The sequence below is a fragment of the Eptesicus fuscus genome, chromosome 8, assembly GCF_027574615.1.
Source record: "Eptesicus fuscus isolate TK198812 chromosome 8, DD_ASM_mEF_20220401, whole genome shotgun sequence".
NCBI classification, from domain to species: Eukaryota; Metazoa; Chordata; class Mammalia; order Chiroptera; family Vespertilionidae; genus Eptesicus; species Eptesicus fuscus.
The window spans coordinates 86,663,626-86,789,729 of NC_072480.1; the positions used below are offsets into that span (position 1 = coordinate 86,663,626).

Genomic DNA, 126,104 nt, shown 5'->3' on the forward strand with positions numbered 1-126,104 from the left:
TGGCTCTGCCACCACAGCAGCTTCAGTCCCTCTGGGCTCCTATGCAGGTGTCAGACCCAGTCCCTGTGTCTCCCACTGTGGGGAACACACTTCAAAGCCATCCAGATGGCCTCATGGAAGCCCTTGCAGGAAGTCGGAATTAGATAGAACACCCCGTCACCCCTTTCCCAAAGGAGAGCTTTGTCTGCGCACATGTGTGAAGAGGCAGAGGTAATAGTATTCATCAGGAATCCTCTGGAGGGAAGCACTGACTTTCTCCTTGAGTCAATGTCATGATAAGTCTGGAGGCAGAAGGTGAGTTCCCGCCAAGGGCCTGGCTTGTGCCTACAATCAAAACCGAAAAGAGAGTGAGGGCCCATGCCGCTCAGGGGGAAGAACCTGAAGTTCTCGGGAGAAATTAGGGTGGGGAGGAAGGAAAGGAGCCTTAAAGCTGGACACAGCATGAGGGTACCCCCAGTGATGTAACGGCCTAAAGGAGACTTTGGGAAGAACAAGAATATCCAGGTAGGTTTACTGGCCGTGGAGTGTACCGTGTAACCCCCTACACATGAATACACACCGCCTGCTGAAATCCTTAGGAAAGCCCAGGCGGCTCTTCAAGTCCTCCTGTGTGAATAAATTCCACTCCAACTGGTGTACAAGGGAAGATGGTTTACCCAGTTCTACAGGATAAGTTTAAACAATGAAAGACTCAAGGTGTCTTTGTTTGCTGGGGCTGTCACACAGTACCAGACTGGGTGGTTTACACAAAAGACATTTGGAATCCAAGATCGAGGTGTCAGAAGGTTCGGATTCTTCTGGGGTCTCTCCTCTTGACTTGTGGACGGCCGTCTTCTCCCTGTGCCTTCACCTGGTCTTTCTTTGCAAGTGTCTGTGTCCTACTCTGCTCTTCTAATAAGAACACCCTAATATCCGCATTTTAATTTAATTTCCCCTTTAAAAATCCTATATTCAAAAACAGTTTCTGAGGCGCTGGGGGTTAGGACTTCAACATATGTACTTGGGGAAGGCAGGAGACCCAATTCAGCTCATAACACGCGGTTATCCTGGGACTACGGTTATCACAGATGGGGATGGTGGCCTGAAGGTGGGTCCCATGTAGGGTGGTAAGCAGTATGGTACTTAGCAGAGGCTTCAGAGATGCTCTCTACAGGAATTCAATTCCATCTCCAAGACACTTAGAATCGAGGTTTGGAGACCAGATGTAATGAGTTCTCTGTTGGGGTGTAGGATGGGTGAAAAGAAAAAAAAAAAAATGTTTAAGAAGCTCCTTTTTAAACTGTAGGGAGCCACGGAATTTTCTCAGTATAGGTCCAAGGAAGATCTCAGTATAGGTCCAAGGAAGACAAGAGAAATAAATCCTGTTATGCCCAGCATATAGGAACTGGCTGACAGACTTAGACTTAAATCCCTGCTGCTCTATAAATGAATGCACAGAGCCCAGCTTCTATGTGGCTCACAGAAACTGGCCCAGAGTAAACACCTCTCTCTCCTTTAACACCTTGACACATTAGCCACAGACCTGAACCCACAACCAGAAACCAATGATCTGGTTTCCTGTGCACCATATAACCTGAATTACCAGCATCAACCAGTAGATGGTGCTCTTGAGCCAGTGAAGTAAATGTTCCTTTAGTTACTCCCAGCATGAAAATGAGCCAAAGGAACAAAAGAAACTGTCTTTTTTGTTCATGTGTTGCTTTCTTAATGCAATGTACAGATGACATATCATGGAATTGTATACTTGAAACCTATGTAGTTTTACTGACCAGTGTCGCCGCAATAAATTTATTAAAACATTTTTTAAAATAAAGAAACTGGCAGGTTCTTGCTGGATGCTTTAAAACTGTATAAAATTCAAGTGAATCAATAAAAATAATAAAGTGCCCCCATTAGGGCCTAAGACAAAGAGGGCCTGGGGGCTTGATAAGCCCCACATCTTCTCTAAGGCTTACGGAGTTCCAGCAGGCGCCTTTTTCTCCTGCCTCCTTCTTCACTGCCTTGCACGTTCAGCACTCCCCCGCGTAAATATCCCTGCCCTTAATCAGCTACAATGAAATGAAATGAAGAAAAGTAATTTATATTTGAAGAAATGAAAAGTAATTTATATTCAGAAATTGTAAGACTGTCTTAACAGATACCGATTCATGAAACAGAATATTACATCAACTTCCAAATATTTTATTATTCCAACTAAGCTGTCTTAAAAAGTTCCCTTAAAAGCTTCTGGGATGCCCATCCCTTTGCACCCTTCATTAAGTGAAAAATAAGTTACTTTGGTACTCTGAGAAATTTAGCCCTGTGCCCTTAAATGTCAGAATTACTTAACTCCCCTTTCATTAGCCAAACCACTAACAGCCTTCTGATTACAATGGGGCTGCCCCTGTCACATTCCTATAGGCGAAGTGTGAGGATAGCTAACCTTTATTATTCCTACAGTATATTTAGCTCTAAAATGACTTCAAGGTCATTCCACGGGATCTTTCATGCTCTTGGTTAATTCTATCACAGCCTCTTTGAACAGGAAAAATCTTCTAGTCTGTTATTTTAACCATCTGGTGGGACCACAGTGTTTTTGTATTCTAAACAACGGTCAGAGATTCGCCTGACAACACGAAGATAAAGTAATTAATACTTTCTGGAGGAGACAGCATGAGATATTCAGAAATTCCTTGTTTACAGGAATGAACCTGAGACAGAGACTTGCGGCCTGTGACTACTGAAGAATGGTGCCATCTCTGGGAAACTCAAATTCAGTCCATCTGTCCTTACAGCAAATACTCTATAATGTGCTGTGATCATTTTGAACCAGTTACCTGCACCTGGTGATCAGGCAGGTCCATATGGCAGAGCTTCCAAAACACACTCTGCTGTTGGAGAGGGGGCACAGCCTGGAGAGGGGAGGATACAAAAATCACAGGGGAACTCATGAAAAATGAGAACTTGGGAGATCTTGGAACCTCTGCCTCTGCCCAGGGGCATGTGCTTTGTCATCCACTTTGCAGAACTCTCTCTGAGATTCCATATCCTTCGCCAATAAAGAAACTTTGTCTTCTGGGTCTGTTGGAGAGCCTTTCTATCAACCACATGATGTACTGTTGTGACAACTGCACACAACTGGAAGTAAAACAAAAAACCCTCATGGAAACAGATTTAACAAGGTGAAGAGAAGTTGATGCCCCATGTATCTGAAATATCCTAAGTTATGCCTGATTTTAGGAAAGGCTTGAACTAGGAGCCCAGACATCACACCAGCAGCCTGAGTTTGTGCCATGTTTCCACCCTGCCTACCTCAGAGTCAGCTTCACTAAAGGATGATTCCGCACGATCCTAAAACTCCTCCCATGCTCCCAAGGTTCGCACTTCTTTCCTCATTAGTAACAGCAGGGGAAAGCGCACATTTGTTTTAGCATTTCCATAAAAATCCCGAGGTTCACTCTGATTGGAGCAGCTGAGGACACGTGCCCACCCCAGATCCAAAGGCTGTTGCCAAAGACTAGCTCAGATGAGGTTGTAGGTGCCATCGCATATCGAGGCCAGAATTATTCTCCTGCAACAACCCAAACAGAAACCAAGGACCATGTATGCCGGGAAGGCATCAAGTCCACAACAAAATGCATTCTCTCTCTCCTTCTGGTATTTGGTGCGAAACTAGTCCATATTTCATTTCAAAGTTGTACTTAAAATAGCAGAAAAACTGGAAGCAACTTTAATGTCCAACATGAAATTAGTTAAATAATTCATAGATGTCTTCTGTATAATTAAATACCATATACACAGTTTTCAACCTCCTAAATCTCAGGACCCTATTATATCCTCAAAAATTATTAAGAACCCCGAAGAGCTTTTGTTAATGTAGGTAAAAGCTATCAGTATTTACATTTTTAGAAATTAAGACTGAGAAAAAATTTAAAAACATTAATTTGTTTAAAAATAGCAGTATTACATGTTAACATCAATACAGTTTTTGGAAATCCCACTCCCAATAGTGAGAAAAGTGACATCGTCGTCAGGTTTAACAGAAGTGTCTGGATTCTCAGATCTGCTTCTTCATTCAATCTGTTTCGATATGCTGTGTTGGCCAAAGTTTATGAAGAAAGTTTGATCTCAAACAGGTATGTGGTTGGTAAAAAAAGAAGTATTTTCATAACCTTTCCAGATAATTGAAGACATTATTCTTTGAAACTATATCCAAACTGGACAAGTGTTAGTTTCTTACTGTGCTATGTTAAAATCCTTTGGTCCACTGTGCACTCTGAATGGATATTTTGCCCATGCATGAATTATAAGACATTAGAGGCCCGGTAAAAAGAGATTCGTGCATGGGTGGGGTCCCTAGGCCTGGCCGGTGATCAGGACCAATCAGGTTCCCTGCCTCCCCCACTCCTCTTTCCCGCGCCGCCTGTGTCTGCCGCCACCCACCCCCAGTTCCCTGTCCCAGCCTGGGGCCTGGCCCTGATCGAGCGATCAGGACCTGCCAGCTGGGGGGAGGGACCAGGTCGGTGGCCAGCGGCCCCATTGGCAATCAGGGCCTGTGGACTAGGGGCAGCTCCTGTGTTGAGCGTCTGCCCCCTGGTGGTCAGTGCACATCATAGCAACCGGTCGTTCCATCCTAATGGTCACTTAAACTTTTATATATGTCGATGTATTAATCATTCAGAAAATATTGGTTCTCTGAGTTATGCAGATCCTCTAAATGTTGCCAAAAATCAATAATGTTTTAAAAAATTAACCCTTTCCATCTCATTAAAAGAGTCTGTGTTATGGTATGGGAAGCTGTCAAACTCCTGGTAACAGACACAAGTTTTTCAAAATTATAAATTTCACTAGAACTCTCCAATTTTATCATTGGAGACAAATAATCAGCAGTTTTCCTTGAAGTGAGAGGATGACTTTGCTCAGTTTTCAGGAAATGTCCACCGAACACCCACGTCTGACTAATCAGTTTTCCGTCAGTCATTCTTTTCAATAAAAGAGGTGTTCCATGGGGACAACTCAAACAATCGAAGGAGTGCTTTTTCTGGAGATGACCATCATGCTTTGTCAGCTGGAGAGCTTTATGTATACTGGCATTTCATCACACAGAACACTGAAAAGGACTAAGAATCAATACAATCAATAATTCGGTACCATTGCCTTGCTTTGCACTAAAACAGCGGTTGCCAACCTTTTGGACCTCACAGACGACCAGTGGTCCGCGGACCACCAGTTGGTGATCGCTGCACTAAAATACCAGTGGTTTTACTCCCTATTACTTTGTACCCTCACTGCAAATATCAACATAATACAAAAGGCAGATAACATCTTGGTATTATGAAAATAGTTTAGCTTTGAAGACCCCCTCCCTGAGAGGGTCTTAGGGACTCCAAACAGTCTGCAGACCACATTCAGAGAATTCCTGTACCACATAAAGCCACAAAACAGATTCTGTGGAAGATTATTCAATGGCAAAACTGTTCAAATAGAAATGACCAATAGAAAAGTGATTATATAAATTATAGGATAGAAGAGAATATTATGTTACTGTAAAAAAACAATGAGATCAATATGTACTGACATGGAAAGATCTTCATGATATATTAAGTACAAAAGTTTGTTGCAGAAAATTACTTATAGCATGATCTCATTAGTTTAAAAAAAAAGACTATGTACAGATACAAATGCAAAAGCATGTAAATGCAGAAGAAATGACTAGAGAACCCCATGTCACATATATGATAGAAGTTACCTTCTGGTAAAGGCTGGAAATGCATGTGAGGAAGCAGGACTGTGGGGACGTTTATGTTTTAAGTGTAGCTTGAATGCTTTACAAAGAAAATTCTTTCTTATATTATTCATGTAACAAACTTACAAAAGAAGTGACTATAAAAAGTTACGGCAAATGTCATAAAAGGGGTTAACTGGTGGGACTATTGGTGATTTTTCTTTTTTTCGTTTTTCTGAAACAATCATGCTTATATTTCTTCTTTATTAACAACAGTTATTTGTATTTACCAAAGTCAATTAAGGCCATATGATAAACTGCTTAAAACTATATTAATTATGGTTTACCCATATCAGAGTCAAGAGTATGGGTTTCAGATATTTAAGTTATATGTATGACATTAACAGATTTTTAGATGACACCCTCAAAAAATAATGTTATTAAGTAAACGAAGGCTTAAAATAGATTTACATATACTCTTCATAACATTCAGTATGAATAACATTTTTAAAGTTTATTAATTAAAAAATAATAGAAATTTTGTAGAAAATGAAGTTTTCTAGTACAAATGGTCTCTTTTGTTATATTCTTTTTCCCTATTTACATGGAACCCAAAATGTTTCATTTTCACAGCTCTGGTCCATTTAACAATGTGTAGAGGAGTACTGGCTAAAGAGAGTAAAGGCAATTTGTAAAATCACTGTTTTCCTCATGTACAAGACAGAATCTGGGTAATACAGGAATGTTTTACATCACACACATTATCACCAGACAACTACTAATCTGTTATCTGTATCATATCACACAAATTACATTTTCCAAATATACTGCTGATATAAAATAATTGGAAAACTGGGCAATAACAATTTCTTAAAGCAATCTTAAAGGAAACTCAGCATTCTATGACGTACTCAGAAGACTCGATTTTATGGAAATTACACAAGGCTGTTTTAAGATGACAGCTGATTAGTGAATAGATGAATTTTACTTTGAGATTAAATAATTTTTAAGCTTAAATATTATTTCCCACTCTTTTCAGAAATAAAATACAGTACCTCTCTTGTAATACAGCAAGACAAACATAATTCTTCTGGCAGCTGCCATTTTAACTAAAAAGACCCTTCTTTTTTGTTTTGGCCATTGATTTCTTGCTGGTAACAGCTAAAGTCTCATTTCCTTTGGCAAACCACTCAGGTAATTTTCTCTGTGAGGTTTCAGATGAAGTCTATAAGAAAGAAACAGAAAAGGAAATTTTTACTGTTGAAAATGTATCAGAAACAAAACTAACACAGATTACTAAATATACAGCCATTACCCTTCCCTTGCCAAATAAAACAAAATAGTGAAATCTATACAATTTATTTCTGGATCAAAAAGTAAATAAAGAGATACAAGATCACTATATCATTGCTTTAGGCAATTTACTTGCCATCCTGTGGTGTATGCTTAGACACTCAAGTACAGACACTCACTTGGGAAGGAAAAAACTAGGTATCATTTCAGGTCTAGGTCCCACAGTGTATGTGCTTTGGGGTGACCAAAATGGCGAATTTAATGCTCTGAGGAATATATCTGCTTGGGTACATGTGTGCACAAACACGCATGCACACACCCAGTTATATTAGGCATCTGAAAAGCATGTAACTTCTACACGTACAATGGTAGATGGAGTAGAAGAATGGTTCAGTCACCTTCAGTCTCTTGCAGAGTTACTGAGACATAGAAGATACTCAAATAAATTTGCTGAATAAATTTAAATTTTTTTAATTTCATAGACTTTTGAGAATCTACTGAAAACCAGAAATCCACTTCTGAGAAGAAGAAAAAAAAGAAGACAAACGTATCCATGTACAATACTTTGCACAATTTTAGGGGCCCATGCACCAAATGAAGCCTCAGAATCCTAAAATTCCCTGAAGAAAAATTGTTTTAAGAACCAAAGACAGTGATTGTGCACTAAACAATCCACACATGAAAAAAATAAGTTTTAAGTAGGTAAGTGTTCCATAAGCCTAAAATTGTATTAACCTGTGTTATCTTAGTTTGAGGACATGACAGAGAAATCATCCTACCATTGGTACACTGTGGAATCCGGCAGAGTTAGTTTAGTTATCAGAACTATTTGAAGGACTTTATGATATGGTGGCCTCATCTCAGTTATAATGTCTGCTAGCCAAAGGTACAAAAGTATGATTTATTCCATTTAAAACATGAAGACTATACCTACATATTGTACATTAACAGCTTACTATTTTATTATGTTTTCTATGTTTAAAAAATGATTTCTAAATATTTAAGGATGGTGGTGGGGGGAGTAAAAGATACTTGGCAAAAGAACTCTAAAGCCTATATTTAAAAAGGTAAAAACTGCTCTGGCTGGTATGGCTCAATTGGTTGGAGTGTCATCCCGTACACCAAAAGGCTGTGGATTCAATTCCCAGTCAGGGTACATACCCAGGTCTCGGGTTCGATCTCCAATTGGGTAGTGTGAGGGAAGCAACTGATTGATGTTTCTCTCTCACATCAATGATTCTCTCTCCCTCTCCCTTTCTCTCTCTAAAAATCAATAAAGGTCGTATCCTCAGGTGAGGATAAAATAAATATATAAGTAAGTAAAAATGAAAATAGTAAAATCTGTTAGCTGTTCCAACTTAATTAAAGAAATCAAGTGTGGAAGAAAGGACTATTCACATTTTTGCAAAAGCTAAAAGTAAAAAAAAAAAAATCTGTTTAATATAGTACCTTTTCTCCTGAGCACTTATTTCCTCACAGGGAAGAGATGACCAGGAGAAGAGATTATTAGATTTACTATAATGTTTGCCTTACAGATAATAAATATTAGGGATATAAAGTAGCACAGATAAAAAGCTTTGGGTAGACATAAAATTGGCACAGAAATATTTATTATTCCCAAAATACCTTCCTATCAACATCCCTTGTAGACAACTACAGTTGCTTACAATTAGAGTTAGGCCCCTGAGTGCATTTAGAAGAAGGAGAACAGTTAAGATTATAACAAAGCCAAACACTAAAACATAGCATGAAATCTAGGAGGAAAAAACCTGAAGTCTTGTTGTACCCAAATACCATGGGATATGCAGGAACTTTGAACCCAGACAGAACTAGTTTAAGTTCTAATGGAGTCACTTTGCTAAATGAATGACCTTATAAATGTTCTTTAAGCCTCTATTTCTTCACACGGAAATGAGAATAGCAGTACATAACTTTACTAGATTATTTGGAGAATAAAGTGAGAATAAATGCAAAACATCAAAAGACATTCTGATTTATTCATGACACTCATTAATTGGTAGCTAATATTTGAAGTCTTTTATCTTCTGTAACATTTCCGTAGAATATGATCTTCAGCATTTTTTCTATAAGTATAATAATAATTTCATTTCAACGAGAAAAAGAGGAAGCTTGCTTACAGTGTTTGTATCTTTTGAGTCTCAACAATAAGTATCTGGGGAAATTTTAATTATGAAGTCTAGCTCACCTACCAGAAACAATGTCTGTCAGAGATGACGTCCTTCATCAGTAGAAGACTAAACTTCCCAGCAATCATAATTACAATTAAAGGTGACACTTACATCTTCTTGATACTCTAAATTCTATTAACAAACTATTATCATTAAGTTGAGCATACAAAACATTAACTCATCTGCTGATTTTATGTGCACATCCTATCTAACAATAGAGTAACATGCAAATTACCATCACTCCGCTACGCCCACGATTGGGTGGCGGGAGGCTGGGGGGCGGGACTCGGGGTGACCTATCCGGCCATTGAGAGGCACGGATCCGCTGCCACTGAGGGGGGCTACCCTGCTGTTCAGAGGCGCAGGGGGCGGGGCTCCCACCCCCTGTGCCTCTCAACGGCCAGATCCGCGGCCACTGAGGGGGCCTGCCGCGGACACCCAGCTGCGCCCCTCAACGGCAGGGTAGCCAGGTGTCCGCAGCAGCCCCCCTCAGCGGCCTGCACGTGCATGATTCAATCATGCACTGGGCCTCTAGTGTATATATAAGCAAATAGAGAAATATCTATATTGTATTTCAATTCATATAAAACAAAGATATATCTAAACATATTAGTTATCAAGCCTAATGTATTTGTCACAAAAACTATTTCACTAATCAATTTTACCTGTAACTGAGAATCTGTAAATAAATCTTCTATTTCTGGATCACTGGATGGCTGACTCCAAGAAGTTAGTGCATTTCTGTGACTCTTCTCCTGCAGAGAACAATCACAGGATATTTCCCATCAATCTTTAACATTTTTATGGCATACAAAATAGTTACAGCATGCACTATTTTCTTAAAAAACACTATGCCTAACAAAGTAAAGCTTAAGAAAATTCTTATTGAAATACTGCCATTTGTGACAACATGGATGGATCTTGAGAATATCATGCTAAATGAAATAAGTCAGATGGAAAAAGTCAAGAACTATATAATTTCGCTCATATATGGGATGTAAAATTGAAAGCAACAAACAGACAAACAAAAACTCATGGACACAGGCAACAGTATGGTGGTTCCAGAGGGACACGGGGGAGGATGTAATAGTGGGTAAAAGGGGTCAATATATGGTGATGGAAGGAGATCTGACTTTGGGTTGTGAAAACACAATAAATATATAGACGATGTATTATAGAATTGTACTCTTAAAACCTATATAATTTTATTAGCCAATGTCACCCCCAATAAATTTAATTTAAAAAGAAAATTATTATTCTGAGGTATTGAATTTTAACAATGATTGTAGTAATATTACTTATGAGGAATTTTTATGAGTATCTTAAAATAGTTTGCAAATAATACTGTATATTTTAATTTATAATGAAACTCAGTGGCAGGGCAGGAAATTCTCTCTCTCTCTCTCTCTCTCTGTCTCTCTGTCTCTCTCTTCTGGAAGTCAGGAAAAAGAAGAAGGAAAAAAGAGATGCAGGAGGAGAGGGTGCTAGGAAGATGCTAGAAACAGTAGCATAGTATTTTAAATTTCTCTGAATCCCAGCACTAAATCAGATAGAACTAGATATGAAAAACAAAAATTCATCATCTACTTTTACAATAAAGAAAGCTGAAAGGTATCCTCAGGAAACCGAAGCTGTACCATGTAAAGACAAGCCATAGACCTGCCTCGTACAGCATCTGATTGGGAGAAAGCAGAGGGAAGCAGCGAGGTGCCTGAGAACAGGAGAACCCCAGTCTACTGGAAAACAAGACAGATTAACAGAGAGCAGCATCTGAAAGTGGGAGGGCTTTTGCGGGTGGCCGAAAGGGGTCCACAGTAGCCCTTGGAGTGGCTCCAGCAGCTGGCTCCTGAGAACGCTCCTGACCAGGCAAGGCGGCCTTCCCGGAGAAGGCCCCGCACGCGCGGGAACTGCTGGGGTGAACTAAAAACCAAGCAGGACAGGCCTCGCAGAGACACAGGGAAGACAAAGCCCAGGTGAAAGTGGCAGAGGAGGGTGCCCCCTAAGCCAAGTTTCCATATTTTGAACATTACACAAGAACAACAGAAGGGACTGCTCTGTGAACCTGGAAAACTATCCTGAGCCATGCCTTCTTTTGAACGTGCAGGAACATTCATTTCACATGACAAGGAGCAACAGAAAAGTATTATGGTCATATCCCAGACACCAGAAAGACTTTCTAAGACACAGAATAAAACTTCTCAAAATGAGCTGAAAAACATTAAGAAAATAATTCAAAACATGAAAGAACTTCATAAATCAGAAAAACTCAAAACTGAGTGAAGAAGAGCTCAAGAGAGAATTAGAAATGAGAAGTAAAATTTTAAAAAAGTTTCCTGAAATAAACAAAATCTTAAAAACTATCAGAAAACTTCCTGAAATAAAATATTTACATATTTAAAGAACCCACTGTGTACCTCTGTATATTAATTCACAGCTACCACATATCAAGACATAATCTTCCTCCTTTAAACATAGGCACGACTGGGCCTCTATCTTAACAATAATCACAACAGTTGTAAATTTAACAATGCACCAACTAAAAAAAAAACCTAAATCTTCTAACATTATTCTCTATCAGAAGCCTCAGAATTATAAGAAGAAATACACGAAGGGATACAACCAAGTCAGCAGAGACAATGAATATTAATATTTGAAAGACCCTGAAACTAGAACTCTGATAGACAGTACTGGAGTAGTTTTCCATAGCAGGAGGTAGATGAAAGAAAAAATACTTTGGCTGGCTCACTCACCTCTTAATCTACTTCCCAGCCCCCAAACGGGAAAAAAAAGGCTAAATCTACCCCCCGCCCCCCGCAAAGTCTCCCCACTCTGTTCTTAGTACCTGATGTTATTTCAATAGAGGAAAACCAAAATGCTGATGTGTGGTTAAAATAATACTTTATATAAATGTATCTCAATATTCAAGAAAATTACACTTTTTTTCTGTATTGATAAGTAGAAGTTGGAGAAAAATAAGGTCTTAGGCACCTGGTATAGATTTCAGAAATAAAAGACTGGCATAGAAGCCAAATTTCACTAATATCACCCAACCTATACTTTCACCTATAAATATCACCTTAGAACTGAAATGGAGCTCCTAATTCTCCAATATAAATATTAGTAACCATCTACAACCATGCTGAATTTATCATCTAGGAACTAAAATAATTTTTAGTTAATTATTAGTTTTCACAAACACACATGGAGTCCTGTAATTTTCGGCCTGGAAGATACTGAAGGCCAAACTTTCAAATGTATACCATCATCTAATAGAGTCAAATTGCCAAAGAATTTTTCTCACACCAGACACAGAGAAATAATTTTCAAAACATTTTTTAATAAAATGTGCCACCTAAAATAATACTAAATTCATGGTCTTTCTCTGATTATGCAAAAAGTGCCCTGGCATACGCTCAGGACTAGGAACCGTGATTATCCTGTACCTGAGCGGATGAATGAGAGAATGAAACACACACCAGTCTGGGAGGCATTTATACTAGAATTTGTTTTCATTTTCATTAATCACATAAACTGTCATATGCTTAAAGCCAGTATTAATTACCTATAAAAGATAGATAATTTCTAGGCTATATAATATGAGGTAGAGAAAAAAATTTAATTTAATACTCTACACAATAAGCTAAAAAAAAAAAGGACTATATTCACCTTTTGTCATGTAAGAAATTACTTTTCTCAGCTCAGAGTGATGAAAAGCAACGGAAATAGAGCACACAGATTTAAAAAGTAACCTTATATCAGAATTTATGACAGTTTAAAAAACATAGCATTCAAGTGTTAGAATATGCAAGTTGAACAAACTTGTATTTTATGAAAGTTCGTCATATGATTCACACCTTGGTATCAGGGCCTACTTCTTCCTTGCTTCTCTTAGGACCTGAACAGCTCGCTTCAGAGTTGGGAAAACATCTCTTCTTGTTGGAATCACATGAAGGTTGGCATAACAGTCTGTTGTCACAATCTTTTCCCAGGATTTCAATTGCCATATGGATAAGGTACGTGTCAATGTTTTCAGGAACAAACATTCTAATGAGTTTAATTTTATGCAACTCTGTAAAAGATGAAAAAAATAAGATTTAAAAATAAAATACACAGAACATTTTCGAAAACCCATGAGCTGGAAAGAGTGAAATATTTTGGAGGAAAAAAAGGAGGAGGGTGGCCAAAGAAAATGTTCCTCTTTCAAATGCCACCAGTCCTACAGAGCAGAAATGGGGTGAAATGTGTCCCTCACTCCTGCAGCACCTACACCCTCTACCTCCAAGATCCAAAATCCGGGCAGTGTCATGGACGCTGCATAAATTATGTTTCACACTGTCTGGGAAGAAAGGCCACCATTCCCAGAACTGTTTCTAAAGGAATTATGTATGCTTCGAATTCCAAATATCAGTTACAAGTTAATGTGCTGAAAATAATTTGTTCTTAAAATAGAAGCTAACCATACCTGTAAATAAGATGCCAATAAAATGATCCTTTCAATCGATTTGGTAGCATAACAAAACACCTGAATTATTTAAAATGCACTTTAGTAACTAAATTAGTTTCCTGGAAAAGGTGTATCTTATTTTCAGAATCAAGGAATTTTTAATTTTTGTAATTCAACAGAACTGATTCAGACTGTGTCAGTCTCTTCACACCTTTACAAATTATGTAGCGATGCCTTACAGACCACTATTGATGTTTCAAGGACTTCCTTCCAACATCACATTCCTCTGCAATTCTCCAGCTTAGAGCCTATTCCCTCCTCTTCCTGTGATTTATAAAACTGGTATCACACATTTCTGACACCCAATTCAAATTAACAGCCAGACACCAAGTATTTTTAAATGACACTCTGAAAAGGTGGTCTTTAAATTACTACAGTTTGCAGGTTTATATTTTCCTTCCTTCCAAAGTTCGTATCTTGCTACCCCAGGACAGGACTTCCCAAATAAAACTGCAGATTAAAAAAAAAAAGTCAGGAAGAGAAGATAACACAGCTAATACATATTAGGATAGTCGTCTATCTAATTATTTGGCTTATACTGTTTCTAACTTTAAAGCTTTAAAATGTAAAACTGATGCTAATCACAACCTTGGAAATATAAGATTACCTCTAAATCAGCAATGTGACTATAATATCTATCAACCAAACTAAAATTTTATTTGTCTCTTCATCATATCATGCTAATACCACTGAAATTCTGCCAATCTTACTACTTCATCATTTTTTAAATCATCTTCTTTTGTATTTATCTATCATAATTTACTTAGAGTTCTCTTCCATTTGTCTTCAATTTTTCTTTGGAAAAAAAATAGTTCTGATGAACATTATATTACAAATATCTTTCCAACTTTCCAGAATCTCAGAAGTGGGGTTGCTAGTTCAAAAGTTGTAACCTTTGATACATATTGCCAAACTACCTCTGTTAACTCTGTTGTCAATACCAAACTACTAGCCACAGTTACTGAGCACTTGGGAATATGGCTAATATGGCTGATGAACTCAAATTTTTAATTTTAAGTAATTCTAATGCAAGTATGCAGCCCTCAAGTGTCATAAGAAAGCAATTCATCAATAACTGATTTCTCTATTCAGAAGCATGGAATCTTATTTTACAGCGATGAGAAACTGTTATTTTATAACTTTTTCATTAAAAGCTTGATTGAAAGCCAAAAATTAAATTAAATTTAAAACTGATATTTTTAAATATGTTTGGAACAAACTGGGTATCTTCATTTACTTTATTCAAATGTGAATTTTATCAAAGCTTTATACAGACTAAATATTTAAAATTAAAATTTAGCATCAGAATTGAGATATATTATGAATATAAAATACCTATCTGGTTTCAGAGGCTTAGTACAAAAAAACCTCATTAACAATTTTTATATTCATTATATGTTGAAATGACAGCATTTTTAATATATTGGGTTAATTAAATCATATTATTAAAATTAATTACATCTATTTATTTTTACTTTTTAAATGTAGCCACAGAAAATTTAAAATTATATATTTGGCTCATGTTATATTTCCTTTTGGATAGTGCTGCTCTAGAAAAACCATTCCAATTTTCCCATACCCTAGCCAACTAATACACTACATTGTACTAAATTTTCTTCTGTGGATATTTAAATATTCAATAAACATGCCTCCGTTTGGAACTCGTACCATATGCAACAGCACGGATGGACCTGGAGAGCATTATGCTAAGTGAAATAAGTCAGTCAGAGAAAGATAAATATTACATGGTCTCACTCATTTGTGGAATATAATGAACAACATAAACTGATGAACAAAAACAGATCCAGAGACAGAGAAGCATCGATCAGACTGTCAAACCTCAGAGGAAAGGCAGGGGAGGGTGGGGGGAAGGGAGAGAGATCAACCAAAGGACTTGTATGCTTGCATATAAGCATAACCAATGGACACAGACACTAGGGGGGTGAGGGCACGACGGGGATTGGGGGGGCAATGGGGGGATAAGGACACATATGTAAAATAAATAAATATTGAATAAACAAACTATACTAGTATATCCTTAGTCTCATCATACTATAAATGTAAAACGTAGAAACCATTTTGGGGGATACAACGACACAATCTTGTACGATCATATCATTATTGGCTAAATGAATTATTTTAAAAAGAAAAAATAAGATATTTTATTCCATTTGAAACTATTTCTAAAATAAGAATGTATCTTTTTTCATAAATTATATATAAACATTTGCCTATGGTATAAAACTATTAGTGATTTAATAAACGTACAGGTGTTATACTGTACTTAGAATATAATTTCAAGATATAATTAGAAAATTTATATATTTACCTACTCATTTCTTATAAGTACTCTTTAAATTTTTTATCTTAAAGTCATCCTACAATATACATATGCAAATAAGTGGCATCTAGCTGTAAAGATGCATATTATTCTGCCCTAATTTTCCCAGCAGCTAAGTGTTAAGAATATCTACTGGAGAGTGAAATAATAAGCACTGGCTGCACTCCTTCGTTGCTTTAAAAGAGATCATATTACCCCTGCTTTTGTTGCAGGTCCCTGGGAAGCCAGCCCTAATTTCCAAGCACATGCACATAAAGAATGGGAGAATGAAATTATTCAAAATATTATCCAGGCACCTCATTAAATGTCTTGCTTAATTTATTATTAAGCATAGTTAGAATCTCAACTCCATAAAAGCAGCAGCTTAAAATTATATAAACATGATAAAACTAAAAGAATAACAAGGTATGGAATTCATTTAAAATATTTAGAAAGACAAAAATCTACATAGCAAATTAGATGTAATTTATCAATTCAATACTCTATTTTTAGGTATAAGATTATGCCATAATAAAATATAGAAAATTCTCAATTCAGGATTGTATAAAATTTAAATGCCAATCAAACTTGTTCATTAAAATACCCAATTATAAAATATAGCTACAGTTAAATAAAAGGTCAAAATAACATCTCTGAATAATTAACATACTATGTACATCCTCATTTCTTATAATTTATAACACATTTTCGAATAAAAGAACAAATAGTTTTTATCAAGGAAAAACAAGATTTCAAAAGTAAAATCTCACACTGATAAATGATATCTTACAGACTATAAAAGTACAATCAAAGGTAATAAAATTTAGAGTCCATGTTTCTTGCAATCTCAACTTTGGCTTTGGCAGTAAACTATAATAATATACTTTTTCATATTATATGTACAACCTACATATGGTATATTGACAGAAAAATGAAACGTGTTCAAAAGTATTCTGCACTGTTCTTTGAATTTCACTTTAATATTTTCTGAATGAAAATTTATTTGCAATAAGTATACAATGGTAAAGACAAATGTTTTAACTACTGTCATAGTCACTAATGATTACAAATGTTTTTCTCATGTCCCTAATATTTGTTGAATCAGGCTGTGCAATTATAGAGAATTTTCCATGTTTATACATCTGCTGGATTTTAATATTTCTTAATTTTAAAAGTTATAAGAAAATTGAAAATTTTAAACTCAGAATGTAGAAGGTCCTAGATAGAGGATATTTAAAGATACAAGACATACAAATATAATAAACCAAATATAATTTATTTATTTTACTCATCAATTAGAGGTTTATAAACCCAAATCCTCTACCAGGATTAGAAACTGCTTATTTCTTTCTTTCAAAGAGATGGCAGCACAACTTTGACATGGTCTAGTAAAAAGGAAAGCTTGCTCTGTCATTAACCTTGACGAGAATGTAAAACAATTTGCAATCCTCTAGGCCTCAAATTCCTATCTCTGCAACAGGATGCCAGTAAGAAAATGAAAATATAATGATTTCCAATTTCCTTTCCAAATAAAAAATTCAACAACTTTACAACTATATGATTTAGAAAGCAAATTAGCAGCCCTTCTATTCTTCTCCACAGCCGAATAAAATAGATGTTGCCAAAACTTCACTGAATAATAGAATCTTAAATCTCCCATTTTCCCCTGTCCATAGTTTTGAAACTTCCCTTCTGGTATACCTATTAACTTCATATTTTTTAAATTAGCTTCTAAAATAATAGAGTAATTACAAAGTAATAATTAAAGTAATCACAAAGGGTATATTTAAGAAGCCACCAAATCTTGCCATCTATTTCTTCATCATGATATTCCCCATTACTGCTTATAATACCTAATACAATGTAAATGCTATGCAAATAGTTAGTATACTGTATTGTTTACAAATCAACTTTCTGGAATTTTTTTTTTTCCAAATATTTTCGATCCAGTTAGTTGAATCCATGGGTATAAACCAGAGGATCCAGAGGGCAAACTACTTACCAAGTGCCAGAGCATTCTGGGCAGTATCTAACTATTTCTCACCACTCTGTAACAAAGGCATATTCTCCCTCCCTGTTTGAGAGGAGGAAACTGAGGCTTGGGGAGATTGGGTAATTTGCCCAAAGTACCATAGCTCTGAAATGGTGGAGCCAAGACCTGAATCAGATCAGCTATTACAGGAGCCTTTGCTCTTCCCAGTGGTCGGCAAACCGTGGCTTGTGAGCCACATGCGGCTCTTTGGCCCCTTGAGTGTGGCTCTTCCACAAAGTACCGTGAGATTGAAACTTCGTGGCCCATGCGCAGAAGTCAGTTTTCGGCCTGGGCGAGTATATTTTGAAGAAGTGGCGTTAGAACACTCAAGGGGCCAAAGAGCCGCATGTGGCTCACGAGCTGCTGTTTGCCGACCACTGTCCTAGGATTTAAGGAAGGCAGCTAAATGATTGCAAACATGATTGTCAACAGGAAAAATCTGCCTATTCCAATAGCTCATCAAAGACACTCATTTCTCTGAGTCCTGAGAGAGAGGCCCTTAATACACTTGAAGTCTCATTGCCAGGATTAGAAATTGCATATTTTTTTCTTTTAAATAGTTGGCAGCACAAGTTTAGTGTAATAGTAAAAAAGAAAAACTTTAGTTCCCTGGATTTTACTTGGATGACACTGCCCAAACCTGCCTGTGTCTCTCCTTTCCCTATGCTTCCACAGTTGGCCAAGGTGTTCTTTCTTAGACCTTCAGTCAAGTCTTGCTCAGCCTAGAATTAATACTGCCTTTTAAGGGGACTTGAATGTCTTTGTTCTGATCAATTTAATATTGATTGTGCTATTTTTTTTAATATATTTTATTGATTTTTTACAGAGAGGAAGAGAGAGGGATAGAGAGTTAGAAACATCGATCAACTGCCTCTTGCACACCCCCCACTGGGGATGTGCCCGAAACCAAGGTACATGCCCTTGACCGGAATCGAACCCGGGACCCTTGAGTCCGTAGTCCGACACTCTATCCACTAAGCCAAACCGGTTTCGGCTGATTGTGCTTTTAAAGGATGATCTTACCCCTCTCTTTTCCAAATGTTGGGGGGGGGGGGGGGATTGTATAGTTATTCCCAAGTGGGAAAGAATTTGAGATAATAAAAAATTATTTGCACGGCAGCCATATGCCCACTGCTCTGTCCTAACAGTCTGAATAAATTTATCAGATTTATTGAGTTATTAACACACCAGTTTATATTTGTACATTTAGGAGGGAAAAATCCTCTAATGTACCTCATCCTATTTAAAAACGTCTGCAGGGCAAGCAGAGTGAGCACAGTTGAGGTTCTGCAGCAAAGTGAGAAGAGGAAACCCCCCTACAAAGGCCTAGCGAACTTGGTCCATCCTTCAAGATCCCACCGACTGTAATGATTAGAACGGCTACTTAAGTGAAACCAATGACAAGGAAACAGAAAGATTTAGGGAAAAACTGGGAGTAAGATTTGGGGAATGAATATAGAAAAAACTGGGTATTTTTCCCCCCAAGTGATGAGGTAGAAATCAGGAAAGAATGAAAGTGCACCATTTCAGGATTGGTGTGTATGTTGTCATCTGAAGCTGAAAAGGAAAACATGAATTTCTCTGACTCAGGCTTTCCTCTGAGCAATAATGAGAAGACTGTTTTTCTAACACAATAAAAAACCTTACAAAAGTAAAACTTTCATAGTAGCATGAAGGGTTGATGCTAAACTGAAAAATATTAGTGGATTGCTTGTTTACTTCATCTGGGTTCGATGACTCAAGTCATTAAGGCTGCAGACCAGGGTGGTGGTTATCACCTGAGTTGATGGGAGGGTTTCGGATAACATCAGTAATAATCTTCTGAACCTCTGGAGTCAGGCCTGCTCGCTCCATATCGACTGGGTAGCCAGCTTTCACCGCTTGGGATAAGTGTATGCCAACTGCTGCGAGAGGCAGAATCCTGTTCTCAGCTACACTCTTCTAGAGAAACAGCAGCAAAACAACCAGTCAGTTTTTTCAAGTTTCACTGTACTGTATGAAAACAAAATGTCCAAAACCTTTGGGTAATAAATGTTCACTGAGAAATAAACAATGTACTCAACCTTCACTTTATAATAATCAATTTCTTTAAAACTACCTACATTAGAGAACTCCACAGATTCTACTTTCTACAATTATTATACTGAAGACAACATAATCATCCAGCATTAGCTAAGAAATCAATCCTCATCTCTCCGTAATTATTCACTTTAAAACCTATTAGTGGCAGAGAGCACTATGTTAAGTCTAAAAGCTGCCACAACCATTGAAAATATAGTAAACTGTAATCTAATGTTCTAATACTTGAAATAATATATCATGTGCCTAGAACTGAATTAAACAATTGTGTTAAAATTGAGGATACTGTTATATATTTCTGTAGCTTTTACACAACTGTATCTCCAAATTCATTTAAGATTATGTATTAGATAGAATATTCTTTTAAACACTCCAAGAGTTTAGTCACTTGGGTCTAAATTAATTCATAATACTCTCTTTTAATACAACCTGAAAGTCTGAATTTGGATTGGATTTTGTGTAAATGTTGACACTTTCATAGAAAAAGAGCCTTTAAAGCAATAATTTCATCCTTCAAAGGTAGGTTTTAAATTACTTTCATTAAATGTCTACCCTTTTCTACTAGACAGTGTAACCATGTGTGCATATCACGGTTACTTGATACCAGGCATCAAATTACCTAAAACTAATTGCAATATTGCTCCTGATTAATTAGTCCTTAGGCATGTTTAATTTTGTAGTTAACTGGCAAGACCGTCTTAGACTCCTGGGAGGTAGAGATAATTACACCATGATATTACACAATAATATACAATCAAATAACAGCAAAAGACATAAATGAAGATATGCTACTCTTCACATTTTTAATCATGAATATATAATATGAAACATAAAACCTCATATCATGGATGAGTATTAGCATGCACTTTATTCAGAAAATTTGAAGGCTATACCAAATTTTCTTAGAAACTATATTCAGTTATATCACGCATATATGGTCAAATTATGTAATATAAATATATTTAACATGTACATTTAAGTTACTATTTAAGAGGCAGAACTTTAATTTCTATTTATCATGTAATGTGTTTCAAAAATAGTACACTGGAATTATTTGGCTTCTTGTGTAATGGATCCTGTACTTTTAATTAAGGAACCTGACTATCAAATTCGAACATCTATTAAGTAATTAAGACAAGCTATGAATTATTTATTCTTATTTATATTAGACCTTAACCGGAATAAAAAGTGTGTAATGTGGCCTAGTGGATGAAGACACAGAAGAGGAAAACCAGGCATTGGACCAATCAATTTATGGTCAGAGAGAATAGGAATTCAAATTAGTAAAACTTAGCTGGAAGCCTCATTCTATCTTTATTCCACTAAGATAAACTCTCTATTTTGTACAGAATGAGGCAAAAGTAGGTTTATAGACACTCATATGGAAAATAATACAATAATTAATATATAATAATACAAGAATAAACTCTGTTTCATGTACTCACAACCATAAGCCTACTTTTGCCCACACCATTTATTAAAAAAATACTCAATAGTCTTAAGGATTTATGCCAGAACAGTGAGGACACATTAAGTGTGTCTATTTTTCACAGTAGCTTTTTTTCAAAGAGCATCAGGCTTGGTTAAAAAATAGAACAGAACTAAAGGATATAGAGTGAACAGCAAGTTTGGTGAATATACAAGTACGTACATATTTATATGTTTGTTTTTCACATTGCTCTGCATATTCCTTTTTTTTAACTTAATGTATCTTGGAGGTTATTTGTTATCAATACATATAGCTGATAGTTTCTAAACTATTAATCCAATTTTTAAAAAACAGTCTTGCAATATGGCTGCTCTAATGAGCTATAAATGTGTTTATCAGTACCTCAGATATAATCGCTATAAGATAATCATGGTCAACCTATACTTGCTGTTTTTAGTCAATTGACAGAGGTAGGCTTAACAGAAAAAGAAAATGACATTCTTTTCTAAAATTAAATACAAAATGAAACAATGTAAAATATTATAGGATTAGAAAAAATTACTCCGTCACAACTTTAATACTGAAAAGCTGATAAAACATGTTTAGATAAATTTATAAACTCCCTCTAACATGAATGTAATACTTACCAGAGACATCTTCTTTTCCTGGAATAAAGAATACGTGATAGCCGTAGAAGGTGGGAGGGAGCATTGTTTGTCTTTTGCCACCAGGCTTTTCCTCTGTTCTTCTTGAGGATTTGTACTTGAAAAGAGATCTGTCTACAAAAGTTTAAAAGTAGCACAAATGGTGAATAATAATATCAAAATGATGACAGAAAGAATATCAATATGATCAGTAGGGTTTAGGGGGTAAAAATAACATAAATAAAACCTACAAAGAACAGCAAAAAATTCCCTTTTTATGAGGAGCTCAAAAAGGTGTTTGGTGTTATTTTTTACTTATTAATTTTAAAAGGAAAAATAAAGCTAGAGGGAATCAAATATTTGTAATAATAAAAATGGCTGTAGAACTAGAAATTCCTAGTCTTTCCTTTAGCCAATAAGAGGAAAGAAAAAATGAACTATAATGAGGACCATTCTGCCTTTAAATATTAAGTTCCCAAGCCCCCTGGAAGTGAATGTTAAATGAATAAATAAAAATAATTAATATTCAAATTTAGAAACTATAACCACAAAATCTGCTAACATATCTTTTAAAAATATATATATATTTTATTGATTTTTTACAGAGAGGAAGGGAGAGGGATAGAGAGTTAGAAACATCGATGGGAGAGAAACATTAATCAGCTGTCTCCTGCACACCTCCTACTGGGGATGTGCCCGCAACCAATGTACATGCGCTTGACCAGACTCGAACCTGGGACCTTTCAGTCCACAGGCCAATGCTCTATCCACCGAGCCAAACCAGTTAGGGCGTGCATGCCATGCTAACATATCTTAAAGAAAATTTCTCATTAACTGCATACAGTACATATAGTTAAAAAAAATACATATAAACTGTGGCTCTTGAAGCATTATGTAAATTCTTAAATATGATTCATTAAGACATTTAAAAGAAAAAAGGGAGAAAGGGTTAAAAAAATAAAATTAATGAAGAAATACTAGGATTTTTTTAAAGCCTGAAGAAAGTAAAAGCCAAGTAATAGTTATGATAGAATTAGTAGATGATATAGGATTAACATCGATATACCAATAGTTTTCCTCCAAAATGCCAACTTTACCTTCCAAAACGTAAGAACCAATACTAAATTAAAATAATTAAATCCAACAGAACTTGGCTTACTGTAACCCACACTAGTCCCTTGTTATCCTAAACAAAAAGGGAGTCTGCAGATTAGTTCACAGATACCTGGGACAACTGCAGCTTGGAGAACAGAGAAGCCAGACAACACCCTAAGACCTAAGGTCCGGGTTGTTTCCAGGCACCACTAGGCTTTCAAAGGACATATTACATATTTCACTAAATGAAATTAAAGTGTTTCCATCTGAGACCTTAACACAGTCAGAATTGGCCATAAGTTTCTAGAAATGACTGAAATCAAACTCCATTAGCCAGATTCTTCAGGATTACAGGGTAGTCTCCACTTGCAGGCAACCATGGGACACCCTATACGAAGGTCTTAGAAATGTGATCACTGGGAGTTATACTGGCAAATACATAAAGATGTTAAGATATATGGAACAAAATCATGCTACCATCTGTAAATGTGTGACTAAACGTATTTGGGAACATCAGCAAATTAATACAAGAGTAATAATCTCAAGAAGATAGGGCTAGAATGTGATTCTAATATGCAAAAAATCTAATCAAATCATGCTCAATATAAAAGATTATGTGTTTGCCAAAACCGGTTTGGCTCAGTGGATAGAGCGTCGGCCTGCGGACTCAAGGGTCCCAGGTTCGATTCCGGTCAAGGGCATGTACCTTGGTTGCAGGCACATCCCCAGTAGGGGGTGTGCAGGAGGCAGCTGATCAATGTTTCTCTCTCATCGATGTTTCTAACTCTCTATCCCTCTCTCTTCCTCTCTGTAAAAAATCAATAAAATATATTTTAAAAAAATGTATGCTGTGTACATTCAAAGACTCTAGCACATCAGGGAAAATACAGTCTATGAGATGGGAAAGTGAAAAAAAAAAAAGATTATGTGAACAGAGATCAATTATGAAAACGTAAGTAGGAAAGGCAGAAAAACAAAAGTAGGCAATGCCTATCCAAGTGCTGTTCAGATGAGAAGCAGCCTTGGCTAACTAGATTTGAATATTAAAGTTCCTTTGGCAAGAAGTGTGTAAGAATGCCTCGTCCTGCCTTGGCTGCTGAGAGACTATTTAAGACACTCTCAGAGTTTCCCTTGTTAGATTCCAGGCTCGCTAAACAACTTCAAATAAGGCAGCTTCTAAAGAAGGGAGCACACCCGTTGGGTCAAGTGAAATTTTCCAGTTGTATTTCTCACTATAAATCAGTGAATTTGCATTCTAATATATACATTTATCTATATATATAAAAGCCTAAGTGACCGAACAACTGAACAACTGGTTGACCGATCACTATGATGTACACTGACCACTAGGGGGCAGACGCTCAATGCAGGAACTGCCCCCTGGTGATCAGTATGTTCCCACAGCCAACCTTCCACAGCCCCTCCCCCTAGCCAACCTCCCATAGCCCCGATTGGACCCAATCACCAGCCAGGCCAAGGGACCCCACCCATGCACAAATTCGTGCACTGGACCTCTAGTATTTACACATAAAACCAAGTTCACAAAGAAGAATAATGCAAATATACTCCCCAAAACACAACTATTTTGTGACAAGACATTAGACTTTTAAGATTGCATGAATGAGGACTGAAACCCTCGCCTAGATCATGGCAAATGCCACAGTGTGGACAGCCAGCTAGGCTTCCCCAGAAAATATGTAATCTGTCTTGATACATGTTTTCTAAAATCTGCTATACACAGCTATTCTGAAGCTTTAAAATAGAAACAGAAATATGTAACACCTGCCTGTTTTATTTAGGTGTATTATATGTTCAGAACACCAAATGAATACCCCTAGGCTTATTTGATCGGAATTATCCTTTGTGTTAATGTGAGAATACAGCCCTGATATTCTTCTGAAATATGCAAAGTAAAATGCCAAAAAGATTTGGAAAACACATTTTTTTGCCTTAGGTCAGATAATTCAAATTCTAAAATTAGGCACCATATATATGATGATGTCATATAGATGAAAAGATCAAACAAACATTTCTATTTTTCACCATGGAATAAACCAATATTCAACTACTATAATTTTTAATTAAAATTCCTAAATGATAGGATATGGATACAAAAATTACATTTTTCCCAAATAAAAGCTCATAAATATATTTCCTCATGTATCTATAGGTAATATAATGAACCACAAAGATAAATAACCTTATCAAAATGATTCCAACATTATTCAACAAGGGACTAGGATCTTTAACTTTTTTAATTAGTTTGTTACAGGTATCATTATGACTATAGTATGCAGTTTCAATCTACTTTTTATGTATAGTTAAAAAAAAGTAGTTGTCTCTTTTTAGGATTTTTTAAGTAGCTGCCAACTATGAATTCATCTTTGGAGGAGCTAGACATTTTTAAAACATTATAATTCTCATAAAATGTATTTCTACAAAGTGATTTTAACTTCTTTTTCTTAAATGGCCATCTTAATGGGTTTAATACCCATGTCCTCATATTTATAACTTTTGACTTGTATTATGACGTACTTAAGTTTTACTTCAAAATTTTAAGTAAATATGTTAAAGCTTAATGAAAGTAGTGAATAACAAAGCTGGCTTAATAAGCACTAAAGTTTATTAATTTATTTCTTTGGTAAATGGTTAAAATTTTTACAACAGTGCACGCATAATTCCTAACCACCAAAAATTAACAGTCATTTTCTCTATCCAGAAGGTTCAAAATTTTCATACCTATCCTTTGGAGCGTTGATATTTTTACCCTACTTTAATTTACTCTTGAGGAGGTCTGAGGAGGGTAATTCTCTCATTATTAAATCAAACCACTAATTCATGAAGAAGATCCTACTGTCAAGTGTCCAAAAAGAAAAAAATGTATTCAGTTACTACTGGTATAGCTTTTTTTTAAAATCAAATTGTTAAAAAAAATCCAATATGAAATATAAGAAATTTTCACGTGATGTCTTACATAAGCACTAGAGGCCCAGTGCACAAAATTCATGCACTGGTAGGCCCAGTGCACAAAATTCATGCTGCCAGCCGGGTACTTCCTCCCTCCCCCTAGCTACCTGCCACCGCCATCAGCTGGGGCCTCCCTCCCTTCCCCGGGCCAGCCCCACCACCTGGTCGATCTCCCAGATGAACTCCCAGTCGAGGGGACAATTTGCATACTACACTTTTATTATATAGGATATTAAAAGAAAATTTAAAGTTACCAAAGATATACTATATTAAAAGAGGGGTATGTTACATACAAAAAGCAGAAGAGTTTCTGCTTATAGTTAGAGAATTATTTCTAAAGTGGGATCCAGTCACTAGAGTCACATATGGAGTTTAAGAAGAAACCCCAACAAGCCTGTGAAAATGGTCATACGTGGTGGAGCAAGAATAAATAAAAGGATACAAAGAAAGCACTATTACGATGGACAAAATACCATGAAACCTACTTAGTTTCAAAGGACAGCATGACTGGCATGGGAGGGTAATTAGGGAATACAATAAACAATAAGAAAAATAGTCAGAGAAAGACAAGTACCATATGACTTCACCCATATGTGGAAATGAATAAACAAACTGAACTACCAAGCAAAATACAGACAGACTCATAGAAAGAAAGCAGACAGACTGGGCGAGGATGTGTGAAGGGACTGAGCAAAAAAAAAAAAAAAAGAGAGAGAGAGAGAGAGAGAACTCATGGTCATGGACAATGGGGGTGGGGGGTGGGAGGGAGATGAGTGGAAGTGAAAGAGGGCATAGTGATGGAAAATAAAATAAAAATTAAAAAAAAAAAACAAAGTGGCTGAACCCCTTACCAACTGATAATAAGGATAACTTTACAGCTTTAATTTATATCCATACTTGAAGGTAAAATAATTTATCAACCTAAAACACAGTACTTACTCAAATTAAAAAAAAATACTTTCCAACAAAACAGAAAGACATAAATAGCCTGGACAACTACTTCAGTATCATCTTAAAAATCAGGTAACTAACATGTTCTTATTAACTAATTTACTGTAGAAACAATCTGAATTCATTTTCTACGTATCTGGTGTGGAAATGAAAATAAAGCGAGAAAATGTTGCATTTTAAGTGTTTTTGAAATTGTCAAAAATATTTATTCTCTCAGAACTCCTTACACCACAGTATTTTACCTGAACGCTATTTATTTGACAGAACTGTTTGATGACTTCCAATAGAGGGGCCAACATAGTAGCTTTGCCTTCAGAAACTCCATTGATCCTTTTCACATTTTCAACTGTAGTAGGTCTGTCATTTAAAAAAACTTAAGTCAATAAATCACTGAAACATTATATTCTAGCAACATAGCTGATATTTAGCTGTTTTAGTAATTTATGAATAAAAGCTCCAGCACCACCATTACCACAAAAACACAGTACTAATTGGTAAATAGGCTATTATCATTATGTTCTACTCTATTACTGATCTTATCATTATTTTTATAGATATGAAAAGAGAAACTATGAGGTACTAACTGAAGACAACTAAGAGGCTAAGAAATTCAGAAAATCTCATGCAGTACTTATAAAGTGTTTACTTGTAACAATAAACCAAACTACTTTAGTCTTTTATCTCAATATTTCTTATCCAATATCCAAGAGAATGTATAATGTCTTCTTTCTAAAAATATTCCAATCTAATGATATCAAATATTTTCATTGCATATTATAAGGTGGGCTGTGATTATTTATTTTTAATGAAATACTTACTATAAAATACAAGTACTATGTAATATTAGAAAATTCTACACTAATGAAACATCTCATGGATGAAATTTAGGGACATAAACAATTTTCAAAATAAATTTTTATTTTTCAATTACAGTTGACATACATTATTATACTAGTTTCAGGAGTACCACATAGTGATTAGACATTTATGTAACCTAAAAAGTGATCACTCTGATAAATCTAGTACCCATCTGACACCATACATAGTTAACAAATATTATTGACTTTATTCCCTAGGTTATAGTTTACATCCCCATGACTATTATGTAACAACAATTTTTTAAAAGGAGGCATAAGAGGCAAAATTATTAAGTAACTATTCTTTGGAAATAATTTCTTCTAAATACTTATTAACCACATAGTGTTTAGTAAACATAGTGCTAGGTGCTTTGAAAGATACAAAAAGATGAGGAACATATTATTGTTATTCACAGAGGTTAAAATCTAGATGATATAACATATGTATGTCACTAATAACAAAAAAAATAAAGCATTGTGTGATAAGTGCTGTAGAAGCATCTTTAAAATTTATATTTAGAAGTTCTTTATGAATTCCAAAGACAGGCATTACTTTGCTGATACAAACATGGAAAACTTCATAGAGAAAATAATAACAAAGCCAGATTTTGAAGAATTTCCTAACAGGAGTTTTGGGGAATCAAGGAAACTACAAGGGAGAAGCACCGTTGTAAGTATATGGAGGTTGAAAAGGGGTCTTCAACAAATGGTAAAAACCCTAAATAGGATAAACCATTTAAAATTCTGTGACTCAGATGGAAAAGTAGGTTTAAGTTCATACATGGAGGGCCTTGAATTGTAAGCTAAAGAAATTAACATAGTGGGAATCTAGTTAAGCAGAAGTACACATGATAAAGGTTAATTTGGTAGTCATATATCAGATGAAACAGAAAGAGAGAGGCTGAGGGAAGAGTAACTAGTTAAAAGGCTTTTGCAATAGGCCAACGGTTATGGTCCGAACAAACATGGTGATACTAAAACAAGGGAAGAAGGCAGAGGCAGACATATCAGAAACATTTAATAAAAAAGTCTAGAAACTTTAGATAAAAGTAAGGGGACATAGGTTAGAGGAGTGAAAATAATATCATAGGTTTTAAACATGCGTGATTGGGAACATCATGATCTAACAAAAACAAGGAATTCAGAAAGAAGAGTTTTGGTATTTGAATGAAATCCAGGTAAGGAGTGTTTGTGGATTATGACACATTATGTACTGGATCTGATTGCTGGAGACAGTTGGTTTTCATTCATTGCCTAAAGCTCAGAGAAGAGATCATTGGTTGCAGCATGGAGGATTTGGAAGTCACCAACAGATATGACAGATATCAAATCCAACAGATGTGACAGTTGGAGCCATAGTCATTATCATTTAAGATATGTTTTACAAACCTATTATGTTAGAAGAAAATTAAGTTGGAACATAAACAAATAGTTTACCTCATTTTGGCTATATCCAACAGTATCTTATTTGTTGCCAGGATCGCTGGAGGAATATCCAACTTATTGGCAAGTTTCTGCCTAGCTTCTAGCAATTTGACATATAATACAGTCTAAACAAAGAACAAAGAAACAACTCAATATTTTAAAAAGTATAGTTAGAAAAATCTAGTCCTTCATTTTAAGAGCTTCAAATATTACATTTTCCCTTAGGATGAAAAAAAACTGAACTCTATCTCAGACTCTTAACTAAGAACAATTTTTTAAAATAATGGCAACAGAATTTCAAGCATGCATAGAATCCTGACCATTCTCTCAAAAACTACCTGCCTTTTTACAAAAGTCATACCTGAGTCTCCTGCTCTTGAGCCAAAATAACAGGTTCTGAAGACTTGTAAGATTTTACTGGTGATGGCACCGTGATGCTAAAATATTTAAAAGAAAATAAATAATAAAATCTCTTCTTTCTCCAAGTTCATTTTTTATTTCACCCAAAAATAAGAATATATTTCCAAGTCTTATGCTAACTTGTATTCTTCCCAATACCAGTAAGGCATTGTTACCTATATGGCAGCTTAGATTTTAAATGTCTGGGGTCAAATACATTCATTACCATGGTAAAGTTAAAACTGTAATATGAGTTCATCACAAAATTAGTGTACTTAAGCATTTGCTACATCTTCCTTCTCAACCACATGCTTTGAAAGAAAATATAGAAGATAACATTTTTTTTTTTTTAGCCAAAAGGGATACAATCTATGATTCTTTGCTGTGATATTACTAATCTTTAGATAGTGGGGAACATCAGCATGAGATTAATGAAATTATTCACAATGTTCTTCAAAATCAAACAAAACTAAGCCAAAAGAAGTAATTTTGCTTTTGACACCTAAAAAAGGATAAATAACACCCAATCAGCAAACAACATGGCATAAAAGGTACTAGGCAGCAAACTAGATAGAAAATCAATATTTATAAGCACATCTCATTTATTAATTATAAGGAGGAAAAGTTATAAAAATGAAACTGCATAGAATAACTTATATGAAAGACACCAAATTTAAATAAATTCCTGCTTTGGGGGAGAAAGTGAAGAACATGTTTGCTATTTTAGAATTATAAATTTCTCTATAGCAAGAATTCAAAATCTGCATATAAAGGAAGATTTCATTTTCACAATGTTCAAATTCTATCACTAAAATTAAATAGATTTAAACCTGAAGAAAGATAACTGCAGTGCAAAAAATCAGTAATATCAGGTTACTCAAGAAAATTATAAATGTGTTTTAAATAATCTACACTAATAAAAGAGAAAGATGCAAATTGACCGTACCTTCACGACGCCCACCAGCCAATCAGGAGTGTGCATGCAAATTAACCCAACAAATATGGTGGGTTGATTTGCATAAGCAGGCGCTGAGCAGCTGGGGGCGGGGCGGGATGCTTGCGTCATCGCCATGGTGATGATGCAGGCATTCTGCACCGCCCCAGCTGCTCAGGGCCTCTGGGCAGAATGGGAAGGCAGGGCCAGAGTGGAAAGAGGCGGCTCCGGGGCCGGAGCAGAAAGGCGGAGCAGGCAGTCAGGGAAAGGAAGGCCCATTCTTGCACAAATCTTTGTGCATTGGGCTTCTAGTATAATTATATTGACAATCATCTTATCATTTATGGAAATCTTTATAATAATGTACTATTACAAAATGGTATTTTAAATTATTTCACAAATAAATTAATTATCATATATACTAGCAAAATTCTGGATAACATGTCCTGAAGCAGAAATACACATGGAAAATGTTAAATGAAAAACATTTTGCTGCCGAAACCGGTTTGGCTCAGTGGATATAGCGTCGGCCTGCGGACTGAAAGGTCCTAGGTTCGATTCCAGTCAAGGGCATGTACCTTGGTTGCGAGCACATCCCCAATAGCGGGTGTGCAGGAGGCAGCTGATTGATGTTTCTCTCTCATCGATGTTTCTAACTCTCTATCCCTCTCCCTTCCTCTCTGTAAAAAAATCAATAAAATATATTTTTTAAAAAAAGAAAAACATTTTGCCTATGAATGCTATTACAAGTACAAAGGAGAAAGATTCAAAATAACTATAATGAATATCACCAAAGAGGTAAGTGGAAATACTGTATCCATGAAACAAAAAAAGACTGCTATTAAAGAAAGAAGAGAGCAAGAAATAGTTCATAAAAGCTAAACATGTGATAACTATAATACTTATATACATAACTCTTGGACATGGACATAGTGAAATAGTGTGGTGAAGGCATGAGGTGGGGGTAAGGGCTGGGCAGAGAGGGGCAAAGGGGGAAGGAATGGGAAATATCTGTAATACTGTCAATTTATATATATATATATATATATATATATATATATACACACACACACATATATATATATATATATATATATATACATACATACACACACACACACACACACACACACACACACACACACCCTATATAATAAAAGCCTAATATACAAATTGTCTACCAGGTGATTGGGAGTTTGACTGCTTGCTATGACATGCACTGACCACCAGGGAGCGGCGTGGAACATGGCAGGCGTCAGCAACGTGGTGTTGGCAGCAGGTGGCAATGAAGGCACTGCCAGCCCCGATGGGCCCCGAGGAGAGCTGGACTACGGTGGGATGGTGAAGCAGGCCAAGGCGGGTGTGAGCAGGGGCCCAATCGCCCAGCAGACGGCGGGCAGCGGCAGCGGGGGATGGGGCCACCGACCAGCTCCCAGGAGCTGAGGGAGCCAGGTGGGGGCCAATCACCCCACTGATCACTCTGCAGACAGCGACCAGCAGCAGCTCTGACACTTCCATTACAGAGAAAAGGCAAATAGCAATATTAAAATATTTCTTCTAATTATATTCCTTTCAATGTGCACAAATTCATGCACTAGGCCACTAGTATATGTGTGTATGTGTGTATGTGTGTATGTGTGTGTGTGTGTGTATTAATATATTTAAATATATATATATATTTATATACTTAAAAAATAAAACTTCATTAGATGGGAGGGGATATAAAGTCAAGGAACTCTCCAAAGAGAGTAAACAAACAAAAAGAGTTTGAAAAAAGCAAAATTAGTAACAGGAACACTAAAAACCAAGCAAAAAAAACACACAAAGACAATTATTATCATCAAAGAAAACTAAGTTAGTGGTGGCCATAATAACAGTTTGGCTTAATAGTATATAATATTTGAATAGATAACAATGTAAAAACAAGTTGTTAATGTGACCAAACTTGAAATATGTTGGGGGTTGGGGGGACTGAAGGAGCTGAAGGAAGGGAAGGGGGAGATAAGCCCTAATCTACCATTATAGGATGTCAACAGAAAATTTCTAAAACTGTTAAGTCAAAAAACAGTAATCTAAGCATGTCACTTAGATATATGGTGGCAAGTACCAGAAAAACCAGCTGGCATATTTGAGGGGGACTGCTTCTATAGAACAAAACCAAGTGGGTTTGGGAAGGGTGTGAACTGGTATACATTGTTATGTCTTTAGGTATCAATTGACTTTAAAAACCATGTACATGTTTTCTTTTTGTTAATCCTCACCTGAGGATATTTTCTCCACTGATTTTCAGAGAGTGGAAGGGAGAGACAGAGAGAGTAACAATGAAGTTAAGAGAGACACATCGATCAGTGGCCTCCCACACTCTCCCTGACCCAGGCTGGGGACTGAACCTTTAACCAAGGTACGAGTCCTTGACTGGAATTGAACCCAAGACCCTTAAGCCCAAAGGCCAACCCTTTATCCACTGAGCCAAATCGGCTAGGGATGCATGTATTATTTTAAATGAACTTTAAAATAATAGTTATTAATAGGTAGCATCTTTCTCACTTCTGTAAATCAATCTCATATATTAAAATAAATTTCTGGACCACTCAACAGGTACCTCAAACTCAGTGTGTCTATCACTATAATCCTAATTTTAACCTCACTTCCTAAACATTCAGCCCCTCAAGCCTGTGTTCCTCTTATTGCCCAGGGAAGGAAATGACAACACTCGCACCTGCAAAGAGAGGAACTTATGGGTTATGTTCAAATCCTCTGTTTTCCTTAACCCACCTATCTTTTCAATCACTGAGCCCTAACAATTCTGTCCCCTACCTATCTTACAAATCTATTTCTCTCCACGTCCACTGCCTCTTCCCTCGTCTAAGATACCATCATCTCCTGCAAAGGCTTCTGCATAGCCACTTTACCTGTGTGTCTACCACCCTGATCCTGAAATCCATCCCCTCCACTCATCTGTCCAGGATCTGCTCTCTAGGGTGCACAGGCCAAATCCGTCTGTGCTGGTAAAGCTTGAAAGCTAAAAATGGTCTTTTACATTTTTAAATGTTTAAAAAAAAAATCAAAAGAACATTCTGTGACATGTGAAAATGATATGAAATTTAAATTTCAGTGTCCACAAATAAAGTTTTATTGGAACACAGCCACACTCATTCATTTTCCTATCATCTATGGCAGCTGTGAGACCATAACGGTTTAGTTGAGTATATTGAGACAGATACCACATGGCTCTCAAAGGCTAAAATATTTACTATCTGACCCTTTACAGAAAATGTTTGTCAGTCCTATTCTCAACCATACATTTGATTATGTCACTGTTTTACTTAAAACCTTTCCTTAGCCCCAAACGGCCTTTATGATCAACCTGAGTGCTTGAAAGGAACTGCATATCCTGGATCCAATTTAATTCCCCACCTTAAATTTTACCACCTCCTTGTTTCCCTCTACCAGCTCATCGCTAGCGTTCTGTTGAGTTCTTCAATCATGTCATATGCTCTCTGGTTTTCAGTTTTAGTAAGTGAGCCATTCCTCTGCTTAGAAAACTTCCCTCACTACACTAGACTGACTTAAGCCTAAAATGTTAACTTCCAAAATGTGTATCCAAAGTTTTATGACCCTGGATGTTTATGCTCCCTTACCTGCACATCCCACTAGAGTATAAACTAGTCTCTGTTATGTCTCCAGTATTCCCCACTGACTTCCAGTGCCTAGACTAGTAAAAACACAGTAAATATTTAGATGAAGAAATGCTTCAACATTTTGAGTAAATACACTGTTTTGTACACTTCTTAAACCTTTTGTTTACACAAAACATAAAAATCACATACTACATATCCAAAAAAAAGAAACTCTTTGGAACGGGAGACTGGTATTATGGTAAATGTTTATGTCAGATCCAATGTTAGCATCTAAGTGAGCAAATCATTAGAAAATGAATATTAAAGCACATTAATTTTCTTTCATCCAATATGTATGAAAACACTAGAGGCCCGGTGCATGAAATTCATGCACTTGTGGGGGTGAGGGTGTCCCTCAGTCTGGCCTGCACCCTCTCATAGTCTAGTAGCCCTCAGGGGATGTCCAGATGATGGCTTAGGCCCGCTTCCCAGACATCCTTAGAGCTGCCGCAGAGGTGGGAGAGGCTCCCACCACTGTCGCTGAGCTCACCAGCCGTTAGCCCAGCTTCTGGCTGAGTGGCGCTCCCACAGAGGGCAGCTCCTGCATTAAGCGTCTGCACCCTGGTGGTCAGTGCACGTCATAGTGACCGGTCATTCTGCTGTTTGGTCGATTTGCATATTAGCCTTTTAATATATAGGATAGCTCATTTAATTTGCAATTAAGTCCTAACAAGTTTTTCAAATGCTCCATCTTAAGACCTTCTGTAATTATGTACTTTCTCCACACTTTTATTAAGTCAGCAAGTCAAATATTAAACTTCAAAGTACAATACAGGGGTATGCAAAAGTAGGTTTACAGTTGTGAGTATGCAAAGCAGAGTTTATTCTTGCATTGTTTATTAATTATTGTATTATTTTCCATACAAACAACTGTAAACCTACTTTTGCCCACACCTGTAATACATTGCCTTTATCTTCTACCAACTCTAATACCTACCATTTTATGTTGCCATAAAGTATTTTTATAAAAATGTGAGAATATCTATTTCATACAAAAAACAATTAATTAATGTTTAGATGAAAATATATATTTCATACAAATACAAGTAATTAGTGTTTAGATGCTAGAGATTGACAAATATAGGTCCGCAAGTCAGCTTTGCCATTAACTGTATGCTTAACCATTGATATCTTCAACTATAAAATGAAGATACATAATAGAAGCTACATCACAGGTTGTTGTAAGATTTCAATGTTCAATGGGGAAAAAGAGAGACATGTACTACTTTAAACAACAAAGAATTTAAATTTAATAAAGGAATTCGATGCTACTACATATAAAATGCTTAACACTTAGCATAGAGTATGGCAAACAATAACACCCACAAGTATTAGCTATTATATTAAAATTACCAGTATCATTTTATAGGTCTGTTTAAAAATTATAATACTGGAGGCTTATGCTTTAACTTCCTTTTGCCAATGAAATGGCCACATGTCTGCTAGGCCTTTCTCGTTAGGACAGAGAGAAAGTGCTGATAAAGTAAATATAGAAAATAAAAATTTTGAACTGTACCTTTTTGTAGGAATGTTAATCCCAGAAGACATTTTATCAAGTGCTTTGTAGGAATACATCTTCTTCAAGTTAGACTGATTTTAAATATAAAGAATTCCATTTTTTAAAATTAGAAATTTCAAAAAACTTTTAAATATGAAGAAAATAAGAAACAACATCTTACAATGACAATTTTTCCTAACAAATTATCAAATAAATTAAGTTCTTGATTACTAACTTTTAGGGTTCTAAAAGCAGTTAGAAATGCAACATAATGTCCCATTCCTCCCAAATCTATAGAAAACATATGATCAAAAGAATTCTTTGAAACATAGCAAGAGCCCAAGTTACAAAAATAATTCGATTACATACTGCATAACTTTGAAAAGCAGAAAAAGTTCACCAAAAAATTTAATTCAGCAGATTTTTCTATTACCCCTGTGTCCTAATTAGCTGAAGTCTGCCTCTGGGTAAGTATTTAATCTGTAATAGTTACCTAAGATCCAAAAACAAAGAAAGAATGTGTGTGTGTGTGTGTGTGTGTGTGTGTGTGTGTGTGTCTAATTAGATTATTTAGAAATCAGGCTTATTTTTTATCTACTATACTAGTATCATAATATGTAAACACACACACACACACACACACACACACACACAACTTCAAGACAAAGGAGTTATAAAATAGGTTTAAAAGAATCAAAGTGTTATTTTCTCAAATACTTCTATTAACCCCAGAAATCATATACCGCACATTTTTTTCCTGTTCATATTACTTCTCCAAATTTTATGTTCTGTTATGCACGGCATTTTCCTCTTTAATTGGAGGAGAATTAAAATATAAAATTTTAAAATAGAATTAAAAAGGAAATAAATAAAAAATGAAATAAATGAAATAAATGAAAACCACCTCTTTAATAAAAACAAACCTTCTCCGCAGTTAAGCTAGTGGGCACCTGATGAGAGGAATGCTGCTCAGTGCCTGGAGACACAGTTTTAGAACTGAAAAACAATAAAGTTCAATTATCAAGAATGTTAAAATGTAATTATCTAAAATGTAATAATCTAATATCCTGAATGTAATTATCTAATCATCATATCTCCACACTCAGAAAGGCAGATGAGATTAAATTACTTTTAGAACTGATGATTTTTAAAATTGATTTTTTTCCCCAGAAAAAGCTCTAGAGTGTTTTCAGCTCTTTAAAGTTAAAGTTTAAAGCGGAAGCTTTTTAAGTTTAAAAGAAAAACTGATAATCTAATGCACAACACAGTGATTATAGTCAACAAATACTATGTTATAACTTCAGAGTTGCTAAGAGACTAGATCTTAATTTTTCTCAACACAAAAAAGAAAAATTATGTGACTTTATAAAGAAAGATGTCAGCTCAGGCAACTGTGGCAACTACATTGCAATAGATATATGTATCAAACCAACACGCTGTACTCTTCATACTTAAACAATGTTATGTCAATTATATCTCAATTTTTAAAACCTGATAAATGACTGATAACATGTAAAGATACTAAAAGGTCATCAACAAGTGTATCCCCTCCCACCCTCTACACATCAGCAGGAAATATGGTATATGGATTCTTCAACATTGACCTCAATGCTGCTTTTTTAATCAATGAGAAAGTAGCTTTCTAAATACTATCCTCAACTACTTCCTATCAACCAAGAAAAGTGTTCTATGATTTATCTTTCTCCCACTGACCCAGACCCCCAAATGTTAAAAAAAAAAAAATGCTGAAAAATGAACCTTGGTAGATGAAACTTCCTTGGGCACAATTCTTCATTAACTTGAAGGATAAGTTGCTGAGGAGATGATCCTGAATTGGCTTTATGAAGCCAATTTCTACCCTATTGAATGCAAGAAGAATCTTTTAATGCATAGTGAGGAAAATTAATCAAACAGGTAGACTTCCACAGTGTTTACCTTTTCTGTAAGGGCGCAAATCTTTACATATTTGCTACGCCCAGGAACTTCTACCAAGAATCCCTCGGTCATGAGGTTATTGGAAAAAGCTCTCCACCAACTCCTTGTCTGATCCTTTCCACTGCCAAATAATTTGTGACTGCGATATCTATCTGGAAGACGCTGTGAATTCTGAAATCAGAAATAAAAAATCAGTGTCTATGCTTATTTACTGAAACAGGCTAAATAAAACACAAAGCTTGTCTACTGATCCTTTGTATTTAACACTAAATTTCAGCTTTAAAAATCTATAAAATTTTTATCCATTCTGCTTGCTCTGAATTCTTAGGTCACAAATAAAAATATAATCAAAATAGTGTTCCTTTTGTGTCTTAAAAGTAATGGCAGGAAATTTTACTTTCACACATAATCCACGTGCATTTCCTAATGTATAGGTTTGAATATGTTTGGAATATTTAACCTTTGATATTTAGACCCTTTAGGGACATACATTATTGTGTGAAATCAGTGATCATAATCTACAGCTCTAGACTACAAGTATGGGTGTTAACAGCAGTGTGTGTGTGGTGTAACAGCCCAGTTTACTTAATCCACTCAGATATACCACTCAGGAAAAGTAGGTTGCTGCTTTTGAGGTATTTTGTCCTAAGTGAAGAGAGCATTTCAATGGCAGACTCTTCCAGGCCATCAAGTTCTGCAAATGTGGGGAACCTAGTCTGTCATGTCCCTCCAATGGAGGTGCCTCGCCCACCTTCACGCTCTAGAAAGTACTTTTCCAGTTACTTTGCCCTCTTACTACCTCTTTTATTCATCCCACACATTTAAGTATTACCTTCAAATGTATATAGTAGTAAAAGTAATATGGGGCTTTAGGGAAAATTGCTCCTATCTAATGTACGTGTGGTGTACATGGCAGATTGTAATTAAAGGGTCATTCTAACCTGGCCGCTGCAACTTCTACCACAGAATCTGGGAAGTTGCAAATACTATTTCTCAAGCTCCCTTCCAGCTAGGGTTCTGAATATAATTTAAGTTCCACTAATCAGAGGCATTTATGTGACATCTACAAGCAGAAAAGCTAGGCTAGGTGACTCCTCTGCTGTTTTTGCAGGTGCATGACTGTGGAGCTGTTTGCTTTTCACAAGAAAGTGTTAGCAAGAATCTAGCAAACAACTGCTAGCTTCCTAAGTACCAAGAAGCATCCATATTGTTGCCACAGATCACACACAGCAGGTTTGGGGTGGTTCCCAGAGCAAGAGAAGCAGAACCTTCCTGGTTGTTACAGCTCCCTTGTTCCGTGCTGTGTGAGGTCAGGTGCTATGTTGGCAGCTTCTAAAATTGACAAATCGCTTCTCGGTCAGAGAAGAGGCAGCAGCTCGTGGTGGACTATTTTGTAGTAAAATCGTATCAACAATTCTATGAGCTATTTAATTAAAGGTACCCAGTACTAAGTACCTTTCTGTTTAAACTGAGTAAATATGAGCTTTCTAATATAAACACTGTATTTTAGGTTGTATTCATGGTTCAAAACATTCAGCCCTTGAACACGTCAAGAGGTTAGTGTTTTCAAAACATTTCAATATAAAATGCAGTCTGAAATTTTAGAAACAGGTACAGCCTGTCATTCAACATTTTTACATTTTGTCTGTATTCAAATGCAAATACATACAAATATTATCTCTTTAAATAAATTCCTAGAGTTCCCAGTTTAAGAAATTTATCATCTTACAGATCAAAATTATATACAAATGTATTAATTTTGCCTAAATTCGTTAAGGTGGACAATTTACTAAATTCCCAAAGGAATCACAATTATAAATTTTAAAACAATATCAAGATCACTGAAATGGAAGGGGAAAAAAAAACTTGCCTTATTTTCACTGTAGTTAATGTCTACAAATTTTCATTAAGAAGTACTTTTTAAAAAGTTTTACACCTTTACCTAGCAAGGGTAATATAAAATTTCACAAAGAATAAACTTCTTAATTTGAGGACTCCCAGAAGAGACTGTCAGTATAAGCAGAATGACTTGGTTTTCAAATAATAGGTGAAATCTGATCCCTCTTGTGACCAGCACAAGTTTGTTTAGGAGCCCACTTACACTTATTTGTTGATACTGGATACTACTGGGTTAAACCAAATTATAACAAGGATAATTTTTATAAATTATACATTCAACTGGGATACACAGGTTTTGAAAATGACAGAGACAGAAGATATTTTCATATATCTCAATTATATTTAATCTATCCTTTTCAACTTAAATACTTTTTATAAAAAATAAAAAAAAAAGAACTCATACCAGCCAAAACCAAGTTCCTTAGGCACACTATTATTAAATTTCTAATCTAATTTATAATTTAAAGCAAATTTTTAACTCCATTCAGAATCTAAAAACATAAGTACCCAAAAAGTTAGCATTTTTTTAACATATTTCATTAAAAGTATTTATGACTAATTTAACATGTCCCTTTCTAAGCAAAATAAAAACTCAGAAAATATTTACATGAAGCATTCAGGTATTTAACAAATAAATGCTTACCTAAATTATTTTATTAATTCTATTTATAAAGTGAGAATTTTAATATCTAATTTTAAGTACATTTTTAATAAATATACATATTTGCAAAGGATTTGATCTCACTTTTGATTTATTCAACTAATATAAACATATAATACTTAGCTTTGCTCTACCAACTTCTAAATCAGGAATAAAATCATATAAACAAAAGGACTACAAACAAAGCTCTTTTAATTACAAGGGTCGTGACTTACGTTTACCTGAAATTGTCAACATAATGTTGGCACATTAATCAAAAAAAGTAGCTGAATTGACAATTTAAGTATTGGTAAAGTGAAAAAAAGAAAACTTCCTTGGAATTCTAAGTACTTCTGATAAGAAACAGAATAAAAGAAAAGAAAAAATATACTGCCAAATACTGCTTTTCCAAATAATTGCTGAGATTAAAGTTTTACTCAAAGAATTTACTACTTTCCAGGACACCAAAAGATACAATTTTGTTCTACTTGTCCCTTGACACAATGAAAAGTTAACTTTTTTAAATTATTGTAAGAAAAACCAGCCTAGGGATTATCCAACTGCAATGTAATAAACTTGCTTCCAGCCTGAGGTTCAGAGCTGAAAATCAGCTTGAAATATGAAAACAGCAGTAGATATGGTACACACAGCTTTTGTCAAGAGTAATGAATGTGGTCCTTAACAGGAACTTAATATGACTCTGAGTTTCTAATAACTCATCTAAAGCCAAAGCTACAGTCATAATGCAGCAAACCTCTGAAGAAAAGTATAATAGGAGAACTATGAAGGTGATTCACAGATAAACTTACAGATCCTTGGAGAAATAAAATTGGAACCCCAACTCCAAACATTTCTCCTAAGATGTTCACGGCAGATAAAAGCTGGAATGCTTGTAGACCAAAGTCCTGTGGCATATCATCTGAGTCATCAATGGAAAGGCAATTATACAATCTAAATAAAAATAATATGTTAGAGAGCATAGCTAAAGCATGAACCTATAGAAATAAAAACATAGTGTAATAATTAGCCAAGTAAAAAAATATCTCAAATGTGCCAACTGCTTCAGAAGCTATAAAGTTTATTATAGCCAAGAGCATATGAAGTATGTAAAATATGACATGCAAACTATAATATAGCATCACAGATATATTATACTGATGGTTCTCAACCCTAATGCCCTAGAACCCAAGTTTCATAGGAAGCTCCTCAGACCAAAGACAGAAGGAAAGGAAGTTCAAGCAATCAGAGAGCAGAATTACAGCTAGAAGAGCTTGCATTATTGATTATATAAATACTAGTGGCCCAGTGCACGAAATTCGTGCACAGGGCAGGTGTCCCTCAGCCTGGCCTGCACCCTCTCCAATCTGGGACCCCTCGGGATCAGGCCTAAACCGGCAGTCGGACATCCCTCTCACATTCTGGGACCGCTGGCTCCTAACCACTGACCCGCCTGCCTGCCTGGTCGCCCCTAACCACTTTACCTGCCAGCCTACTCTCCCCCAACTGCTCACCCCACCAGCCTTCTTGCCTCCAACTGCCCCCCCTCGCCAGCCTGATTGCCCCCACTGCCCCCCCTTGCCGGCCTGCTCACCCCCAACTGCCCCCACCAGCCTGCTCACCCTCAACTGCCCCCCATGCCGTCCTGCTCGCCCCCAACTGACCCCCCGCCGGCCTGATCACCCCCAACTGCCCTCCCTTCCTGGCCTGATCGCCCCTAACCGCCTCTGCCTCGGCCCTGCCACCATGGCTTTGTCTGGAAGGACATCTGGAAGGTCTCCCGGTCTAATTAGCATATTACCCTCTAGTATAGACTAGTGGCCCGATGGACAAAATTCGTACAAGAGTAGGCCTTCCTTCCCCCGGCTGCCAGCACCAGCTTCCCTCTAGCACCGGGACCTGGGCTTCCCTCTGGCTGCGGGCAGGCACCCAAGACCTGGGCTTCCTTCACGGCTTCATCTGGAAGGACATCTGGAAGGACCTCCAGTCTAATTAGGATATTATGCTTTTATTATTATAGACTGGACTTTTGTGTTAGGTTTTGTTGGAAAAAAAGGTTTGGTATAAAAAAATATTTTTTAACTTAAAAACAAATCTATGCAATAAATTTTTAGTTTAAACTCTGATGACTGTAACCTATGACAAATGAATGATAAACTTATTACTTAAGTCCTTTTTAGAAGTTAAATTCCTAAGCCATCCTTCAGGTAGATTTGAAGTTATCATTATCATTCACAAATGTGAATCCTTTCAAGCAGGTTGAGAACAAAAGGACTCCTTAGAGAAAATCTACTAATAATGTTCAACTACCTAATCCAATTGCTTTCTTTTTATAAATATCTTTGAAATAGCAATAAGAACATATTCAGTATCCCAGATATAATATGCTTAGGGGAAAAAAGACTTGTTTATACTCCTAGCTTCTTTAGTAGGATATTTAATTTTTTTTCCAAGTGTTTAAATTCCCACAAAGTACCCCTGATGCTGCTTCATACAAGTTTTTAAAAATATGTTTGTACTGATTTTAGAGACAAAGGAGGGAGAGGGAAAGAGAGAAACAATGATTGGCTGCCTCCTGCATGCCCCCTCCTGGGGATGGAGCCTGAAATCCAGGCATGTGCCCCAACTGAGAACGGAACCAGCAACCTCTGGTATACAGGATGACGCCTAACCAACTGAGCAATACCGGCCAGGGCCTTACAAGTTTTAATGTATATAACTGTAATTATCACTAAGTTTTAAGAATGTTTTAATTTCCAGTTTTACATTTTCTTTGATCAATGAGTTATTTCAAAGTGTCATTTTCAATTTTCAAAATGAGTGAGAATTTGTTTATCCTCTATCTACTTCTAATTCAATTGCATTGTGGAGAAATTTGGTGTGTCTGATTCCAGCACACTGAAAACTTTCGAGACATGCTATACTCTGGTACAGGTGTCAGAAAACTTTTTTTAAAGGGTCAAAGAGTAAAGAGTTTAGGCTTTGTGGCCCATACGGTCTCTTCTCAGCTCAAACAGTGCAAAACAGCCGTAGATAATACATAAACAAAAGGGTATGGCCCACATCCATAGCTTGCCAACCCCTGCTCTAATACATAGTTGATTTTTTATAAATATTCCATGTATGTGTAAGAAGTGCAGTCTCTAATTCAGTGCTTCCCAACCAGTGTGCTGCAAATGGATATAGGTATACTGAAAGGTCAATCACTCAGACCTTAGGGGTCTGGACAGAACCGAGACTCAACGAGCCTCCGGTGCTATACAGGTATTATCATGAACTATGTAGGCATAAAGAAAAATGTTTGAGATAATTGTTCTAATTGCTTGGTATAAGGTGTCTGATAAATCAAACTTGTTTCTATGCTGACCAAATTTTCAAGACCTTACTAATTTTTTGTTGTTTAACCTACCAATAATTAAAAATTTATATCAGACTCCTACTTTGATAGTGAATTTGTTGATTCCTTCCCGCTGTTCTGTCAATTTATGCTTTATACATATGTAGAGTTGTTGTTTTTTAAGGTACACAGAACAAGACTGTCCCCTTGGTGAAGGAACCATTTATCGCTACAGAGAGAACATTTCCATCCTAAAGAATACTTATTTTGTCTAACAATAATACAGTATAGTTACCACACCTAGGTATACAGTTAATTCAACTAGGTATATCATTTGTTTTTACTATATTTTTCAATTAATATTCAGTGAAATTGATGGTATGTCTGGGTGTGTGTAAAGTTTTACAAATTTAAACACATCCATAGAGTCAAATGCATAGACTCATCTAACCACCCCCCACAACTGTTACCAAAATAATCAGGACATAATTCATTGTTTTAAAATACTCCTTTATGCCATTCCTTTGTTTGTTTTTTTCATCTTTTAAAAAAATATATATTTTATTGATTTTTTACAGAGAGGAAGGGAGAGGAATAGAGAGTTAGAAACATCGATGGGAGAGAAACATTGATCAGCTGCCTCCTGCACACCTCCCACTGGGGACGTACAAAGTACATGCCCTTGACTGGAATCGAACCTGGGACCCCTCAGTCCGCAGGCCAACGCTCTATCCACTGAGCCAAACCGGTCAAGGCTATGCCATTCCTTTGTAATCATACCTTCCCCTTCCTAAAACCTCTGACAACCACTGATCTTTTCTTCATCCCGATAGTATAGTCTTATGTTTAGGAGAATGTCATATAAACAGAACCATACTGCAGAAATGGCATTATTTCTTCTTATAAATGTTGATAATTTGCTGTTCAAACCATTTGGGCTAGGAAATTTATTTTCAGGTCTTTTTAAACAAGAATCCAATTTCTTTAACAGCTGCATGATTATTCAGGTTATCTATTTCACTGTGGGTTTCATTAGCTTGAGGTTATCAGGAATTATTCCATCTCATCTCATGCACTGAGTTACTCATAGTGTTTCCTTATTATTCTTTATGTCTGTTGCGTCTTTAGCGAAATTCCTTTCATTCCTTATACTGGTAATCTGCGTCTCCTGTTTTTTTGTTAGAAGTGTTTACCAATTTTATTGACGTTTTCAAAGAATGAGCTTTGGAGTTCATTGGTTTTCTCAATTGTTTTCCTGTTTTCTATTTCATTGACTTATACTTATCTTTCTATTTCCTTCCTTTTAGCTTCCTTTGCTTCTTAAGATGGAAGCTTAATTACTGATTGAAAACTTTTATTCTATGTATTTAATGATCTAAATTTCCTTCTCAGGATTGCTTTAACTACATGCCATATATTTCATAATCTAAATTTGTTATGGTTTTTTGACCCTGAAAATGGCGTGTGTTTGTGAATGTTCCAATGGCACCTGAAAAAAATGTGTATCTGCTGCTGTCGGGTGGAGGGTTCTATAGAAGTTATTTAGAGTCAGTCTGTTGGCAGTCCTGTTCATTTCTCCTATCTTCTCCTGTTCATTTCTCCTATCTTCTTACTGATTTTGTCTACTAGTTCTATTAATTACCTAGAGAAGAGGTTGAAGTCACTTGTAATTATGGATTTCTTTATTTCTCCTTTCAATTCTGTCAGTTCTTTTGTTAAATATATACACATATGGGGATTTCGTGTTCTTGGATATGATGGTTAACTTTATGTGTCAACTTGGGTAGGCTCTGGTACCTGCTTGTTTGGTCAAACGCTAATGTAGATGTTGCTATAAAATTATTTTTAAATGTGATTAATATTTATAATCAGTTGCTCTGAATAAAGGAGATTCCCCTTGGTAATGTGAGGGGGTCTCATCCAATCAGATGAAGATCTTAGAGGGCAAAATTGAGTTTTGCTGGAAAACAAGGAATTGTGATTCAAGACTGTTAACATAGAAATCCTGTCCAACTTTCCAGCCTGCCAGCTTGCCAACCCCGACAACTGCATACGCCAATTCCTTAAATTCTCTATGTGTGTGTTTCTCTGAAGAACCCTGACTGATACATTGGTAGACTGACCCTTTTATCATCAGGTAATATCCTTATTTACCTCTGATAATGTTTTTAGTTGGGTCACATTTTTAAACCAATTCTAAGAATGTCAGGCTTTAAATGGTGTTTTGGACCATTTACATTTAATGTAACTGTTGCTATGTTTAGATTTAGGTCTTCCACTTTATTGGTTTGTCTATTTATAAAGCAAAATACTCTAATATTGTTTGCTTTATCATCTATTTAAATATCTTTTTTTATTTTGTTTTAATAAACTATAATACATGCCCGGCTGGTGTGGCTTGTGGTTGAACATCAACCCATGCACCAAGAAGTTGCCAGTTCAAATCCTGGTCAGGGCACATGCCCGGGGTTTCAGAATCAATCCCCAGTAGGGGGCGGTGAAGGAGGCAGCCAAATGAAGTTTCTAACTCATTGATGTTTCTATCTCTCTCTCCCTCTCCTTTCCTCCTTCTGAAATAAATAAAAATACATTTAAAAATAAAAATCTAACCTAATAATACCCAAACATGCAAATTGACCGCACCTTCGCTACGCCCACAGCCAATCAGAACGAACAAGATGGCGGTTAATTTGCATATGCGGGTGCTGAGCAGCCTGAGTCCTGTAACCGTCCTCCGGACCCAGGCTGCTCAGAGCCTGTAGGCCTGGGTCCCATAAACATTCTCCGGACCCAGGCGGGATCGCTTAGGTCCTGAGCCGCGGGGACCCCAGAACTCCCCATGGCCACTGGGAGGCTTGGTGGGCGGGAACATTCCCGCGTCGCCACAGCGACGCGGGAATGTTTCCGCCCCCAAACACGTGCAGCAGTCTGGGGTCAGGGACTTAAAGCCGCTCAGAGCCTATAGGCCCGCACTTAGGTCCTGAGTGGCAGGGGCCCCAGAACGCCCCCTGACCACTGGGAGCCTTGGCGGGGCGGGAACATTCCCGTGTCGCCATAGCGACGCGGGAATGTTTCCGCCCCCAAACACGTGCAGCAGTCTGGGGTCAGGGACTTAAAGCCGCTCAGAGCCTATAGGCCCGCACTTAGGTCCTGAGTGGCAGGGGCCCCAGAACGCCCCCTGACCACTGGGAGCCTTGGCGGGGCGGGAACATTCCCGTGTCGCCATAGCGACGCGGGAATGTTTCCGCCCCCAAACACGTGCAGCAGTCTGGGGTCAGGGACTTAAAGCCGCTCAGAGCCTATAGGCCCGCGCTTAGGTCCTGAGTGGCAGGAGCCCCAGAACGCCCCCTGGCCACTGGGAGCCTTGGCGGGGCGGGAACATTCCCGTGTCGCCATAGCGACGCGGGAATGTTTCCGCCCCCAAACACGTGCTGCAGTCTGGGGTCTGGGACTTAAAGCCGCTCAGAGCCTGTAGGCCTGTGCTTAGGTCCTGAGCAGCCTGGGTCCCATAAACATCCTCCGGACCCAGGCGGGATCGCTTAGGTCCTGAGCCGCGGGGACCCCAGAACTCCCCCTGGCCACTGGGAGGCTTGGCGGGGCGGGAACATTCCCGTGTCGCCATAGCGACGCGGGAATGTTTCCGCCCCCAAACACTTGCAGCAGTCTGGGGTCTGGGAAACATCCTTCAGACCCAAGCCTCTCAGATCCTGTAGGCCTGCACTTAGGTCCTGAGCAGCCTGGGTCCCATAAACATCCTCCGGACCCAGGCGAATCAGAGCCTGTAGGCCTGTACTTAGGTCCTGAGCGGCAGGGTCCCAGAATGCCCCCTGGCCACTTGGAGCCTAAGGGTGCAGGCGCCAAGGGGCTGGGTCCCGCAAACATCCTCAGGACCCAGGCCAGTCCAAGCCTGTAGGCCCCTTGCTTAGGTCCTGAGTGGCAGGGTTCCCAGAACACCCCCTGGCCACTTTGAGCCTATAGGTGCAGGAGCCAAGGGGCTGGGGGCGGGGCGGGGTGGAAACATCCCCTGTCACCATTGTGCCCCCAGCCGCTTGGGAATGCTCCAGCACCAAGAGGCAGTTTGGGTCCACGCCCCCAGCCTGGCGCACATGATGGGGGGCTGGCTGCTGGCCTCTGGGGTGTGTGGAGACCCTTGGGGGCCACCACTGCGTGCGGCCCAGGGGTCCCTGCATGCCCCCCAGCCTGGTGCCCATGGTCAGGGCTCATACAGGAGGCAATCAATCAAAGTGTCCCTCTCACATTAATGTTTCTCTCTGTCTCTCCCTCTCTCTTCCACACTCTAAAAATCAATGGGAACATACCCTCAGGTGAGGATTAAAAAAAAAAAAAAAAGCATATCCTATGAAAGACACATCTTGAAAATGCCTAAAGAAAGTTGTCATTTTTTCTTGGTGAAGGGACTGGAGTCCGTGTTGATGAAAACACCTTCGTGGCTGTGGTGACTGGTAGTGGCTGCAGCAGTGGGGTGATGGGGCCGGTGCCTTCCCCTGATCAGCCCAGTTGCCTCCCACAAAGGAGAGTGGGGAACGGGCCTAAGCCATCAGTAGGACATCCCCTGAGGGCACCCAGTATGTGAGAGGGGGCAGGTTGGGCTGAGGGACCCTTAACCCCAGTGCACGAATTTCGTGCACCGGGCCCCTAGTATATAAATAACTATAATACATATAGTTATTAACAAAAATTCAATTAAAAATTATTTGCAAAGAAAGAGAAACAGACTTTTAGAATGTTCATCTAGAAGAAGAAATCTTTACCTGAATTTGCAATTATCACAGCATTTTTCAGTTCCCATAATACCCAATGAGGCCTTTCGTAGTTGTTTGTCTTCAAAATGAGACAAGATGAGTCTACCCAAGAGAAGATTTAAAATTAAATAAAAGAACAAAAACATATATGTTAAATTCATTGCTGAAAATAATGAGGTGAAATCATCATTAAATGATTCACCTGGGACCTCATTATTTGGCTTCAGTTTACTGAGGCAAAAAGAAAGTTGCCTTAAAAATTCAGCACATATTCAACACCAACAAAATATTCTTTCTTAATACTTTTAATCATTTTGCAAAGTTTTTTCTTAAAAGAGGACCACCCATAAGTCTATGTAATTAACTGATATAAAATAAATAATACATACTGTCGCCTACATCTGCTGGAATGGAGATATTTTCCCATCTTTGCCATCATCTTTAATTTGTATAATCGAAACTTTTCATTATGTATCTCATTAAGGCGGTGCCTGTCAATTAAAAATATCACAGGAATATGTAAAATTGCATTAGTGATTTTGTTACTTTTTAGTTATTTATTTTATCACTCCACACCCCTTTCAAGACAAAGACCACTTCTATCATTCCAGAAAGTTATGTGCCCCCTGCCAGTCAATGCCCCTCACAAGAAGCATTTTTCTGATTTTTTTATGAAAATTATTTTTGAAAGAATTCTACCTGTGTCCAAGCATCAATTTTTAGCTAGCTTTAAAAATTTTTTATAAACCCTAAAGTTTTTCATTTTGATTTATATGCTACATGCTTTTGGGTAATCCTTCTACTATACATGAATTTTCACCTTTTCCCAGTTAAAAGTTATTTTTTCACTTATTTACAGGAGAAACTAAAGCAGCTATGTAAGGAATACTAAAAGAGGCTCATGACCCAAACATGAAACTAGATCCCTTTTAGCTCTTCAGAGGATTTCTCTTTGTATTACAGGGCATTATTATGAGACACCAGTAAAATATCGGAATTAAGTTCTTTCCTCAAACAACTAAAACTGATGTGTTTTCTATCATATTAAATTTATTTTAAATGGTTAATAACTCCAAAGACATGTTTGTTTTTAAGGTAATGTGGCTATAACTCATCCTGACTGTTTCTTCCAGTCTTCTGTGAAGACATTCTACAAATAGCAGATATCAGATGATGACAATCTCCTAAATATATTGCACATCTTTCCAAGAAATTTTTCCAAGAATAAATAGAAGTTTGAGTTGAATATGTTTTGGATATTTCAAAAGAAAACAATGATTTACCTATAAGATCTAGGTGATAATACTGATCGTCATCTAAACAGACCTCACTCACTCATATTTCGACTATCCAAACTTCTGACTGATAATAATACCTCTGTACAACTCTCAAGGATGACACCAGCAGGGAATCCATTTAACTGATTTCTGCGAAGTCTGAACACACAAATGATGTCTTATTCAAAAACATTCTTATCATTTGACACCACTAACCACCCTTCCATATACAGGCATACATTGGAGATATCGCAGGGTCAGTTCCAGGCCACCTCAATAGAGCAAGTATCACAATAAAACAAGTCATAATATTTTTGCTGGGGGAGGGTCTTGCTTTCAGTTTTGTAAAAGAAGCAACCTCTGTGAAGAGCAATGAAGCAAAGTGCAATAAAACAAGGTATGCCTGTAATTTCCTAAAAGTCTCTTCCAACTGTTGACTCTCATTCCTAGATTAGCATCTAATCTCATTCTTCCTAGATCATGGGCTAAAAATTAGTCCTTTTTGCTTTAGTTTACTCAGCTTACCTCCTTCTCAGAAAGAGCAAAGAAAAATCTCTACACTCTAAGAACTAGATTCACTCTTATATTTGGTTCAGATGATCTACATTTAATCTTCTCAGTGTCAATAACAAATTTTAGAAAATAAAATTACGAGTCTCTAACATCACATCAAATAAATACTTTTTCTTTTGGGACTATTACAATATGTAAAATACAAAATCCTACAAAATAAAAACAAGTTAAAAAAAAGAAAATTTCTACAAAACAATACCATAAATAGGAATCAGAGCCAGTGGAAGAATTGAGATTAATTTGCAAATTATTTCCTTAAAAGTTACAATACATAGTAACTATTGGGTTTGTTTAAAATAATGGCAAATGCAGACACTGAGATTTTGCCAATGGTATGGCTTCTTCAATAAGAAATATAAAATTACACATTTACTATAATGGCTGGACAAGTTTCTTCTCTCATAGGATTCTAAACATTTTGTGAATTACAGTGACTTTTTCAGTTGAGAACCAGCAACTTCATTTATTCGAAAACTTTTTGCTTTGTCTGATTAACCCTAGTTTTATTTCCCTTAGGGTGGATGCAAAGAACAACCATCTACCCTAAAGACCACTATCTGATTACAAATCTCTGTTACTTCCTGTTAAATCTCAATGAAAATAAAAAACAAAAACCATTTAAAGTATCTTTGGAAACCCAGGAAAATATGAGCTATCTCTATTGGTAAGCCTGCAAAGCTACAAAGCAGAACTCAGGCTAAGTCTCCGGCACCTTCAGCATAATGTCCTAATAAAATAAGAACCGTTAGATACAATCCCAAACTTACTAGTAGCATGCAGAGCTGTGTTCTATCCCAGTTAATTTTAAATCAGTATATAAAAACCTTTACATGGACACTAGTGTCAAATGGAAAATAGTAATTGTCCTGTTTAAGAGGATAGTTTTATTGATTCTATGTTAAGCAACAAAAGCTCCTGACTACTCTTACTAGTAAAAGGAAGAGCTTAACATTTATAGCAAACATTTTTATACCTAATTAATCCTTAATTCTTCTTTCAGATCTCAATTTACCCTATCACTTCCTGAAGGAGGGCTTTCCTGGCCTTTTCAACTTGTAAACACACACCCCATTATATACTCACTATTCAATGCAACTTTCCTTCATAGCACTTAACATAATTGTAATTTTACACATATTTGCATGATCCTTTAAAAAAAACCCTCTGATTATTGAAATTTTCAAACAGAAAAAGAATAGTAAAATGTACCCTATGTATCTATAGTTATATGATTCTGTGATTAGGATCTGCCATTCCTATTACACTGTAAGCTCTATGAAAACAGGTACCATATCTGCTTTTATTTATCACTGTATCCCCATCAGGAAGCTTAATGCTTGGAACATAGTGGGCACTAAAAGGGGGGCACTGTTAAATGCTGAATAAATTAAAACTGTATTGGATAGGCATTCTCATGTTAATAAAATGGGATAATATGTCCATTCAAGAGCTCAATTTATCCAGCTACCTGGAGGTGCATTTTGAAAATTCTTCATCTTGGCAGGCCCATCAATTACCACATAGAAGTTTTTTTCCTAAAATTTTCTCCCCCATGGATGAGAGAATCAGTTGCTAAACCCTGCCCTGAAAAATTTTGCAAGGTGAAGTTTTCCTTTCCAATATAAATTTCACAAAACTTAAGTACCAACAAAATAGCTGTTTAGTATTTACATAGAATGGTTTTCCTGTATTTAAACACTAAACACTTAAATTCTTTTCATGACAGTCAGTAAAGAACAACCTGATTATCACACGCTGTCAAGGGCAGCTGGCATGCTCTCACGGAACTGACAAAGGAAACAAATAGTAAAGATATCCAAATAGGGATGAGCAGAAGTAATTTGGAATGAGCGCCATGGGATGAAAAAAACAATAACGAAATTAATGGTTTCTGAAATAACTGTGGCTAAAGACAAATCAAAACTTGAGAGCGCCCGAGGAAAAATAAACAGCTCATCGGTGCACAATATTAGGAAATTATTACATGGGATCTGTGTTACATTCCATTCCCTGTAGAGTCCTGATTTAGTTCATTCTTCACACTAAGTAAGGTCTGGCTAAAATAGGTCATCTCCTCTGGGTGGCAGCACTTACCACAAATGTTCTTAGATGTCCTCTGTTTCTTTTTAAATGCACTTAAGTACATTACTTGAAATTTTTGATGCTGCCTCAAATGCTTTCAAAGCTTATATGGAAAGAAAGAAAAGAAATCTGCAAGTGTGAAAGCAATACATGTTTTTACCTATTTAAGGAAATGTCTGCTGGAGTCCAGAGTAGGTGACAAGAACTTTGAAGTCCATCCCGGCCAGCTCTACCTATCTCCTGGTAATAAGATTCCATTTCCTTAGGCGCACCATAATGGATAACTTTGCGAACGTCTGCTTTATTAATGCCCATTCCAAAAGCTATGGTAGCTACGACACACTGAGAATAAATAACAACATAGTTTGACAAACATTTAGCAGAACTAAAATCTTACATTTTTACCTTTTAATAAGAATAATTAGTTCATTAGCTAAAGTCCTTGGCGTAAAACTGAACGTAATATGATTTTAACCAATCACTTACAGATTAAAAGATTACCCACCCAATTTACAGATTAAGGATTAGTGAGCATAAAATAGAACTTCTGTTTCCTCTCTATAAAAATTAAAAGTGGTTTTTCTCTTTAGCAATAAGTACAAGTCACAAAAGAGGATCTTAAAATACTTATTATATTAAATGAGACTTTTGTGTTATTATGAAGTTTCAAAAGTCCTTACCTGATTGCATAGTATCATAATATTTTCTAACACTGTTCTAAGATGAAAGGAAGCGACTCATTAAAAATGGTAAAATAAAACATGAATTTATCTCTGCATCTTTAAAAGGATAAAACTGGAAGAACAGCTAATACACTTTAGTATGAAGATTTACATAATTGGAGAAATTTAAGGGAATAATTAATGACAAGAACACAAAAAACTAAATAAAAGATTTTAAAAAGTATTAATACAGGAAGTTATGTAAGAAAAGTAACTATAATATACTACATGGCTTAGCAATAAAAACAATTTACAGAGAAATAATTATGTATATAAGTATATTTGAATATATATTGACTAATCAAAATTTTTATGCTAATATTGGTAGGAAATGAGGTTAGAAATACATAGAAGGAATGAGGGGCTGATGCTTTTCATTGTAGAACTGTAGACCTATTTAGTTCTAATGTACATGCATAACTGATAAAAATTAAAATGCCTTTAAAAATGTGTTAATATGGACCAACATTAGCAAATAAAAAGGAAGAAATAAAAAGAAAATGCTGAACAAAAAAAAGGTGAGAGAAAAATAAATATAGGTATGGAAATATCTTAAGAAAAAGCTTTGAGTGATTAAGACTAGGCAATTTTGGTAAATTTAAGAGTAAATAAGCAACATCATTCTAGTTTTATTTTTTAAATGTTATGTCTTATTCAATTTTTCCAGCTTTATTGAGATATAATTGACATATAACATTGTGTAAGTTTAAGATGTATAATGTGATAGTTGGATATACATACCTATTGTTAAATGATTATAATAAGGTTACTTAACACATTCATCATCTCACATAGTTCATTTGTGTGTGTGTGTGTGTGTGTGTGTGTGTGTGTGTAGAGAACTTTTAAGATTTAATTTTCATCATATGATACTAATCTTAGATGAGACCAACCTATTCTCTCAGGTATAAATAAAGATATTTTATCAAATAATTAATTCACAACCTCATTTCAGATAAGAAATTCAAGCCATCTTGAAAGCACAAATAAAATACAAAAGGACATAAAACTAAAAGTTAGAATTAAAAGTAAAAATGAATGATCATAGACTAAAAATGCAAACTATATCCAAAGGTGGTTAGATCTGGTTATGAATAATCAGAAAGAAAAGAAGTTTTTCTACAATTATAAAATAGAAAATACTAAGATTCTAAGCATCACTCAGCCAATACATTAAGAGCCAGGGAAGTGAGCCAGGAAGATGAACTCTACTTTTAGGCTCATACTAAAGTATAAATCAACTGTAAAAAGACAGGACTGTGAATATTGAGAATTCTGTATACGTACGCATTCAATAGGCACTCAATAAATACTCAATGGCAAATAGTCAATACCAAAAGCATCAAACTATTTTATATAGATGAGGAAATGTATTTTCATCCTCTTTAGAAGGTGTGTGAGAACTCTCACTTCATAGGTGAAACTTTAGAATTCTTTATAATGGCAAAGAAGGAGTACAATGGCCAGTTGTCAGACACAAGAGAAACCCTAATGTCAGCCTCGGGTGACACAATCAATATTAATCTATTAATTTTCATAATGTGGATAAAAACTTGTGACATCCTGCCATAAAAAGGGTAAATATAACAGCACATACATACATATACCCTTCTAGTATTAGGTCTAATTGGTGATTGCTGTGAGGCTTTTAAAGCCATATTTAAGAGCAATGTTTCAATGAAGCTGTATATTGGCAGAAAGCCCAGATGCATCCAACAAGTCTCCCACCACAACAAATTATATGTAGATAAAGTTTGTACTCTCTCATGTCTCTTAGGAGATATTTTTACCTAAATGAACAATGAGTAATACACCATAATAGGTGAAATCACTGGTCAGTTAATGGCTCAAACACTGATTGTAAAGATTCAGTAAGCAGCAGCTAATACATTTTTTAAAATGTATTTATATTTATTTCAATGAGGAAGAGAGAGGGTGAGAGAGAGAGAAACACCAATGATAAGAGAGAATCACTGATCGGCTGCCTCCTGTATGCCCCCCAACTGGAGACCGAGCCTGCAATCGGGGCATGTACCTTTGACTAGAATCGAACCCGGGACCCTTCAGTACACAGGCCGATGCTCTATTCACTGAGCCAAACCAGCCAGAGCCAGTTAATACATTTTACCTGACAATTTTCAAGCTCCTGAGATAATAAAATAAAAGTATAAGCATTTGTGAATGTGGATAAAATCTCTAAATCTCTATTCCTAGGTAGTTGTGATAGCTGTTCATATCTCTGAAAAGAGGAAGAAAGAGAATGATCTCAGGCAGGTGTGCATTACAACAAGACAATTCATAGTGAATTGTATAGGGAGTGCACACACACCAGACATGAGGTAAGTTGTTTGAACAATATTGCTTTGGGGTAATTAACAACTATATATAATAGGGGGAGCTGGATAGAGAGGAGGACTGGCCCACAGGCTTATAGTGACTGTGAATATAATGGTGACAGGATGTTGTTTATTTAAACCTACTAACGTGGCTTAAATTTAAATCTTTCCAAATATTTTGTATGGTACCCATGGAACCAGGATTCCAATCATTACAGTTTGAAATTATTATATAACTGCAACCACTGTAGCACTTCACAGTAACTTCATGGATACCCTTCCTCTCTTCCATTTTTCTCCTTCAAATCAAACCTACTTAGTGCTGCCTGTCTCATCTACACTAATAAAAGAGAAACATGCAAATTGACCATCCCTCCGCTATGCCCACCACCCAATCAGGAGCAAGTATGCAAATTAACCCAACAAAGATGGCAGTGGCCATGGAGCTGGAGGGAGCAGGAGGCTTGGGTTGCCCCCAGCGACAGAGGAAGCCAAGCTTCCCGCCTGCCCTGGCCTCCGCTCAAGGAGTGGCTGGGGGCCTGGGTCACCAGGGGGCGTGGCCAGCCTGAAAACGGCCCTCAGCCCCTCACCCAGGCTGGCCACACCCCCATGGGGTGAGGGTCCCCATTGGGGGGCGTGGCCACCTGCAAACAGCCATCAGCCCCTCACCCAGGCTGGCCAGGCACCCCAGCGGGAACCCCCACCCTGAAGGGGGTGTGGCCAGCTTGAAAACAGCCCTCAGCCCCTCACCCAGGCTAACCACACACCCCCAGCGGTGACCCTCACCCCATGGGAGTGTGGCCGGCCTGCAAACCACCACAGGGCCCTCATCCAGGCCACCCCACACCCCAAGGGAACCCCCAACCTCATCCGGGACACCCTTTAGGGCAAACCAGCTGGCCTGCACCCGTGCACCAGGCCTCTATCTATACTAATAAAAGGGTAATATGGTAATTAGACTGGGAGACCTTCCAGGAGACCTTCTGGAAATTCTTCTGGACAAAGCCATGGTGGCGGGGCCGAGGTAGAGGAGGTTAGAGACCAAGAGGGGAGGGCAGTTGTGGGTGATCAGGCCAGGATGGGACAGCAGTTGTGGGTGATCAGGCTGGTGGGGGGGGGAGGGCTGTTTTGGGTGATCAGGCCAGCGGAGTGGGGCAGTTTGGGGTGAGCAGACCAGCAGGGGGGCCAGTTGGGAGCAAGCAGGCTGTCAGTGGGAGTCAGTTGGGGGGATCAGGACAGTGGGGGGGGGCAGTTTGGAATGAGCAGGCCAGCAGGGGGGCAGTTGGGGGCAAGCAGGCTGGGAGGGGGGCAGTTGGGGGTGATCAGGCTGGCGGGGGGGGGCAGTTGGGGGCAAGCAGGCAGGCAGAGTGGTTAGGGGCAATCAGGCAGGCAGGCAGATGAGTGGTTAAGAGCCAGCAGTCCCGGATTGCGAGAGGGATGTCCGACTGCCAGTTTAGGCCCGATCCCTATAAACCGGCAGTAGGACATCCTTCGAGGGGTTCCATATTGGAGAGGGTGCAGGCCGGGCTGAGGGACAACCCTCCCCCCATGCACGAATTTTGTGCACCGGGCCACTAGTGTTTCTGTAATTATATTATCTTGCACAGAAACACAGAATAGATGGTGTTCAAACTCCATTCTGTGGAGCTCTGGGGATTATAAGACACCCATAGGACTGACTTAGAGATAAGGAGGCTCTTGGACCCCTTTCTCCCTCACAACAACTTTAATAAGAATTATTCTACTTTAACCTGCCTTACCTATTATATAAAATTTCATTTAAATAAAAAATTATAAGGCTAAAGTAGTCCGGACAATGGAGATACACTTCACACCAATCCCAGCCTGCCTCTTTACAAGTTGTAAGGTCCTCTATCACCTGGCCAACCAACCCACCACTCAACTTTCCTCAGTCTCTAACAGCTCTAAGTCTCTAACAGTTCCTCCTTGCCTTTGTACCTTTAAGCCATTCCTACTCCACACTCTCTTTCTCTCCAACCATTCCAAACTATTTACAATTTCCTGCACTCTCATTTCACAGGGCTTTGCACATGCTAGCCCTCCTTCCTGGAATTCTATAACCAATTCCTTTTCCCTCTTCACCTACTGGCCTTGCACACTTGACAAACTTCTATTCATTTGTTCAGACTCTACTCAAATTGCTTCTTCCTGGGTGGACCATCCCCATTACTTAACCTACCTAAACAGCTAGCCTTCCCTCCTCTGTGCACCTAAGCACTATGTACTAGTCTGCAATAGTTTGTTCACATAGCTACCTCCCACATTAAACTCTGATTCCCTTTATTAGAGCTGTTTTATGCTCAATGCAAAGAAGGCATTCAATAAAGATTTGGTAAACAGAGGAATATGTTACCACTATGGAGGATAGAGAGTAATGATGATCGATCTTCACCTGAATTTCATCTCTCATGAACTTATGATGAACCTCTTTCCTTGAACTAGTATTCATGCCTGCATGGTATGTTCCACAGGCTACGTTCAGTTTCTTAAGTTCAACTGTAACTTGTTCTGTCATTTTCCTGGAAGGACAATAGATGATAGTTGGACCTTCAAATTCCCAGGCATAACTAAAGAAAAAGAACATAAGAAAAAAAAAATATATGCATGATTCAGACCAGTTTAAATTTTATTTTATTTAATTTTCCCTTTTTAACTTTTTAATTTCATTTTAATTAAATTTTAAATTTTAATTTAATTTTCCTTTTAGTAAAAGACTTAAAGGAGAAAGCATAAAGAAAACAATGATATATTTAACTACATAAAAATCTAAAACATTATGGTGGGTCAAATGTGGAAATGAATTATGTTAAACCCTAAACACCTTTGACTCAGTTTTTGTCCAAATTAAAACCAGAGACAAGTTTATTTATTTGAGCAGAAGCCTTGATAAAAACTTAGAAACTATTGGAAATGCCATTTCCATACTTTTGGAAATACAAAGTACTAGTTTAACAATTAGTCTTCATTTACATAAGGTAAGTAAATATTTACATAGGAGAGTAAATATAATGTATAATACATTATTCTTATTCTGTTATGACCATAAAATTGAGTTTCTATGTTTACAGAAAAAGCAAAAGCTTTCTTGTAATATTAAGAGATCATTTTTTATAGTTCAAAGAAGTATTTACTAGTAATCTTGAAACTATGACTGTCATAGACAACATTTATTAGAAGGTCTGTTTTAAAAACCTGTGCTTATTTACTGAAAGTGTAAATAATGATTTCCATAGACCTTATTTAATTCCTTAATATATTCCTTTCCATAAATACATTCACTTCCATAAATGCATTCATTTATGATGACTTAATGAATATAAAAAGAATGTTCTATTTTAGATTTAGGAAAGGTTATTTAATTTCTAATACATATATCCTTTGACACAATTTCAAGTTTAGTAACCTATTTTACAAATTTATTTACACCTTGGCTAAAAGATACATATACATAAATATTCACAGCAGAAGTATAATAGTGGAAAATAATCTAAATGTTCATTATTATAATATTCAACTATAAACTACTAAGCAAACATTAAAAAATTAAATGTAGCCCGACCAGTGTGGCTCGGTGGTTGAGCATCAACCTATGAACCAGGAGGTCATGGTTCCATTCCCAGTCAGGTCACATGCCCGGGTTGAACGCTCAATCTCCAGTAGGGGGCATGCAGGAGGCAGCCAGTCAATGGTTCTCTCTCTTCAGTGATGTTTCTATCTCTCTCTCCCTCTCCCTTCCTCTTTAAAATCAATAAAAATATTTTTAAAACATTTAAATGTATATAAAACCTTCAAGAAAGACTATGGCAAATAAAAACATAAATAGAGGAGGGAAAATTAGTGAGTAATTACAAAGTATTACTGAATAACCTACTCAAAGAAATTTTTAATAGTGGCCAAATGGGGCTTCCATATCAAAAACTCATAATAGATAACTTCAAGGAGATAAAATACAAATTATTACTTCTACAAATTATTTTTAATGTGCAAAAATCTCACTTAAACATTTTTAAGAAAAAAAAATTGTTTACCAAAATGTGGATATTGTAATATCCTATACATTAAGACCCTAATTTAAGAAAACACAACATATGAAAAGATAGCAGATACTTAAAGGAACAAAAACAGTAAAAAATGGATCTACTGTGAAACTACTGCATAAATTTAACAACACTGAAAACAAGAAGTGCATATCTGCACAGTACAGACATAGAAAAGTTTATAAAGCTGAATGACAAAATATCAACGGTGATTACAACTAAGAAACGAGATTAAAAGACTGAAGTACTTTTGAATTTATATGTATCTATATTGTTCAAATTAATACTATGTGTCATTTTTTAAATTTTTAGTAAGTAGAATACATAAAAATTTGAACTTTACAGAAGAAAAAATAAAAGAGTAAAAATTTCTAATACAAAAGGATTCATTACTTTGCCAAGTATTTAATAATGGCTGTTATTCCCTTACAATTTCCTAAGGGGGAAAAAATCTATCTTCCATTAAAGTAGAGAGGTGAGAGAGGCTTAGCTATCTAATTTAAATGTATCATGAACAGAAAAAAATGTGAATACTAACTTTTAAAAATGGCAGAATTAAATGAAGGAAAGAAAATGGAAATAAAAAGCAATACTTTGAAGTTTTCATACCCTTCATCTCACTGCTCATTAAGAGGAAAGCTTCTATTTGCCTAAGATCTATAGAAATCATTCTGACTCCCAATGGTTCCCTGCTACAATTACCCTTCTTGGAGGACTAAAAATGAAGTACAAAATCCTACTTAATTTGCTTTCAGAAAAACCACTGTCACATTAAATATCAAAATCTTGGATGGGCTTGAATGTTAGGCTAAGGAGTCTAGTCTTTAGTCCACAGGCAAGAGGGAGCCACCAGAAAAGAACACCAAGATTTGGGGATATACTTTCGGATGACAAATCTGAAAATTGTGTAGCGAATGCAACAAGGAACACTGAGGAGGAGGAAGGTCACTCACATAAAGTGCCTAGGATAGTACTTGGCACATGACATAGTCTTAAAAGTGTTTATTGTAAGATGACTTTAAAAAATTCCCTAAAACTCAAGTTTGTCATATAATTAGTGAAATAGATTAAATTCAGATATGAGACTCATTTGTTTCTGTGTTTACTTGTCAATTATTAAGAGTGTATGTCCAACTGTGGCTCAGTTGGTTGAACATGGTCCCATGCACCAGGAGGTTGAGGGTTCAATTCCTGGTCAGGGCACATGGCTGGGTAGCAGGCTTAATCCCAAAACAGGGGGTGGAGGCAGCCAATCGATGTTTCTCTCTCTCTCTTCCCCCGCCTTCCTTCCTCTCTCTCTAAAATCAATAAAAACATATAAAAAATCATTTAAAAAAGTGTATATCCTGTTCAAGCAAGAGCCTGAAGTATAAAAATATTAGAAGAATTCACTTCTTACTTCAAAAATTGACGTTATCTCAGTCACTATCTTGATCCTATAATGCCACACTTGGACTTGAACCAACAGGAAGTAGAATTTGAAGTAGGTTAAATACACATTAGAAAGAAATAGTAGAAAAATAAAATAATTTTTTCAAAAAACCCCACAAAAAACAGTTACCAAAATTTATCAACCATGAAATCCTCACCTTGTTTTTTGGACAAGAAATTGCTTCAGATCCTGAAGGATGTTTCCAGTTTTTCGTCCAACTTCTAAAAACAAGTTTGGTCTATCAAAACCAGTACAAGTAATCTGAGGATTCTTCAGGTTTAAGCAACGGACAATGTCTTCCCGGATAGATGAACTTGCAGTAGCAGTGAGAGCAACTATTGGAACCTGATGAAGTTCACCAATTTTTCAAAAAGGAGAGAGCTCATTAATTCCTAAAAATTGTACTGCCTTTTTACAAAGACACTGTGAAACAATAACAGAAAAAATAGTGTTTAAAATGTAACTTTCAAATTAACTTTTTTTGAGAAGAAACTTTCTACTTATGTGTTTCTCGGCCTCTAAAATACATTTACTTTTTTAAAAATCATGATTCGTTTAAATAATATACTAAATCCATTAGATTTCAAAATGTAGTCTACCTTGCCTTATTAAATTAAGGCTTCTTACTAGCTATCTACTTCTTCATTTTTTTTTTTTAACTAGAAGCCCGATGCACGGAGATTCGTGCAGGAATGGACCTTCCTTTCCCTGGCTGCCGGCACTGCCTTGGCTCTGGCCGGATCCACCTTTCTGCTCCGGCCCAGAGCCACTTTTCCGCCTTCCCACGCTGCCCAGAGGTCCGGAGCGGCTGGGTGGTGCGTCCTGCCCCGCCCCCGGCCAACAGGCATCTGTGTATGCAAATTAACCTGCCATCTTTGTTGGGTTAACTTGCATACTCACTCCTGATTGGCTGGTGGGTGTCGCAAAGGTACAGTCAATTAGCATACTATTCTTTTATTAGGTAGATATTTATTATATGTATTTGTAACTGTGCTGCTATAAGTGGGGGTTCTGTTATGCCTTTTTATTAATCTGTAATTCACAAATTATAAACTCATTCACTGGAAATCTAACTATGCAAAGCAATGAATCTTGTTTTGTCTCTGATATTAAATATATTGGTTTAGAGCTTCTCAGATCTAGTAGCAAAGCTCTTAATGACCTGAATATCCTCCTTCCAATTTCACTAAGTAAATCATAACATACTATAAATAAGAAAAATGCATAAAATGAAACATCTATTATTAATTGATTCCTTGAGCAACCAAGTCATGTTCTATTTTCAGCTTAGCACCAACTTTTTGAATGGATTAGCAGCCAAAGCTGGAGGCACAGCACATACCAGGAAAAATATGAATACATAATCTTTCAGAAATTCTAAAGAAGTTATAGCAACATACCTCCCACAAAACTAGATTTAACATTTTGGTCCCTATCTCATAGGGAGTTATAATCAACTATGCTATTATTTCATACTCAGAAAAAAATGGACTGGGTCTTAAAATTGTTCCTAAATCATCAGCTGTTCTATATCCAAGAATACAACTTTCATAAAATATCCTCTTTCTTTTTTTTTTTTTAGAGAGAGGGGGAAACATCGATTTGTTGCTCCACTCTATTTATGCATTCATTGGTCTTCAACAGTTGATTCCTGTATGTGCCCTGACCAGGGATGGAACCCACAACCTTGGTGTATCAGGATGACACTCCAACCAACTGGGCTATCTGGTCAGGACTCTTGAAATGCTCTTTTGGCCCACTACAGATACAGTAAACAATATCCTCATAAAATTGCTCTCAGATACACTACAACTACTTCAAAAATCAGTTTAAGCAATTCTCTTTTATGTACTAGTAAGTGAAAATGTATGTGCAATTTATTAAAAAGCACTTATAGAATTAGAAAAACAATTTATTTAAAACTACTTTTACAATCAATATAGCTCTAATAAAAAATTATCTCAAAGCTCATGTAAAAAGTACCAAGTAGGTTTGGGAGTCATTTTTTTTTAATGGAAAAAAATGTATCAAAACCAATTTGACAAGGTGATTGGCATTTTTGCATTCCCTATCCTTAAATTATTTAAAACAGTAACCCCCAAATTAACTTCATTGATTTCTGGTTTGTAATCAGTTCTCTGAATTTAAAGAATACCAGCCTAGCAGTTTATAGATGAATAGGCCAATTTATAAAGAAGTTAGTTTCTCTAATCAAACATATATAAAATAAAAATATTGATATCAAATAGAAAACTAAGAATAAGAGAAGTTTAAATATTAGGCATTCTTGGGACATGCACATCCTCACTAATACAGCAACAAAGCATTTTCATCAATTGAAGTGCTTTACTGAAACAATTTATAAATGCACTAATAAAATACCTGCTGTTTAACTGCATATACAGATAAAGAAAGAAGTTTTCAGGATAAAAACTATAAGAAAAGAGGGTTTAGTTTGGTTCTAAGTAATATATGAGTGGATGGGCAAGGCATGTCTGAAAATAAGGAAAGAAGCATGAAACATGACACCTCTTGAAGAAGTTAACAGAAAAATCAGGCAAAATAGTAGCACATTAGTGAAAAACTCTGGCTTAGAATCAGTTGCCTGAGTTAAGATCCTGCCTTTGCCACTAACTAGATGTGAGATTTTGAGCTGTTTGTTTCACTCTCTAAACTTTGGTTTCCTCATCTATAAAATGACTACAAATAATTGCAACAATCTCATGAAGTTATTGTGAAGCCCAAATGAAATAAAACATATTACGCGCCAGCACGGCCAAGGGTGAACCTGAGTGGGGGCGGTGAAGGATTGAGAAAAGACAGACAAGCGAACGAAAGCTGGGTCTCAGTGGGACGCTGTCCTCTCTGATGGAGAGCCAGCGCTGCGGACTATAAGCCATGTCTTTATTTTATAGTCAGATGCCACGAGACAAAGTAAGGGCATGGTCGAGATGTTTACGACATTCTCGTGAGTTTCAATCCTACTCAATTACATGCACCTGATCAAGCTTTGTTTACTTGCAGCCTCTATCACTTAGGCATGTGGGGCCACATGTTCGGACCATAGGTTCAAGCTCACAACTATAGCTGTTGGCTATAATTGTGCTGGGAGGGCTCTGCCCTCCAGGCTGGGACTTGCATGTAGCCATGAGAGGACTGTGCCCTCTCATCAGTCCAAGGCTTGAACCTGTCCAAACACTGTAGCCGCTCTCTGTAATTATGCCCTGAACATAATGCATGGTACACAGTAAGCACTCAAAGAGTTTCAGCTATTACTGTTATTGCAACAAGTAAAAAGAATTCTGTACAAGAACTTCAGAGCCCTGGGCACTACTCCCAGATTCGCCACTGACTTTGGCAAGGGCTAACTTACCTTGGCCTCAGTTTTTTCATCAAAATAGGAGACAGAGAGCGCTAGCTACATGATGTTAGACTCTCTTCTAACAAAAATTCCCACTTTGTCACTAGAAAATCCCTATTCAAGTGACCTGATAACAATGAAAAAGAAAAATCACAATAAATTCAGTCTTCTGTCTCTAAGATTCTAAAGGGTCACAATTAAGAATGTTGCTTCCACAAAAAGAAAATAGAATAAAGTAATGGAATATATTAAACTTTAAGAAACAACAGTTATTTCTTTCACTTCAGAAATGAATAGAATCTTTCCTCTTAGAAGCTTGTGCTTTATGACATTTAAAATTTATAAACGAGGATGAAGCTTAAAAATAATATATAGGTTGGTTATGAGAAAGGTGACCATACATCCTGGTTTGCTGGGACGCTCCCAGTTTATGCTGTTATCACGACACTAGAGGCCCGGTGCACAAAATTCGTGCATGGAGGGGGGTTGTCCCTCAGCCCAGCCTGTACCCTATCCAATCTGGGACCCCTGGAGGGATGTCCGACTGCCCATTTAAACAGGCAGTCGGATATCCCTCTCACAATCCAGGACTGCTGGCTCCCAACTGCTTGCCTGCCTGCCTTCCTGATTGCCCCTAACCGCTTCTGCCTGCCAGCCTGATCACCCCCTAACCACTCTGCTGCCAGCCTGTTTGCCCCCAACTTCCCTCCTCTGCCGGCCTGGTCACCCCTAACTGCCCTCTCCTGCAGGGTTGATCACCTCCAACTGCCCTCCCTTGCAGGCCTGGTGCCTCCCAACTGCCCTCTCCTGCTGGCCATCTTGTGGTGGCCATCTTGTGTCCACATGGGGGCAGGATCTTTGACCACATGGGGGCAGCTATATTGTGTGTTGCAGTGATGATCAATCTGCATATTACTCTTTTATTAGACAGGATAGAGGCCTGGTACAGGGGAGGGGGCCAGCTGGTTTGCCCTGAAGTGTGTCCCTGATCAGGGTGGGGTTCCCTTGGGGCGTGGGGCGGCCTGAGCGAGGGGCCTGTGGTGGTTTGCAGGCCGGTCACGCCCCCTGGCAACCCAAGCAGAGGCCCTGGTATATGGAATTTATTTTCCTTCTACAATTGAAACTTTGTAGCCTGGAGCGGAGCCAAGCCTGGGGTTTGGGGTTATAATTGAAACTTTGTAGCCTTAAGCGGGTGGGCCTGGCCAAGGTGTGCAGAAAGCTTTGCTTCCCCTGTTGCCAGCGGCAACCCTGGCCTGCTCTCTCAAGCTCCATTCTGCCGCCATTTCTGTTTGAATTTGTTTACCCTCTATAATTGAAACTTTGTAGCTTGAGTGGAGGCTTAGCCCTGGCAAGGGCAGGCGGAAAGCTTGGCTTCCTCTGTTACCTAGGAAACCTTGCTCTCTGTGGCTGTAGCCATCTTGGTTGGGTTAATTTGCATACTCGCTCTGATCAGATGGTGGGCGTGGCTTGTGGGTGTGTCGGAGGTATGGTCAATTTGCATATTTTTCTATTATTAGGTAGGATAATTAATAGCTTGCACTCTTTAATTGTCAAAAGCAAACTGGGTTGGATGATAATTATACTGTCACCTATATGAAGTTCTTAACTCATAAAACTCTTATTCTTTAAGCTGGCAAAAATGTTTCCTTGGTAATAAGTGTCAAGTTTTGTTAAAACAAGCAATAAAATAGAAATTAACCTTGTGACTATAAATTTAGGAATGACTTAGTCATATGCTTCAATGGTATACAACTATAGATTCAGAGAATATAACTATTCCATCTGCTTTTAAATTTGGGTCATGTTGCTAATTCTAAATCCATAACACTATGGCAGGACAGTAAGAAGCTAGGAAAATTCCTAGGCAAGAGGAATGGGGAAACTGAGATAAAATAATTTAACAAAACCAAACAATGTGAACAACTTACAGACAGCAAAACCTTATCTTCCTTGACCAAGGACACTTGAGAACAAATAGATTCTACCTCTCCTCCCTAACCAGAGAATAAATATCTTAAATTACTCTGGTTGGAGAGATAGAGGACAGAGACCCAATTAATGCAAGTTTTGGCTGGTAAACCCAAGGACAGATGAAGTCTGGGGAACAAATAACAAAAACCCGATTCAAGCCAGACAGACCCAAGATAAAAGTAAAACAGTAAAGCCAACCAAAGAGTAATCCCAAACTCCCCTATATGCTCATTCTGATGCATCAGCATATTAAACACGCACCCGAAAAGCTGATGAATATTCTTCTGAAACTCTCCCTCCCTAAGTTTCTCGACCACAGAAGAGAGACAAAAACCCTCAAGACTACGGATGCCAGTGTGGATTCTCTCTGGAGTACACACCCTGGACCTTTCTCAGACATGAACTTTTTATTTTCATTCTCCTGAAATCTAAGGGCCCCCACAAAACTTACAATCAGGGGAGCAGCGGGGAGCTCCTGGGCTTCCACCTGAACCTGTCTCCAAGGCCCTCTCTTCTCTGATTTGCCAGGGAGCTCCGCAGTGGCTCACTTCTTTCACTATGACCTTCCCACTGAGCCAACAGCAGCCTCGCCTTGGCTCACTTCTTTCCTATAACGTTTCTAAGAAGCCAAAGCAAAGCACTACTCTCTCCTGTTATTTCTTCTACCTTAAGCTCTTCCTTAGTTTCACTGACCCCAGCTTTAATAAATGTGCTCTCAAAATCACCCGGACTCCTTTTGTGAAATCTTTCCTGCACACACTTGGGCTGGTCTGAAGCAGACCCGCTCCAGGCGATCCCCGTCTGTTAACATTCTCCTGCTTCATTCATTCATTCATTCCAATTAGTTATTGAGTGTGTACTATACACTGATCTTTGTGAAAGGACCGGGGAGAAAGTAATGGAAAGAACCACCATGTCTGCTGGATCTCACAAGTTCTCTTATTTGGATTTGATGGGATTTTAAGACTGATGTAGAGCTTTCTGCCTGGCTGCTCTTTCTTGAGACTCACTTTGTCTGACTCTCTCCAAATTGGAATCTTTATACTAAACAGTTTAGTGATTTCTTTGCTATTTTTTGAATTTATTGAAATAGTATGGTGTGAAGCATTGCAGGTTTACACCAGTTGTCCCAGTGTAATTACAGTGGGAAGGAGGGAAAAAAAAAGACATTGAGAACAGTGAGGAAAATGGGAGTCCCACAACCACCAGGTGGCATGTCTCACCACTTAGCTAATAAAAAGGATTCAGGAAAACACTAGGGGATAAAGATTTCGTAGCCATTGCTTGACAAACACTCTGTGCTATATACTGAATCATCCTAAGAAATGAAAATTTTCCAATGGAGTCCTAAGTCAGATATAATAAAAAGACTTAAATTCAACACTAAAATGTGTTTAAGAGCTGCACAGAATATTTAAAACTCCTCTAACACAACCCTTCTATATTCAAAGGCCTAGGAAAGGACTACAGAAAGTAATCTTCTTAGTTTCCAAAAGCTTATTTTTTAACACCATTCTAAATCACTGGAAAGCAGTGCTAAGGTACACTGGCTTACTGACTTTCACCATACAAATATCTTCTTTTCTTATGCATGTACCATTAACACTATTGATCTTTCTATATCATTCATACTGTTCCACATAACATTTGGTGCCACTGCTCCTATTTTTATAGGTCTGAATCTAATCTCCTTTACTGGATTATGAGCTATTTTAGGGCAGAAACTAAGTTTTATATTTCTTTCAAATTGTTTGCTTTAGAAACTAGCAGTGTCCCACTGTGTAGCTACTGCCCAACTCTACTACTCACTATGTGTGGGAGAAAGTTACTTATCTGATTATCAGCTTCCACATCTGATTCATTTATTCATTTACCCAATTATTTTTGGAGCACCCAAAATATGCCATATACTGTTCTAGATTTCATAAACCAACCCATCAAAAACTCCTCCCCACAAAGAATATTCTAGTGGAGACCCACAGACGATAAACAAAATATAATAAACAGTGATAGTGCTATTAAAAATAACAAAGGAATATGAGAAATATTGGATGTTGGAGGAGGGGTTAATTTGAGATTTTTCCTATGGTGGCCTAGGAGGCCTAAATAAGTAATATTTCAGCAAAGACCTGAGAGAAGTTAAGGGATCACACCACATGAATTACCTGGGTGAAATATTCAGGGACAGGGAAGAGCAGGAACAAAGCCCTAACAGAGGAGCATGCTTGGCATGATTGCAGAAAATCAAGAAGAGGGTAGTTGGAACCTAGCAAATGAGGAGACAAATACTAGAGGATGATGTGCAAGTCCAATTTCTAGTGAGATTCAGCTTACCAACGGGAATGTTGCCTTTAGAGAGCCCAACTCCCTGAATGAATTTCTAAAATCATGACCCCACTCAGAAATACAGTGAGCCTCATCCACAGCAATCAGAGTAATACCTATTAAAAGAAGAAAAAATAAATAAATGGGGGAAATAAAGTTCAAAAAGAAGGAATAACTTCATCTAAGTCAATATTACGTTCTTCACTCAAAATATGTATTACAGAAAGAATAAATAATGAAATCAAACTACTTGGTTCATACAAAAACACAAGCATAAATAGCATCAGCTAACACCAAAAATCATTACTGAGAAGAGCGGGAATACATACTAGTAGATTAAAAGTGTACAGAGGAAACATTTATATATCATTATTCCTCAGAAAAATGAAATACTTACTATGACCTGTCCTCAAGACTATCACTCATGAACCATCTGTAACGATAACGGCCCGAAAAAAGAGCTGTTCCATTTTTCTTTGACAATACTTTTAACTTTATCTCTACGATGAGTCATCAGGAGATAGATCAACACATTTCTAGTGAGATTCGGTGCATGACTATCCATGATTGGTCACATTTCATGCCAGAGAGTTGCTCTAAAATGCCAGTATTGAAACACAGTAGGTAATAGTACCTAACATTTATTAGTTACTCTAAAGATTAAATTAGATCACTCTCACATAAAATTCTAAAACAGGGCCTGACATTAAAGAGATCTCAATTTAAAAAAATCATCACTATTATTTATGGTTATTAAATGTTCACTCTGATCCAAACACTTTTCTAGGAATAAAAAGATTAATAAAATGCAATCCATGACCTTGAGGAGCTCATCATTCTAAAAGAAGAGGGAGAGATTCAAATAAATAATTTAATTCATTGAGATTATCAACTATAATAGAGTTGGAGGAGAAAGAAGGCAAAAAAGAAACCTACTAGATATGAGTAAGGTAGGTTGATTAGCATCAAAATATTCTGATTACTATTGAGTGCCTAAGGAAAATTCAATGTTACCTCTATACTTATTTTGGCTTTAGAAACTAAATAAGCCAATTTTAAATTAAATAGATTAAAACAGTGGTCGGCAAACCGCGGCTTTCGAGCCACATGTGGCTCTTTGGCCCCTTGAGTGTGGCTCTTCCACAAAATACCACGTTTTTAGCAAAGGCCAGCTTAGGAGTACCCTAATTAAGTTAATAACAATGTACCTACCTATATAGTTTAAGTTTAAAAAATTTGGCTCTCAAAAGAAATTTCAATCGTTGTACTGTTGATATTTGGCTCTGTTGACTAATAAGTTTGCTGACCACTGGGTTAAAACAAAGATGGTGGCTCCTCCTTTATTTTAAAACTTTCTTTAAAGTTACAGGTTTGTCCCTGGCCTGTATGGCTCAGTTGGTTGGAAGGATGTTTCTATACACCAAAAGGTGGCAGGATGGATTCCCAGTCAGAGCACAAACCTGGGTTACAGGTTCTATCCAGGGTCAGGGTATGTACAAGGGGCAACAGATTGATGTTTCTCTCTCCCTCCCTCTCTCTCTCCCACTCTCTCCTTTCCTCTCTCCAAAATCAATTTTTAAAAAGTTACAGGTCTGACTAACTACCTTTTAATGAAGCTGAACTTTGTCCCTCACAATGAGTTTAGGCAAGCTTTTGCCAACTTTCACTTTGAATGTGCAAGTCCAAGTGTCTGACCAGGTCCTATACATATTGCATTTTGGCATTCCTGTCACTCAAGCCTTATTTCCAAAGTTAAAAGACAATTACATGTGTGTTTGATTTTAAGAAGTCTCCACATAAATTATGTTTGCTGCTTCTGTTATCAATCCATACTACTTAATGTAACATTTATCATAAAAAAATCTGATTAACTAAATGTCAGACTACTGTACAAATAAAATTCTGAATATATTCACTTTTGTGAGCATTTTACAATTTCCTGCAAACAGAAGCCAAATAAAAATATTTCCAAAAGAATGCTCAACCGAAACCGGTTTGGCTCAGTGGATAGAGCGTCGGCCTGCGGACTCAAGGGTCCCAGGTTCGATTCCGGTCAAGGGCATGTACCTTGGTTGCGGGCACATCCCCAGTAGGGGGTGTGCAAGAGGCAGCTGATCGATGTTTCTCTCTCATCGATGTTTCTAACTCTCTATCCCTCTCTCTTCCTCTCTGTAAAAAATCAATAAAATATATTAAAAAAAAAAAAAAAAAAGAAAAAAAAGAATGCTCAACCTTTTGTTCAACACTGAGAGGCAACCAAAAAAAGCATTTTCATCTATAATATGCAGAGAATTCTGCCACAATGCTTACAGTGTTCATAATTTAATCCATTACAAAAATAAAAATAAAAAATTAGAACTGTCAAAGGATCTAAGTAGAGACTTAAGCTAATTACTAACTCCATCACAGAAACAAAGAAAATGCTAAAATAGACAAAATACATCCAGACCACTATGAACACAGACCCTAGCTTTTACTATAACACCAGCCAATCTGTGTCTCTAAGTTAGTTGGACTTAATCTAAAGTAAATTATTCACAAGAACTTCATACAACCTAATAATAGACACACCAAATTTGTTTCCCATTAAACGCAACAATATAATATTGCTATAAAGGAGTTTAACAGCTGATGGGTGTGCTTTTTGGCAATATATTTATTTAATCAAGTGTTAATTTCTGCCCTCACTTTTCTGTTGGAATTTAACACATACTAAAAAGACACAAATTTGTTTTCATTATACCATGAGAAAAATTATTAACTGTTAATTACCTGTAGAGTTATATGCAAATAACCATTAAATAAGATAGTGCAATGTTGATAACTGTGCCTATGTGAAATGATTTTAATACATAATTATATAAGACTAGAGGCCAGGTGCACAAATTTGTGCACCATTGGGGTCCCTCAGCCTGGCCTGCGGGATCAGGCAAAAATCGGCTCTCCGACATCCCCCGAGGAGTCCCGGATTGCGAGAGGGTGCAGGCCAGGCCGAAGGACCCCATCAGTGCACAATTGGGGCCAGGGAGAGACGCAGGAGGTTGGCCAGCCAGGGAGGGACCACAGGAGGGCTTCAGGGCATGTCTAGCCGGTCTCGCTCAGTCCCCATCGGTCAGACCCCAGCAGCAAGCTAACCTACCGGTCCAAGTGTCTGGTGGTCAGTGCACATCACAGCGAGCAGTTGAGCATCCTTAGCATATCATTAGCATACAAGAGGCCCATGCACGCAATTTGTACACTCAGGGAAGGGGGGCCCCTCAGACCGGCCTGTGCCCTCTCGCAGTCCGGGAGCACTCAGGGGATGTCAGACTGACAGCTTAGGCCCGCTCCACGGGGAGCGGGCCTAAGCCGTTAGCTGGACATCCTTAGCGCTGCCACAGAGGTGGGAGAGGCTCCCGCCACTGCGGCTGCACTCGTGAGCCAGGCTTTTGCCTGAGCAGCACTCCCTCATGGGAGCTCACTGACCACCAGGGGGCAGCAGCTGCATTGAACATCTGTTCCCTGGTGGTCAGTGCACATCAAAGCGAGCGGTTGAGTGGCCTTAGCATCTCATTAGCATATTATGCTTTGATTGGTTGAACGGACGACTGGATGACCAGACACTTAGCATATTAGGCTTTTATTATATAGGATTGTGCTTTGATTGGTTGAACGGACGACTGGACAACTGGGCCCTTAGCATATTAGGATGACCAGACACTTAGCACATTAGACTTTTATTATGTAGGATTATATAATATTAGAAAACTAATATTGGTTGATTCAACTGAATGTTTGAAATATGTGCATTTGCAATAGAAGCCTTTATGGCAACTCTTGGATAGCTAAGCATAATCATCAAAAAGGAAATAACAGACAAAGATTTTTATAAGTACAAAAAAATGGTGTCAGCTCTTGACTAATTCTATATTTAAATGTTCTAGAATAAAAGCTCTAACTTATTATTGAATTTTTTAAGTTAATCATACTCACTGGAGGCAACTAATCAAAGGTACTGTGGTTTCCAACCCTGACTACACATCAAAATCACCTGTGAAAACCTACAAATGCCAGGGCCCAAGGCTAGGCATTTAATCAGAATTTTCACAGTGGAAGGATCCTATATTTTTCAAAAGTCTGAAAGGTGATTCTCTTGAACAACAAGGGTAGCAAACCACTACACTGATTTAATTTAGATTCAAAATATATTTTAAAAAACTTATAATTTCATAGAATCTAAGACTCAACACTCATTCAACAATACATGTAAATGCCTACTATGTGCCACATACTGCACTATGGAAATATAAATAAGAATGGTATTTTTTCCTCAAAAAGTTTATAGTGTAGCAGAAGACAACATACATAAACTGGTAATTATAATATAGGAGCCTATGGTATTTCTATGGCAGAAGGAATTCAAGTCTTCAATGGAATAAGGCAGTAGAGACACCAAGTTGGAGTCAGAGATTTCCTGGAAGAGTTAATCCTATATCCTATATAATAAAAGCATAATATGCAAATCGACCAAATGGCAGAATGACCGGTCACTATGACGCGCATTGACCACCAGGGGGCAGATACTCAACACAGGAGCTGCCCTGGTGGTCAGTGCGCTCCCACAGGGGGAGCGCCGCTCAGCCAGAAGCCTGACTCAGGGCTGGCGAGCACAGGAGCGGTGGCAGGAGCCTCTCCTACTTCCACTGCATGCGGCTGGTAAGGAGCGGGAGGTCCCAAACTGTGAGAGCCCTGGACTGCGAGAGGGATGTCTGACTGCTGGTTTAGGCCCGATCCCCGGGTCGATTGGGCCTAAGCTGGCAGGCGGACATCCCCCAAGGGGTCCCAGACTGCAAGAGGGTGCAGGCCAGGCTGAGGGATTCCCTTACCCCCAGTGCACGAATCTCATGCACCTGGCCTCTAGTGTTTAAAATAGACTTTAACAGAAGTGAAATTCCATACCTATCCATAAGTTTAACTTTAAAGGGTAACTCTATTTAATAAATACTTATAAGGATCCTATTGTATCACTTACCAATATCAGCCTCAAGTTGCTGAAGCAGGTACAAGTTACCTGAACAGAATTCTGGAGTTAAGTATACAATTCGGTATTTGCCTCTATAAAAACAAAACAAACAACAAAAAATAGGACAAGGAATATTCTACAATAAAGAAAACAATAGCCTAATAGATTACAACTTAAAACCATAATTCCTGATAAATTTTTAAATAATACATTATGCTAGTTACTAAAAACTAAATATTGTGTGTAGGTGTGTGTATATCCTAGCTAATAAAAGAGTAATATGCAAATTGACCATCACTCCAACACACAAGATGGCTGCCCCCATGTGGACACAAGATGGCCGCCACAAGATGGCCAGCAGGGGAGGGCAGTCGGGAGGGACCAGGCCTATAAGGGAGGGCTGTTGGGGGCGATCAAGTCTGCAGGGGAGGGCAGTTAGGGGTGACCAGGCTGGCAGAGGAGGGAAGTTGGGGGTTCCCAGGCCTGCAGGGGTGGGCAGTTGGGGGGGACCAGGCCTGCAGGGGAGGGCAGTTAGGGGTGACCAGGCCTGCAGGGGAGGGCAGTTAGGGGCAATCAGGCTGGCAGGGGAGCAGTTAGGCATCAATCAGGCTGGCAGGGGAGTGATTAGGGGGTGATCAGGCTGGCTGGCAGAAGCGATTAGGGACAATCAGGAAGGCAGGCAGGCGAGCAGTTGGGAGCCAGCAGTCCCGGTAGGATCGGGCCTAAACAAGCAGTCGGACATCCCTCCAGGGGTCCCAGATTGGAGAGGGTGCAGGCTGGGCTGAGGGACACACTCCCCCCGTGCACGAATTTCATGCACCGGGCCTCTACTATATAATATTATTCTTTGATTTCACTTCAACCCATCACCAAAAAGCTGGCAATGCCTGTCAGGGAGTACTCAGCATTAAGGTACTCTCTAAAATGAATAAACATGTCCTCGGATAAGGATTTAAAAAAATATTTTTAAATACTGTTGGTATTTAAAAAACTACTGATACATGCAACAACATGGAGGATTCCCAAGACATTATGCTGAATGAAAGAAGTCTTACACAAGAGTTCATATTGTCTGACTCCATTTACATGAAATTCTAGAACAAGCAAAACAAAAATATGGTAGAAAAAAACTAGAACAGTGGTTTGCTTTAGGATGAAGGGTAAAGGATAAATTGGGAAAGAACATAAAGGAACATAAAAGAACATAAATACAGTAATGCTGTATATCTTGTTAAGAGTTTGAGTTACATATTTATATGCATTTATCAATACTCAGTAAATACATGTTTGTTGTTTGTATACTAATGTACAATTTATATTAATATATCTAAACTTATTTCTCTGTGTGTCTGACAATTTTATTCTAGTAAGGAATTATGTCATAATGAGATTAGTGGGGCAAGAGATCTAGAATCCAGTCCCTGCTCAGCCATTAATTCATTGAGTGAGTGACTTGGGGCAAATTACTTTGAGCCTCAGTTTCCTCATCTGTAAAATGAAGCAAAACTAGATAACTCTCCAAGTTCTCTTCCAAAATCAAAATTTTACAATCCCATCATTACAATGTTAACATTATAGTCAAGAACTAAAAATAATAGATTTCTTTCAGTTTGAAGGATTTTAAAATTAATAGTTCTGTAAATGCACTATAAAAAAGAAAATACATTTTAAAATCATGGATATTTTGTTCATGTGTTAAATAAAAAATTTTTGCATACAAAACTTTCTCACATATCCTAGACACCTGATCAGAAATCATATAAATTACTCACAGTTTAACATCCTTTAGAACATTTTGTGATTGTGCTGATCCCAGAAAACAAGCTGAAATGTTGGACATTCTATAAGGAAAAAAACACACACATAATGGAGCCACGTACATACACACTACAAATATCAACTTCATTCTTAAGTGAGAAGGAATAAAGAAATATTATTTAAAAAATACATTCCTCTTCTTTGCAATCCTTGCTCTTTTTGTAACTTACTAATTTGATAAACAAATGCCTTCCAGGGCCATATTAGAAGGCAGGTTGTTAAGGTGGTTTTTGTTTTTTGTTTTTCAAAAAGATTGCAAACTCGAATTAAAGATGTTGAAAATTTTTTCTTAACTAAAATATAGGGTTCCATGTATACACTTCATACCGAGAGAAAGAGAACAGAATTGTGAGATACGCAATTTAAACTGGCATATAGTTAGCTTTTAAAAAAATTTATTGGGGCCACCTGGTAGCCTGGAATTACAGAGAACTTAAGAAGGTAAGTTCTTCCACTAACATGTCATTTATTACTTATAAAAATAAAGTAGCACTTATAGTAATGTGTTCCTGGGAACTACATTTTAAAATGCATCATAGATTAGATTTTTCCTTCTCAGAGAAGAAAAGGGTGATAATGTGGCAATGAAAACATTACTTACCCAAGCTGGAGCACTTGGTCTTCCATCAAAGAAATAAGAGGAGAGATGACAAGGCCAATCCCGCCTACATAAACAGGTGGATACTGGAAGCACAGGCTCTTTCCATAGCCTGGAAATAAAAATAATACACTCACTGAAATAAAAATAAAGCCTTGGTACTTTGATTTCTTCTTACAATGCACCGGAATGAGATAAAGGATCATTTACTAATGTGCTAGCTTCGTAAGAGCTAATTCCTGCATAAATTTAAGAATTCACTCTCTTCTATATTTCGCACCATTTGTACTTGTCCCTATTACCCATGGGGGATATGTTCCAAGACCTCCAGGGGATGCCTGAAACCATGGATAGCGCTGAACCCAATACCTACAATCTCTTTTCCTGTACATACACACCTATGATAAAGTTAAATTTATAAATTAGACATAGTAAGATATTAACAATAACTAAGAATAAAGTAGAACAATTATAACAATCTCCTGTGATAAAAGTTACGTGAATGTAGTCTCTCTCTCAAAGTATCTTATTATGCTGTACTCACCTTTTCACTTAAAGGCAGCACTTCACAGCTTCTCTCTGGCATGTTCACATTATCAGCATCACTACTCTTGTGCTTTGGACCATTATTAAGTAAAATAAAGATTACTGGGACACAAGCACTGCAATACTGTGGCAGCAGATCCAATAGAGACGGTTACTAAGTGACTAACGGGGCAGGGAGAACAGCGTGGATACACTGGATAAGGGGATGATTCATGTCCTGGGCAGGACAGAGTGGGACTGTGAGAGATTTCATCCCGCTACTCAGAATAGTGAGCATTTTACTTATGAATTATTTATTTCTAGAATTTTCCATGTAATATTTTCAGACATTGGTTGACAGCAGGTAACTGAAACCACAGAAAGTAAAACCATGGATAAGGGGAAACTACAATTATTTGTATTCTGAAAGTTTAATGGAAGGATAGGCATTTAAAAACCTTTACGTTTTATTTTAACTTACCAGTTGCCATGACAACAACATTATCTCTTCTTTCTTCCAATACAGAATGAATCACTTTCCACTGAACCCTGGAGAGTGAAAACACAAAAAAGGCCGTTTTGTTTTACTAACAAGAAACCCAAGAGACAAGTTCAAACACATTTTAATTTTTCCACTTCCTCTAATAGAATTTATTTTACATTCTGGGCTTCAATATAAAAATGTATGAACCCTAGAACTTTAAATGGAGGTCACATGGATGCGTGCATGTGCACTTAAGATCTGCAAATGTACATACTCTTAAGGTTTGACCATTTCTTTTATGTAAATTTCACATTAAGAGAAAAATAAGTAAAAATTTAACTACAGTTAGTGATTTATATGCTGAAGTACTCTGGGGGAAGTGGGATGACATTCACATTTACCTTGAGAAGCATTTTAAAAACTGGATGAATTAAGGAATGAGTAGAGAGATGATCGATGAGTATGTGATAAAGAAAGTATATTAAAATGTTGAATATACAGGTATTCATAGTAAAAATATTCTTTCAACTTTATTGTACATCCTCAAAAAAAAAATTTAATAAAATATTGAGGGGGAAAATCAATTGGAAAGGTGATCTTCCGGTATGCCGATAACAACCTATTGTTCCTTATCTGGGTGCTAGTTACACAAGGTGCCTAATTTGTGAAAATTCATTGATCTGTACATTTATATGCACTTTTCTGTACATAAGACAGTTAAAATTTTTTTTAATTTTAAGATCAACAGGAACAATTTTTTATTTTTCCATGGATTAAATTTTAAATTCCCAGAAGAGAAAAATATCCAATCTAGGTATCTACATTCTTATTAATTTATTCGAATTTACTTGTTCCTCATCTCATAATAATACTTGCAAATGTACCCCCTTCAATGTAAATATAGTTAAATATATTAAAAATGATAAGATTATCATTATTCTTCAAACAGTTGTCTTATGAATTTCTGTAACATCAGCATGCTATGGACAATCAGATGCACAAAATAGGCCCACGGATACATACTTAACAAAAAACAAGTCAGCAAAAATTAAGATTCATTTACTAGTGTATTAAAACCAGCTTCTACCCAGAACTCTCTATGGTAAGAAAAGCCATTTTTCCTTGCTTATAAAAATGATGTATACTAGGTAGACATAAATTTTATACAAATATTAATTCAAACTAACTTTGTAGGCACTAATAGGAAATACAGTGTCGCATATATAAACTATTGTAAAGTTGTACTATTACTGTTAAATGGATGGATTATTTGCCTTTTTTCTCTTGTGAAGAAAATAATAAATATGCAATTTAATTAACTGAGCTTACAGCCCTGTGTGGTGTGTCTCAGCTGGTGGGATCGTACTATGCACCAAAAGCTTTCCGGGTTCAATTCCCAGAGAGGGCACATGGAGGGCATGCAGGAGGCATGCAGGAAGAAGCTGATGGATGCTTTGCTCTCACATTGAAGTTTCTCTCTCTCTCTCCCTTCCTCTCCCTCTAAGAATCAATGACAATAATAATTAAAAATTTAAAAAGAAATTGAGATTACACTCACGGCTTAAAACTGGAATGGCCAAAGTAGGTCTTGAGGCAAATAACTTGCTTTTCATTGGGTGCTGGTATTGAATGGTCTTAAAATAAAATAAAATAGGTACTTATGTTAAAATATCCTTTCAACTTTTAGTAATAAGCTCATGCAAAACAGATACTATGTATCTATCTTTGAATACGGTGAGAGGGAATAAAAGTTTTATTTCACTGGCTTCTTGTAAAGAATATAGTGTTAGGTACCAAAGGTTACTATTTTCTGTCTTTTAAATCCAACCTATTTGGTCCTCTGGGCACCAGTCATGACTCTAGGTAAACACCTTAACAATTACCTAATTCTAAGGATTAGAACTTTATTAAGGTTCACGCTTTGCCAGCACTGTAGAAAAAAAAAAAAAAAAAGATGTTTTGGAATTTGCTATCCTTCTAAAAATCAACATTAGACCCAACCATGGCAAGTGATACACCAATCCAAATTTCATAATATAACCAACTTTCAACTAATAGTAACAAGAAATTAGATTACAGTCACAAATGAAATCCATCGATTAAATAAAATCTTCATCTTAGTTACCACTCCACCTTATCTTTGACCAAAATTCTCACTGCATAGCACAAGGGAGATATGCTAACTTTACTGAACTGATTTTCATTTTCTTCTCAAGTTGAAGGGTTTAGAGCGGCCAAGAAAGAGCAATGCAAAGAATCAAGATAACTCATCTCTAAACAAATGAAAAGTCTTTATTATACTTCTCAGCTTTAACAATTCTAAATAGAATGCTAAATTGATTTGGAGATAACATATATTTATTTAATTCAAGAAAGCAAGGGGAAAACATTTTTTTAACATCTTCATATATTTTCCACCTAGAAAATGTACCTTAAATTTCCACATTATAACATTGATAAAATCTAGCTCTAGAGAGTGTTCTACTTTTTGAGAAGATCCATAGTTTATCATAATAGATGCTATTACATCACTTAAATAATAGGAGGTTCACTTAGTGATTCTTACTCTAGTTAGTATACACAGTATAATAATCAGTCTATTTTGCTATTTCACATTGTGCCACTTGTTTTAAGTAATAAGCTCATGCAAAACAGATACTATGTATTTATCCCATCTATCTATATTAAACCCTAATATGCAAATCGACCAAACGGTGGAACAACCAGCAGAACGACCAATCGCTATGACACACACTGACCACCAGGGGGGAGACGCTCAACACGGGAGCTGCCCCCAGCCCACAGGCCCCAACTAGTGGCTGCAGCGGCAAGGGCAGGGCCAGCGAGCAGGCAGTGCCAGGCCAAGGCGGGTACGAGCAGGGACCCAGATTATCCTGCCGGTCACCCCACAAATCGGCCCTGATCACTGGCCAGACCTAGGGACCCTACCCATACAGGAGTTTCATGCACAGGGCCTCTAGTTTATAATAATATTTAATATCAGTCATTAATTCTTTACTAATAATTTATAATTTTGACAAAATATAAAATTCAGGATGAAAAGTTTCATATCACCACAGCCACCAAATAACACTTCTATTACTTTACTTTTATAAATAGTAAGATTGTGCTTTATGAAAACCAAAGCACTAAGGGATTTGATGACAAGTTTATAGAAATTAATCAACTACATGCCACAAAACCCTTGACCTCCAAAACATTTATAAACTGGACCCTAAATTAAAGTCACTGGTAGGTATCAGAGGTGAGTCATTTCATATTACAGTGCTTACCTTCACTTTCTTCTTCCTCTTCAATAGCTTCATCCTCATCTTCTTCTTCTTTAGGAACATCCAGATTTCTTTCCACATCCATGCATTTTGAATGAATTGGATCTACTGTGTGACTATTTAGGTTTTCTAAAGACTGGGAGTTTAAAAATAATTTTAAAAGCAAAACCATAGACAGTGTAGTATCTTTTTCACCAAACACAAAAAGAGTATTATTAACAGAGCCTACAATTTTGCTCAAAGCTGGCAGATGTGCAAGCAATACCACAAAAGAACATGTGTGCTCTAATTTAAATATGTGCTCAAAAATGGTTTCTAAGGCATAGGCCAAAGATGGAATACCTTTGGTATAAACAGAGGTCATTAATAGCATATAAGGAACTGTTCCTAGGGAAAGTTATCATAAATTTTGAATTTATATGATTTAAAACAATTTTTCTTCATCATATGTCCATGTTTTCAATTCCTAAGCGGTAGATGTGGATTTTAATATTACTTTTGTAATGAGTTTCTCTATATTTACACGTCACTCATATTCTTTTTGAGTAAGAATAAGGTTTAAACTATAAGCAAACAAAAAATGTGTTTTTGATATTGTCAAAACAAGAACAAAAAGATTCAAATACTTTTAGGCAAGAAATATTACAAATGTAAAATAAAGTTTTTTTGTTTTTATTTTATCTGACAATAACTGATTTCCTTTCCTAAATGAAGATTATGTAGTTAAAGACTGTTAGGATATTTCAAAATTGTTTCATTTGTAAAATTGTTTTACGGAGAAGTGACAGGAAGAATTATTAAACTACAGTTCTAAGTTTCTCCTTTTATTAAAACTTCCATTTAATAAAGTTGACTTTAAGGTTTTTTTAAGGTATATTCATCTCAGGCCTGGAAAAGGAAAATAAAAGTTCTGTTCCTGATTTGTTTATTCAAGTTAATAAACATACTAGAAAAGCATTTTAAAAATAAAGTTCTCTCACATGAGCACCAAGTTGTCATCTAAGAGATTCCATATATAACATGCTTATAGAAGTCTACAAGTATCCTATAAATTCACTACCTAAACAGCATTTTTCAGAGAAATGGTTAATTAATAAAGGAATATGATTTAGCATTTATGTGCTATTATTACTATTAGCTAATATTTATTAAACACTTTACAAAATGCCGGGCTCTACTAAGCTCTTCAAAAGTAATATCTTAAGTAATAATTACAACTGTTAACTTAGTATCTAAGAGGCTAAGAAACCTGCTCAAAGTCACACAGCTAATAAGTGAGATGCTGGAATTAACCCGCATCTAAATTTAGAATTCACATTCCTAATCACTACCCAGTACTCTGCCTCAAAACTAAAGAATCAGGAGCCTAATCTCATTTCATTTTTAAAAAATATCACATCAACCTAAAAATAAGAAATAGTAAGTATGCATAATTGTGAACTTCTGCATTTCATTTTCACTTAATTTGGCTGAATTCAGACTTTTCGTTCTCACTATCATCCTTGATTCACAGACCTGACCCAAAAAACTAGAGGTTGGGTGAAGAGGTAGAAAATAAACAAATTATGCCCTAGCCAGTTTGGCTCAGTGGATAGAGTATCGGCCTGTGGACTGAAGAGTTCTGGGTTCAATTTCAGTCAAGGGCACATGTCCAGGTTCGATCCCCACTGGGGACATGTAGGAGGCAGCCGATGAATGATGTTCCTATCTCTCTCTCCCTCTCCCTTCTTCTCTGAAAGCAATAAAGATATATTAAAAATAAACAAATTACCTATAATAATAAAAGCATAATATGCAAATCAACCGAACGGCCGAATAGCGGAACGATTGTCCAGACAACCACGCTATGACAAGCACTGGCGCCAGGCCAGCCAAGGCAGGTGCGATGCGATTGGTTAGGGGAACCCTGCCATCACCACACGATCACCCCACAGAGGGAGGCCCAGGCCACCGGCCAGCGGGACGATCAATCGAGGGGGAAGAGAGGGTGGCGGTGGACATGGGCAGCACCAGGCCAAGGTGGGTGCAGGCGGGGGCAGGGCTGGCTGACGGCAGCTGGAGGGAAGCCCGGGTCCCAGCAGCCATGGGGAAGCCAGTGCTGGCAGCCGGGGGAAGGAAAGCCTATCCTTGCACTAATTTCATGCATTGGGACTCTAGAAAAACAGTAATTTCCTTCTGCTAACAGGAGAAAACGGAACCATTTACAACATTAGAAGATTATATATAACTAGAGGCCCGGTGCACAAAATTTGTGCATGGAAGGGGGGTGTCCCTCAGCCCAGCCTGTACCCTCTCCAATCTGGGACCCCTCGAAGGATGTCCAATTGCCCGTTTAGACCCGGTCCCGGTGGGATTGGGCCTAAACGGACAGTCAGACATCCCTCTCACAATCCAAGACTGCTGGCTCCCAACTGCTTGCCTGCCTGCCTTCCTGATTGCTCCTAAACGCTTCTGCCTGCCAGCCTGATCACCCCCTAACCACTCCCATGCCAGCCTGATTGATGTCTAACTGCTCTCCTGCCAGCTTGTTTGCCCCCAACTTCCCTCCTCTGCCAGCCTGGTCACCCCTAACTGCCTTCCCTTTACAGGGTTGATCGCCTCCAACTGCCCTCCCTTGCAGGCCTAGTGCCTCCCAACTGCCCTCCCCTAGAGGCCTGGGTCCCCCCCAACTGTCCTCCCCTGCAGGCCTGGTCCCTCCCAACTGCCCTCCCCTGCTGGCCATCTTGTGGTGGCCATCTTGTGTCCACATGGGGGCAGGCATCTTTGACCACATGGGGGCAGCCATCTTGTGTGTTGGAGTGATGGTCAATTTGCATATTACTCTTTTATTAGATTGGATAGAGGCCTGGTGCACGGGTGGGAGCCAGCTGGTTTGCCCTGAAGGGTGTCCCGGATCAGGGTGGGGGTTCCCTTGGGGTGTGGAGCGGCCTGAGCAAGGGGCCTGTGGTGGTTTGCAGGGCAGCTACGCCCCCTGGCAACCCAAGTGGAGGCCCTGGTATCTGAAATTTATTTACCTTCTACAACTGAAACTTTGTAGCCTGGAGCGGAGCCAAGCCTCCTGCTCGCTCAGTGGCCGGCAGCCATTTCTGTTGGAGTTAATTCACCTTCTATAATTGAAACTTTGTAGCCTGGAGTGGAGGCCTAGGCCAGCCAGGGCAGGTGGAAAGCTCGGCTTCCAACATCGCTGGGGGCAACCCTAGCCTGCTCTCTCCAGCTCTGTGGCTGTCGCCATTTCTGTTTGGATTTGTTTACCTTCTATAATTGAAACTTTGTAGCCTTGAGTGGAGGCTTAGTCCGGCAAGGGCAGGCGGAAAGCTTGGCTTCCTCCATTGCCTGGGAAACCCAAGCCTCCCTCCTGCTCTCTGTGGCTGTAGCCATCTTGGTTGGGTTTATTTGCATACTTGCTCTGATTGGCTTGTGGGTGTGGCTTGTGGGTGTAGTGAAGGTACTGTCAATTTGCATATTACTCTTTTATTAGGTAGGATAAACATAAAATATTCACAGTAAGTAAAACCAGAGAAAGAAAAATGAATACTGAATGTATAAATACAGAACTTTTGTATAAAAGCGTATACACATGAATGGCAAGAAAGAAACCTATTTCAATACTGGAGAGCTGAACCACAACCCACCCTCAAGGAAAAGATTAAAAGAAAGTGACCTAAAAGGGAACACAGAAAACATATTAATATATTTTTTAATTTGTAAAACTTAGTATACTATTATTAAAACATTATTCATAGAACATATCCTATATAATAAAAGCCTAATATGCAAATCGACCGAACGGCAGAACAACCAATTACTATGGCATGCACTGACCACCAGGGGGCAGACGCTGAACGCAGGAGCTGCCCCTAGCCCGCAGGTCCCAGGCCAGCCAAAGAGGGGGCCAGAGGGCCCCCCAACCCCCAATCGCCCCACCGGTTGCCCAGCAAAGGGAGGCGACCGACGGTGGTGGGGGGGCAGGGCCAGCGCCAGGCCAGCCAAGACGGGTGCCAGTGGGGGCCCCCCTGATCACCCTGCCAGTCGCCCCACAGATCGGCTCTGATTGTCAGCCAGGCCTAGGGACCCTACCTGTGCATGAATTTCGTGCACCGGGCCTCTAGTAAAGATATAAAGAACTATGAATTGAAAAGCAAAATCTAATGTTACATAATTGATAGCAATCTCATTGTGGTGGAACCAGTTTAGAATTAGGTAATTTTTTAGTTAATTAAATGTCCTTTTGAAAGAACTGGAAGTAATTTTCCATAATTTTAAACATACCTTAAGCATCTCCATTTCTAAATCTTCATCACTTTCAATTATATAAGATGTATCTTCTTCATTATCCTTGGAAGATAAATCCTTTTTTAAAAAAAAGGATTTAAAACATTAATTTCAGTTTCATTGACTCCATACCTGTCTTCTACAAAATATTCTCTTCTCTAAGATAAATTTATAATACATATTTATATGTTTCTATGATAGAAAGACAGAAGAGAAGGAGGGTGGTAGGGAGAAGGAAGGAGGAATAAATATAGAAAACAAAGAACCAAATAAAGAGAGAAAGAAATATAATTGGAAAGATTAAAAAAAGATACATTAACAGACTTGAAATAAAGCCCACACTACAAATGAGAACACAAAGTGTCAAGCTCAACTATCATTAAACAATGTCAAACTGTGTTTCCCAAACTTTTTGAGCATAAGAAACTCTTTGCAAGTTTGAAAAATTCTACACAAAGTCGGGACAAATCTATGATCATAAAAATACCTTTAAGTAAATCAGTATTTTACAAATAGCATCTATATATATTTGAAAAACAATGTCAGATAAGTTGTTTATTTAGCTACTAGAGGCCCAGCATGCACAAAATTGTGCGCGAGCTTGCGCCTCGCCCCGAGAGCCGCTGCTCACGATAGGGCAGGGCAGGGGGCTGGGGGAAGGGGAGGGGGCGGCGAGAGGTACTCAATGCACCTCCTGGTGACCAGTCTTTGGTCGTTACGGCGTTACAACCACTGGGTTTTTATTACATAGATTGCTGATGTTTAGATATGAGGAAACTTTAGAATATTGTGGCAATCCCCAGAAAGCAAGTGTCCAACGGCACACGAATCTGCACAAAAGATGGAAGAAAGACCACCCAAAAATGTCTAATCTTTAAATTTTAAGTAGGAAAAGAATGTAGAACCTTAATTAACCCCAAAATATTAAGCTTAAAATTTTTTTAACTCTTTTACATTTTAAATTAGGTATTTCATGGATAAATAAAAAATGCTACTAATTATTACACAATAAAAAATGGCAATAATTAGGGTAAATGATGTCAGTCAGATCATGAAATCCTGATCATAATTCTGTATCATTATATGAAACATCATTTCAAAGTATACATATAATATGAAATTTCTAAAAAATTAAAGGGTAACACAGATGTTAGCAGAGATAGCTATTAGGTAAAAGGCAGGAGAAATGCTAAAATAGCAAATTCCAATAAATGTGTGCTCACACTATAAAATCTTTCCACTGCAAAACTATAAGATGCTGCTTATTATACTAAGTCGGAAGGAGCAAAATATGGCTCACAAGCCAAATGCAGCTCACTTTTTGCTTTTGTTAATAAAATTTCATTGAACCACAGACAAGTTCGTTTGTTTACATTTGTTAATAGCTGCTTTCACACAAAATGGGCAGAATTGAGTAGTTACAACAGAGTCTGTGCGATCTACAAAGCCTAAAATATTTACTATGTGCCCCTTTACATAAAAATATGTGCCAACCCCTACGGGTGAATCAAAATTGTTTTCTCTTTATTTAGTACCTCAGGAGATTTGCAAGTAACATCACTAAGGTTCTTTTCCTGAGCCTGCTGTTCCAAAACTTGCAGTTCATATTCTGTAATATCTAATGACATTAAACGACTTCCTTCTGTATTCTTGTTCAATGTATTGTGTTCTAGTCCATCTTCTCGTTTCACTTCATTTCCAAGCACATTTTCTCCATCCTGTATAATTAAATTATCAAGTGTTGTGTCCCATGTCTCCTCTTGCTTCTCTTGTACTCCACCAGCTGGATCTTCGAATGGTAGTAAGTTAATATTAACGCTGGACCTCGGTTCGGTCTCAGTAGAACCAAATATCACTTTCCTCAGTGAATGCAGATTTTCTGAAATATCCTTCAATAGTATAGAAACCCTAAAAAAAAATTTAAGAAAAGTTAATTCAGCTTAATTGCATAAACTATAAGGACAAGTTTTAATGCTTTTGGACAAATAGCTTTCTAAACTGACCTTTACTTCAAGGACACTCTGTTTTGTTTTGTTTTGACTTTTCAATTATACATTGGATTAAAGTTGCTCTTCATTCCCTATGCCCGCTGTAGACTTATAGCTGGTAGGCTACTCTCTAATCAGCAATGCACCTCTGCAATCAACAGTTGACTTGTATGTTTATTAAGTGCAGCAGTGTTTGATCCCAAACTAATTGTTTATACCAGTCATACTTTTTATCACAATTAATTAAATGTAAATGACAACAATGATACATAACCACTAAAAACAAAAACACTATTTCCTTGAGTTCTAAGTTGAACATATGGAAAGACTTAGCAAATTTCCCTTTAAAAATAAGTTCTCTTTGATTAACTGTAGTTCAAATAACTATAAAAATTTGGAGGACAAATCTTAGGAATCTACATTCAGATTGCTTCAAGGGTCTTAAGTTTTCACTCCATTTTAAAGAAACTGAAACTGGAAATTATAGATGATACACATGGATATGTTTAAACAAGAAACACCCTGCAAAACTCCAAACATCAGGCCTCTATTTAATGAAAACGCCATGATGCATAACAGAAAATTAGAAATACATACACATTAATACGTTAAGTTAAAAGAAAATGTTTATGATCCCAGGTTTTAACCTTATTTTTTTCAATTTACTGATTAAACTAGTCCCAACTGTAACACATAAGAGTATTTATGTTATAATTCAAAAATGATGATGTTTTGTATCTTCAAAAATCTGAAAACTAGACACAAATTCTTTGGAATAGAAAAAAACTTCCCTTCAGTGGGCAATTATAAGAAGTGAAAAAATATGAAGAAGATATATAGAATAAATATGAAGTGAATTTCTTAACTCCTTAAATATAGTTGCTAATATAGCATTTTAACTAAGTGACTTTAAATGGCTATTTATAAACTGGTTAACTGAACACAAAGCCACTGCTAGAGTATAAAATGAGACACACTATCTTACATATTGGTTATAGGGCTTATTAAAGCAATTTTTAGTTAATAAAAGTAGAAATTAAAGGGCGAAAAGGGAATCTGGTGAGCAAAGACATGTTATACAATTTAACTAATGCTTTTGTTTATCTTCTAGTTTTTCTGAATTATAATCAATACTTAATATTACATGACTTTTTATTAAGTTTATTGGGGTGACACTACGTTTCAAGTGTACAATTCTATAACACATCATCTGTATGTTGCACTGTGTATTCACCACTCAAAGTCAAGTCTCCTTCTATCATCATATATTTAACCCTATTTATCCTCCCCTACCACCCCACCCCCATTCCCCTCTGGTAACCACCATATTATTGTCTGTGTCTATGAGTTTTTCTTTGTTCATTTGTTGTTTTCTGTTTCATACCCCACATACAAGTGAAATCATATTGTCAAAGTGACAATAATCAAAACAGCATGGTATTGGCAGAAAACAGACACACAGACCAATGGAACAGGACTGGTAGCCCAGAAATGAACCCACATATATACTGGGAAATAATTTTCGACAAAGGAGTCAAAAACATACAATGAAAAAAAAAATCCTCTTCAATAAATGGTGCTGGGAAAATAGGAAAATCACATGCAAAAGAATGAAACTAAACTGCTATTTGTCACCATACACAAAAATAACTCAAAATGGATCAAAGACATAAGTATAAATAAATACATAGAAAACACAGGCACTAAACTTATAGGCCTTGGTCTTAGAAAGGATTTTATGAATTTGACCCCAAAGATAAGGAGAGTAAAAGCAAAAATGAATGAATAGGACTATATTAAACTAAAAAGCTTCTGTACAGTAAAAGAAACCATCAACAAAACAAAAAGGCACTCAACCAAGTAGGAGAAGATATTTGCAATATCTAATACCTAGAATAAGGGGCTAGCATCCAAAATATATGAAGAACTCATACAATTCAACAATAAATAACAAATAATCCAATTTAAATATGGGTAGAGGACCTGAACAAATACTTCTCCCAAGAAGACTTACAAATGGCCAACAGATACATGAAAATGTTCAAATTCAACTATTATATGGAAAAGGCAAATCAAAACCACAATGAGATACCACCTCACACATGTCAGAATGGCTATTATAAAAAAAGACAAGAAATAACAAATGTTGGAGAAGTTGTGGAGTAAAAGGAACCCTCATACACTGCTGGTGGAAATGTAAATTGGTAAAGCCACCACAGAAAACTGTATGGAAGATCCTCAAAAAATTAATAGAGCTACCATAATAGATAGCCTCTTCTGGGTATCTACCCAAAAAGTTCGAAAACATTTATTCATAAAGATATATGGGCCCCTATATTCATTGCAGCATTAATCACAGTGGCCAAGGCATGGAAATAACCTAAATGTCCTTCCATGGATGACTGGATAAAGATGTGGTACATACGTATATACAATGGAATACTACTCAGCCATAAGAAAAGATGAAATACTACCATTTGCAACAACATGGATAGATCTGGAGAATGTCATACTAAGTAAAATAAGACAGACTGACATGACTTTTAAAGTTTCATATTGATGATTCAAATAAAGATTTGATCATTTATGGGGATTTCATGAGTTATTTCTATACTGAAAGCACCGTTCTAACCGCACTCCAAAGTTGGGCTCAAGCTTAAGTTGCCAAAGTCAACATCAAAAAAATCAAAAGCAAAATTAAATTCAAACCTAAAAACTCACTAATTCTAACACTCTAAAACTCTTCAAATCTTATAAAGATTATTTATCATTAATACATAGATATACAAATATAAGACCTGTATGTAAAACATTAGTAGGAACAGATATGCGCCGCAGTTTAATTGTTAAATGCATGGGGAACGCTGAGACATATAAACATAGCAATAGTGACACAAAGATCGACAAGCCTGTAAGGGCTCATTTATTCCTGTTAACATCAGAGAATAACACATTTCATGTAGGGTAATTATTTACTCTAAATACATCAAAAGGTGCACTGCTTTCTTCAATAATGCATAGGATTGCATTATTCCTTCTTTCTAAGGATTATTATTATGTATTTTAGTAGCCTACAGACAACCTCAACACCCAGCAGAATGTCAAGTACATAAAGGCAATACCACAAATATGTATTGAATTTAAATCAATGACTAAATATAATGACAAACCAATACTTTCCCAGGTCCACTGCAGCATAAAGTTGTTCCCTAGTTAACAAACCTCAAACTGCTCTATTTTAAGTGTTCTTAAATTTTTATAGTTTTGTCCTCCACTTTGGAGCTAATTAAATATAACTTCCAGCTGTTGTCAGGTACATATCATTCCTTATCCATACCTGGTCTTTATTTTAACTGGATATCTAAGCTTGTCAAACTGTGTCTATCACAGAAAGCAAATATGCTCTGACTGTGGCCTCATGTACTCCACTGGAAATACAGAGTTAAGTGAGCTTGAATTCATGTTTATTGCATGTATTTTGGCTGTTCAAGGGCCTTTTTCGTTCCCTTCTGGTTCTGAGGTATAATCTACATAAATGAGGCATTACTGTAGACTTATTATAAAGAACCTGAAGTCAGGGCTTTAACTAGTTCTTGTTTTGACAATAAAACTTTACAAGATGTATCTTTACTAAAAATGAACCTAGTATTTTCTTTTTTTTTTTTTTTGAACCTAGTATTTTCCATTCTCAAGTTTTAAGGGAACCTATTTGTCTTTGGCATCACAAAGCAAAGCATTCATAGATATTTTAATTGCTAGAAAAAAATAAAAAAGGTACGTAAACATCATGGAGGGGGAAAATGAGAGGTATATCTTTCCAAAAGTCTCAAAGTTACATAAAAACTACTAAAACAATATTGCTAGGAGGAAAAATGAAAAAGAGCTGAATTTCTATATCATATTTGAAATCTCTCTATCAAAATATATCACACATGTCATCCAGCAGAGAATACATTAACATTCATTTGTCAGTCAGAATTCTATTTTAACTAACTGCTTCATATTTCTACAAAGTATTTCTGCCTCACAATTATATTGCCACATTGCAAGTCATTCACTGTCCCAGAGCAATCCTGCTTTTAGAGATTTAACAAGGAAGCCATTCAGCAATTACGACTAGGTCGAGGCCTGGTTCCAAAAGGAGATAGCTACCCAGCACCAGTCAGTCCTATGTCCTATGTCTATTAATCCAAATACTTCAAGTTAACTATTTCATTAGCTATAAAATGACCTTTTAAATCTGAATATCTCTTATTCTAATAGTCTACTGGTTGGGTAGAATTCTTACATAATAATGAGATAATAATCAGAATAATGAAGCTAGTAAGTATATGAGTTGCTTTTACTTATAGATTTCAAGTGAGCAAACTATAAATATAATGAAATGAAAGATGCCCCAAAACACAAAGACAACTTTGGATAATAAATATTTTCCTTCACATGGACTTAATCATTTAATTTTGCTTTGCCTCCTAAGACATCCTACAAAGCAGACAGAAATACCCTAAACTTTTTGATGCATAATTTAAAACTGGAAAGATAGTTCTCAAATTTATACATGGGTCTGTGTGCCTGTATTTGAGCAAACTTATATAAGTCTACCTTAATGAATAGTAATTCTTCATATGCAATAAGAATTAATAGAATTGATTTTAAAAATGATGTTTAACCTCTGGGGGTTTTCCAATTTTTTAAAAGTGTCAGGAAGATGCTTAGCCAGATCCATCATCTCCTCAGAGATTGAAGTCAATTGTTTCTTCACATCACTAGGTAGTATTTCTTCCTCTGGAAAAAAGAGTCAATATCAATTTGCAAGCCACAAAGCAAAGATATTTATTTAGTCATTTATTTAAACAGTATTAGGGCTTACATTTTCATTTTCTTTCTTTAAATAAATGGCAACAAAAAGACCTCCTTATCCTGTCTCCAAATCACTTCACTTCCCTTTCAAATTTTACTATTTAAATTTTAGAATAAATTCAACATGATTTGCATTCATACATATTACAACCCAGTGGTTATCAACCAGGGCAGAAAGGAAATATAGGAATGAAAATCTGAACCCATCTGCAGTATTTTAAAATCAGAAATTAATATAATACCATGTGGGCTGCTTATTAAATATAGTTTGGTAAAACAAAGCCTTACCCAACAGCCATTCCTTACTGCCCTCCTTATCAACAAAATAAAATGCAAGCTTTTCTAACCACTGATCATCTTCCAAACTCTCATCTTCATTCTGTCTGGCACATATTCTCCATTTACACCACAAAATCTGCTCTTATTTCCCAAACTATTCCCCAGCTTAGAATTTCTTACTCTTCATTACCAATTCTCTTGTCCTTCAAAAAGTCCAGCCTTCGGAGGCATTTAACATCGTTATTTCTGGTTGCTGAAGTTATCTTATGATCTCAAAATCACATCCTCTCATTCACGGAAGAGTTTTAGCACCTGGCTCACTGTCTTTCCCTTCACTACTGCTCCTGTGATAATTCCTAGCGATTTCAACATTCACAGAGATGCTCCACCTAAAAGTGTAGCATTTTCAGTTCCTTAATCCCTCCATTTCCAACTATCTGTTCCTCAACTGACCTCAGCCACCCATTCCCACAGTCATCTATAACAATAAAAACATAATATGCTAATTAGACTGGACATCCTTCCAGATGACCTTCCGGACGAAGCCAGGGCTGCAAGAGAAGCCCAGGTCCTGGGTGCCAGAGGGAAGCCAGTGCCGGCAGCCCGGGGAAGGAAGGCCTACTCTTGCACAAATTTCATGCATCGGGCCTCTAGTGACCTTATAACTTCCAATGAAGTCACCACTTCCAAACTTTAATTGTAAGCATTCCACCCTCTGAAGACAACATGCTCTCTTTCTTTCAAAGATGCTTTCCCCATACAATAGTTCTCTCACAGTTTCAGAACCAAATCCATTGACTCTACCTTTTCCTTACCCATTATCCTTCCCACTGCCACTCTGTACCATGTCTTACTTCTCTTGCTTACCCATATTAATCATTCCCTTGTATGGACTCAGCTCTTTTGCTCCTTCATCCCTCCATTGGTATTTACCTGGATCAACCCCTTACTCTAATTAAACCCAGCTTTTTTACCTACTTGATGCCTGGACCCAAACAGTTGAATAGATATGAAAATAAAACACAACTATGATGACTCACAAATAAAACAAACTACGATGAGTCACCTCACTTGGTTTTAAATTCATGACACAGACCTCCCACTTTCAATAATGATTGTTAATCATTCTACATTTCCCACTTCCCACTCTCAAGATGACTATTTCATACTTCTTTTTTTTTCTCCAGCCTCCAATATCAGCTTGTCCCTCCTTTCACTCAGAGAACAACTCACCTCTTATTTCACTAAGAAAATAGAAACAAGAAGAGAACTATCTCATCTTCCCACCCCCAATCTGCCAGTTAGTCTGTATTAGAATCACTACTCCCATCTACAGCAAAATTTCTTGAGTCGTCCATACCCACTGTCTGACTTTTCCTCCTCCCATTTTCTCCTAAACTGACTCCAAGTGACTTTCACCCCCACCAGCACAGCTGCTTTTGGAAAGGTCACCAATGGCCTCCCACTGTCAAATCTAATAGTTAATTGTAGTTCCTCATCTCACTCAAACTCTCCAAGGTATTTCAAACAGCTGGTAACTTCCTCCTACTTAAACCGTTTTCTTCACTTGGCTTCTGAACACACCTCCTACACCTGCTCCATTATTACCAGTCCTCTCAGTCCTCTTTGCTGCATTCTCTTCCTCCTGGATAGAGTCCTCTTTGCTGCCCTTGCTGTCAATACTTGGGCCTCTTCTGTTCTTTACTCCATTCACTCCCTATTTTATCTCACCCAGTTTCACTGTTTATCTACCATCTGTATGATTGCCAAGGTTACATCTCCGAAGTCAACCTTTCCCCTAACTACAGAATCACATTTCCAACTAAGATATCTTCTAAGACATCAAAAAGCATTAAAATTTAGCCTGCCCAAAATGTAAAACTACATTTTTTTCTCACCAAAACGTGCTCCTCCCCATAATCTTTCAACTAACTGATCCTTCCCTTCCATTCACTCAGTTAATCCAACCAAAATATCTTGATTGTTCTCCTGGTCTAGACATCTCGCCCCTTAAGCAGAATTCATTAGCAAATCCTTCACAATATAAACCTTCAAAATATATACGGAATCTACCACTTCTCATCTCTATTGCTAACAGCCTAATCCAAACAATTATTATCTCTTGCCTAGACTATTACAATAGCCTCCTGACTGACTTCCCTGCCTAAACACTTGCCCTCTTATAGCAGCCAGAAAAAAATCCTTTTAAAATAAAATTTTAATCATGTCATTCTCCTGCTCCAAATCCTGTAAGGGTGTTCCCATCACTTATCACTGTATTTATTTTAATTAATAAAATATGAAGTCAGATTCATAGCCTATAAGGCCCTAAATGATCTTCTGGCTCAAGCTACTTTTCCAGCCTCATTTCCTGCTACAATCACCCTTACTCATTTCACTTGTTATATTCACTATTCCTCACACAAGGCAAGCTATCACCCTGAGAGGCTTTGTTCTTTCTTCCCTCTATGCCTGCTATCTCCTACCCTCAAATATCCATGTGGCTCCTTCCCTCCCACTTCGTCAAATGAAGTGAAGGGGCTTGGTCTGTTTCCTTTGGTGAATTTCCCCAGCAACCGAAACAGTACCTGAGCCATAATAAACATCCAACAAATATGTTACAGAAACAAATATTCCCTTTCCAAACCAAGCTTCTAAAAAAAAAGTTGTTTTCACCTGTTTCTCACATTCCTAACTAGTCCTCTGTTCATGTTAATATGATTTCCACACACACCATTCCACTACTCCACTAAGATTATCACACCTTCATATACCAAAACCTATGGACCCTTTTCTGTTTTATTGGTACATGCCCTAAATGACCACTTTCTCATTGAAATACTCTTTTGTCATCCAGTACACCAAAGCTGCTGTAGTAAAAGGTTACAAAAAATTGCCATGTTGCCAAATCTAATTATTAAGTCCCCAGTTTCTCAAACTTTCAGCAGAATTTAAAACAGTTGATAACATCCTCCTACTCAAAACATGTTCTGCACTTAGCCTTCTGCACACCGCACCTCCTAATTTCCTTCTATGCCTATGGCTACTCCTCTCATGTCCCCTCCTCCATGCGAACATTATACTGAGAGTTTCTCAAGCTTCTTAGACCCAATTCTTTTCTTTTTAATCTATAATAATAAAAGGGTAATATGCTAATTAGACCAGACATCTTCTGGACATCATTCCAGATGTCCTTCCTGACGAAGCCAGGGCCAGAGGGAAGCCAGCCTGGGTCCCGGGTGCCTGCTGGCGGGCGGAGGAGGGAAGCCCAGGTCCCGGAGGGAAGCCAGTGCCGGCAGCCGGGGGAAGGAAGGCCTACTCTTGCACAAATTTTCATGCATTGGGCATATATATATATATATAAAATTGATTTTAGAGAGGAAGGGAGAAAGATAGACAGAAACATCAATGATGAGAGAGAATCATTGATTGGCTGCCCCCTGCAAGCCCCCTACTTGAGGGGATCAAGCCCACAACCTGGGTATGTGCCCTTGGCCGGAATCGAACCTGTGACCCTTTAGTCCAAAGGCCGATGCTCTATCCACTGAGCCAAACCGGCTAGGGCTTAGACCCAATTCTTTATCTCCAACTCCCAATTCTTTATTTTTAACTCAAACTGTCTTCCAAGTTACAGGCTGTATATCTGAGTGTCTATTGGCTACTTCCATCTGCTATCACACAGGCTCCCTTCATTTAATATACATAATATCAACTGTATGACACCTCGTCCCCAAATATTGCTCCAACTCTTCAATGCTCTTCATCCCTGTTGCTCATGCCAACAACACAGAAGTGATCCTTGACACATGGCTCTTATCTTCAACATCAAATTCAGTTGAGTCTACTGCTCTATTAAATCTACTCTGAATCAATCCACTTCTCTCCATCCTCAATACCAGCAACCAAGTCAGGTCACCATCACCTCTCACTTGGATTACTGGCATAGCCTCCTAATAGGTCTTCTTCCCACTGGGACCCCTGCCTCCTACAATCCATTTTCTGCTCTACGGCCCAAGTTATTATTTAATGTAATTCATGTCACTCTGCGGTTTAAAACCCTCCATAACTCTTAGGAGGAAATGTAAACTCCTTAACATGACTTATGTGCTTTTCTTTTTCTGCCTCTGCTTCATTCCTTACCCTGTCATATTCAATAGTTCATCACACTGCACTACTTTCAATTGCCCAAAGATACCATGATTTCTCTTTACCTCTGAAACTTTGCACCTGTTACCTCCTGTGTCTATACCACTTTTCCTCTGCTTTTCAGCTAGCTAACGCGTGCTCATAGGTCTTGCCTTAAATATCACTTTATCCAGAAAATATTCTCTATTACCTCCAAATATGCACTGGATGCCTCTCCCATGTGCTAACATAGCACCTTGTTTTCCCACATCAAAGGACTCATCTAACCACATTGAAACTACCTTTTTTATTCATCTTTATCTCCCACAAAACGGGAGGTTATCCTTTCAGAGAACAGATTCACACTCCTGTATCCCCATATAGTAAAGCCACAAAGCCCCAACTATAGAAGCCTAATAAGCAGCAATGCTACAGAGTGAAAGCAGGAAGTCCTGCTTTGCCACAGTAACATGCTGGAAACCCTAAGCCTTGGCCAAATAGTTGTTAAGCTAATGTCAAAACTGCTCAGTACTCAAGAAGTTGTAATAATACAAAACACTTTGCACAGGTGTGAATATTGTCTTTTTTGAGCCAAACCTCACAAAAGAGCAAAGTCAAATTTTTTATTTTTAGATCATAACATACCTTTATTTATGGAAAACAATTGCACAGCATCACCCAAAATTTGTAATTTTTGATAAATGATGAGACCAGCCTATGGGAAAACAGAAAAATGAAAAGAGCATACTAACGATCACCAAAATTATGACCCATCTTTACAAAAAATCCAAAACAATGATTCCCAAAGCACCCAAAAAGCTAAATTCAACCCATTATGTTATGCAAAGATATAAATGTCTTCGTTTATTCACCACAACAATTATGAGAATGGAGAAAGTAGGCATTCACTGAGTTTAAGTTCTCATGTTTTAACATCTAATATCACAAGCAGGTATCCAACCAAATAACTCAGAAATGGAATTTAATAAAATACACTCAAGTAAGAGAAGTATGTTTTGATTACAGATATCCATTACGCCTATTTCATTAAATCAGCTGAGAGTGTTAATAGGTGTAAAAAAAACAATCCTTCTTCTGGCTACTGTTGATAGGAACAATCAAGTCATACTGATTTTTCATAAATAAAAATGCTACAGAATTTGAGCTAGTTCTCAACAAGTTTTATGATTTTTTTAACAGAACATAAAGGACAATTATCAACCTATTTTCCAACAAAACTGAATTTTTTTGTTTATAAATAGTTTCTATTCTTAAAAAAATAGATGCAAAAAAAAAGGGGAAACAAGATATTCATCTACAAATGGAAGTATAAATTAGGGAAAAAGAAATTCACTGAGACGTAAAATATGCTTCTTGGAAAAAAAAATACTGATAGTGCTATATATAAAGATAAGCCCAGATTTCACTCCATACCAATATATAAACATGAAAATGCATCTGACTAACAGCAGTAAAAACTAAATCTGGAGGCAATTTTTCTAAATTTACCACATTTTAAATATAAATATATGAAATAAGGCCAGCTTCCATATAGAAACTGTCTTGTAATTATTTTTATTCTCAAGATGCTTATAAATCAAACATATCATCAATAACATTTGTGCATACTCAGTCCCAGCTTATTCGCCTTTCATGTTTTCAGAGAACTCACATTTTTTACATACAGATTGGACATTATTTTGGCTTCATGACAATAAAAATAACTAGCATTGAACAATCTGCTGACTGGTACTTGTTAATTAATATTGAGACTTAACAGCTTCACTGAATGCCTTCCTAACATTTTTAATGCCAAACTGATTTAAAATATCTTAGTTGAGTTTGTGCCACTACCACAAGAAAATTTTTCTAAAGTAAATTATTTTAGGTTTCGAATATACATCATAGTCTGAAGATCTTTGGTACGTACATAAGCATCAGTAGCTGCATACAGTTTCTGGACCTCAGTGAGAGGATAATTTTCCCAATTGCTACAGCGGATAGACTTGTCTTTAAGAAGCTGTTTACCGAAGAGGTGTTTAACCAAACCATTGAGGCTCCAGGTCTCCGTACTTCTTAGCTAGAAATAATGAACAACCAACATAGCAAAAATTACTCCCTTCTATTTTCATATATTCCTAAATACCACCAAATGACCATGCCATATATAAAGTTGGAAATATTATACAAAAATATAAAGCATAGTCTTTAATTTTCTGTCATTAAAAACTTCATTTGCAGCCTACATTATAAGAATTTAATTCTGGAATTTTCCCAATGTAGGTATTAAAATTCTTAGGCTGTAAAACTATTGTTCATGGAAAACTATTGAATAGATTGGTATGCTTTCTACTTCCCAGCGAAATGAATATTTGGCTAAATATGAGAATTTAACCTAATGACTATATTAATAAAATATGTGAAATATGGGTGATGGAATTGATGGTCAAAGTTCTACTGATGGTAAGAGCATCCTACCACAAGAGCTGCATTAGCCTCTTCCTTTAAAAAAAATAAATAAATAAAGGTACTAGGTATTGATATAAATGGATTAACAAAATAAACTTAAAATACAGTATTTAAATTTGAAAATATGTGAAACAGTACTAATATGGGGAGGTACCTACTTAAAGAAACTATTTGTTAAGGCAACAGATTAGAACTGAAGGCTCTCATTATGAAACACTCATTTGGGACTTCTTTATTACAAAATCATACAGCTTAAATTATTTTTTCAAAAAGTCTAACATTCAGATAGAAGCGACATTCTATGAAACACAAATTTATCTTGTTTGTGAAAATAATATATGTATTATCACTACCTTTTCATTGGCAACATCTGTTAGCTCCACAAAACTCTTCAATTTGATGTCAAAGTCTCGTAGAAGTTTCCACTGATCTCCTTCAATTCCAACACCGACCTTTTTAATTGCTTCATTTTCAAGCAACATTTTTAATCCCTGAGGAAAAACTGTAACATTTTATTATCATTTTCATAGGTTCTATCAGGTACGATGGATTTATTTTCTACTTCTGACACATTATATTTTTATATTTGTATTTATGTTCATGTTAAATCAAAATTCAGAAATACATTCACCTTGAGTATTCTCTTTTTTACCTAAAGCAAAAAGCCCTGATTGATGACAAGAGAAACAACTAGTTTGAATGCTACCTCTGCTAACACTAGTGGTATATTTCTGGTCATTTGCCCCTCTAAACTCCAGTTCTTTACTCTCTAAGTAGGAATAATATCAATATCTGAAAGAGATGTGGAAATTAACCAGAGATATGAGTGAATCAGGTGGAACATAAATACTTAAACATAAGGTAATGAAAGAAGTGCCAGCTAATTCAAGAGCTTAATTTTATAGGGAAAATGTTAACAATATAATTATCTACAACATAAAAAAATGAAACAAAGAGAAGGGATACCAACCTGACATAGAGGAAATATGAAACAAGTAACATTTGCTCTCTGACACACACAACTGAATTAGTGCAACTCTGCTCAGTTTCCCTTTACTGTATATTGGTGGCCATTCCATGTCGAATCCTACCACATCTCCATCAGACAGACTCATGCTACAGGGGAAAATAGTGCAAATTAGTTATGTTAAAAGGTCAATTGCTGCATAACTAAAGATGATATTCAAAAAGTTAAAAGATAAGCCACAGTTGGTAGAAGATATCTATGATACATACAACTGCTAGTGAATAGCCAGAAAATATGAACAAGTCCTTGAAAAGTTACACAAAAAAACTCACACAAATAATCCAGTGAAAAAAGGAGAAAAACATGAACAATCAATTCCCAAAAGGAAGTCCAAATGGCCAATAAAACCAAATAAACCCGTTAACACATGAAATCTGACTAGAAATCATAGCAATGCAAACAAAATCTATACAATATCACAGCTATCTGACCAGCAAAAGTTAAAGCCGTACAACATCAAGTGCTGAGAAGGATACCTACCAGTGGGACCACTCATATAATGGTGAAGGTTTAACTTGACAATCTCTAGCTAAACATGTATAAACACTATCACCTGGCAAGTTTTTCTCATAAATATATGAAACTCTATGTGCACAACCAGACAGAAATGTCTAAGGATGTTCATTACGATACTGTTACTACTGATAAAAATGGAAACAAACTACATTTCCATCAACAAAAGAATGGAAAAATTGTGGCATAATGAAACAATATTAAATAAAGGTTAAAACAGAATCATATATACCAAAAAATCTCAAAAACATAAAATATTGAGTGAAAAAGACAAGTAGCCAAAATATACATATAAAGTGAGAGCATTTTTTAAAGTTTTGAAATAGGCAAACACTATATGATATTTTGAAGTCTAAGATCATGAATATTATAGCAAACATGTGAGGGAATGATAAACATTGACCTCATGAGTAAAGTTATCTCAGTGGGCTGTGGAGGGGAGAATCAGAAAGGGCATACAGGGGGCTTCAGCAATATTTTATTTCATTTCTTAATAAAGATTTGAAGAAAATGAATATTAAGATTTGATAAAGCTAGGTGAGATATATAAGTAGTACTTATATTATTATCTATTACTGTTTATATTGGCCTGTTTCACAATTTTTTAAAATTAAAATGCATTTTAAAAACAAATTTCAATGCAACTTCTACTTTGGGTAACGATGGAATAACAGTAATCAGACATACCTTTCTTCCCTAAATAAATAAAAAATTGGACAAAATAGCCCAGCCAGTATGGCTCATTGGTTGAGCATCAACCTATGAACCAGGAGGTCATGGTTCAATTCCCAGTCAGGGCACTTGCCCGGGTTGGGGGCTCAATCCCTAGTCGGGGGTGTGCAGGAGGCAGTGGATCAATGATTCTCTCTCATCATTGATGTTTCTATCTTTCTCTCCCTCTCCCTTCCTCTTTCTGAAGTCAATAATTTAAAAATAATAAAAGTGTAATATGCTAATTAGACCAGACGTCCTTCCGGACGAAGCTGGGGCTACGGGGGAAGTCCGGGTCCCAGGTGCCAGAGGGAAGCGGTGCCAATAGCCGGTGGAAGAAAGGCCTACTCTTGCACAAATTTTGTGCATCGGGCCTCTAGTAAATAAATAAAATTGGACAAAACATATAAACAATAGTTTTCAGACACTTGTCAATAGGCAGTACAGGACTGTGCTCTCTGAGAGAAGGGAAATAAAGGGTGAGCCCTACGGCCGCCCAGCTGTCTGCCTGGAACACTTTCCAGACAGCAAGAAGGGAGAAGATCCAAAGCAGAGCACTGAGTTGGGGAGGCAGGGTCAGGGCCAGAGAGGTTAAGGCAGGGGAAGTTGTGGGTGGCGTTCTAGAGAGGAGGAAACAAGGTGGGTAAGGACATTCAAGCACAGAAGTAAACTATGAGGCTGGACAAAGAACAATCAGTGAAATTAAGCTTAACAATTCCTAGGGCTTACATAGAAATAAGAGGCATTCAAGTTCAGAAAAGTCAGAGTGGGGATTCTTGCTGATCACCTGGAGCATTCAGCAAAGACACCAGATGGCTCACACCTTATTACATGGCTAAATTACCCCCAAAGTAAAAGCTACTGTAGAAACCTACCCTGGCAAAGCTTAAAAGTAAACCTCAAAATGTAAAGCTGATACTGCCCATCAGAGCAAAGCTCCTTTCTTTGAAGGAAAACAACAAAATCTAGCATTCAACAAGATAAAATCATAATGTCCAATCAAAAATCCCCAGCCATGAGAATAAACAGAAAAATGTGACACATAAACTAGTATAAAAATCACTTAACAAAAGAAATTAGAATAATGAAATTTACAGACAAGAACATTAAACGGTTACTATAAATATGCAGACTATATTCAAAGATTTAAAAGAAAACATAATGCCTGGCCGGTGTGGCTCAGTGGTTGAGCATCCACCTATGAACCAGGAGATCAAAGCTCAATTCCCAGTTAGGGCACATGCCTGGATTACACACTCGATCCTCAGTATGGTGCATATAGGAGGCAACCAATTGATGATTCTCTCTCATCGTTGATGTTTCTTTCTCTCTCTCTCTCTCCCTCTCCCTCTCCCTTCCTCTCTGAAATGAATAAAAATATATTTTTTAAAAAGAAAAAGAAAACATGAATATGATGAGAGCCAAAATGGAACATATTTTAAAGTATATAAGTTCTATAGAGGGAAAAATACAATAAAAATTCACAGGATGGGGTAACAGGTCAGACACTACAGAATAAGTGCATTTGCAGTCATGGTAAAAGAGACTATATACATACTGAAACACAGAGAGAAAAAGAAAGAAAAACAACAACAACCAAGATTGAAAGGAAAGAGAGCCTCAGGACCAATGACATAGTATCAAGCTATCTAACTTGTGTGTATAGAGAGTGCCAGAAGGAGAAATGACTGTTAATACTTTAAATTGAATTATTGCAGTGTCTTATATTAACAGTCATTTCAAATATTATTTTAAGGACCATTTGCTGTAATTGCTGTTAACTAAATTCAACAGAACCGATCACAAACATTATTTAATACTACTATGTTGGTATCCTATATAATAAAAGGCTAATATGCACATTGACTGAACAGTGGAATGACTGGTCGCTATGATGTGCACTGACCACCAGGGGGAAGACACTCAATGCAGGAGCTGCACCCCTAGTGGTCAGTGTGCTCCACAGGGGGAGCACTGATCAACCAGAAGCCACGCTCATGGCTAGCAAGCACAGCAGTGGTGGCAGGAGCCTCTCCCACCTCTGCGGCAGCACTGAAGATGTCCATGGGAAGTGGGCCTAAGCCGTCAGTCAGACATCCCCCAAGGGCTCCCAGACTGCAAGAGGGAGCAGGCCAGGCTGAGGACCGTGCCGCCCCCTGCACAAATTTCGTGCACCGGGCCTCTACTTTTAATGAAATATAAAGGGGCACTTGGAGTTTGAATAATTCTTGCATTTTTTCCCTAAGTTGGTGAAATAAACATAATATATTCAGTAGTTCTATCTTAAGTGTTGAAAGTAAAATAATTAGCTAAAATAGTAAAAAGGCTTATGAATGAACAAATAGGCAAACAAGTAACTTAATTCAGTAACTTTAAGTTTTTACTTAAAGAATTGAAACTTATTAGTGATATTCTACATGTATAAATAATTATCCATTGAACACACCTCAGCTGCAAAACTCAGTATACTCCAAATATTACATTAGTAATCTTCTAAGGTCCAAATTCCAATGAAACTAGGAAATTCAAGTCACTTACCTTATATCTTCTGATAGGAAAGAACAATCACTAGGTTCATAACTGTACACAATGGATCCAGTGAATTCCAAGTACGGGAGGTTATCTTCAAAAACACTCTTCTGAACAGATGCCTTGAGTTAAACAAAACGCCAAAAAGGCGCAAATAAAGTTCACATTAAATAATAAATGTTCATTGAAATAATAAAGCTCCCTGAAACATTCGAATTATAGTTCTAAGTTTTAATAAGTAATACTTTATAGCCTAATGAAGTCATAAAGACAATGTAACAAAGATAAAGCCATCCACTGTAAAGTTATTTTTCTAGCAAGTGTATTTGCAAACTTCTAATGCTATTTCCATAAAAACATTTATTTTATTGATTTTTTTTCTGTAATTATATTAGTACTAGAGGTCCAGTGCACGAATTCGTGCACCAGTGGGGGTCCCTCGGCCTGGCCAGTGATTGGGGCTGATCAGGGCTGTCTCACCCAGTCCCAATCAGGTCAATGGGGGCCAACCATCTGGGGAGGGACCGCGGGAGGGCTCCAGGGCATGTCTGGCCCTCTCGCCCAGCAGCAAGATAACCTACTGGTCAGAGCATCTGCCCCCTGGTGGTCAGTGTGCATCATAGCGACTGGTCAAGCAATTGACCAAACGATCGACACTTAGTATATTTTCTTATATAGGATTCTAGATGTAATAATGCTGCCATAAAATGCTAAAGACTGGTTGGTGGGTCTTAAATGTATGAGGACCTAAATTTGCTCAACCATAAAAATTCAGCAAAGTAAATATTGTCTCAATTATATGAATTGCAACAAACTAGTAAGGCAACCATGCAAACTAGATTAAAAAAAAAAAAAGGAAAAGTACAGAGTAAGAATTCTCATTTTGTAAAGCCAGGTGAAAGGTAATCCCATTTACTCATTCAATGACTAGATTCTTGTTCATTTACACAATAGCTACTCTAACTTCAATAACAACCTAAAGTTTAAAAAAGGACTGACTAACTCACTTTATAGTCAGTTTACATAAATTTCCCATCTGAAGGAAAAATTGATGAACTGCATACCTTTCCTTCTTCTACAGCACACCTCTTATTCTGCATAGACATCCATTCAGGAAGTTTCCGCTGCTGTAGAGTTTCCAGTTGCTTTTCATTCATCTTTAAAAGGTTTTGTTGCAAAATCTAAAAAATAATTACTCTGTGAATAAATAAATACAATCTTGGAAGAAAACTCAGAGAGAGAGGCCTGTTGCTATACTAAAGAACCAAACAACACATACGTAGAGTCAGTTATAGCATCTGGGCCCAAATCAAAAAAAAAAAGAAACAGATTCAATATATCAGATCTAATAACTATACATTTGGCATTTCTTCTTTTTAAAATAAGTGAGCTGGTTTAACTGACTTCTTAAAGTTCTAGTAATTTCAAAATCTTATTCTATGATTTTAATTCTTTCAAAGTATAATCTTTATCTCATTAACAATGAGAATCCCTGGGTGTATAAATTGCTATAAATTTTTTGACTTCTTTAATTTTCTTATCAACTGACCTAAGATCTAAATAAACTCAGCAAACAGATTTGTTCACAAGTCTACTTGAAAAGGAATTCTGAGACAAATAACAGCTTTTCTATATTAAGGTGTTTTCTTTTCTTTTTTTCGTTTTTTCTTATGCTCTTGGCCTAGCAAGTGAACAAGTTTCCCTAAGAATAAGAGTTTGCTAAAGAATATTTTTTAAAAACCTGTTACTAGCCTTGAGGGATCTCCTCAATGTAAGTGGAACTTCAAGAATGGTTACAGAAAACAATGAATAAGAGAACCATACATATTCACTTTGTTAAAGGTAAAATGGATCCATGCGGTCATGTGACTTACACTAAATTGAAGCAGCCTTAATTCTTAATAAAATTTTTCAAGTCCCAACCATTTCAAATTTCTATTAAAGGGGCAGCAGCTCTGAACATACACCTACCGATTCTTTTGATGAAATATGAGATTGATTTGAAATAAAACAACTAGTATTTTTTAGGGATACGTATTATTTAGGGATAGCCTGTCATCCCTATTGATGTTTAGCATTATAAACTCTGAAGAAATTAAACAATATCCAACAAGTATCCATTTTAATTGCTCATTTTCCTAAGCATAAACCCCAAAACTGAGAATACTGAAAATATATGGAAGGAAAATTTTCAAGATTACTTTAGCAAAATTTTCCATATAGAACAAATTCCACCACTCTCATGCATTGGGAGGGAAAGGGTTAATAGCAGGCTAGTAGCTCCCTACAAGGCAAAGAAGGAATAAAAGACCTCAACCAGCCCAGGCATATTAGAGCAGGATCCTGATAAGCCAAGGTTGCAGTTAGATTTCAGATCAGAACATATATAAAAATCAACCAGTGAATGCATAAAATAAGTGAAATAGCAAATCAATGTCTCTCTCTCTCTTTTCTCTCTCTCTCTCTCTTACTCGGCCTCCTTCCCCCCTCCTTCTCTTCCCTCCCTCCTTCCATCCCCCCTCCCTCCCTTCCTCCCTCATTCCTACTCTAAAAATCAATGGAAAAAATATCCTTGGGTTTGGATTAACAACAAAAACAAACAAACAAAAAACAAAGGAGATCCCAAAACCTAAATAACTTCCTTTGTGCAATTTTTTGCACACATTGCTCAAAACTGTTATTACAAAATCATAACATGTCCTAATGCATAAGAAAATAAAATTTTTAGAATCTGTGTCTAACCACTGGGGTTCCTCCAATAAAGGAATATTCTATCTGTACTTGGTGCTTGCCTGTATTCTTTGAATCATTAGCAAAGTTTGGTATTGGGTAAAATCTATGATTCACTGAATCAGAACTGACAACTCACGCCTTGGGTGTTACCACATACATTATATGTAATAAGATAAAATATGTAAAAATGTATATGCTTTATTCACTGCAAAGCATTATACAAATCTTAGTGGTTATTCTTGAGTTTATATTTGCCACAAATGAAAACCCCTGACAGGAGAATCAAAAGTCGGTCCTCAAGTGTGTGTTTTGTATGTGTGTGTGTGTGTGTGTGTGTGTGTGTGCATATGTGGTCTGTTCTTAATCTTAAAATATATTTTATAAAGCTGGAAAACAAATTTTTGCTACACAGAGTAGATCATTTGCAAAACTGCCAGAAAATTGAGATTTCTGTAAATACACAACGCTATAAAAACAAACTATAAAATCTTGGAATTCTGTAATTAATTAATTCACCCTGCCAAAACAAAAATAAACTTCAATAACTCTTCCCTGTAGCCACTTACAATGCTAAAATCATTTTAATTCTAAGTGTCTAATTTTCAGATGTAAATACTCTCTTTGCACATGAAATGCTGTCTAGATGCTTCCAGGCAAAAAACTGAATGTAAACTTCTGTACAAATCTAACATCTTTGTCAAGTTTACTTAGATCTTGGGACAGATAAAAGGCATAAAGAAAATTAAAGCTATAGAATAATCTGCCGTTAGGAAATTCTTCAACATGCATGAGTGTTTTAATCATTGATCAGATAAAGATTTTTCTTGGAAGGGCTAAGTCACTGAATAATAGAATTTTTATTTATATACTTAGCTGTTACATTGTTGAGTATGAACTTAGACACATCTTTTTCTAAAATCAATTCTTATCATTTCATAATATTTCACGTTGTACCATTAAAGGATCTTAAATTCCTCTTTGAAGTAAATAAAGTGTTTTGATTTGCTTTGGTCTTTCCTGGAATCATCTTGCCTATCCATCTAACACAATCTGCCACTTTTCAACCTTTATCACATTGTAAAGACTGTCTTTAAACAACATACGCCTAGAATTTTTGTTATTTTTTTCTGTGTTTTTTTGAATAGCCCAATTTGAACATGTCTGTCTTTCAACGGGGAAATTCGTCTCATTCACAGTTAGTGTAAGAACTTGAGTTTTCCCTTTCATCTCACTTTGATTAGTATTCCCCATACTTTCTTCAGTTTCCTCTTACTCTTTTTCTATTTTTTTCTGACTGGATGAAATTGTTATTCATACTTTATTCCCCATTGTCAGTGTTAAAATTTCACTTTTTCCATCCTACTATTACTGTACTATCTCAACAAAATAATAAAACTAAATCCCTTCCCCACCAAGACCCTACGTTTGCACCGTCTTGCTCTACTCAGCAAGGCAAAACTCTTAAAATGTTTTCACTTCCTCACCCTATTAACTGTTCTTTGCTGATGTGTGGCTAGTTTTCTTAATATTGGTTCATATAATTCAAGAATCCTTACTATTTTCTAAGCACTTATGTTATAAAACTTGACATCCATTTAAGTATAAATATGTGTAAATTTAAATATATACCTCAATGTACTAGTGTAATAATATATATATTGCTTACTATATATTATATATACTAGTTTTCTCTTCCCTTTATCTTGCCCTTTCTTGAATATCTCTTCTGACTCAACTGTTCGATTAGCAGACTTTTTCAATTATTTTCTTCAGATGAAATATGTAAGTAATAAACTCTGATCCCTGCATATGTAAAAATGTGTTTTTTCAAATAGGAGAATGATGCATTAGCTCAATATAGAAGTCTTTCAGTTGTTTGTGGATGTTTTCTTAACATCTTCTACCTTTTAATTCTTGTTACCCTGGCTGGGTGGTTTGGTTGGTTGGAGCATCACCCCAAATACCAAAAAAAGTTGCAGGTTCAATTCCTGGTCAGGGCATACACCTAGGTTGCGGGTTCGATCCCCAGTCTGGGCGCATATGGGAGGCAGCCTATCAATGTTTCTCTCTAGCATCAATGCTTCTCCCTCCCTCCCCCGCCTCCCACCTTTCCCTTCTTCTCTCTCTCTAAAATCAATAAAAAACATATCCTCAGGTGAAGATTTTTTAAAAAGTCCATTGTTTTTCTGATGCTTTTTTCAGTTGTGAGTAATCTCTTCTTTCCATCTGGGAGCTGGAAAGACTCTCAAGGATTTCTATGTTTTAAAGTTCTTAAGTCTATTCTCCTTGGGATCGGTGGGTCCTTGGGAAGAACTCCTTGCAAAATCTTTTAAGATCAGAAAAGTTTCCCCTTGCTATGGATTGAACCGTATCCCTCCCCCCAAAAAAGGTATGTTGGAGTTCTAAACCTCAGTATCTCAGAATGTGATTTAATCTGAAGATAGAGCCTTTACAGAGGTAATCAAATTTAAATGAAGTCATTAGAGTGGTTTCTAATTCAAAATGAGTGGTGTCCTTATAAAAAGGAAATTTGGACACAGAGACAGACATGCATAGAGGGAAGATTATGTGAAAAAAGACATAAAGGAGAAAGTCAACTACAAGCCATGGAAAGAAGGGCTGAAATAGATCCTTCCCTCACAGTCCTCAGAAAGAACCAACTCTACCAGCACCTCCAAAACTGTGAGACAATCAATTTCTAAGTCACCCAGTTTGTGGTAATTATGGCAGCTGTAGCAAACTACCCCTATTACTAAGTTAATCAACTGCCATATTCTTTTATTTCCTTCTACAGCTTTTACTCACATGCTAGTGAATTTTTCCCTGCATAAATTTCTTCTCCTAGTCCCTATTTTTTCCTTCCTGACTACCACCTCTTTAATTTTGTTCGGTATTTTAAGATACTTCTTGCACTTAATTTGCAAGATGTTAATTTCACTCTCGACAGTGACACTCCTCTTTCAGTTTGTCAACAGAATTTTTATAATGTTAAGATCTTGACTGTTCTAGAAAGTTTCTTTGTCCTCTAGTTGAGTCTCCCTAAATGTGCTTATTATTTCTTTCTTTTGCAAAAACTATAATCTAAATAGTTCAAAGAACTGACTGAATAGGAGTTTCCTATTCTGTACATTCTATTGTTGTTTCCACTGATACTGGATTCCTTAGGTGAACTATTATTTTACTCTATTTACCATCAGCGGTCATCAGCTCTTAGCATCCCTCAGGAAGCTGCAAACAAGGGACCAAGAGACTAAGTTTCCTACTGAAGTATCAAGAGGCTATTTCTCTATTCACAGGTCTCCAAAGTTGCAATCTCGAGGTCTAGCCCACCGGCACATTGAGCCCCTCAGTACAACTCCTCTGGAAGTCCTCTGACAGGAATGATCAAGTAAGCTCCCTAGGAACAACCAGTTGCTCAGTTCACTCAACAAACATCTATTTATAGTTTTCATCTCTAGTTTTTGGCCATATTTGTTCTACAACGTTTATTCTACTGAGTATTTCATTTAGGAATTATGTTTTAATTCCTTTCCTATTCTCCAATCTTCCTTTCCCACCATTTTCAGTTCTTGTATAAACATAAGTGCTATTGAATCCACTGATAAAACTTATAGGGACTTCATTAAATTCTTTTTTGGTTTATAAATTATTTTTTAATCAAGGGTCAACTATTCAGCTTAGTGAGCTTGATATCTGCTGATTTTCTTCAAATACATGACTCTCAATTGCCTACTTAATTTATAAATGAAGGTCTACACCAGGAGTTGACATTTTCTAGTTCATGGCACATTCAGAAAAATGAATATATATTTTATGGCACACTGGGAAGGGCAACTAGGAATGTGATATAAAATTTTGTAAAACTTTTATTATATCTTCTTTATAAAATTTTCAAACTCTTTAAATAAAAAACTTGAGATTGTTTAGATGAACACAACTTTTGTATATTAGGTTTTATGCTTAAAAATGCTACACACAACTCCTAAGACTTTTTAACATTCTCTTAATATTCTATATAGCAACCATTGTAAAGAAGCTTTATTAGCACAAGCAGTAGCAAAAGGCAAAGAGGAGGCGGCTTTGCTCCAATACAGTGGAAACTCCTTTTTCATGATTCACCAGCCTTCCAACAATTCAATCTCTTTAAATTGTACTTCAAGAGTGCTAAAATCTTTAAATTTAATAGCTTTTCCCTTTCTTCTGAGAAGTATGTTAATTCCTTCTGATGATGTAAGTAGGCTGTGAATACAAATCAATTTTTTTATATCAAGTATTTCAATATATTGCTAAAGCTCTGTCTCAGGCACACACTGACTTCACTTTCATTAATTCTTCTTTAGGATTCAAATAACACCCATTAAACTCTACTTCTAAAACTATTTTAACTTTGCTCTCTCAAAGCTGAAATATTACTCTGAACCCATAAACTTTGTCAGTACACGTTAATTTATATCCACATGATCATTGTACTTTTAAATTAATTCAAGTGCTCAAAATGTCAGTTAAGGGTATCATTTTTTGAAGCCAATAACTATACTTCGACAATCTGCAAAGTAAGAATCATTCACACAGAGTAATTTAAATTTTTCTTTTTAGTTTATAAATCTTCCTTTGGACTATCAACACATTTTAGCAATGAAATAGCTAATCACATTTATTCACCTAATGCTGAAAGAAGGCACTGTAGCAGCTTGGATTTCATTAGGCTCACCAATTTTATGACATCATTGAACGTGGAATTCAGAATTACAGGAAATTTTAATATTACAAGAGCTTCTCTGTGAATAAGATAATATATCAGGTTTTTTTAGATTGAACTTAATGTAAAGCCTTTATACCTTCCTGTTACTACCAATTCCCAACTTCCACCATTCCACCATTATACTGTATCTTGTATGTTTCAAAATATTCATTGTTTTCACTTTGAATATTTCATCCACTGTTGATTTTGGAACTTCTCTACCAAGTAAATAATGTTGTTCTAGGTGTTTTTCTTCAAGAATTCTATATAGCCTTCTAATTAAGGGCCACTGCCAATATTTATGGACTCACATCTGCGATGAACACCTTTTGAATTAATGTTCTGGATTAGTATCGTCTTTATGAGATAGGCCAGTAAGCCTGGACAAGTGGAACAGGGAAACTGAGGCAGGCAGCTGAACAAACTAGCAGAGCAATTTACAGCAGATAAAGAAGGTCATCTCCCTGTAATAATATCTAGGCCTCAGTTGTATTTCAGCCCCAGACCCAGAAAAGCAGCAAAATCAGGTGGGGCCACGAGGACCAGCTGCAATGACTAAGACCCCCTGCCCTACACTGACCGATCAGTGGAAACCAGGGCCCTGGAGAACCACACCTAGAGAACTGCTTAATATTCTGCTAATACCCTCCCCTGAAACCTCCCCTGAGACTCCCACCTGAGAAAGAGATAAAACCTCAAGACAAAGGACCCAGACCCAGCTCATGCTCACCTCTAGAGAGCACCTCCAACCTCACCATTCCTTTTCCCCTCTTCTTCCCTCACTTTTCCCCTCATAGGCATGCATCTCCTAAACCCTAAGGGGCCCTAAGAGACTTGCGACCTGGGGAGCAATGGGCAGAGGCAACTCCTTGCAGGCTAGTCCGTTAAACCTGTTTCCAAGGCCCCCTTTTCTCTGACTTCCCAGAGAGCTAGGGCAGCCCAGCCTCGATTCTCCTGTTGCTTCTTCTATGCTAAGCCCCCCTCCCCTTTTTTTAATTCTTTATTGTTTAAAGTATTACATATAGTATTACATATGTCTCCCTTTTCCCCCACTGACCACTCCCTGGCCACCCCCAACCCCCTGCACATGCCCGCACCCTCCTGGTTGTGTGTCCATCTAAGCCCTTTCTTGTTTTACATCCCCAGCTTTAATAGATGTCCCCTCATAGTCAGTCATCGGACTGGTGTTGTGAAATTTTTCCTCCATGAAGTCAAGAGCCCACATGCTACCGACTGGTCCTAGGCAGACCCCCCAAGGGCCAGGTCCCCTTTTCTGGTAACATTATTTATATCTTTGACAAATCTTCAACATATCTAATAGAATAATTGAAATGGCAATTTTTCTATTTCCTTTTCCTCACTGCTTCTAAACAGTGTTCCATACAGGCAGGAACAAAGAACAGTGATGTAGGTATCTGGGCTTTACTAATTGTGCAATCTTGTAACTAGCTTCTTTTTAAAATATATATATTTTTATTGATTTCAGAGAGGAAAGGAGAGGGGGAAGAGATAGAAACATCAATGATGAGAGAGAATCATTGATCAGCTGCCTCCTGCATGCTCCCTACTGGGGACCGAGCCAGAAATCCTGACCAGAAATTGAAGAGTGACCTCCTGGTTCCTAGGTTGACATTAAACACTGAGCCACACCAGCCAAGCCAACACCTATATTTTCTTTATTGAATCAATTGAATTATATATGTTCAACTATTAATTATTTTTAGGTATAAGCACTAGTTCTTTAAATTCTAAAGTCAAACATATAATGAATCCTATCAAACTTGGGTTTGACAAATTGTCACATCAAAAGCCCATAATAATTAAAAATTAAACAACAAGCAAAAAAACTAACAAAATTGTTTTCCATTAGAGAACACTAAATATCATAAAAATAATAATCAGCTAACACTCATGCTCTTTTCTATCTTAACAGTATAATTATGAAAATTAAGACAAAGTTAAGATAATTTTATGTACACAAACAAATATAAATTTCCTGATGATTAAATAACATATATATATACGATTAAAGTAATAATTAGAGAGGAAATTATTTAAAAGGAAATTCAGGAGAATTAATACATGTTATAGCCACAACACAACTCTTTTTGACCATGTTTAGTATGCATAGCCATACATGTTTCTGAATTCAAGTAGTTTATAAAGGATCTACATAAAGAATGTTCAAATATAATTTTGCCAATTATAAATCTCTGAATGTTTGTTTTATAAAATGCTTTTATATGTTTGAGAGCTATAAAAATATATGCAACCATCAAAATCTTGCTAAATTACTTGCAACCTATATCACTATGCTGCAGAACAAACTGGAAGCCACCAACTTTGCTCCAGCTATCGCTTGCAAAAGACAGAATGAGCCCAGTGTTGCTAGACCTTCCAATTTTTTCAACAGAAGACAAAGAACTAGATGTTACTATGTTATCTTCCATTAGATATCAATTTCAGAGACTCTACCTCTCAATAACCTCTGCTGTGGACAGATCAATCCTAACAGCTGGTGTGGGTATCCCTAAAAATATTTTAAGTCAATACCCTTCACAAATCATTCTTTGAGTGAAGTACTTGGGCACAGTTTTGTGGGTACACTACAGAATGAGTGGATCTTCAGAATGGAGCCTATCTCCTTCAACCCCACCCCCACCCACTTCTGAGCCTACTGTGTCATCTCACTATGGCCTGGAGCATTACTGCACTCTATGGCTCTGAGAATCATGCTAGGAGTGCCCACCCAGCAAAGTATTTACTTTCCCAAGCTGCAGAATTGTGACTAAAAACCATGAACCCAGCGTAGGGCACTGGCCCAGTTCTTCAAGTCCCTCTACTATCAGTATCAACCGTAAGCGTTATTTAACAGTCAAATTTTTTAATGACTGGTTTGATGGTCTAGTACAAAAATTAGTATATCTAACCAGAACCCAGGCTAAAAGCAATCGAAGCCATCTTCCTCATGAAGGCAGGCCAAGGAAGTATTTTCATGTAATATAAAGATTTCTCTCAAAATACTTCTCTAGTTTTTATACCATTTTACCCATAGTTTCATTTTTAAGAATCTTACAAAAATAACCAGCATTTCCCAGAAAGATTTCTAACAAGGATAGTCATCCATGTTATATATAATAATATTTAAAATATACATCATATAATATTTAAATATAAAATATACATTAAATATATAAAATGTAATATAATTTATAATAATAAAAGGTTGACAACAAAGGAAAAATGATTAAATAATAAGTTATCCCGTAAAATAGAATGCTGTGCAGTTATTAAAAACATGTTCTTATAATGTATCAAGTAATAAAAGCAAACTAGACTAATTTTAAAAAATAAATGTATTTGTATATGTACATATATTACATAATGTATAATTATATTTAAAAATATACCATATATTTGTAAAGGTCTGGAGAAATATACACCATAATATTAATGGTTATCCCACAACTACAGACAGTTTTTAATTTTCTTCTTTATACTTTTCTACATATTACAAATTTTCTATAAGAAAATGTGTTACATAGTAGTGGGGGTGGGATATGCCAGTAAAAGAGGGAAAGATTTTTCTTCAATGAACTATCAAGGCTACATTATTTTTTATACTATAGAATAAGAATCAGCAAACTTTTTCTCTAAAGGGCCAGTCAGTAAATATTCTAGGCTTCATAGACAAATTGTCTCTGTCACTACTACTCAATTCTGTCATTGTAGCACAAAAGCCATGAATGACACCTGAATAAGCACAGCTATCCTACATAATAAAAAGGTAATATGCAAATTGCATCACTGCGCTATGCCCACGATTGGGCCGGCTGGAGGCGTGGGGGGCGGGACTCAGGGCTCCTCCCTCCCCCCCCCACCCCCCACCCCCCGTGGCGGAACTCGGGGTGGCCGATTGCGTGGCTGCTGGCACCAGTTTTCCTCTGGCCACCCGCCATCGGAGCGCCTCCCCTATCGGAGTTCCTCTCGGGATAGCCGATCGCGCTGGCGGGAGGCGCTCTGATCGGCCGGTGGCCAGAGGAAAACTGGTGCCAGCGGAAAACTGGTGCCAGCAGCCAGGTGAAAGTCTATTGCACGAAACTTCGTGCAACGGGCTTCTAGTGTTCCAATAAAACTTTATAAATAGTGAAACATGGATTTATATAAATTCTTTCAATTTTTTTTCAGCCACTTAAAAATATAAAAACCATTTAGCTCATAATCAGTACAAAATCAAGCAGCCAATCAAATGTGGCCCACTGGCCAGTTTGCCAACTGCTGCTAGAGAACATAGACAAAATGCTCTAAGACTGGAAAATGTCCAATGCTGCTGCTATTAACAACCCACTATAGCTAGTTTTTAATAACCATAATACATTCATAAGATATCTAATAAGGATACAACTTCTTAATAAAGCCTTTTTAAAGAATAGTTGCAAAATGAACCTTATGATAGCTAGTAAATTAGTGGGCTTAGTAATATTAGTCAATTAAATATTAAGAGTTTATCTGCCAAAATTATAGCATATTTCGAAAGAAATTCCTCTTAAGTGCTTTTATTTGACAGCAATTAGATAGTAAAACAAGCTGTCTACTGAAGGCACTTCTAGTTCATATCAAAAGAAATCACACCAGTAAAATTTAAGTTAGAACATTAGGAAAATTAAGACCAATTACATTCCAAATTAACTAAGAAGTGGTAGCTTTCTAATAATCTAGCTTTTAAAACGTACTCTAGACTTCATTCTAAAAGACTAGAAATTCATCTCAAGAGCACAACACTTTTCCACTTAGAATGGTGTTATCTTCTAAAGAGTGGACAGACTGCCCTAGTTGGTTTGGCTCAGTGGATAGAGCGTCGGCCTGCAGACAGAAGGGTCCCAGGTTCGATTCCAGTCAAGAGCACATGCCCGGGTTGTGGGCTCGATCCCCAGTGGGGGGCATGCAGGAGGCAGCCAATCAATGATTCTCTCTCATCATTGATGTTTCTATCTCTCTCTCCCTCTCCCTGCCTCTCTAAAATCAATTAAAAAAATTTTTTTCCTAATAAAAAATAATAAAGAGTGGACAGACTTAACACCAGTCTCAAGAGAAAATTGGGTTCAGTGGATTAGGTCAGAGATTTCATTGTTCCTAAAACCTCTAAGGTAAGGGAATTAATACCTATTGTTACACAGTAACTGACTTGCCTAATTTCTTGAGGGCTAAACTGAATAAAGCATCCCAATCGTTCTGAAATGCATCTCAAAAAAGAAAATCACACTGGTAAATTCAATGGCACATACAAATAATGATTTCAAGTCCAGGACTTGAAATTATCAGTAAGTAGTTCAATGCCACAATTTTATACTCCCCAGGGACTCAACAAAGGGAAGATAGACACAAGCCCATGTACTTCCCTGTCAATCACACCTGGTGACAGAGATGGTTTTGACAGAATGGGTGTGGCCACAAGCAGGAGAACATCTGGGAATGCATAATCCCCTAAGCAAAGAAGTTTACTCTCTTGAGACTCTTGTTCCTCTGGGCCCTGCTAGTTCTCTTGTATTGGCCCTGCTAGTTCTCTTGTATTGCCCGGCTATTCGGGCCCCACACAATGGACTAATGGACTGCAGCGGCGAAACACGAGCTAGGCTAGCCTGATGTGATCTGGACCCGGCTCCATGGAAAGGAATCTCTGGATGCTGGCTCTGATTTTAGCTCTACTGAAGCCCTAGCTACACTTCTTCTACGACTGGACTAAGGGAAATGGAACTTTGGAAACCCAGCGATGTAAAACTTTCTACTATGTCTCACCCTTCCATGGGGGCCTCTGGAAATGCTTATTCCAGGGGTATTCCAAAAACCCTACTGGAGCAATCGGGGAAGACAAGGCCTCTTCTCTCCTGTAACATATGCATACACATAACCTATACTTTATTATAGAAGATGTAATTTTTTTTTACTGATAATCCTCACTGGAAGATGTTTTTCCTATTGATCATTAAAGAGAGAGTGGAGGGAGAAGTGGGAGAGAGGGAGAGAGGGAGAGAGGGAGAGAGGGAGAGAGGGAGAGAGGGAGAGAGGGAGAGGGAGAGAGAGAGAGAGAGAGAGAGAGAGAAAAGAGAGAGAGAGAAACATCTATGTGAGAAAGACACATTAACTGGTTGCCTCCCACAGGTGCCCCAACCGGGGCATGGGATCGAACCCACAACTGAGGCATGTGCCCTTGACTGGGAATTGAGCCTGTGATCCTTCGTCCCCAGGCCAACTGCTCTAACCTGGCCAGGGCTAGTAATTTTTAAGGTATTAACTGTATTGTTTTTGAGAATTCCTTTCTACTTTTCAATGCACTAACAGGAATAGGAGGTGATCAGAGAAAAACAAAGAAGAATCAAAGAATCCATGACAAAGCCTTCATTAGATTCCCTAAACAGGCCTTCAAGACTTTCATTAACCTATTGATAGATTTCTGCTAATCCTAATTTCCATCCAAATAACCTAAGCAAGCAAACTAAAAAAGCTAAATTAAACTACCTATTCACATTTGGTTTGGCTACAGTAAGTCATTGGAATTTTAAAAAGTAACAGGATGGTTTTTTTTTTAGACTTAGCTCTTTATAAGTATCCACCAAATTCTCATTACTGTCAAATATTACATAACTAGAGGCCTGGTGCTTGAAATTCATGCACGGGGGTAGAGGGTCCCTCAGCCCGACCTGCACCCTCTCCAATCCTGGAGCCCTCGGGGGATGTCCAAATGCCAGTTTGACAGTTGGACATCCCTCTCGCAATCCAGGACCTCTGACACCTAACCACTCTGCCTGCCTGATCCCTCTAACTGCCCTCCCCTGCCGGCCTGATCCCCCTAATTGCCCTGCCCTGCCCTGCCAGCCTGATCCCCCTAACTGCCCTCCCCTGCCAGCCTGGTTGCCCCTATTAACTTTTTTTTTAAATCTTATCCCCTTCACACACAATTGTATTTGACTTCCTTATTGGCTTCTCCCTCTCAATTTTTCTCTCTCCTTTATGTAACACTTTTTTCCTACTGACTCATCATTTATAAACTTTTCTTTCCTCCTTATTTCCTACTTCTGATCCATCATCCTTCTTCCCATCTTTCTCCTACCCTCCTTCCCTCCCCACATTCCTTCTTTCCTTTATCTTTACCCCTGCCCTCTCTCCCCTTTTCCTTCCTTCCCACCTTAATTTTTTTCTTCACTTCCTCCCTCAGACCTGCTTTGCTTCCTTTCCCATTTCTTCCTTCTTCCCATTCTCCTTTTAAGCTCTACCGGCTCCCCTTTAAAACTTTTCTTCCCTCCCTCTTTCTCTCTCATTCTACCTTTCCCATACATTCTTCTCTACTTACTTCCACTGTTTAATATCTATCTACCTGCCTAATTATTCACTATCATTTATCTTTTTTCTTTTCTGACTCCTATTTTTAAAATCCTGTCCCCAGTACACAACTATACTTGATTTTCATTATAGCTCCTACCGTTCACTCATACATCCTCTTTCCTTCTTGAACTCTGCTCTCTACTGACTCCTTGATAAAGTTCTTCCCTCCCTCCCTCCCTTCTTCTTAAAGCTTCCGTTCGGGGGTGGGGGGGGCATTAACTCCCCCCAGCCCAGAGCTAGCCCCAGCCAGGTGTTCGCCGCCCCCCCTTCCACAGCCTCCCCGCCGCCGTCCTGCTCCCACTACCTGCCTGGAACACCCGGCCCAGCAAGGATGGCTGAGGCCCGCGCGGCCTGGGTGCTGCTGCTGCTGCAAAGCAGGAGCACCTCTGCCCAGAAGGCCTTGGACCGGCCACCACTCTGTCCCAGACCCATGGGCACCTCCCCGCCAACGGCCTGCGCCGGGGGCCACCGCCTTCCTCCTGCGTCTGGGCAGGGTTCCCGCACTGCCCCTCGCCGCCCCCCCACCCCGCGATCGCCACCCCCTCCAGCATGCAGCCCCACGTTTCCTTCCATTTTCCATTCCTGTGTCCTTTTCTTGTTCCCTTTCTGTATTTCTGTTTCTCCTCTCGGCCTGTCTGCATGCAGGCCTGCCTTCCTCTCCCTCTCCTTTCTTATCCCCTCCTATCGTATCCTATCCTACCCCGGGCCTTGCAGCTGCCTGAGCAGAGGGCTGGGACACAGCCTGCTGATCCGGTCATGACGTTACGGTGTAATGGATAATTTGCATATTTCTCTATTATTAATATAGATACATAATTTGTACTAATAAATACAAATAAAATTTGTGTTAATGAAGTCAACTGAAATAAAGTGTAAATGGAACCAACCAAATAAATACAATAAAATGCCATTAAAATGCTAGCAGCAAGGAAAAAAAAAGAAAGCCTCTCTCTATGCTGTGTCATTGTGAAAAGCCGCACTGCCCATAAACCAGAACGGGACTTGACCTGAACTGAATCCATAGCACAGTGAAGTGCTTTATAACTGAATTTCACTGTCCAACTGAATAATTCATTATTTTTAATGAATTTCCTCTGTTCTGTAAGTAGCTATAGCCAGTCAGCAATATCAACCATTATAAACTGGGAAACTGCAGAGAAAGTTTTCAAGTAAGTCCATTTAAAACCTGCTTAGTCTGCCTATTTTCCCTTTTATATTTATTACTGTTAGTTCCTATGGCTTGAGATGAAATTTTATAGGACTCATTATCAAGTGGACATTGATGATTGCCTACACAACATCCATTCCATCCTACACCCTTTTTTACAGTACCATAACTTTAACTCAGATAATGACCAGTTACCCACAAAGCCAATGTGAGTAAGAAAAGCTGCCCCCACTCCAACCTCCCCTGGTAAACCCAGCGGATCTAAAGGTAACCCCATTCCCCTTGCCACAATGGTGACTCGGAAACTCAGGCCTAAACTAAGGCATTCCCCTGGATTTGGTTTAAGAAAAAAATATATGACTTAATTCAAGCCAATGACCCAACAGGGGGTGTTTGGGGGAGGGGGAGTGTCTGAGAATGGCACTGTCTTGCCCTTATAAGAAAGCTACCAAACGAGATGCCCTCTGTTTAAGAAGGTGAAGCCACCATGATGGAAGTCAGCCTGAGGACAAAGCCAGCACACAGAAGGCAAAGATGAGAAATGAATCTCAGTCAATGGACTAAACCAGTCTTCAAGTCAATTCTACCTCAGCCTTCAAGTTACATTTTAACAACAAATGTCCTTATCTTTTAAGCCTGTTTGAATCAAGTTCTGTGCTTGCATTGTAACTAATACACAAACATAAATGAAAATAAAGTTATGTGGTCAATCCTTTTCTTCCTTTAATCCCTTATCCTATATAATAAAAGGGTAATATGCAAATCGACCGAATGGCAGAACAACCGGTCGCTATGATGTGCAGTGACCACCAGGGGGCAGATGCTCAAAGCAGGAGCTGCCCCCCGGTGGTCAGTGAGCTCCTACAGGGGGAGCAACGCTCAGCCAGAAGCCAGGCTGATGGCTAGCGAGCGCAGTAGCGGTGGCAGGAGGCCAGGCTGAGGGGACCACCCCCCATAGTGCACAAATGTCGTGCACCGGGCCTCTAGTCTTAAATAAATTATAATGATAAACAAAACAGCCACATAAAGTTATAATTATAAAATGTTCATAATTTCATAGTTTGAAAACCTTTTTAAATAAGAATAAAAATCAAAATAACATTAAATAGCAATTAAACAGAAAATTATAACAACTAAAGGGGAGTGAGTGATATTTAACTTTCAGACGCAAAGCTCTTCATTGGGTTGAAATTCAGCATTGCCAGGTAGAAGGAAAAATGTATAAATTTTACAGTAAGACCAAGTGAAGTGTGAGAGGACAAGTGAAAGATAAAAATGGAGATTGGGTGAAAAAGAAGTTGGAAAATTAATACACAATTCTAAAAGTAATCATAAAGTTAGCCAATACAGTTCTTCCATAAGAACTTCTAATACAATCTCTTCAGACAGGGCAAGTTTATGTAAAATTAATAAAAGAAAAAAAAAAACAGCAATTTTATGACACCTCCAAGAAGGCAAAAGTTACCTTCTAGTCCAATTATCTTTCTGCTGTACTTTAGTGCCTTCAGCTTATGAATGAGCAGCAAAAGCACATCAGGTGCCAATCAATGGATGATGTCTCATGCTTGTAACATCCAAATTTCCAGGAGAAACAACAACGCTTTGATATTGTTTCCAAAGGCTTCTATTTCTCCTACCATAGATTAGGAAGTTCCCATACTTCTATCTTCTTAGCCTCAGAAAGACCTAACGAGAGGGTGAATCCCTGCCCGCCCCTGCAGAGCTGGCCTATCAGACCAATGGTGGAAGAGATCAGAAAAAATGCAGTGACAAAAACACCGGAGTCAGAAAGAAACTAGGCTTGAAGTAGGCACAGGACGGAAGGTCGCTGGTTTCACTTACCGGGGGAAGAATGTGAAATTATTCCAATTTCTTATTTCTTATTAAGAAGTTATTCAAAAACCATCCTCTTTCTTAATCCTCCTCTATATTAAGCATTTTATCAAAAAAAGAAAGACAATCATCTTTAAAAGAGGGTGACTGCTATCACTAACCAGTTTTTATAAGAGGTAAGCTTAACTTTTACCAAAAAGCTAAAGTCTCCTAAAATAAATAATTTTTTCCCCAGGAACTCTTTGAGGGCAGGTAATTTATCTATTTGATTAAAATCAGCAAATATTCCTGAGATGACCAGATTCAAGATGAGCATATCCAAATTAAGTACTTTTTTTATCTGAGCCAAAATCAATTAGAAAATATAACTAACATATCTAAATTCAGTAACATCAAAAAATGACAACCTACTGAGAAATAAACCTAAGGTAAAATATGTAAGAACCATCTTAAAAACTAGAAAAGTTTACTAAGACATCAAAAAATAGCTAGATAAGATATACTCAGTTCCTGGACACGTAGTCTCAAAATTGTAAATATATTAATTAAGTCAATACACTGAAGAAGCAATACCAAGAAAAAATGTCAGCAGGATTTTCATGAAACCACACAAGTTTCTATTTCAGTTCACTGGAAAAAGAAAATGTTCAGGACTGTAAATATTTTTTGAAAAATAAAACCAATAAGGGAAACTTACTCTACCAAATATAAAACAGCACAAAAACAACAGTATTCGAAACAGTGTATAACTGGAGATACAGTGTTTAACTCAAGATATAAATCAATGGAATAAAATATACCATGTCCAGAAATAGATCCATGTAAATATAGAAATTTGACACATGATAAAGGAAGCATTTCTAATCTTTAAGTAAGAACAAAGTATTCAATAAATGAGTCCAACAAAAAACTGTCTACAGTTCCAATAAACCATTATCAGTGAAAATTAAATAGATTCATCATCTACAATTTTTGCAAGAGAACAGAAACTGTCTCACCATTTTCAAAGACGTTTGGTAGAAGTTATCAAAATTTTAAATACGCATATCCTTCAAGCCAGTAGTTATATTTATCCTATAGAAGTACATGTACATATATGCACAAAGATGTAAACAAAGGATGTACATCAAGCATGTCAAACTCGCAGCCGGCAGCCCGCCAGACACGAGTTTGACGTGCTTGATATACATTATGTCAGCTGTAATATAAAAATTCTAGAAGCAATTAGTACAGTAAATTAATAGTTAAATAAACAATGACACATCCATAATATGGCATAATAAATAGTAAATGAATAAAATACAACTATATGTATCAGGATGATAAATTCTGTACATACTGTATGTGCTAAGTGAAACAGGAAAACTAAGTGTGAATAATAGTTGCCATTTAAATTTTAAAAAATGAAATTCTGCGTCTATGTAAATGCAAAGACCAATCCAGGAGGATTCATATCAGTTAATAGGGGCCCTTACAGGGGAAAAAAATAGAATTGAGGTCAGGTATATGAAGGGAGAGTTTTAATAGTCTATAGTGTCTTGTGTGTTTTTTTTTCTCAGTAAGCAAGATCTCTCTCTCTCTCTCTCTCTCTCTCTCTCTCTCCCTCTCCCTCCCTCCCTCCCTCCCTCCCTCATTCCCTCCCTCCCTTTTTCCCTCCTGGTTTACCATACCTCTTTCTTTCAACCTGAGAGTAATCTGAAGGGCCTCTGTAAATCATGAAGGTAAAGTGACTTATAGTTTTCCAATTTGGGATCCTAGAATAAATAGTCTCTCTGTTTTAGTAAAATTAAGAATGAGAGGGGCAAAAAGAGGCTGACTACCTTAATACTAGGAAAAAAGTAACAAACTCATTTTGCAGTCCCCACCTCAGACCCTCAAGGCCTAAGGGCAAAGCATTTTGAATAGTATGACCTCAACACCAGTACCAGGAACTAAACCCAATAGTTTTAAAGCCAATAGGGAAATCCCATTCCCATTGCCACAGGGCTGTTTCAGGGATGAGAACTACAATCCAAGTCTCAGTTTTCTCCTCTCCATTTCCTGTCCCTAATTACTAGATCCTAGGTCAGTGATGGCGAACCTCTGACACGCGTGTCAGTGCCATTTTTGATGACACGCCGAGGCGGCCGCATGCCGAGGATGAAACATTTATGTTATTTAAACTATAAATATCGCGAAATAATGTTTTTTCCTCAAAGTGACACACTACCCGAGTTATGCTCAGTTTTTTGGCGAAGTTTGACACACCAAGCTCAAAAGGTTGCCCATCACTGTCCTAGGTGGTCCAACTGCAGCAAAGCTCAGGATTCTCCTTCCAAGGGAAAGAATGCTTTTGCTCCTGCTAGATGTAAAGAAATATATAGCATGGGCACTGGCGCAGAGTCATCTTACAACCACACAAGAAAACACCCTGAAGAAAAAGACCTTCATGCCTTCTTCATGGAAGAAGGCCAAGCACAGGGCCAGAAAAATAGTCAGAACTCTGAACTTACCTGAAGGTCACTCTACCTCAGGATGTGTCAATTAACTAGACTAATAAATAACCTTTCATTGCTAAAGCCAGTTTAATTTGGTTTTTCCATTAACTGCACTGAAATCATCCCTGTTGACGGAATGGGATAAGTAACACCTAATGCCAATTCTTGATCTGATTTTCTGAAACCTGTATAGAATTCCATTTTCTTTATCTATCTGTATTGATATTATACCCCTATTGATATTGATATCCCTATTGAGTATTAACTATTTCCTACAGATGACAGGTTGCTTGCAAGTTTTATCACAAATAATGTTCAATGAACACCCTTGTGCGTGCCTTCAGACATTCATATTATTATTTCTATAGGACAGATTCCTAGATATGAAATTACTAGGAATTACTGCTTGCCTTCTCACCAATAAATTTTTCACAACCCTGAGAGATAAGGCAAGCCAAAGAAGCAGCCTACACAGGAAACCAAGAAAGCTGCATTATAATAAGCATTTGGTGAAGAATTTCAAACTGGCAACTAAGAAAGGAAGCCTTATGCCACCTGCCACTGTTACGAGAACACTTTGGTCAAAGAACAAAAGCCCATGAAGGGCTTATGAGTTGACTATGAGTTACCATGTAACCATATATAACTCAATACCTAACTTTCCAATGTTAGGTATAGATCAAGTTGATGGTTTTTGACTTGGGTGTTAACAGACCATTACCATTATCACCATCACCATCAATATTGTAGACATATCTATATCCTCTATTTTTTTACTCCTTTTACTTACCCAATGGGTCACAACCTTTGATGCACAGTATTTGAGAGTGTCCCTGTTTTCTGACTAGCTCTCCTCCAATAATCTTACCTACACCTTGCTCCACTCATCTGTTCACATGAGGATATCATGTCACTATCAGTGACTGAATCCTTCCATAAGCTCAGTTCCAAGCATCTCACCCTCCAATTGTCATCATCTACTATTTTTCAAGTTAATTCTCTCTAGAAACTCAACTCAAACAATCTTTTGATCCAACTGGGACCTACATATACTCCAATGATCCTAGTACCTTTTCACTCTGCTCACCCTGGATAGTCTTTATTTCCTCCTTGACCAATTTTGTGTTTTTTTTCCCCAATTACAGTTGACATTCAATATTATTTTATTAGTTTCAGGTGTTAGACATAACTTCACCTTTTTCACCCAGCCCCACTTCCTCCTCCCTTCTGGCAACCATCAGTTTGTTTCTGTTTTGTTTGTTCATTTATTTTGTTCTTTAGATTCCACTCGTAAGTGAAATTATCCGGTATTTGTCTTTCTCTGTTTGACTTCACTTAGCATAATATCCTCTAGGTCCACCCATGTTTTCACAAATGGTAAAATTTCATTCTTTTTATAGCCAAGTAATATTCCATTATAAATATGTTCTACATCTTCTTTATCCAGTCATCTTCCCCTAGACCACTTTAAATTAAAAAGTTGTAACCATTTCCTTCACATTCCCTTCACTTCAAAATCCACCTCTGCCGACCCCCCACATCCTCCGATGTCAAAGGGATTAAAAAGTACAAATTGGTTGGTTGTTACAGAATAGTCATGATGAGAATGTAAAACACAGTCTAAGGCATATAGCCAATAATATTGTAATAACTATGTATGGTGTCAGATGAGCACTAGATTTATCGTGAAGATCAATTAGTAAGTTATAGAATCACAGGGATGCACACCCGAAACTAATATTGTATGTAATACTGTATGTCAAATGTTAAAAAAAGACATTTAAAAAACACATTAAAGACAAGGTGATTTCAACTTTTAAAAAAATCCAACATAATTTTGCTCAATTACACATAGCAAGTTATTTCTCTTGACTTTGTTGTGTAAATACGGAGTGGCTCAATTTCTAGAGCAGTCAAGACGGAACGGAAAAGACAGAATCCCTTGGGCAACCAGATGCACAAGCTGGAGGCTGGAGGGGCAGGGCAGCACCCCCCTGTCTGGCTGACTGCAGCTCTGAGAAGGCCTGCAGGCGGTCGGGGCTGTTTCCGGGGTGCTCGGGAGGAGGACGGCGATTCCGTTTCAGAGGAATCTCCCACACACCAGACAGAGGCCTGCTCTGCGGGACTGAGCACCTCCAGCGTCGGAGCAGGCTCGAGTTATACCCCCGGTTCTGGAGCTGGCGGGAGCAGGGGTGGGGAAGCACACGTTACCGGGAGAAGAACCAGTTCAACGGGCCTCCTTCAGCTGGATGACGTGTGGAGCGCCACAACAGCACGGCCTGGGACCCATGGCATCCAGAATAGGCACCAATTCAACACTTTATTCCCGCGCTTCGGTGGGACGCCGGAGCGCCCAGGCGCACACTCAACAGGGCACAGGGAGACCCACCCCTTCCTCCGGAGCCCGCCCCGCCCCCGTGCGCCACGCCGCGCCGCGGGGTTGCAGCCCTCCCATCACGGCGCAGCTGGCTAGGCGGTGCGCATGCGCGGTGCCTCGCGCTGCCGCTGAGTACTCCGGGAATTGTAGTCTCTGTGCGGGCGCCGCGGGCCTCGAGAATCCTGCATCCTGGCGGA

At 37.4% G+C, this 126,104-nt stretch overlaps 1 protein-coding gene across 1 annotated transcript; it reads right to left on the reverse strand.

Annotated features, from left to right (window-relative positions):
- Positions 1-6,203: 6,203 nt before the first annotated feature.
- On the reverse strand, positions 6,204-104,373 carry WRN (WRN RecQ like helicase). The gene is made up of 34 exons (XM_054720061.1): positions 104,263-104,373; positions 103,208-103,320; positions 99,389-99,534; positions 98,772-98,920; positions 97,880-98,029; positions 96,595-96,664; positions 91,356-91,470; positions 86,233-86,605; positions 84,695-84,775; positions 80,429-80,561; positions 78,694-78,769; positions 77,133-77,200; positions 76,130-76,238; positions 75,483-75,551; positions 73,720-73,802; positions 68,718-68,824; positions 61,209-61,396; positions 57,975-58,149; positions 52,664-52,845; positions 48,961-49,062; positions 48,581-48,673; positions 41,284-41,425; positions 37,936-38,106; positions 37,759-37,859; positions 36,924-36,996; positions 36,019-36,092; positions 29,851-29,926; positions 29,502-29,614; positions 27,450-27,564; positions 22,198-22,329; positions 19,821-19,983; positions 13,041-13,255; positions 9,852-9,941; positions 6,204-6,929 (listed from the first exon to the last, which is right to left on the reverse strand). Exons 1-34 carry the CDS (start codon positions 104,353-104,355, stop codon positions 6,810-6,812), a joined length of 4,260 nt encoding a protein of 1,419 aa, XP_054576036.1. The 5' UTR covers positions 104,356-104,373; the 3' UTR covers positions 6,204-6,809.
- Positions 104,374-126,104: the final 21,731 nt, after the last annotated feature.

Excerpts from the sequence above, each read along its gene's own strand:
- WRN (XM_054720061.1), bottom strand. The coding sequence starts at position 104,355 with ATGAATGAAAAGCAACTGGAAACTCTACAGCAGCGGAAACTTCCTGAA. Across the intron at positions 52,846-57,974 it reads TCATGAGAGATGAAATTCAG|TGTGTCGTAGCTACCATAGC; the intron begins GTGAAGATCGAT and ends ATTTATTCTCAG. Across the intron at positions 19,984-22,197 it reads AGGAAAAGAAGATGTCTCTG|AAGAGTGTAGCTGAGAACAG; the intron begins GTAAGTATTACA and ends CTGTTTCTCTAG.